This window comes from Mytilus galloprovincialis, chromosome 7, assembly GCF_965363235.1.
Source record: "Mytilus galloprovincialis chromosome 7, xbMytGall1.hap1.1, whole genome shotgun sequence".
Classification (NCBI taxonomy): Eukaryota; Metazoa; Mollusca; class Bivalvia; order Mytilida; family Mytilidae; genus Mytilus; species Mytilus galloprovincialis.
In genome coordinates, this window is record NC_134844.1 from 27,004,946 (window position 1) to 27,149,124 (window position 144,179).

Consider the following 144,179-nt stretch of genomic DNA (forward strand, 5'->3'; position numbering starts at 1 on the left):
CTAATCATGTGTGTGATTAAATAAAAAGGAATTAAAATTTTAATCAGCTTTTTATTCTTTTTACAAGCTAACCGCAAAATTGATTCAATAATATACACTAAATATAAATGAACTATGGTTTATATTATTATGGAAACAAACCAAACCACAAAAAACTAACAATTTTCAAATGGACCATGAGAATAAGGTCACGGTCATTTGAACCCTGCCAAACAGTAATGTTCAACTTACAATCATTCAATACTAACAACATTATGAACACTCATCATTGACCCATGAGCCAAGAAAATGAGGCCAAGGTCGTATGAATCATGTAAGACAGATAAGTTCGCCTCACAATTGTTTCAATACACTAAATATAATTGAACTACTCCGTATAATATATGAGAAATAAACCAAACCACAAAACCGAATTGAAATTACAATCATTCCATACATCCAATATAGTTATGCTATTACGTATTGTATCTGAGATACGGATTTTAACATGTAACTTCAACCTTGATCACTGATCCATGGAATAAGTTCGAGGTCTTATTGAGCATTATAGTCTATAAAACTGGCAATTCATGATATCTGTAGATTAGATCAACTATTGTACTTTGAATAGAGTAAAGATAATGAATTGGTTTTGTACTATTTTCAACTTAACAATAAATGTTTTTGAAAAATAATATCAAACCGTGGCGATGGGTCCATATATTATACAATACTCTAAAAAAATTACAGCAGTTATGATAATGCCCAAGTCAAATTATTTTTTTCTTCAGGCATTTGGAAAGCATTTTATATATTGCTCTAAAGATTGTTTAATAGTTCCTCAAATTTTGAAATTATCAACTAAATTTCGAAGACAAAACCACCTAGCGTTGATTACTGACAAACCCTATCACATACCATTATGTTTTGTTTGTCATGCTTTTTTTTTTAGCAAATTATCTTAGCAAGTCTCATATATAGGTGTTCTAGCAGTATTTTCAATGATGTCACACCTACCATTTTTTTCATTAAATGTCCTCTACCAAGTCAGGAAAATGGCAGTTGTTATCTTATAGTTCGTTTCTGTGCGTGTCGCATTGTCGTTTGGTTTTTGTTGCAGTTTAGTGTTTCTGATGTTTCGTTGTTTTCCTCTTATAGTTGATTTGTTTCCCTCGGTTTTAGTTTGTAACCTAGATTTGTTTCTTCTCAATCGATTTATAACTTTTGAAATAGTGGTATACTTCTGTCACCTTTATTTACAAGTTTACATGAGTAGTTACATAAGTTTTTCATTAACTTGAGAAACAGGAAATGTAAAATTATGATAGTATAGTTTGTGACTTCGTGTTTCCATATGTTATCAAAAACTTTGGCATTATAAGAGAGGTGAAGAATACAAGAGTTCACTATACAAGAAAATTAATACATCAAAAAAGATAAATATACAGAAAAATTCTAAATAGATTCCTACATAAAAGCTGGATCCCTCACTTTTTTTAGAAGGTCTGTCCATCCATATATGGTTTGTTATCACCATTTCTTCAATGCTCTTCAACTTCGTACTTTATTTGGCCTTTTTAACTTTTTTTGGATTCAAGCGTCACTGGTGAGTCTTTTGAAAACGAAACGTGCATCAGGCGTAAATACAAAATTCAATCTTGGTATCTATGATGAGTTTATTCTCTTACAAAATGATTTGTAATTGAGAGATTTTTTACCAATTCTTTAATGTCAATTTTAGATGTAGTGTCTTATGCGGTTTAGCTAGCTATAAAACCAGGTTCAATCCACCATTTTTTACATGAGAAAATGACTGTACCAAGTCAGGAATATGACAGTTGTTATCCATTAGTTTGATGCATTTATCTTTTGATTTTGCTATTTGATTGGGGACTCTCCGTTTTGAATTTTTCTCGAAGTTCAGTAATTTTGTGATTTTACTTTTTGTAAACTTATCTGTCAGACTATCAACAATTTATGATGAACCCTATTGCAGGCTTATAACAATCAAACATTTGACTCAATCTGGTCTAGATTCATTTACCAGTAACATAATATCAATATGTGATATGTGACTATCATACAAACAAAATGTTCAGTCTTAAAACAGACTAGTAATATAAAACTAAAGAGATGTGGTATAATTGCCAATGAGACAACTATCCACCAAAGTTTAAATGATGTAAGCAATAATAGGCAACAGTACCACCTACAACAATAATAATAGATTGCTATCACAGAGATATGTCTCGCTTTTTTGTAATTTCAATAATGCAAATGTTGAAATTAAAATAGCTACACTTTAACATGTTAGTTTTGTAAATATTCAAAGTCAATGAACCATGACTGAAGGTACATGCCTAAACAATCTCCATGGAAATGAGATGTGCCAATGCTAATACAACTGCATAATATACATGAAAATTAAGCACACATTTCAAAGTCAATAGACCATGACTGAGGGAGCGGGGCCAAATAATCTCCATGGAAATGAGATATGCCAATGGTTATACAACTGCATACCAATTACCATTAACTTACTACTAGTGGTTCTCCATAAACTGACCTAATCACAAACTAATACATGAAAACTTAGCAAAAGTTTCAGTCAATAGACAATAACTGAGGGGGAGGGGCCAAATAATCTCCATGGTAATGAGATGTGCCAATATCACTACAACTGCATACAAAATATCACAAAATATCATTGACTTACCACTAGTGGTTCACCATAAAAACTAGACCTATAATCACAAACTAATACATTGTTGACGCCGCAGTCGCCGCCGACACCAGAAACAGTATACCTATGTCTCGCTTTTTGACACCGTCAAGCGAGACAAAAACCCATACCAAAAAGTCGGCAATATAATCTGAACGATTACTTCAGAAAGTTTTTCCCTTCACTAGAAATGCCAAACAAATCAAGAAACTAAACACCTAACTCAAACAAGTAATAATTTTACAGTTACTTCATCATCATATCAGTAACTGTACAATAATTGTTGGCAGATTTTGTTGAAATTCTCTGTTTTTGGATAAATGCACTGAATCAATTGTGAAATAATGTTATTCGAACATCAAAATGTGCAGATTTTCAGCTTGATATAAAACAATTATGTTTTTTTTGTAATGCTTCCTCTCTATCAGAGTGAAACTAAAGTATTAACTGTTATCTGTGTACTTTACATTCTATAATCATGCTACAACTCATTATGATTTTATTTGACATAAAATTATTAGGCTTAAAGCACATCACTGAAGAAAAACTAGAGGCTCTAAAGAGCCTGTGTCGCTCACCTTGGTCTATGTGAATATTAAACAATGGACACAGATGGATTCATGACAAAATTGTGTTTTGGTGATGGTGATGTGTTTGTAGATCTTACTTTACTAAACATTCTTGCTGCTTACAATTATCTCTATCTATAACAGTACTTTCTGTGGAAAATGTTATTGAAAATCTTCAAATTTTAAGAAAATTGTTAAAAATTGACTATGAAGGGCAATAACTCCTTAGGGGTCAATTGACTATTTTGGTCATAGTGACTTATTTTTAGTTCTTACTTTGCTGTACATTATTGCTGTTTACAGTTTATCTCTATCAATAATAATATTCAAGATAACAAAAAAACAGTAAAATTTCATCAAAATTACCAATTCAGGGGCAGCAACCTAACAACCGATTATCCGATTCATCTGAAAATTCCAGGGCAGACAGATCGTGACCTGATCAACAATTTGACTTCCTGTCAGATTTGCTATTATGCTTTGGTTTTTGAGTTATAAGCCAAAAACTGCATTTTACCCCTAGGTTCTATCTTTAGCCATGGCGGCCATCTTGGTTGGTTGACCGGGTCACCGGACACATTTTTTAAAAAGATACACCAATGATGATTATGGCCAAGTTTGATTAAATTTGGCCCAGTAGTTTTAGAGGAGAGGATTTTTCTAAAAGATTACTAAGATTTACGAAAAATGGTTAAAAATTTACTATAAAGGGCAATAACTCCTAAAGTGGTTAACTGACCATTTTGATCATGAAACTTATTTGTAGATCTTACTGTGGTGAACATTATTGCTGTTTACGGTTTATCTCTATCTATAATAATATTCAAGATAATAACCAAAAACAGCAAAATTTCCTGAAAATTACCATTTCAGGGGCAGCAACCCAACAACGGAATGTCTGATTCATCTGAAAATTTCAGGGCAGATAGATCTTGACCTGATGAACAATATTACCCCCATGTCAGATTTGCTCTAAATGCTTTCGTTTTTGAGTTATAAGCCAAAAACTGCATTTTACCCCTATGTTCTATTTTTAGCCATGGCGGCCATCTTGGTTGGTTGGCCGGGTCACCGGACACATTTTTTAAACTAGATACCCCAATGATGATTATGGCAAAGTTTGATTAAATTTGGCTCAGTAGTTTCAGAGGAGAAGATTTTTCTAAAAGATTACTAAGATTTACGAAAAATGGTTAAAAATTGACTATAAAGGGTAATAACTCCTAAAGTGGTCAACTGACCATTTTGATCATGAAACTTATTTGTAGATCTTACTTTGGTGAACATTATTGCTGTTTACGGTTTATCTCTATCTATAATAATATTCAAGATAATAACCAAAAACAGCAAAATTTCCTGAAAATTACCATTTCAGGGGCAGCAACCCAACAACGGAATGTCCGATTCATCTGAAAATTTCAGGGCAGATAGATCTTGACCTGATGAACAATATTACCCCCATGTCAGATTTGCTCTAAATGCTTTCGTTTTTGAGTTATAAGCCAAAAACTGCATTTTACCCCTATGTTCTATTTTTAGCCATGGCGGCCATCTTGGTTGGTTGGCCGGGTCACTGGACACATTTTTTAAACTAGATACCCCAATGATGATTGTGGCCAAGTTTGGTTAAATTTGGCCCAGTAGTTTCAGAGGAGAAGATTTTTGTAAAAGTTAACGCAGGACGACGACGGACGCCGGACGCCAAGTGATGAGAAAAGCTCACTTGGCCTTTCGGCCAGGTGAGCTAAAAAAGGAAATTCAGTTGTGGTATATATGTATGATGGTGCTGTATCACTCTTATTAGTTACCAAACTCTTCATGAAATGTATGTGAAATCTTTAGTTGTTGATAATAAACAGAAAGAAGTACACATAAACAATGTTTCATATTTTATATATAAAAATATTTATCACAGATATGACATCATAATTACATATGCATGATATGTAATACAATATGACAATGAATAACAAAATTGACATAAACATACTATTTTCCTGGTATGGAACATGACTGATTCTTTAAGAAATTTCAGTGAAATTATTTATAGAACAATCATATTTTTGTAAAATAATCATAACTCTAAACAGTTGGCATAAAATTTAAGATAGCACTGTAAAAAATAAGGATTCCATTAAAAGTGTCTCAATACAAAATATGATAAAATTGGCAGGAATTGTACAATGAATTTACTAAATATATAACAAAAACAAAAACATTAACATTCTTATATAAATCTTTGAACAAATATATATTATTGGTCTATATAAAAAGTTCTTTACATTCAAATCAAAATAGTTTATCTTAGAAATAAAAGATTACTTTCTTACAGTTCTTACATTAACAACAATCATATTCCTTTTATTCATAGCTTACAATTCATCAGTTCCCAAAGTTTCTCATAAGTCTGTTTACAGAAATTGGTTTCTATAAGAATATTGTTTTTTTCCTGAAGAAATTCAACAATGTCAGTGCAATTTTCTCCCCTAGAAGAAAACCATCTCAAGGTTTCCATGTGATCACTTTGACAGCAATATTGGCAGCTTTTACCACAGCAGGAATGGAATCTGTCGTTCTGTTTTTTATCTGTAATATAATAATTTTAAAGTTTAGTAAAGTATCCAACTTAAAATTAAGAATTACCTTTTAAGGAGGCTTGAAGGTACAAAAGTTTCATTACAAATATTATCTATTACACTACTAGTTGTTACTTTATTATATGCTACAAAAGTCAACCAAAAAATCAATTCGTTTTGGCCCCAAATGACTTTTAAAATGTTTATAGCATTGAAAAAGCTATAAATTATCTCCCTTTGGTGCAAAAATTCCCTTTTTATGGCACTCATATTGAAAATCTTTTTTAATTCATTGGTGACCTATAATTTTATTAATTTGTTTTCAAATAAGCTGTACTTAACCTAACAATTGTATAATTTAAGCGATTTCTGTAATTTAAAAGTTCTTTTTTTATTTCGATATTACGTCTATTTCTCCAATTTACTATCCAGAAAAAAAGTTCCTAAACAAAAATGCATGCTACATTGGAAGGCAGATTGCGAGCTTAAATGACTGGTGACCCCATTATTTTATTTTTGTTTTCTATCAAGTAAATGATAAAGTTCATTTATAGAAAACTATAGAGAAATCCTATATTTGAAAAAACATAGATTTTTACCCGGGAGCACCATTAACTGATAGATTAGCACTTTGTTTAGAAGTTCATTTAGTCTGTCAAACAGTTGAAATAAAGATATAATTCGAAATTTGAACACTGAAGAAAGAGTAAATAAAGTCTTTAAAGTGAAAGTAATTTAATCATATTTTTTATATTTTAAAAGTGATAAAAAAAAAGAAGGAAAATAGTGTGTGAAAAACTAATGATTGTTGTAAAATTAAAAATTAAAATATAAATACCTTTTCCACATGATCTAATAATACTTTTCTTCCTTCTGGTGCTTCTGATAAACATGTCAAAGCCTAAAAGTAGAAAACAAAAAAGTAAGTTAAAAGTATCCTCAACAAAACCTTTCAATGATAAAATACAATAATCTTGACATTGAATTTATTAGAAACGAGTGCACTCCTCTAGGAAAATAAAACTAACTACATGAAACTAATTGGCCCGCACACATATTGCTTTATCAATCAGATTCTCAGAATATGTTGCAATTTTCATTCCAAAATCACCATAATAAAACATTTCTCAAATTCCAAGAAGTTTTCCAAACTTAATAAACAAAAGAGAAGAAACTTAAATATTCTTGTTTCTTTTGTCTATAGCACAACAATCTCCATTATAATTTATGATCATTGTTGACCTTAATCTATTAAGATTTTTAGAAGAAAAAAAAAGGAACCCATATGCCAAACAATGAATGCATGATTCAGAATATTTTTTTCAAAAGTTGAAATAAAATCCAAATAAATGGGAGATAACTCTACCTTTAATGCATTTAGTCGAACTTCACTTTTCTCATCATCTACCAGATCCACCAATGGTTGAATTGCTTTTCCTTCATTTATTGCTGTGTATTTTCCTTTTGTTGTAATTGTTATCCTGAAAAAAAAAACATGTAATAAAATTGAATCTTCTTTTGAAGATGGTGTATGATAATTAGTAGAGACAAATGTTTAAATAACAGTGTATGATAATTAGTAGAGAAAAATGTTTAAATAACAAAGACTCAAAGTTGGAAGTTGAGGATTTGAAAACAAGATAATGTATCTTACAAAAACCACAAATCTATCATATTTTTCATGTCTGTGAACTATTATACCTGACTAAAATGGTATGAGATTTTCTGATTGTTGAAGGCCTTAATGTGACCAATGACTTTTAACATTAACATCATTTGAACTTGGGTGGACAGTTGTCTCATTGATATCATACCCTGTTTTCATATTTTTATATCCTCTACAGATCTATGAAAAGTTACCATTGTCTAACTTACATCATAAGTGCTCCTGCAGCATTAGCTCTGACATCAGCATCTTTATCCTTGAGAAGTTTGACTAATTCTGGAACTGATTTTACTTCAACTGCCTTATTTTTACCATCTAAAGGCACACTGTAAGCAAATAAATAAATTAGTTAAATAGTCTGTATTACCAGTACAACTGGCCACATATAGCATCACAGGACTAGAATTTACTAAAAAATTTAAAAAAGATTAAAAATTAAATTAAATTAAGGACCTATATATTATATATAGTTAAATTGGTGTATACTGGTAGAAAATGTATTTACACATTAGATTTGTTATTTTAAAGTTATGTTTACCATACCCGTAGCCAGGGGGGGTTCAGGGGGTTCGGACGAACCCCCCTTAAAATCAAATAAGCACTGTTAAAGTCAACGTTTTGTTCAAATTGTGACTGTTAAAGTCGAGTTCATAAGTCCAACGAACCCCCCTTTGGTAATTCCTGGCTACGGGCCTGTTTACTATTCTCAATATTCACTTATAATTGTTACCCTTAATATCAATAACGTATTTCAAGTTATGTCATGTCAGGTTTTTGTTGGCAGATAGGACCAAGGATTATCTTCCCTTCAATATTTTGTAAGATTCTGCCTTTTATCAGATTTTATGATTTTGAACATTTTCTTTGCTTTCAAAAAATAGTTTTACCTCTTTTCCCTGATTTAATACTTTGTATAAGCTCAACAAGGTACATGTATTTACTTCATCAAATAAACTAAATAATAAATGCAACCATGGTGACCTTACCTTAAATTCATGATATCTCTGGAAGCTTTGGCCCTTATTACAGGTGACTTGTGTTCTAAAAGTTTGGTGAACATTTCCATAGCTCCAGCTTTTAATGCTTGTTCTGTGTCAACTGCCATGCAAAAATGTAGGGTATCTAATATTAATATCTGAAAATAAAGATAATTTCTCTGTGAAATGATAGTGATTTTTTAAAAAGAATATTGGTTTTTCAAATACATTGGTAAAATAATCCTTAAAATAAGTTACTCAAAATAAAGTATGCATCATGAACTAAGAGACATAATTCTGTCAATTATGAATTTGTAGAAACAAATATTTGTTATATCTATTGTCATTTTAGCCAGGGTCTACACAGAAATTTATATTTACAGGTATTAATTATTTTGTAATAATGCACTCTTTGATAATTGTCCTTTTGATATTACCCAATAACATAATTAAAATTGGATTTTAAGAACAAGCATACATTTTAATTGTTCTTATTCAACTAAATACACAAACGTTCAAATGTTCAGTATGTTCAGCAGAACATTTAAAGAAACATGAATTCATTATCTGAACATACATGAAATTAACAGATAACAATGTCCAAGTCCCTCAAAGATTAAAGTTATCTAGCCAGAATAAATATTTGAATAAAAGTGTTGGTGTGGTACCGTAAACATATGTACCATTATTTTACTTTTAAAATACTTACTTTTATTTCTTCTGTTTCTAAAGATAACTTTTTAACTAATGTTGGTACTAATTTGGCATTTACTATTCCTTGTGCACCTGAAAGTAAACAAAATATTGTGTTAACCTACAGTATTAAAGATTACAAACAAATTTAACTGTTTCTGAGTTTGTTCATTGTATCAAATTATTTTCAGTGAACTCAAGTTTTGTTTCAACTTGTCAATTTATGCATATTCTTGGAAAATAATTATAGACTTTTGTAAAACAAATGATAGAAGTTAACAACTATGGGTTATTGTGCAGCCTTAATTTTCAGTGTTATTTTCTATTTGTTTAAATTCTTCATTTAGAAGACTAACTGCAAACAAATTAAATCTGCTAATAATTAAACAAACTTTCATTTTGGATTCATATCTATTACTGGGTATATCATGTTTCCTTTTTAAAAAAAAAATCACTATTGATTTCAATTTTAGTGTTATGATGATTTACTTATTGACATAATAAATTCATAAGATAAACTGAAAAATTTAAACTATTTATGTAAAACATAAAAAAAAGGTGCTGGAACCTTTTCATATAAATGTGGAGTGTATTTTTTATTTACCTAAGGGTGTTTCGGAGATCATTTCTATTGCTTGGTGTGCGTTTCTTCTAGCTACATCTTCCTTATCATCAAACAATTTAGATACTGGTTCTACAATTCCTTGTGCTAGAAAGGAGTCTCTTCCAATTGCATGTCCTATAGCAACAAAAAAACAAAATATTAATCTACTGAATTTAGGCATAGCTGTTTATTTCTAAGGCAAATTTCATGTGATAATTAAATGGAGAATGTACTCTTTTGGGACACAGATGATGCCCTAGTCTGCATATAATGTTATAGAGGGGGAAACCTCAAGAACAAAGGGATCCTACCCATATTCAAACTTTGTCTGAGTTGTGTGGTAATAGGCCTTGTGTACAAGTTTCATCATATTTGGTTGAGACTAACTAAAGTTATAAAATGGAAACCAATTTCGTCTGAAAAATCAGTCACAATTAATATAAAAATGGATCTTATCTCTACAAAGTTTTGACATAACTGTAACTTAACATCAATATAATACAATTTAATAAAAGTTTAATAAGATTCCCCTTTTTATCAATTGACTGGGGCATTCCAAAAGTAAAATTTTATGCCTGTATAAATTTAACATTGATGACAACACATGCTTTCCATGATGGATAGATAAAATTAATCAAAGGCTCCTAATATCATGCATATGGTTGTACATGTAACATAAAAATTAAACTATAAGAATTGATTCTTTTTGCACTTTTTAGGCTTGAAAAAATGTTGAACCTGCACACATTTATTGTACATTGAAGGGCTTCTTGTTTTTTGACAGCTTTAAATGTGTAAAACTCATTTAATTTACTTTAGCAAATGAAAATATTGTTGAACAAGAATGTGTCCATCGTACACGAATGCCCTACTCCCACAATTATTTTCTATGTTCAGTGGACCATGAAATTGGGATAAAAACTCTCATTTTGGCATTAAAATTAGAATTATCATATCATAGGGAACATGTGTACTAAGTTTTAAGTTGTTCGGAATTCAACTTCATCAAAACTACATTGACCAAAAACTTTAACCTGAAGTGGGACAGCTAGATGAATGGATGAACAGATGGAAAAACGGACGCACAGACCAGAAAACATAATGCCCCTCTACTATCGTAGGTGGGGCATAATAAAAATACTGTATTGCAAGCTCTCTACTACATGTTGTAATAACAATTTCGCTTTTATATTAATGTCATAACATTTTTTTTCAATGTTTAAGATCATTTTTTATCAATTTATGTATTAGTACTGATGTGCATAAAAAGTCTTCTTTAAATTTTAAGGTACATGTCTCATGTGTTTTTTTTTTTTTTTTTTATGCAAATGTAATATTATTTACTATGACTTCACTAAACACACCTCCAATTACAAACAAACATTCTGTAGCTTTTTGTCGAACTGTAAGATCTGTGTCTGATAACAGTTTCTTCAAACTCTCAGCAGTGCCTGTATAGAGAAAAATCTTCAATTGATCAATCATTATTTAGCAGACAGGCAAGTAAAAATAGCTTTTAAATCAATATCATTTCATCGCAATAAGTGCTGTATTTTTTGGTAAATTAAAAAAAAAGAAACAATTTGCTTCTGGTTTGAAACTTGTTATTCTTATATATATTCTAGGTAGGGCTGAATGAACATTATTGCAGTTTTATAAACATATATTTTACTTGTGTTAAAGGTTATAACTTATAGGTTATATTGGAAATATGTGTTAATGATTTATTAAATACTTTTGACAACCATTTGTAAATCACACAAATTGTGTTTTTTTGTTTTACCACACTGTAAATTAACCTCTTCGGCAAATTATACTTTCATAAGATGCTTTTGGTAACTTTTTTAATTGTGGCATTTAATGTTTATACTTTCTTTCAAAACTTGTTTCCATATAAATACACTTTATCTATGAATTTACAATACAGGTACAATGTACATAATTCTAACATACCGATGGCCAGAGCTTCTGCTATATGTTCAGGGTCATGTAGGTAGTCACATAATGACATAACAGCCCTCTGTCTGACAAGTAATGTGGAATCATTTAATTCTCTGTTCTGAAAGTAAAAAAAATGTCAATATTTTAATATGACAGTACATTTTACAAAATTAATAGCCTGTACCAAATAACGTTCTTCCTGTTTTAAAAATATTTTTTACCATGTTTACTAAAAAAAAGTCACCAAAAGGATTATATGGCAACCATATATGTATATCTTTTTTTTTTAAAATAAAATAAAGATAAAAGATCTAATACTTCTTATATCTATGTTATGGACCAAACCAATGATAAAAAGGAACAGACACAGTCAGAAAGTCTACTCCATAACATAACTACATGTAAGGAGTAGGCTTTAGTAGTGTCTTGGCTTGAATAATTTGTATTAAACATGTTGTACATGTATATCTATTATTTTATCTTGCAGACAGTACATTAAGCCATATCATTATAGACATCCATTGTCATTTAAGCTCACAAGTACAGTTGTTAACAATAGAAATGTACAAGACATGTGTTAATTTCTTTGCCATGGATTATAAATACACCTAATTGCTATTTGGAAATCTCTGCCGGTTGACACAAGTAGATGGACATGAGAATCTGCGCTGCTTGAACTATTGACGTCAAACAACAATTACTTTTCCATTGTCGCATCAGATATTTTGTATTATGATGTCAGAATTTTACGGGAACCTTTGAGATGTTCAGTTATGACGGACAAATAGCAATTAATGTAGAACAGACTTGTTACTGTAATTAGTAAGCAATAGGTCTTTACTCTTCATTGTAGTTATGTACATGATGTATACATTATGTATCTATTTATCAGTTATTGTATATATAGAAAAACAATACATTGTCTTATTTTGTTACATTTGTACAAATTATTTAGGGTAAAAACTATCATTTTTTAAAATTTCCCAAAAACTGCATATTTAATTGCAGTCATATATATAAAACTCTAGGTATCGGGACAGTTCGCCCTAATAACATGTTCGCCCTAGGTCCGTTCGCACTGAGTTCGTTCGCCCAGAGTCCGTTCGCCCTACTATAAAAATATTAATATTCAGGGCATTGAAGTTGAATAAACTTATTCAGATTTTTCTATGGTATATATATATCATGTATATTCTTGAAATTTATAGAAACCTGATTGAAATATTTAAAAGTTTATGGCTTATTTATGATCATTAATAAATGTTCAATTACAAAATAATTCGGATAACTGATTATTGTTAAACTTGTCTTTTGATGGATTAATAATAAAAACAAATTATGAAACGGATTTACAAGTTCATTTATTTATCATGTTTATACTGCATACTTTCGTGATTGACTGATTACAATTATTTTGTTAACAAATATCAGAGACATATAATACTTTGTATTGTATGTCTCTGCAAATATCAATAAAGATAAATACATTGTATTCCAGTATTCTACTCTGCAAATCAAAGGGAAAATGATAAATTGATTGCGGCAATATAAATATTCTGTCAATTTTTTCAACAAACTTTAACATATTTTATTCAAATACTTAAAATAATGTGACTAGACAACAATTAAAAAAAAATAATAATCAGGGCGAATGGACCATGGGCGAACAGGTATCAGGGCGAACAGGTACTAGGGCGAACATGTACATGAATCAGGGCGAACGGACCCGGATTCAAAACTCTACAGAAACGCACTGTCTACCTAATAAACAAGGCGATATATATGGTCAGTGACTGTATATCGCATATGAATATAAGGTCAATGCAATTTGACTGCACAAATAGCACAGTTGCATTATATATTTTCATATACATTATACACATGTACAACTGTACAATGTATATATAATTACATGTCACTGTGCTGATGAGCATTATTATTTAAACAAGTCTAAAGTTAAGTTATTTACCAGTCTGGGAACTGCTCTGTCTCCATAAGCTAATGGTGTTCTTGTTGGGTCAATATGTGGAGGATATTTGGCTGAAATAACTGTGTGTGCCATTTTCAAAGGATGTTTTCATAAAAACAACCAAACTGTTACAAACAAGCTGTTTATATTGACCAACTTCCGCTTGGTCGTAACTATGGTTTGGCGCAGGTCGGCACTTGTTTAGACAAAGCTAGGAAGAATTAATAAATGTTTGATCATGTTTACCTGGTTTAATTAAACTTATTTCGTAACAATGATTAATTACTGGACAATTAATTGATTAAATAAGTAATATAAAAAAAATATGAGTAGTTTCGTACAAGGAAAAACAAAATGGTCAGCAGCAGCGGGAAGATTTAAAAAGTGTTTAAAACCCTTTCTTTATAAGTAATTTGAATGACACAGATTAATTATTTTTATCATTAGAAACAGGCCAACTTTGTCTGTCTAATATATTAGACAAATATTCCTGTATGATTTATTAAGGTTGCTTAAATTTTAATGCAAATGAAAACACATAAGGATGAGAATGGAAACAGGGAATGTGTTACAGAGACACAATAACCAGACAAAAGAGAAAACAAAAGCGCCTATTAGGCCACCTACACAGCGAAGAAATCCCACACACATGGGCAGGCTTCTGTTGGCCCCTAAACAAAAATGTGTACTAGTTCTTATCTCAGGTTCTTATAGACAAAATTGTATGTAATATCATGGAAGTATTATATTGACAGGAACTCCAACAAAAAATTAGCACATTCCCATCCCACTGATTTCTTTAAGAAAATAAAAGGTTCTGACCAAGGGTCCGGAAACGGTCATATATGCCAGTCTTGACCTAAACTGAAAGTATTTTGTCCTAAATGAGTAATTGGGATTTAGGACAAATTTTATTTTTTTACAGAAATAATTTCGGTCATTCAATGTCATTTCGTTGAGATCGAGTTTCTAACATGGTCTAAATCGCCATTTTGAACTTATTTTTTGTTTGTTATCCTTTTCCTGTAATAAAACTGCCACTCAAGTAAAGTGTTTAATAATCCTGAGGGCCCTCCTAATAACTATAGTAATGCCTCTGGGAAATATTGCCTAATGATCGCTAATCTCTTTACCTGTGTTTTTAATTAATTTTTTTATTGATCACGAGCTCAGAACTAATATTTTAAAGAAATTAAAAGTTCATAACAACTGTCTGCATTATTTTATTACTTTTCTCAGCTTAGACAATTGTCAATTCTGATTTAAAATTAAATTAAAATTAAATTAATTTACATAGAACAAAACATTGTTTCACTACAAACACACGTGCTTTGTTTACTAATACGCATGCTTGAAATTCTATTCCGCAAATTAGACACTAAATCGTAAATTAAAAATGATTTCATGCTAAATTAAACAAGTCCAACTATTATAATTAATATTCAAACACTATAAAGGTAAAACAGTTAAAAAGCCGACGATTTCCTGTGAATTTGATAAACAAAACTAATCCCGGAAATGAGTCCGGAATTGGTCGTTTAACTATTGTCGTAAAACATCCGGTTATAATTTTGGCTTCAAAATCGAAAGAAACGTAAGCGAAGTTTGAGAAATTTATCGTTTTGAGTCATTAAAATCATTTTATTTTTAAACTGTTGCCTTCCTTTTATTGCTCAAGATCGATTTTAAGGGAAATGGTAGGGAAATTTCTGAAGTAAATGCGATGCAACAGTTAAAAACAAGTTCGTTAATGCTACGAGTTTGACTGTATGAGCATACACACAATCTAAATTGTTTGAAAAAGGGCACCAACTTTTTTTAGTTATCCCAAAATGACCGAAATTAGGTGAAAAAATTTCCGGATCCTTGGTTCTGACTCAGTTTGTCAAGTACGTGATAACTCCTTTGTGGGGTATCTGTGATGCCGCCTTCGCCTGTTCTTTTAACTGAAGCTGGTCTTCTCACGTGATTTGATATCGATTGTCTTATCTACCTACCAATGTAAATAAACACGGAAACTCCCGTGGTTATTTGTGAATTGCCACATGAAAAACAGCACCTGTTTCCGTTCAATAAATGAAGAACAATGCTGAAAAGATCGAAAAAATCGGTCCATATTTAACAGAATGACATAAGAAAATTAACAACTTTCGGAAAAAGGGCAAGCTTATTTTTAGTTTTGTTGAGTATGTTTTAATCATTGGAACTTGGAAATCGGGAAATATCCGATTATGAAAATTACATGATTCTGAAGTAGAGTGTTAATAGAAAATAATGTGATGCGCTTGTAGTGTGCCAGATAACTCAAATTTTAGTTTAAAGATTGTAAAATTTTATCGAGTGTTACACAAATATTTATGGTTTTCTCTATAGTAAAATGTTATGAACTTATTTATCAAATATGTTTTAAAGACTAAAAGAGGTTAATAATTACACGCATATGTGATGACCTCTACATAGCAATATCAGGTTACGAGACATGCAGATGAATTGTTACACCTTTTATGATAATTCCAAAGTTGTAAACACCTTAAACATTCAACCTAGTCCGAGATTACTCGATCTGACGTCTGACAGATTTATTTTTACGGATGGCTTTTAATATTTCTGGATGCATTTAAAGAACGATCAGGGGTGTGGAAATACTATGCCCGACTCGCCCGACTCGTACATTTGAACAACCGGACAAGTTATTATTTTTGTCTTGGTTGCCCGTGGACAAGTAAAAAAATATACAAGACAAAGTTCAAATTTAACAAAAACATGAAATTCAAAACATATAAAGATGTTTAATTTAGTGTAAACATATTTCATTAATTATATTCAGGTACATACATAGGCATTTACATAATAATACATGTGAAATAATTAATAGGATCCAGAAGCAAGCTCTTAGCTTATATTAATCCGTTTCCTAATAAGAACATTTCATATTGTAATACTCAAGGAGTAAAATGTTATAAACTAACAATGTTACACTAGATGGAAAGAAAAAAAAACATATAATAAGGTTGTGACACACAAGAAAGAAGAAAAAAATATACATCGGAAATTCAATAATAAAGTGTATGTTTCTGAACGGACACAATTATTTAAGATATAAGTATTACTTGTTGAACAAGATGTGTGCTATCATATGACAAATCTTTTACTACTGAGTATAAATGTTTGAACTGCCAAGAATATTTCAATGTTTTGTTAGTAGCTGAAGTCCGTTGAACCGTGTAGCAAGATTTCTTCCGACAAAAAATGTATTATATTGATATTATAAAAATGCTGTTCACGCATAATGTGAAAACGGGGGCAGTGCAACAAGTAGTGCGCTGTCGTTTCTATAGCACCACATAAACAAAGTGGCGAATCCACTATATTTTTAACAAACAGATGATGATTTAGAGAACTGCATTGCATACGAAGTCTTGAGTAATAAATTTGACCCAATCGCTTACCAATGTAAAAATAATTTGGAGGTTTAATCGCCCGAGACTGGACACAATTTCTGAATGCTCCCACCGAAGTACTGGTCTTAGCATTCTCAGGGAGGAGATTCCATGAACGTACAGTTGCCGGTAAAAAATAATTTGAATACAGGGCTGTTCTTGTTCGAACAGGGGGGATTAGGGACGAGTTTCTCGTATTATGACTATGTATGGTTGCATGGGACTCTGGAACTAAGGTTGATAAATATTCCGGAGTAATATTATTTTTCATCTTGTAAAAATAAATTAACCTGTGGGACTCCCTTCGATCTTTAAGCTTTTCCCAACCCGTTTCGAGATATAATCTCTCTAGGGACACCAACCTAGTACCCCCAGTTACGATCCTGGCAGCCTCTGTTTGCACTTTTTCAATCTTATCAATCAAAAGATGTGTGTTGTTGTCCCAGATGACATCAGCATATTCTAATAATGGTCTTATATATGTTAGGTATATTGTCTCGAGTGTCCGTCTGTCAAGGATAAATTTAAATTTTCGTAGAACATTCAGTCGTTTGTATGCCTTTTCGGTTATTACATCAATATGTTTATGCCAAGTGCCATCGTTTGAAATATGTAATCCAAGGTGTTTATGGGTTGATACCTCAGTTACAGTTACGTTGTCCATGTTAAGTTTTGGATGATCAGGTTTGTGAAGTTTCCGTGAAATTGTCATGGTCTTTGTTTTCTGAGGGTTAAAGGTCACTAGCCAATCTGAAGACCATCTATGGATTTTTGCGAGATCACTATTCAAGTTGTTTGCTGATTCTCGGGGGTCATCTACTATCAAATATAAACTTGTATCATCAGCAAACAACTTAATAGTAGACTGTATATCAGATATGATATCGTTGATAAATATCAAAAATAAAAGAGGACCCAGGATCGACCCCTGGGGTACCCCAGCCATTATATTGCCCCACTCGGATGATACACTATTAATTACAACCCTTTGCTTTCTATCAGATAGATAATTTTTTACCCATGCCAAAACAGAACCTTTAATGCCAATAGCTTCTAATTTCCGTAACAACCCCTTATGCCAAACTCTGTCAAATGCCTTACTTATATCACAAAAAATTACTCTAATTTCTTTCCCGTCATCTAATGCCTTCCCAAACTCATTTGTAATATTCAGCAATTGATTAATGGCTGAGTCCCCTAGGGTGAATCCTGATTGGTTGGGTGTGATTATCTGGTTAGCTATTAGATAATTATGAATATGCTTAAAAACACATCTTTCCATGACTTTTCCGATAACGCTTATCAATGATATCGGTCTATAGTTTCTATAGTCACTTGGAGAGTCCTTCTTAAATACAGGGGTAACATTAGCACATTTCCAGTCGGAATGTTTAATTTATGTAAAAGAAACCAATGTTCAGCAAGTAAAAACATCAATGTTCATGACGATAAATATTACATGATACCGGAAATAGATCGATAACCAAAATAAATAAGATTAAGTATGCGAAGAGTCGCGTAACATTGCATTGGCTTTGTCCATTGACCCTGGATCGTCGATTAAGTTTTATCCATCATTTACCGGAAGTGTCATTTCTTTAAATTTTGTATCGAGATTCAGATTGGCAAATACTTAATAAAAAGCTGGGCAAGCAAGACAAAAAGAATCATGAGTCGAGTAGAAAACCTTAAATGCAAACGGAGGACACAGAGTATTTAAAAAGAAAAAAAAAAAAAACGGAAGCGAGAATTTCAGACATCGAGGATATCAGATTGCCCCTGGCTATCTATGGAAATTCGGAAAATAAATTAAGTTTTTGTCTTATTTATAGATGAAAAGTCAACATTATGTGTTGTCAAACTGGTAAATAGAAGGGACGCTTTAAAGCACATCAAGACAATAATAAATAATCAAGAAAAAACAAGTGTGTCTGTTGAGAGAAACACCACAAAATCAATATTTTTTCTATTATTTAGTTTACATTTCTTCAATCACTGTCCTCAAATTTAGTATATTATGTACCTACTGGCTACAATTTTTATTCCAAAACTGCTGCAAAATTGTCCTTTACTATGTCATTTCATTGGTTGGTTTGCTGTTAGGTTTCTGTTCCATTGATGTTAACCCATTTCCTACTGTCCTAATTTTTTACAGATTTAAAACAAATGGATTTCATTTGTTTATTATGCACATTAGTGCTAAGTAAGAATCATGTATTAGCTAACAAGAAATACTTCAATATTTATTGGGATCATCAGGGCAAGTAAATTTTTTTCCGGACAAGTAAAATTTTGAGTTTTACTTGCCCAGGGACAAGTTCTCACAACAAGTATTTCCACACCCCTGACGATCACCATGATGGGCCCTATGCAGTTTAATTTTTTTTTATCATGGAAACCAAATTAGAATTTATTTATGTGTTTAAAAGCTTAACAGTTCTGAACTGTGACATCTTACACCGTATGCTCTAGCAATTTATGTTTCTGTTTCTTGTTTAATTGCATGAAATATTTCCCATTGAACTTTCAGTAAACAATAAATCAAAATATTTGATATTTTTTTCGGATCAAAGCTCTTTAACCCCGTCCCCCCCCCCCCCCCTTGACCAACTTTTGGATTAAAGTTTTGTTGGAAATTCTTTCATTAAACACTTCATTAAAATATTTGTCAAAGTTAGCAGTAAAACGCGATAATAATTACTGATAAAAACTTTTCCGTTTACTTTACATGAGAATTTTATGATTTTCAAGCCTAACATGTATATAACAGTTACGCGTGTTTAGCCAACGGCTCTCTCATGAATAAAAATCTTACTAATTTAAAATTGATTGCAACTTAAACTGAAATGTTTATGGCTTGTGAGTATTTTTACTTTTCAGCTTTTTTTGTTTTTGTTTTTTTATTTGGTGAAAACAGTCGCGGGGATTTCGTTTCTTTTCTTTTTATTTGTTTTTAAACAGCAAAACCCGTAAAAACTGACATATTTGTCATTCACATGGTCGGTAAATGTCATTTCCTTGACAATTAAGTACACATCCGGTTATTTCGGTATGTTCCGTAATTACGATCATTCATGCGGTTCCAAAAATTTGATCGGAACCGATGCATCCATAAGACATGTCGAGTTAATCAACAGATACTTAACGATTTTGCGGCATCGCACTATGAACGTTTGAAGTCTGCTTGTTTGAGTTCCTGTCAATATAATACTTCCATGGTAATATCAAGGATTTGTAATATGGAATTATATATAGATAAATTTATTAAAAGCTTCCCAAACCCATTTCATAGAACTTGTGAGCATTTATATCATTTAGTTAAAAGGTGGCTCATGGGTACAAAAATTTCAGCCAAAAAATGAACCTTTATTTTTTCATTACAAATTTTATTTATTACACTATTAGTTATTACTTTATGATATGGTAAAAAAATCAACCCAAAAAATCGATTCTGTTTGGCCCCAGATGACTTTTAAAATGTTTATATCATTGAAAAAGCTCCAAATTATCTCCCTTTGGTGCAAAAATGCCATTTTTTGGCATTAAATTTGAAATATCTTTTTTAACTCATCGGTGACCTATATTTTTTATTATTGTTTTCACATAAGCTGTACATAAACTAAATAATTGTAAAATTTAAGCGATTTCTGTAATTAGGTTATTTTTTTTATTTCAATATTACCTCTATTTCTCCTATTAGTTCTACAGAAAAAAAGGACATTAACAAAAATGTATGCTTCTTCCGGAGGCTGATTGTGAGCTTAAATGAACGGTGACCCCATTTTTTTATTTCATTTTTCTTTTAAGTAAATGATAAACATTGATAAAGTTCATTTATAAAAAAATATAGCGAAATTCTATATTAGAAAAAAAAATTTGATTTATACCCAGGAGCCCGCTTAAGGACTTTTATCATGTCAGCAATAAATCATTTTATGTGTAAAACATGGCATGCCTGGGATTCAATGTTTTACAATGCAATATTGTTCCATGAAATCCCTTTATATCGATCACGAATTCATTTATATATATTTATATATATATATATATGTAAGACTCAGATCAACATCCGTTTCTCAAATCTACATCCAAATTTGACGTCACAATAAAATATCCTTCCAAATACACCTTATCGCTATTTGTCCGCCATTACTGTATATCACACAGGTTCCCGTAAAATTTTGACGTCATAAAGCAAAATATCTGTCGCCACAATGGAAAAGTGATTGTTGTATGCGTCAAAAGTTCAAGCGGCTGGGTCAGCCGTGATTAGCGATAAGGTATATCGACGGCCAATTTCTGCATATCTAATCGACCTCCATTTTTTTGGCTTCTCTAAGGCCAAATAAAAATATATGTGTGGTTCCATTAACCCGACCGTCCGACCGACCCTAGTTAAAACCCCCTGACCCAAGACCTTTTTTTTTCATTTCTGAAAAATAAATTTTCAAACGATCAAATTTTGAGCATTGTGAATTAAAATAATTAAATTCATAGATTTCTGTCATCTCAATTTCCATCACTAGTATCTGTTATGGCTAAAATGCAACAATTCATAACAGAATGCAACAAAATTATCTAAAAATGTATCATGACTGTTTATTTTACAACCAAACACATGTAAAAATGACGGACTTCCGGTTGGGGCGTGTATAATACCGGAAACAATTTCAGTAAACACACGATTTTGACATTCAAAAAAAAAATTAAAAAAAAAAAAATTGCCGACCTACCGACCCTGTTTTTTTTAAGTATGTAACTGGAACCACACATATATTTTTATTTGGCCTAATCAACATCCAATTTTTAGCTTCTCTAATCAACGTCCGTTTTGGACACAGAATACACAATTGACCAGAACCGACAGCTGCTAAAACCTTTAGACCTTTAAACATATTATGTGTGACAAATAGGTTATATTTTTTTAAAAAAAGAAGTTTTTTTAAAAAGATTTATAACATACTAGACTAAATATGTACACAGGTCGTGATATAATTTTTATTGGAGATTATATAAAAAGATGGAGATGGGCTATGACATAAATAATGTAATCAATTCAATTTATAAAAAAAAAATCCGAATAACAAATATAACCAATGAAAACTACTGCACTGCAGGCCCATAAGGAATATGTTGGGGTTAAACATGTGTGTGAGCACTTAACCTAGAACAGTTGTGTAACAACACAACATAAAACATAATTCCAATTTTCTTACGTATATACCTCGCGCTATACATGCATGAAATATTTACCACTGGATGTTAAGCAACCAACAATCAATCAATCTTGCGTATATGTTTCACTTCAGGTGTAAAACTCAAAAATTTGTTTAAAAATATCTTACAGAGTCCGAATTATCTAACTGAAAAACAATTGGCTGTACTTCTTTATTTTGTCTTTTGTTGAAGATTGAATAATGTCCTCTAGATGTTGTTTGGTTTTCTTTGTTGTTAGGTTTCTTTCTCCTTGACATCCACTTACATGCATGTCATTTATTAACATGAATAGGAATGACTCACTACTATCATGACTATGTAGATCGATTGGATTAACTTTTTATCAAGATAACTTTAATGTACATGATAAAATTGAGAAATGAGACAACAGCCGAAGGCCACCAATGGGTCTGAAATGCAGCAAGAAACTCCCGTACCCAGAGGTGACCCCTGAACAAATATGTATACTAGTTCAGTGATAATGGACGTCATACTAAACTCCAAATTATACACAAGTAACTAAAATTAAAAACCATACAAGACTTACAAATGCCAGAGGCTCCTGACTAAATAATACCCATTCGGGTTGAAAAAAAATCTATATGGAAAGTATGTGTAAATGTTTGAACTCTACTTGTACATGTATGAGTGTAAACAATTTAGTCCAGTAATTTATTATTTATTGATATTGCACATCGATTAAATAAGACTACAATCAATCGGGCGAACTTTTGTCAATACATGCAGATACATCAGATGTCGATTAGAGTTTTAAAATATTGGACGTCCATTTGAAAATGTGACGTCAGATTTGGACGTCGACTTGAGAAACGGCTGTAGATTTGAGGAACTGACGTCGATTAGAGGCCAGACGTCGATCTGAGTCTAACATATATATACATATATCATTTGTTTATTTGAACTATCATTTAAAATCAATACACTTTACCATGTTTACAGTTTTAATGTATAAATTATATGTTTTTGTGTTTAAGAATATGACCTCTAACACAATGTCTAATGGGAAAGAAAAACAGAAAAAGGTATAAAGACCCAATTTTATCTGAAATAGAAGAAAGAGAAAGAATCAAGCAGTCTGTGCTACAAGGTAACTAACTATATCTTCCCAGTATTTCTTTAAAAAACTAAAGTGTCTTCTGTATTTTGTTTTACTGTTAGGTTGCTGTCCTATTGACTAATACCACACATTCCTTTTTATTTATCATGTTTATGTGTGTAAACTCATACACGCACAAACATCTTGCTTTTTTCAAATTTTTCATTCATTTTGTACTTTGAACTGATGCTATATTTTGAATTTGTATTAACAGACATGACAGATTTTACTTTTCGATTTCTTTACCATCAATTTTTTAAAACATATTTGAAATGATCACTGCAGTGCTCGTTATATAAGAATGCGTTCAATTTTGATGGTTTTCTTTTTTTTCCCGAAGTTTTCAGAGCAAGGTATTCAGTACCAAGTAGTAGTGGAGCTATAGTCATTGGAAAGGATCAACCAAGTTGTTTAGACCTTACAAAGAGCAATACAGTTCATGAAGTGGCAGGAGAGAGCTCATCTAGCATGACCGAGTCTGAATCGTCTACTAGTTCTGATAAAAAGACAAACAAAAAAAAACGAAGAAGGAAAAGACAAAAACCACAGAGAAAAGTGAAAAAGGTGAAACCAGAAATTTTGATTAAATCTGTAGGGTTTTTTTTGTCATTGAAGGATTTTCACATTTTCAAAATGCACATTTTATGCATATTTGAACATATTGTTAAAAAAGTACATGAAAGAAAAGAAATCAAATTATTACTAAAAAATGATATTATTCATTATCTTGCATAAAATATATGTTAAACATGCTTTCAATAGAGAGTGTTTTCCTTATTCTCAAGTGTTGAAAACAAAGTGAAACTGCAGAGGGGTTTTATTCGTAAGTTAACCTGCTGAATCTAGCAGTGAAATAAATGTTGAAAACAAATCCAGTTAGACAGCATGAAAAATAATAAATTAAATGCAAAATGTTTTTTCTTTATTTTTCATTTCTGTTCAGGTAGAAACGACAGACAGGCATGATGTTGCAAAGCATCTAAAGATAGCAAATGATGTTAGTCATGTAAGATTTTAGTTAAGTCAATACTTTTGATTCAATTATTGTAGGATTTAATAATGTCCCCAATGAAAAAATGTCGACTGGACACATTTTCATAGTTAAAACTGTCCATGGACAATATTTACATATTTAAATGTGTCCTGGACACAATTTCCTATGAAAATATGTCCTCAAGTATGAAAAAGTGTCCATGAACATGGACATTATCCACTACCATAATATTGTCCAGGGGGACATTTTTTCACAGGACATTGTGTCCACCAGGGCATTTTTTTATATAATTAAATGATATCCATTGCCTTGTTATTACTGGCTGCATTTTTACTTTTAATTGCAAATTTTAATTAATTGTTACATTGACATAGAGTTGTCTCATTGGCACTCATACCACCTTATCTTCATATTTACAAAAATGTATAATTATATACTCAAACTCAAATAGTAACAGATGCCGTACAGTATTATTTTCCTTGAAGGACACAATTTAATGACAAATACTACAAAAATGTTTTCTGTAGATGGACCATATTTCATAACTGTTGCTGTAAAATGCTGTCCACTAATAGGAGACAATATTTCATGGCAATGGACATTATTTATTTTGAATTGCCTTCTTCTTTGACATAATAAATATAGTAAAGTCCTTCAGATTTAATTTTACACTTCCTTCTTATTGTTATTCTTTCATTGTCATTAGCATTTGCTGGAAATTTCTTGGAACTTAAATTTCTCTATATTTACTTCCATTCATTATTTGTTGGTTTACATTTATATATCAATCAATTTCTCATCAATCCATCATATTTTAATTAAAATTCAAGTGTAATAAAACTTTTTAATGACCTTAAGTAGTATTACTTCCCTTGGAGGACACAATTTAATAGCAACTACTATGACAATTTGTCCTGTGGGTGGACACTATTTTATATCTTTTGCAGTAAAATCTGTCCATTTGAGGGACACTATTCCATGGCAATGGACATTTTTAAATACCAAAACTCTATGAAAAACTGTCCTCATGAACACTTTTTCACAGGACACTATTATGTCTTACATATTAACCCAATTGTAAATATAGAAGTTTTTGCAATGTTTTATCATTGTGAAAATTGCCACAGGTTTAATAGGTTTTGCAAAACATTAACTTTCATTTAAAATTATTATAGTATTATAGTTTGTACATGTTGTATGCAGTGTTTCCTGAAATCTGAATAATTAATCAATATGATTTTCCCATTATTCGACAATGATCCAATAATAAATGCCCTCAGACTTTATTTTAATTTACAGTAGTATGTAAAAAATACCAGAAATTTAAAATCAAAAGCAGAGACCTTCATGTTATGTGATTGTATTTAATAGATATTAATATGAGTGTTTTTTATTGAATAAGAAAATGGAGGTATTCATAAATGCTCATTACAAGTGTTTGAAATCTGGTGTATGAAAACTTTATGGACCAGTGTCTGACAATATATCTAAAGGACTCATAACAACGAACGTTTCACACATGGTGTTGATGCTGAATTATCATTGAAGACCATGCATACATTGACTAGTTGTTGTCTTTTGTATTTTTGTTTGTTTTAGTTTGGCATTGACATTGACACCTCATCCATATATAAATGAATAAAAAGGAGGTAATTGTGTACATGGTTTATATGCAAATATGGTAGGGGGCTAAACACTGTTACATTGTAATAAATATTTCCTTTCTTTCAGATATTGAGACCAACTATAGATTCATCTAAAGTTAACAGTATATGTCAAAACAGATTGACCGTACGTGATATCTATTTGAAATATTTTATTTAATTATGCTTACATTTAGAACATGTGTGAATAAGATACAAATACATTTTTGATATACCACATTCTTACTAACTGTTACATGTGATATCAGACAACAATGTCCGAAAAAATCTGACAACAATGTCGTGAAAAAAAGTAAATTTTGACCATTTTTCATCTTTTTTCTTCTTTTACTGTTAAATTTTTAAATAAAAATTATTGGTAAATTGTAATAGTTTGCTGTGCCCTGCATGGACAATGATCTTCACAAGTTGTAAGCATGAAAAGAATAAGTCTTGCATATTAAGAGGCCAATCAATTATAGTTTATGTATTTTAGGCAGGGTTCGACACTAACGCTAGCCCGCTAGCCCGAGACTAGTAACTTTTGTATCGGGCTAGTAAATGTCCGTGGCGCGGTAGCCCGAGGGGCTAGTAAATTTAATTGTCATTGAACATCAATCTGTTGTACTTTAGGCAAAGTACAGTCCTAAATACCGGTCATATCTGAAAACTTCGTCAAATAATGTATACACTGGTTCTGCAATCAGCTTATTTGACACCGGAAGGTAATTTTTTTACCGTAAACCAGTCGCTGTATATAGTCAACTCGACCTTAGATTACTCGGACCGTATTATAAGATTACTCGTCCCATTTAGTAAGAATGCACGAAGTTATCAGAAAACCCGTTTTGAAATAAATATTGATTAGACTGCAATAACAATTATTTTAATTGTTTTTTGTTATCAATCATATAAAGATCATTCCGTAAAGATACTGTGCCAAGCATTAATTAAAAGGACCGAGTTTTCCGCGTGTCGAGTTCGACTGTTGCCCTACAATTCCGAATATATAAATCGGTCTTTTGTGCGCTTTAAAGGATGCAATAATTAAGGTAAGTAGAATGACATTGACAAGGTTAAAATCTATGTCGACAAAAACGTAAACAACATGCACAAATTTCTCGGTCTACCCCCACCATCAAAGAAAGCTAAAACAATTTCAGAATATGAAAGTACAAAAAGAATAAGAGTTTTCCAGCAAAGTTGGTTGGCCAAGTTTCCTTGGTTGAACTATGATAACATTGAAACTAAGATGTATTGCAAGATTTGTATTGAATTTGATGTTCAAAAGAGTGGCCCATTTGTAAAGGGGTGTACAAACTTTCGTTTGGACACCCTTTTGTCTCACGATAAAGCTGATGGACATATTAAAAACCTAGCCAAGCACAAGGCTAGTAGTGGGCCAAAGGAAGAGTCATAAGGTGCTAAAGCAGTTATGCATTTAAATAGGGCAGCAATCTCCAAGTTAAAATTTTTATTCAAAAATGCTCACTATATAGCTAAATCTGGAAGGCCTTATACAGATTATGTTTCCCTCTGTCATTTGGATAAATCCAAAGGTTTGGAGATAGGGGAAACATACCTTAATGACAAATATTGCCAAAAGTTTGTGACAGCAATTGCACAATGTCGAAGGGAGGAGCAGGACAACATGATCAACAGTGCTCCGTACATTTCTATAATTTCTGATGGCTCTACAGATGTATCATCTACAGAAGCTGAAGTGGTTTATTTAAAGACTTCGCACAACTGCCAGGTAAACTTCTAAGTATCTTCAGCATATTTATTTGAAGCATCTGTAGACCCTTACAGTTAGGTGGTTTCTCACGGTTCATAAAAAGAGTGGTGGGCCGTCATGAGACATACTTTTACTCGCTGATGGGGGTGTTTTCTCTTTGACACATTCCCCATTTCCATTCACTCCTATTAAATACTTATACTTTTACAGTGCTCACACTGTCATTATGTATTAGTATCATATGCATATAGTATATATTAACTTATTTTGAACTGCAACACACTTTTTTACTGATTGAGTAATCAAGGTTATACATGTAAAAATATAATGATAGCCTGTTCAACAATTGAAAACAATCCTTGAATTAAATTAAATGAAATGTGCATCACATTTTTTTTTATATTATATTTTTATCACTTTTAAATTTTAATTTTAGGTGAACACATATTTTATTGGTTTAAAAAATGTGCCAAAAGCTGATAGTTTTCACATCAGTCAAGGGATTTCTAGCCTTTTAACTAAAAGATTTGGAGACAGGTGGATGGGAAAAATAGTTGCTATGGGGACTGATGGAGCTGCAGTCATGATTGGGAAATCATCAGGCGTTGTGAGAAAAATAGCAGAGGAGACGCAACGACCTTTTGTGAGAGCAATTCATTGTTCTGCTCATAGGTAAAAAATCTACAAATAAATATGTTGCATATATATAAAGTTTGTAGCCTTTAAAATAACATTAACATGATGATCATAGTCATTTTGAATTATTGGGTGCATTTATTACATGTATCAAAAATGTTTAATATGTCTAAACTCTAAAGATTTGAAAGCAAAATGAAATGAACATGTTTGCATTTAGTAAGGTACATACAAACTAACAATATATATATATATGTAATTGTAGACTGGAGCTTGCAGCAAAAGATGCTGGCAAAGAAGTCAACATGGCCAAAAAGTGTGACCTGTTGATGCTGAACTTGTATTTGTTCTATAGGTATTAAATTTAGTATGAGTTAACTTTAAATTTACATGAAAATAAAAATTCAAAGAAAAAAATTTATCTGATTGCTTTCAAAAATATCAGAAATTGAATTTTAAAAAGATCGACTCATATATGCTTATCAGAACATGCATTACCAAGATATCAAAATTATATACAATTAATACATTATCATTATTTAGATAGTATTTCCCTATAATTGTTTTTAATCTTTTCAGTCACCTTTAGTGTATTTATTGCTTTACATTAGGTATAGTCCATTGAACCGGTCCAACCTTAAGATTGCATTTAGAAGTATGGATCAAAAAATCAAGATACCAACACGTGTTGGTGGCACAAGATGGCTGCCACATACAGAGAAGGCATTAAAAACCCTACTATCCAGCTATGATGCTATAGTATGTCATTTAGAACAGGTACATTATCAATATATTTCTGTTAAGTATATAAATACTAATACTGTGAAAATATGATAACTGAAGTGTTTTAGATGTAACTGTGACGTCTCAGTCCAAAACACTAAAATGGATTCAAGTATACTGTTAACAAATTAATTTTTCAAAATATGAATGCAGATTTCAACTGATACCATATAAGCCTGATACAATGTCATATTTGTTAACAGATGCAAGCCACTCCATCCGACTTTAGAAAAGAGTCGAGTGCCAAGGGGCGTTGGTTCCTGAAACTCTTGAAGAATAAGGGTGTTGTGCAATGGCTTCATTTTTTGATGGATGTTATTAAGTGTTTGAGCAAGGTATCAAAGACTATCCAGACCAGAGAGAGCACTTTAGCTGACATCTTCAATGAACTTGAGTCAGCTAAAGTAATATTGAATAAATATTTGACAAGGTAAGAACTGATATTATGCCTTTTATATTGACACAATTTATCTACGTCTCACTTACTTGTAGTAAATGCACATTTTTCTTGTTGACTGATTACTCACGGAATGCTTACTCACAAATTATGATATATCTATTATTACTAACGGTGGTGGCTAGAACTAGATTACTATAAATAGCTTAGTACTAATATAAAAATGCAGGTGATCATAATCCAAAGTGTATTCAGGAAATTAGGTTAATATGTAGCTCATTCTGAAACTTCAGAGCTTATGAGATGGTTTTGAGAATGTAATTTGTAAAATACATGATACTGTAGATTAAGAGCTGGATCTTTTTTCAATTTGTGGCATAGTGATGGTCCTTTTCTGAGAAAGGTTGCTGATGAGGATGATCCAATAAGCCAAATCCAAAAAACTAAATATCTAGATAAGCTTATTAAGAGCTTATCTGATCGGTTTGAGGGGGACTTGGAACTGTTCCAATCAAGTACAGTGTTGTCCATAAATAAATGGCCTGAAGACTTTAAAAAAGACATAGGTATTATCAAATGTAGATTATCATCCTTGCAAAGTTGGTTAGACAAGTGTAAAAAAATTACCAATCCATGTGTTGGTTTTTTTTAGAATAAAAAGGGCAAAATCAAATTTATGATTATATAATAAAGCTCTAAAGACATTGTCACATTAAAAGGATGATTATCTACTGTTAAAATAAATTGGTTTACTTTTTGCATGTGTTACAAATTTGTCTTGAATTTGTGTTTGTTTAACATGTTTAACAAAACTGTTACACAGTGTTCTCCCTGGTGACAATTACCATCTGAAAATGGAAATTTCAAGAATACAGTCATGTTTAAGCAATTCTGCAACAGTTCAACAAATTATATAAAAAATTAGTTTCTATGTCAGGATAATAAAAAGTCCTTGTGGAGAACATTGTTTTAAATTGTAACTTCATACACATAAAATGCTTACTGCTTATTCTGCTCTTTTAGCTTGGTTTTGTTGCAATTTTTGTTAACTTTGTTTGTAGATGATGGTCAGTTACTACTGCTATAACTTCAAAAAATCTAAGAGCAAAATAGCTTGCTTAAAAAAAATGATAAACCCCAGATTTTGATTCTACTTTATTATTAACAGACTTGAAATTTTGATTTTCCCAGACTTTGGTGATGACAAGATTGAAGATCTTATAAAGATCAGTGCACCAGCCTTGACAGCAAACAAAGATGTTGATATTGATCTGACAGAAATAGAATCTGAATGGATAAGACTGAAGACCATAATCAGTAACAGGTATCTATTTCATTATTAATTTTAAATTTTTCAAACTTTTACTTTAATTTTGCCATTAATAACATTGTAGCTAGCCCATTTTTGTACCATTATAAACATGTTATTGTTAAAGCAGATAGCAGGAAACATTTAATTTGTTTTGGTCTGATGGAAGATTCAAAATTTTAAGACTTAAAATATAGTGCATGCTTTCCACTTGAAATGAACTTTTTTAATCAACTTTCTTATAATATCTCACATTGTAGGAAACAGCCCAAATCAAGCATGACTTGGGAATCTTTGTACCAAACTGATGGGCCAAGCTGTCCAAATCTGTTTTTATTGGTGGACTATATGCTGACTTTGCCTGGGTCATCTGTGGATGCTGAAAGGGGCTTTTCATGGTTTGTAATTTACACCTATTAACTTTTGTATCAGAATTTATTCAGGTTAATAAAAGTGCACTTTAAAGCTATATTAAAGATGAATTTCAAAGATAAAATCTAAAAAAAAATCTGTTTAATTAACCAACTTAACTTTAGACTTTCCAAAAGCATTTTGTATAAAAAAAATATTATGAATTTCAGTATGAAACTGGTAAAGAGTGACTGGCGGTCAAGACTTGGGGAAGACAACTTGTCAGACCTTATGCTCATATCCATGGAGGTAGATCCTATCGCCACCTATAACCCTATGCCAGCTATAGAAAAGTGGTACACTGGTGGTCTGAGAGCAAGAAGACCTTTTTACAAGGATGATTTAGTTGTAGGTTGAAATAACAAAGAACTTTAAACTTATTATCTATTAATTAAGCCTGTTATGTAACTGTTTTAATTGCTTTATTTATTCATTCATTTGATAATCCATAATCATAATGGTTTTTATAATTGTCTTAAGATTGTAGGTTGTTACTGGCAATTCGAAAGCAGAATTAAAAGAGATGTTGAAAATTTCACAGACAAAATCCCCAATCTAAACAAAAACTACACCAAATGCACCATCCAGAAGTAACTTGAATGTCTTTAACTTTAAAATCAGAATTGGCATTTTTGTCATTATAGACTATATATTCATTATTTTGTAGAAAAGTGCTCGAGTACCAGCGGAAACAATTGTCATTGAAGAAGGAGAAGTGATTCAAGTGAATGCTGTTTCAGAAGTTGTAGAGCAACCTGAAGTTGTTATTGAAGATTTTGCCTACAGCTATGATTATGATTCAGACATGTCAGAGGAGGAAGATGAAGAAGATGAACTTTTTTACAAAACCAATGACATGATTACTTTACAGCAAAAATCCTTCAAATTATTGCAAGAAATGTTGTCTTGCTAATAAATGCTTTGAGATCATTTTTAGTTTTTATAAAATGAAATTAACTTGAATATGACTAAAAATGTTAACACAATCTGGTATTATCAATCTTTAGGTTAAAAATGCCAATCATTCAAAACAGTAAAAATGTAGGTTTTGTTAACAAATTCCTGCAATCAGATTTATTTGGTCTTAAATATTTTTTTATAAAGATGAAACAAGTATGAAATACCTTTTTTTCAGACTGAAAACATCTTCTTAAAGGGCCTCAGAATGCAGGATTTTGCATCTAAATTTCAAAATTTTTTGGGGGGGGAATGCCCCCAAACCCCCCTAGCGGGTTCGCGTGCCGTTGGCACGCTCAACCGTGGGCCGTTGGCCCACGATCCGGGCTACTTGACACAGACAAGGGCTAGTTGAATACAATTTTAAGTAGCCCTGTGGGCTACTTCCTTCAAAAGTTAATGTCAATCCCTGTTTTAGGTTTGTAAATATGTTTACCCTTTCAACCATGCAACCATGGCTGATAACAGTAGTATGCATAAGTTTAATGAAGATTTGTACAGATTTTGGAATTTTTGTTTTGTTTGTTCTTTCAGAGGAAAATGGGTCTTTTCAATGCAGGAAAGAAATCTTCAACAATATCCAGAGGTAAATATGAAGAGAATGGCATTGCTAAAGGCTCTGTATATTCAGAAATTTTTCCATGCATTTATCATGGAGATTTTTTAGCAAAGGACACACATTGCTTAATTATTTCAAATTTAGGAATTGCTTCATGTATTCAATTAATGCCATTTTAATATCAACAGGAGTTGTTAATTTTGCAGATCTTTTCTCATCACAATTTAATCATAAAAAATGCTAAGGACCCTTGGTACACCTTGCCCTTTAGATTTTGTCATTTTTGAAATTTTGAATGAACAGGTAGTTTTTCCATTTAAATCTTTTATGAAAGAAGAATGAGCTTATATAACGACAAAACTAATTTGATTATCTCTTTCTGTGGTATGATAACAATCACTGCAACATCACAACATATGTTTTTGTTTCTCCCTAGAAATATATATTCCTGATGCAGTAAAGAAAAAAACACAAGAAGATTTAAAGAAGATCTTAAATCAAAGTGACAAAGAAGATGATAAACAGTCACATGATGATCAAATGAATATTAGTCATAGGTCTGTATATAAAGTAAAATCACAAAAATACTGAACTCTGAGGGAAATTCAAAACAAAAAGTTCCTAATCAAATGGCAAAATCAAAAGCTCAAACACATCAAGCAAATGGATAACAATGGTCATATTCCTCACTTGGTACAGGCATTTTCTAATATAGAAATGGTGGATTGAACCTGGTTTTATAGCTAGCTAAACCTCTCATTTTTATGACAGTCACTCCAATTCCATTATTGACAATGATGTGTGAACAAAATAAAAAGACTAATAGGTAAAAATGTCAGAAATACAGCAGTCAACATTGTGTTATAATCTTAATCACTGAAAAAAACATTCAAATATGTAATGAAGAAGCTCAAAATGGCCAGTGATATTGTTGGCTTTTTTTCAACACTGCCTCCACCCTTTTTTATTGGGAAAATATGTGTCATTTTTATCAAATTGGGAAATTTATAATAAACCATGAATTTGACAGGAACTTCAATTTGCAGACCTCCTTTCAATAGATAAACCTTCATTTGATATAAGACCCCTTATTATCAGTGATGATACATAAATATAGACCATCAAATCTGCACCTATAGTCATTTTAGGCATGAAAATTGTTAAAATGAGTGTTTTTCAGTTTGTTTTCATGCACAATTACTAAGTAAGACTGAACTGTTTGGGAAAAAAGTTGTCAATCTGGGAATAATTTTAAGCCATTTTTTTTCAAATTGGGATTCTTCTCCAGGGGAAAAAGCCTTTATGCTCCGATAATTTAAGGCAAACAATCTCACTGATGGCATATAGACCAATCTCAACTGCAAAATGTTCTGCTTGTGTCAGCTTTCCAGAAAAATTCCAGTATTTTGATTTAATTTGCATAAAAAGTATATAAGACAGTCAATTTTAAATCATTTCATTTTTGTTTTATTTTTGTATACATTCCTTTTAAATAAAAATGTTTTATTGATTGACATTAATAAATGGTTGATTTTTTGTAGTCCTTTGATATTACCCAAACCAAGTTATAGAGCTTTATCTACATCTAACAGTAACAAGAGGTCTGATCTAGGATACAGAAGTGCTGGTAGTAATTCTATCACACCTTCATCACCAAAGATTAGAACCACAGTTGGGTAGGATTGGTTTTAGATAGATATTAATAACAGTGTCAAATAAATTCTTAGTAGATTACATGGCACCATTTTTAAGTAGAATTAAAACAGTAATTTAAGCATGTTTAAATCCAATTAAAAATACAAAAATTAAGTTGAAAAAACAAAACAGTATCGCTTGAATACATAACTGAGCCACATTGAGTTCATAGACAAGGTAAGTTTCTTCAGCTTTTTAAAATTACACTTGTGTTAAAATGACCCATTATGGAATAGGAAATGGGTAAATGTTCAGATCAAGATAACTTTAAGAGAGCCATGAATTCGTGGTTAGGGCATCCGACTTCCTGGTTCGATTCCTGTTCTGGGATGACAATTTCAGGGACTAAATTTTCGGCTCTCCCTTGACACCATTTGGGAGTATGGTCTTGAGGAGGATGATAGTCCGTCGGAAGGGGACGATAAAGTTGAGCCGTGTAACGGTGTTAAGAGAGAGCCATATCTCTTGCACGTTAAAGACACCCTTTTAGATTTCGATTTCGAAAAAGAGCAGGCTAATGCCACTACAAGGCAGCACTCGCATCCGCAAAGTGGAAAGGGATTAGTATAAGTTGCAAAGCTTGTTTCCCAATCTATAAATAAATATGTTTAGACTAAGATAACTTTTGTGGTATATTTGAAGATTTAAGATGGGTCTCTTGTGACAAATGTTTGAGTTGAGGCTTATCTAGTTAATTTCTTGATGGATCAATGAAAAAAGTACTCAAACAGTCTGTTAGACCTATATATTTTCACTTATATTTCAGTAAAATATGTTTTTCTGTGTACCAGACTTCCCTAAAAATATCAATAAACCAGATGCTTTCAGGGTGAAATATTTGGTAACTGCAGTTCAATGGGAAAAATAGATATTGTACCACAGAACAATGTAGAATTTCCCTACACCATCATGACCATCCAATTTTGTATTTCGGTTGACAAAGACCTTTGTAAAATCAAATTCTGGGACCAGATGCATCTTCAAAGTATTGATGTTTGACGTTATAACAAATAACTTTTTCATACTAAATTACATAGTTTGTTGAACACTGCGCTAAATGTTTTTTTGGGATGTTCTTGCTTAATGATTACTTAATGTATACCAAACTTATCTATGAAATTATATATATATATATAAAGATTTTGTCTTTTAGCTCTGCTAGTTGTTTGAGTGCTGCAAGTTCTGAAGATTTGAGAGAAATTTTACCAGAGGTAAAGGTCAAGCTTCTGTTCAAGTATTTAAATTAAGTATCCAATTATAATCTTAGATTATATTTTTTTCAGTGCTAAAAACAGCTGATAGAAATGTAGCAATTTCCTACCACTATGATTGGTGATTACAATCATTGATTACAATCATTGGTTGCTTATTATCCAGTTTCAAATATTTCATGCATGTTCAGGAATATAGGTAATTACATTCATTGATTGGTTGTTGCTTAACGTCCAGTTGCAAATATTTCATGCATGTTCAGGACGATATGTAATTACAGATATATAAGATATAATTAAGTTTGTATCATGCTGCAATATAGCCTATTGGCTTTGAAATGATAGGCCATACTTATCTCTCCATGCAGGAAATAGATAATTGGTCACATCAATAAGAGAATTTGTTTTATTTTAATTCATTATTTTTAATGGGATACTGGTTTTTTAAAAACTATAGTATGAACATAAATTTTCATCAATTTTGGTATAGACAATAAAATTAACAAATACACAGTATATCATATTTAACCTAAAAAATAGTTTCCCCTTATAATATTATAGTATGTTGATTGATATTTCATTTCATTTTATTTTATACATCATTTCAATATGAAAGGGCTATATATATTGCAGGAAGGCACTTACTAATTTTGCTTTATCTTTTTCTTTTTGCCTTGTAGTTGTTTGTTTTTCATATGTTCATGTGTTCTATCATGATTATGTATGATTATAATATTGGATAGGGAAATGGTACCTTACAATACCACATTATGTTCCTGAGTAATGTGAGAATCCACATATAAAACATTTGCTTGTACCTTTTCAAGAATCAGCATGCTATTTTAGAGTCACTTTTACCATTGAAAATTCAACATGTTCATTTTCTTGATACTTCCAAAAATTATAATTCTACATTTTCATGATTGTATTTGTATTATGGTCAATTAACATGATTAAGAGAACATTGTGCTGTGGAGAAGAAACTCTGTTGATTTTTTTTTCTGTTTGTATTTTTATGCATTTTTTGCTGCAAATGTACTTTTCATTTACTGACATACTATTTTTCATAGAATTTGACATTCACTGGAATTGTTAGTATTTTAATTGACAACATATTTATTGAATTTGGAGGTTTGGTTTTCCAACAGACTATTGGAATCCCAATGGGTACCAATTAGGCTTCTCTACTTGCAGATTTGTTTTTGTATTCCTATGAAGCAGAATTTATCCAAGGGCTTGTATAGAAAGGAGAAAAGAAATTAGCCCAGTCTTTTAATTTCACCTTTCGGTATATTGATGATGTACTGTCTCTTAATAATAATTGATTCAGGGATCACTTACATCTAATATATCCAAGTGAACTTGAAATTAAAGATACTACTGACACAGATAAATCTGCTTCATATTTAGACCTTTTTCTCGAAATGACTACTGATGGTAGGTTGACTACCAAAATTTATGACAAAGGCGATGATTTTAATTTTCCAGCATATGGAGTATATGTGTCTCAATTGATACGTTACTCTAGAGCTAGCTCAAAGTCCGTTGATTTTGTTGAACAAGGAATACTGCTTTCTCAAAAGTTGCTAAGACAGGGCTATGAATAAATCAAATTAAGGTCATGACTCGAGAAATTTTACAGTCGCCATTATGACAAAAGTGTGTCAGAAATCATATCTGATATTCTTCCTCAGTCATAATAACCTTCCATCATTACCGAACTAAACAAAGAAATAGCACGACGGGTGCCATATACGGTGCAGGAATGCTTACCCTTCCAGAGCACCTGATTTCACTCCCGGTTTTTAGTGGAGTTCGTGTTGTTTCTTATTTATTATTTATAACTGTTGATGTAAATGTCCTTTGGTTTTTTTTGAGTCTTTGTTTACTCCTTGGTTTTGATTATTATTGTCTTATTACAGGAACCTCCAATGGAAGACATTTCTGAATTACTTATCAAGAATCTAAACTTAAAACAGTTCTTTCCTGGCAGAAGTAAGCAAATAACTTTATATAGATGTTTACTTTAATGTTATCTGTGTATGGCAACAGGTTTCTCTGTCATCGTATTGTTCTGTTCTACAAAATATTACAGTTGTCCAGACTTTTTTATTGGCCTTGTAGATATTTGATTTTTTTTTTTATTAATAGTTATAAATTAATGAGTTTATATTGATTTATTTTGGTGTGGTTGGTTTACATTTGATGTCATCAGAGATATTCCAACTCATAAATTTTAATTAAAAAAATGTACACATCTACACTGTTTTCTTTATGCTTTCAGTTTTTGAATTTTGATAAATTGATGTGTTGTAGTTTATGATAGAATTTTATTTTTCAATCGTGTGGAGTTTTTTTTTGGAACAGAGATACAGTCATTAGACTGAAAAGCTTATAACATGGAAAGTCTAGGCTAGTTTATACAAAAGTTCATAAGCTCTTTTTTGGCTTGTGGTAGCATGATGGTTTTTATGCCCCACCTACCATAGTAGAGGGGCATTATGTTTTCTGGTCTCTGCGTCCTTTTCTTCCGTTTGTCCAGTCATCCCGCCTTAGGTTAAATTTTTTGGTCAAGGTAGTTTTTGATGAAGTTGAAGTCCAATCAACTTGAAACTTGGAACACATATTCCTAATGATATCATCTTTCTAATTTTAATGCTAAATTAGACTTTCGACCCCAATTTCATGGTCCACTGAACATAGAAAATGATAATACGAGTTTCAGGTTAAAGTTTTTGGTCAAGGTAGTTTTTGATGAAGTTGAAGTCCAATCAACTTGAAACTAAGTACACATGTTTCTTATGATATGATCTTTCTAATTCTAATGCCAAATTAGAGTTTTTACCCCAATTTCACTGTCCACTGAACATAGAAAATGATAGTGCGAGTGGGGCATCCCTGTATTGGGGACACATGCTTGTTGATGTCAAGTTTGAGGAACAGACTCCCTTTCAGCTTATTACCATGAGGCATTTATAGTTATTTCTCAAGAATAAAGATGATATATTCTGTATGGATGATCTTTGTACCAGCTGATCCTGGTGGTGTTAAGTTAGAGTGCAGTCTTGTACAAAACAGGATTTATATTGAAATACAGTCTCATATTGAATTTTGTTGAATATTTGACAAATGTACAATAAATATCACACTTTTTAGTATCATAATGTTTCTTCAAATAAGGGAGATAACTTATTTCTGTAGTCTTATGCAAATACATATTAGTGGCAAGAGAATATATATATAGTTTCAATCCTGTTCTTTATTCTATATTTTCTTCCTACCAATTATCACTTTGAAATAGTAAGTAAGTAAGTAAATTGTTTATTATAGCGACATGTGTAAATCAGCATAAATATATAAATTTGTACAAAATATAATTACATATATATATGATATACCTGGCCAAATGGACCAATAAATCACCTTTCAAATATGATGCTTACAATATATATTTGTGGAACATTCATTCAGAAAATATATTTCAAATGTTAAGTGAGAGTTATACTTTGATCTTTTCAAGCTTGTATTATATCTTTATCATTAAAATGACAAATATGAAACGAAAATTGGGAAACATTTGTAAATTGTTGTCAAAAGAAATTACACAAATGCAAAAGTATGATGTCAGGAAATGAGGCATACAAATAATTATATCGAGAAATTTGAATTCAAGATTATATTTTTGTGAACCAATCTTACATTTTGTTCAATTATAAAAGCTTTGCAAAAATATCTAAATTATTAAAGTAATGCAGTTTGTTGTAAATCTTTTTATTTATTCTGTGGTCAGTTTTGTATTTCCTGTATTTATGATTTCAGATTTGTATGAAGAGACTGTAGAAGAACTTAGGAAGATTATGAAACAGAAGTAAGTAATGTCCCTAGATTTGAATACTTGGGCACTGTTTCATAACATGTTTGCTACTCAGTACACCCTTTTGTCATATTATTATGTGTTTGATATTAAACTTGTCAAAGATTATTACGATATTTAAAAAAATCAAAAAAATGGGGCAAACATTTTTCTCCCAAAAACCTTTCACCGAAAAAGAAGTCTAAAAAAGGCTAACTTACATAAGTTTGTCAGAAGAGAATTTTTTTTATGTTTCTTTCATAAGGCTCCTACACTACTTAATAGACTAGAGTAGTACTGATCATGGATAAGAAAACAAGTCCTAACAGCTAAAAATTATGATGAATTATTCACTTTTAAATGGCATATTTATTTTGATCTCTTGCAGTTCTTTTAGTTCCACTCCAATCTCCAAGAAATTACATTCACAGCAAGTAGATTCTGTGAAAAGATCACTTCTAGATGTATATTCTCCAGCAAAGCAACAAGGTAAAACATTAATAATTTATTAAAAAGTAGAGGAAGTGTGATAACTTCTGAAGTGGAGGAATTTTCTTGTTTTATATAAGACTTTTAAACAAATTAAGATGTGAAAATTCTACCATTGCTTTATAGGAGAGATGAAAGATCCAAGAGATATTCCAACTCATAAGTCGAAAAACAAACTGATAATGCCATGGCAAAAAAATAATTTGACGAAAAAACCAACAGTACACAAATCACAAAGCAACACAGAAAACTAAATGACTCAGCATCATGAACCCAACCAGAAAACTTGGTTGATCTCACGTACTTAGCAAGCTTAAGCAGATCCTGCTCCACATGTGCATGTGTAGGTACAAATTCAGTGCAAAATCTAATTCAGTAGGTCACATTCAAGTGTGATACAATAGCTTTGAGAATTAATCCTGATAAAGAATAGTTTTCATGCAGTTTGATAGGATAGGCTTTAGGATTAATTATGATAAAGAATGATTTTATAAATTTCAACAGGTAATGTCAAGGTTCCTTCAAGACCATCAAGTGTCAAAATGACATCATCAACCAATATGTCACAGTCTCCTAAGATGTCAAAGAATCAGCCATGTCCATCAATGCATAAATCAACCAGATCAACCATGAATTGTGATAAATATCTTTTCCCTAAAACAACTGGTGCAACATATGAATCTTCTTCTCAAGAGAAACAATATTTAGATGGAAAAACACTAATTAATAGGTGTAATAATCCACCAATCTACAGCATGGCTAATATAAGTTACAAACATTCATCAACGGTAAATCAATCTCCTCGTAAATACCTCAGAAAAGATTCGGATGCAAAGACGTTGTTGAAGTGCAATGATAAGATGATAGCAGAAGCTTGTCATCAGATGGAGCAGTTAGCTTCCAAACCTCAGCCAATGGAAACAGATGATACAAATACTTCAGACTCAAATGCTTTGAATTTGTTAAAGGTAGTTATAGTAAATTAGATATAAAAAAAAACCATTCATGTGCAAATAATGGACAAATGATTGACTTAATTTTTTCAGATTTTGTATCATTACTTTAAAAAGTGGCTGATATTAAAAATTTATTAAAATTTTTGGTGTATCTTGAGGATTAGGGTATTTTATCATGTTTTATCTTTGTACTTGAATATTTGCATGATGCATATCATGTGAAACGTTACTGTTTTTGAGGTGTAAAACTAATTCAAATGACAGATAGATTAACAGAAGGCTCTCTTAAGTAACGATAGGAGTTTTTGCCAGCATATTGTTATACCATCATTTAAATCAACCAATTAGCTTTTGAACTGGTACCATTCAACTCTCTACTGTTTGAATGATTCTATTCCTCATTTACATAGTGGCAGGGTACATCTGCCTCAGCATAGCAATCTTGTTCATATGAAAAGGATTAGCTTATAGCATTACATAACAGGAAAATTCAGTAACCTTTTTTGTTTGCTTTTAAGTTTTATCTATCTCATTCAGCAAGATGAAGCAAAGAAAATGAGAAGACAGATGAGTTACCATGGTGATACACTTAGAGAAATTCAGAGAGACATTTTAAGCTTATTGCCAGATGACATTGCACAAAACAGCTCCCAATCATCAGGTTACCAAGGCAGCCAGAACAGTAGATATGGACATGAAGAACAGACATCTAGGCTAGCTGATCAGGTGTGTATCGGTAGAATAGATAATTATTCTGTTGTTTTTTATGGTCACTCAGCTGACCCTTTAACAGTCAAATGGTATTTTCAGATAATTTTGTAAATGTTTACATAGATATTTCATATTACCAATGGTTATAACTTGAATTATTTTTATTTTTTTTCACTTCTACTTAGAGTATATTTATTGCTGATATTGATCAATTAAGTATTGAAAATAATTTGCAAATGTCAAAAATTAACTAAAAAAGTGTTCATACATGTAAGTAAGTAAATCAATATCAAATATTGTTGTTTTTGCATGTGGACCCATTTAAGGTGGTACCAAACACCTTGACTAAAATTAATTTGGCTCGTTTAAGGGCATCCAATACAGTTTTTCGATATAATGTCATTTTTATAGTTTTGAAATATGTTTTAGGCCTTGGCGAGTTATAAAATAAAAAACAAAATAAAACATAGGTCACCGTGCTCGTTTTCGTGAAAATTGAGGCTGAAAATTGGGGATTTGTGCAATTTTGTAAAAAAAGGTAGGCAATGTTATAAAATGTTTGGAGCATATATTCTTCGTCATAAATTATTGAGATCGGGTTCAATTTGAAGCTGTGATAAGTGACAATAAGTTAAAAAAATAATCCCTACACGAATGACTATACAATTATTCAAGCCTTGCTTGACCTTGCGGATTCTGTACGGAACAGATGCTCAAAGAGGTATTTTTTTAATCCAAAAAATATGGAAATAAAGTGTTTCTGAAAATGTCATTTTTATCATTTTTCTGCATAAACTGCATTTTGTCATGCTTTCTCCAAATCTCAAATAAAAAATATATGTCACTGTGCTGGATTCTATGATAAATGTGAATTATCCTAAAAATTGCGTCCCCCCCTTTGTAACCTCAATGTTAGCGCTAAAGTGCACGACGTCGCTGGCAGACCTTTTCGACGTTATCGCTGCAAATTACCGGCGACATTTTTCAGATGTATAAATAATGCTTGTAAGTTGTAAAGAGCTACCTATAAATAGGTAATATTGTTTTCGGAAAAAAAATCATGTAAATCATAAATACATCTCTTTGTTTGTGGTCTAAGTGAGGAATATCGCAAGAAAAGTGATTACGGACTGTTGATAATTTTAACGGCTTTTAAAATTAAAGACTCGGCAATTTAGAACTTGACATACAGAAACATGTACTGTACACACTCGTGTATTAACATATGTATTAATTTATACCATATGTTGACCTCTACATGTTTGGGTTTTTTTGTTTCGTTTTGGTGGGCTGCTGTTTCATTACAAAACTCCTTTAAATTCCTCTATTCACGTTTTAATCACTTTTTAGAATTTCACATTAATTCATAAAATTAAACTTTTATTCGGGTCAATGATAACAATTGAATAAAATTGGGAGGCTCCTAAACAGTTTTAAAATTCACAGTTTTTATAGCTGACTATATGCGGTATGGCCTTTTCTCATTGTTGAAGACTGTATGGTGACCTATAGTTGTTAACTTTTGTGTCATGTTTGTCTCTTGTGGAGAGTTACATCTCATTGGCGATTATACCACATCTTCTTTCTTGTCGTTGTCAGAAAACAAAATAAAAACTTATAAAGGAGAATCTTCATATGCTAAAGGATGCTTTTGTCCAGACAGAGAAACTATACCATAATTATTTCAATTTTTGACTTGGCAAAAACGATTGAATTAATAGCGAGAGGACTGGACATATAACCTATGCCAATTTCATTGGAAATTATAACTATATATTTTTTTTCACCACAGCGAGACGCATTGCGGGGTACATAAAATATTGTACATTCTTCCTCTGTCTGTCCTTCCGGTCCTTATGGTTAATTAGATTTTTCAAGTGTATTCTTGTCAAATTTCTATTAAACTGATATCGTATGGACACGTTCGAAAATGAGTGCATATCAACTATCCTTTAAAAGATACAGCGAGAACTGTGAAAAAACACCCCTGGTTTGGTTACTCAAAAAGTTCACCAAAAAGAATAAAGATCGTTTGACCATCATGAAAAAAACAACCATGACATTAGGATAATATGCTGTACCGTGTTTACGAGAGACAGACGGAAGCCTGACATTTGTATACCATAATACTTCCCGTCAAAATTTTTGCATGAAATATTTGCCACTGGACGTTAGCAACCAACAATTAATCAATTTATAGGACATAGTATTGGTATTAAGCTGGCATTTAAGGTAGCGCCTTACTCAGATCAAAAATGATAATTGACATGCATTATATTAGTTACACCAAAAGGGTCAGTCATCTTGAGATTGTAACTATACGATTTTTGTTTAAAATCTCACAGAAACAGTAATGTATTTTATTTCTTATGGTTTTATTAGACTGTTATCCTGTCAGAATCAAATGCACTAATATTAATGGTGTAGAAGTTAGATGCGGGAGAAACAGAAATTGGAGCATCGAAAAATCCACATTACGTTTCTAATTACGGAAAATTACACGCATTACGTCCCGTAAAAAGTGACGTTTTGCGGGAACTTAAACGCTGGACGTCGCACCAAGAGTTAACTCCCTTGAAACTGTATCGGATGCCCTTAATTTTCATAAAATTTGGACAAAATATTTACTTTGACCCTTTGACAAAAATTTCTAAATTTCAAAAACATTGAACCACACACTTACTCAGAAAAATTTCAGTTTGACAAACACTAATTTGATCATTGAGAATTCCTTGACAATAGAACGTGATTAAAACGTTCAGCTGATTTTACAGAGTTATCTCCCTGTAGTGTTAGGTACCACCTAAAGACTTTCAAAAGCAAAAGCAAAGAAATCAAATGTTTAGAAATGCATATCCAATAAATAAATGATTTCTTTCATTATACAGACTACAAGGAATACTACCTATATGCCACAGTTTCATACAAATAACCATGGTGATGGCAATGTTACTGATTACAAAGAAAATGTTTGTGAGGTAAATTTAACTTAAGTCTTTAAAAAAATCCAGATTGATGATGTAAACAACCACTAGGTCACCTAGGCATATTTTAAAACATTTGTGAAGTAAAATCTCTTTTAAAATAAAAGCTTGAGAAATATCCGAAAAATACACTAGTTATAAAGGAAATAAAAAAAAATGTGTTGGGATCCCCATTGAGACAATTATTTATCATAGATCAACAAAAATTTAAAAATAATAGTGTAAGCAACCACAAGTCACCTAGGCATGTGTACAGACAATTGGCCGCTTTTATAACTAATTAATTTATCAATTTATATTTTCTTAAACCTGCATGTGTGATCGTCAGACATGTTTTTATGCCCCACCTACGATAGTAGGGGGCATTATGTTTTCTGGTCTGTGCGTCCGTTTGTCCGTCCGTCCGTCTGTCCGTCCGTCCGTTCGTTCGTCTGTTCGTTCGTCTGTCTGTCCCGCTTCAGGTTAAAGTTTTTGGTCAAGGTAGTTTTTGATGAAGCTGAAGTCCAATCAACTTACAACTTAGTACACATGTTCCTTATGATATGATCTTTCTAATTTTACAACCAAATTAAACTTTTGACTCCAATTTCACGGTCCACTGAACATAGAAAATGATAATACGAGTTTCAGGTTAAAGTTTTTGGTCAAGGTAGTTTTTGATGAAGCTGAAGTCCAATCAACTTGAAACTTAGTACACATGTTCCTTATGATATGATCTTTCTTATTTTACAGCCAAGTTAAATTTTTTACCCCAATTTCACGGTCCACTGAACATAGAAAATTAAAGTGTGAGTTTCAGGTTAAAGTTTTTGGTCAAGGTAGTTTTTGATGAAACTGAAGTCCAATCAACTTGAAACTTAGTACACATGTTCCTTATGATATGATCTTTTTAATTTTACAGCCAAATTAAATTTTTGACCCCAATTTCACGGACCACTGAACATAGAAAATTAAAGTGTGAGTTTCAGGTTAAAGTTTTTGGTCAAGGTAGTTTTTGATGAAGCTGAAGTCCAATCAACTTGAAACTTAGTACACATGTTCCTTATGATATGATCTTTTTAATTTTACAGCCAAATTAAATTTTTGATCCCAATTTCACGGACCACTGAACATAGAAAATTAAAGTGTGAGTTTCAGGTTAAAGTTTTTGGTCAAGGTAGTTTTTGATGAAGTTGTAGTCCAATCAACTTGAAACTTAGTACACATGTTCCCTATGGTGTGATCTTTCTAATTTAATGCCAAATTAGATTTTTTACCCAATTTCACGGTCTATTGAACATGTAAAATAATAGTGCAAGTGGGGCATCCGTGTACTTTGGACACATTCTTGTTTTTTCAAAAACTATCAACATATTATTAAGTAGTAATTGATTTGTCATGCATTATATTATGAGCATTGTATAGGCAATTATTGATGTTTAAAATAGGTCCTCTCAAAAATGTTGATAATAGGCAAATGTAGAAAAGACATTTATGTTTATTCTATGACGAGTATCTGTATCTTTATGTGCAAAGGCATACCTTGCTTTCTAATACAAGTAAATTTTATACATAATTTGCTTTTCACAGAAAATGGACATTTTAGACTATTTGGATGGTCCACCTCAGCCAGAGACAAGAGTGAGAAAGCAGACAAATCCTAGACAGGTGACATCAACAACAGATACTGATGGAATACAAATGTGGGTTCCTCCAAATGTACATGTTGTATTACTGCCAAAGAAACCAACATTTGAATCACCAAGTCCAGAGAAAATGAGACCAAGATTTATGCACTAAATATGATTTTCTGTTTAGAACTTTTCACATTCCTAGATAATGGAAAATATATGTGAATGATATTTAGCAATAATTATATATTTTCTCTTTGTTAACACTTATTTAATGTTATAAAGCCTATGAAATTTGGTAAAAGTTGTTTTATTTGAAACATGCAATAAAAATATTGCATGCATGTTATGATTTAGTTATTTAACTTGGCAATGCATTTTAGAGTAAAAAATGTTTTTTTTTATGTTAGCGAACACATGTTTAGTTAGGTAGGTTTATTTATGAAAGTATATCTTTGTTTTTTATAATGAGATTTTCAAGTGCTATATTTATAATTTTTTATCGTTTAATTTTCAATTGTTATTTTGGTTTTACTTATTTTGAAAGCAATAATTATTTAATTATTTTTTTATTTTAACAGCAGTATAATTAACTAGTGTTTTGTTTTTGTTTTATATTATTTTGTTAAGATTTTGTTGTTTTTATTCAAAACTTTTTATTTTATGATTTACTTTTGTTTCTGTTTTTGAAAATAACTGTTACTTAAGTAATAAAATCTATAACAGCTGTAGTGATTTTTTACTCACAAAACCTGGAAGTTAAAAAAATAGAAATGTCAATATATTTCTCCTCAGAATATGCATGAAATACTTGCAATTGCATTTGATATTACACAAAAAGCAATCAACCATATTATTGATTTGCATATCTAAAGATGTTTCAACTTTTACTTTACTATCCGAAGAAAGGCAATATAATGGTAATTGTATTTTCATTTTTGTCGTAATTGTATTTTCATTTTTGTCTCACCAGCAACAAATATTGCAGAATGCAAGACAAATGATTACCAACTGGAAACAAGATGTGCAATCAATTTGTATAAAGCTAGATTTTCCAGGGGGTAGAAGAGCTGAAAAATCTATCTTTGAATACTAAAGTTTATAATTATGTCAGGCAAATGTCAGTTGTATTTGACCTGTTTTTCATGTTTCATTGAATTCATAAAAGCTGTATAGAAACAGAATACATGTCCATCAGATGGGGTTAACCTGACCTTGACCTAATTTCAATATTTTGTTGATCAGTGCTTGATTTTTTATTGGTTTAGGTTCACTTAAATACTTCAAGTGAAAGGTCTTAGATTTAAGGTATATGCAAATTTCCTATTTGGTGTATAAAATTGGTGTTATGTTTACATTTCTGTCTGACCTAGACCTCATTTTCATAGTTCAGTGATCAACAAAGCCTTTGTAATTAGGTCAGGTTTTCCATCATTATAAGAAGTAGGTCAATTATACTTTTATTGACTCATTGTTAGTTGAACAAGTGTTTCTGATCAGGTTCACAGCTCTGTCTGTATTGATCAACATTTAGTTTATTTGATTCTATAATATATGTATATTTATTGATTGGTTTTATCACCACTCTCAGGACTATTGTGCTATTTCTTAGCGGTCATACTTTATTGGTGGAGGAATCCGAGAGAAACACTGACCTTCAGTAGAAAAATAAACAATCATAATATTGAATTCGAGCCAACCTGCCACATGTGGTTTCAAACTCAGAACCTGTTGACAAGCTAGTGGTACAGTATTATGACTACCAATGCCCCACTATGTGAATAAGTTATGGATCAAATCTGTATATTTCATATAAAACCAATAAAATTAAACTAAGTGCCAATGATATGGTAAAAGTTGCTGAATGGCATAATACACCAACCCACAACAATCATACTTGTAAGCTATAAAACACCAACCCACAACAATCATACTTGTAAGCTATAAAACACCAACCCACAACAATCATACTTGGAAGCTATAATACACCAACCCACAACAATCATACTTGGAAGCTACAAAACAACAACCCACAACAATCATACTTGGAAGCTACAAAACAACAACCCACAACAATCATACTTGGAAGCTATAAAACAACAACCCACAACAATCATACTTGGAAGCTATAAAACAACAACCCACAACAATCATACTTGGAAGCTATAAAACACCAACCCACAACTATCATACTTGTAAGCTATAATACACCAACCCACAACAATCAAACTTGGAAGCTATAAAACACCAACCCGCAACAATCATACTTGTAAGCTATAAAACACCAACCCACAACAATCATACTTGGAAGCTATAAAACACTCCTCTCCTATTGTCTGTAGAACAGTGCTTTAACTGCGGTTCTCACATTTTGTGGTCTTAAACTTATAAGCTGGATCTCAACTCAAATAATGTTCAAAATGGGCCTTGGCATCAAAGTACAATGTACATTAAACGTTCTAGAACATAAGCATCAATATTTCAGTTTTCTATACCAGATCTTTACCAAACTTGGTTCAACAATGCCAGAAAAAAGAGCAAATCAAAGTCAAAGCAGCGACTTATATATTCAAATCATGTCAAAACTTTAGTTCTAGATATTTTGTTTTGTATCATTTGTCTAACATCCACCAATATAAGGTTCAAAATACCCTTGGGAAGAACAAGTTTGGTCAGTAAATCAAAGGTCAAGGTCACTTCATATAGATAGAATGAAATTCTGGACAAAAATGTTTCCTGGACATTTTTTCAGCCTAAACTGACATGGTTCTTATGTGATTGTCATTTATAAACAGAAAGTTTCTAATTAGAAATAGTACTATAAAGTTTTTGCTCTGGTACATTGTGCTTAACTGTATAACTGAAAGTTTACACTTGGTGGAGTTCAATGCAAGTAAGCATTTAACATTGTGTTTAGTGTTCCTGATTCATCGCTTGACCTTCTCACAAAAGTGACACTATTTAAACTTTTTCATGTATGAGCAAAATTCATATAATCCTTCTTGGATCAATAATTGGAAGATGTGGGCCACTGATTATAAGATAAATTGTTTAAAAAATATCCAACAGCAATATACAGCTTGAATGAACATGTATAGACACAAATGTTGACCTCAAGATGATTTTTTGTTATTTGTGTTGTTTGTTTGCTGTTTTATTGGTGTATTTCCCAAATCTTCATTTTTTAGCTCACCTGGCCCAAAGGGCCAAGTGAGCTTTTCTCATCACTTGGCGTCCGTCGTCGTCCTGCGTCTGTCGTCGTTAACTTTTACAAAAATCTTCTCCTCTGAAACTACTGGGCCAAATTTTACCAAACTTAGCCACAATCATCATTGGGGTATCTAGTTTAAAAAATGTGTCCGGTGACCCGGCCAACCAACCAAGATGGACGCCATGGCTAAAAATAGAACATAGGGGTAAAATGCAGTTTTTGGCTTATAACTCAAAAACCAAAGCATTTAAAGTAAATCTGACATGAAGTAAAATTGTTTATCAGGTCAAGATCTATCTGCCCTGAAATTTTCAGATGAATCGGACAACCCGTTGTTGGGTTGCTGCCCCTGAATTGGTAATTTTAAGGAAATTTTGCTGTTTTTGGTTATCTTGAATATTATTATAGATAGAGATAAACTGTAAAAAGCAAACAATGTCTGCAAAGTAAGATCTACAAATAAGTCAACATGACCAAAATGGTCAGTTGACCCCTTTAGGAGTTATTGCCCTTTATAGTCAATTTTTAACCATTTTTCGTAAATCTTAGTTATCTTTTACAAAAATCTTCTCCTCTGAAACTACTGGGCCAAGTTCATTATAGATAGAGATAATTGTAAGCAGCAAGAATGTTCAGTAAAGTAAGATGTACAAACACATCACCATCACCAAAACACAATTTTGTCATGAATCCATCTTCGTCCTTTGTTTAATATTCACATAGACCAAGGTGAGTGACACAGGCTCTTTAGAGCCTCTAGTTTCATACATGCTCATTGTTGAAGGCTGTACAGTGACCTGTAGTTCTTTTTACTTTCTGTGTGGTTTGGTCTTTTGTCTCTTGTCTCATTAGCAATAAAACTACATCTTCAACTTATAAAGAGTTTGTTTTTAAAGGCTACCATGGAGTGTATCTGAATAAATTATAATAAAAAGACATATGGTTTTATTTCATTATTTTTGTTTAACATTTAATCTTTCTGCATCAAGGTTATGGTAAATCTGGTGCTTCTTCATCTGAATCAAATTCTGCATCTTCATCTTTAACCCACTTTCCAAATAAATCTTTCTTCCAACCAGCCCTGTTACAATAAAAACATACTTTAATAATTATGACATGTAAGGAAAAATTCAATGATACCTTTAACATTTTTATGCTGGTAATGGTCATGATGGTAACTAGCATGTCTTGCGTGCTTTTGTGTGAGATGCAGAAACCAAACAAATAATACTGATAAAAACAAAGAAATACATGATGGGTATAAAATGAACTAGATCTCATGGTACAAGAGACATTTACTTATACTAGATCCCTTTACTTTATTAGACTCTAGGTCTATATCATGTCATGAGAGCCACCATGCTCGAGTGGTGATTTTGACCAAGGGCTGATAAGGGGGAAAATTACATTTTATGTTCTTTTTATCATTTACTTCAGCAGAAGACATACATACAAGAACTTCATCAAATTTTTTGTTGTAGCATTTTTTAAATAAAAAATTTCCTGTTCCTAATATTTGTTTTTTTATCCTTCTAAGTTATATTTTCACTTTTAGTTTACCAGTGAGGTGTATTTGTCTGGGACTTGCAGAATGATGTCAAAATGACACAGATAACGTTAAAGAAACGCATAGAAATATTTCAAAAAGCAGTTGATAACGTAAGTCATATCACAGGGCTAAGACAATTCTTCAAATTTAATGAATTAATATATGAACTAATTAGTTTTATCAAGGGATACAATTATACCATTACTTTCTATAAGTATATGATATTATCAGATTATTACTTGGCATTTTTCATATCTCATGTATTATCAGCCCTAGGCTCAATATCAGCCCAAGAGTCGCATGGCTCGAGAGCTGACATTGACTGAGGGCTGATAATACATGCGATATGAAAAATGACATGTTATAATCTTTTTATCATATGCTTCAACAATGGACATGATAGAGAAAAATAACAAATTCATAAATTGATCCTTTTACGTTGTTACAAAATAGAAGTTTTAAGAGTGAAAAGTTCATGGACTTCGAACCCTAAATTTAGGTCATTCGATATGAAATCTTTCTATCATATGCCTCAACACAGAAGAAAAATATTCTAATATGGACAAATCGACAAAAAAAAATAGTTCAACAATATACATAATGAACACTGTTTGGAAAAGTCAACTTTTTTTAAAGTAACTTTCTAAATAATGTTTGAAACTTTTAAAAAAATGAATTTATTTAATAATTTGTTTGGTTTTTTTTTTTTGTGTTTTTTTTTTTTTTTTATTATTGTTTTACACAAGATACTTTCCAATTTATCCAAATAATTGTTTTGTACACTACTTTGTAAATTAATGTTTTTCACTGAAAATGTAGCATTGAGGTGTATTTTCCGGAATTTGACGAGTATCACCGGAATGCCATGCGATAACGTTACAGAAAGGCATGTGATAACAATCGAAGCATGTGATAAACTTTTCATATCAGCCCGCAAAGCACCAATATGGAATTTACGTTAATTTAATGCTATTATCATACAGTAAAAATCAAATGTTATTTAGTCTAAGTATATGATAAACACTAATATTGATCATTGAAAAGCTTAATATTTCCTTAACAATAGAATGTCATAAAAACTTTCAGATGATTTTTACAGAGTTATCTCCCTGTGTAGTATTATATACCACCTTAAAAATTGTCAAGGAGTAAATATCAAGCAACAACTTTTTTTGTCTTTACATTTGACATTATTTAATATTACATTTTTTTTTTTACAAATTACTAGTCTTAAAATGGGATCACAGCATTTTCAGAATGCGACCCTGCACCAATAATTTATTTCACTGGCTAAAAATTAAAATAAAAACCTTACCCTCTTAAATGCAGGTATTTTTCAGCTTTTTCTGTCTGTGCCTGAATTTCACTATTTGATTCTGGAGTATTTTGCGTGACTGTATTTTTAGGATGCTGTTTTTGGTGTTTTTTCTTTGGTTTATCAGATGGATCTTTCATAATAACACTAGGTTTTGCTGACAGCTTGACCTGGCATTCTTTAGTTATAGATGACTTTGTTATTTTAGTTTGTGAGTGAGATGGTTCATCTACTGTAATCCTTTCAAGGAGACTGGAAGAAACAGTATGTCTGGATGACATCTGGTGTTTTAAATGTATATCTCCTTTGGGTTTCACTCGTATCTTTTTGCTTTGATAAGGAGTTATATGTATTGGTTCATTAAAAGGCTGTACAAATAGATTCTTCAGTTGATGTGAATGTAAAATAGGTCCTTCTAATTGTTTTTCCAGTATCATATCAAAAGCTGTGCCAGTCTGTTTTTGTTTAAGTTCATCCTGAGAGCTACCCTGAGATGCATTTAAATCTTTGTTAGCATTTGATGGATCAATATCACTGCAAAGTTTATTTTTGTCAATAGATTCTGTAGTGTCATCAGATTTCTTAGTATAACTGCTGTTTTTATCCTGACTGTTGCTAGGTAAACTATATCTGTTGCCAGGCAACTGATTAATGTTTGTTGTTTCAGGAACTGAAATCTGTCTATTATTCAAGTCTAGTTTGATCTTTGGTTGCTTATTTTTAGTTCTTTGACATCTAGGGTCATATGAAGGTCCTAGACAAAGCTTCTTACTGTTTGAAACCTCTGGCTCTGCTGCCTAGAAAAGACATGAAACTTGTAAATGCATATTACAAAATATTACTACAGGCCTTAAAGAGTCCAAATCACTTGACTAGCCAGAGTTTTTAACTAATGATTTACACATTTAAGATTCCCATCAATTCCAATTATGTAAAAACTGTTTTTTTTTGTGTTAATCAGAGAGTGTCAGAAATTAATCTGTTATAGGATAATTCCTGCCATTCTTTTTTTTATTATTGGTATCATGTATATTAAATTGTTCTTTTTAAGACTATCCTCTTGGTACCAGAGAACCAACATAATTTGAATCTGGCATGGGATATTTATTTTATTGTTTAAGTATGAGTGACAATGAGACAACTCTCCATCCAAGGCTTAAAATAAAACATTGTTTGTTTCCCCAATCCCGACCGACCCTGCAAAGACAGTGCTACTCATAAATTCTATTGTCAAAACTAAGTCGAATATTATTTTATTCATTTCCGATTTTCAGGCTAGCCCGAATGTCTAATTTTGTTCAAGCTTTTTGGAAAAATAAATTTATTTTCCTACCTACCTACCCACACCTTGCTTGGCAGGATCGGGATTGAGGATACAAACAATTTATTAATTCAGGCCCAAGTAACAATTCATAAAAATAAACCATAATAGGTCAAGGTACTCTACAGCCTTCAACACAAAGTCTTGGCTCACACCAAACAGCAACTATAAAAATATATAGACTATGAATTCCCAAGTAATATGGTCAAGTAACAATTATTTTCTTTAAAGAAAAAAACCTTTATAGCCATTGTTTAAACTTCACATTTACAATACCTGTTTAATATGTGTGGTTCCATCCTTCAGGTATTGCTCATGTTTTCTTTTAAGAATCAGCTGCTGAAGCTCTTTTTTCTCCTGTTTCTTATATTCAATACCTGAAATATAGATACATGTACATGTATACTGTTCCATATTTATCAACAGTAAATAAAATACTCTTTAAATATATCTTAATTAAATAATTTGCAAATCTGAATTGATAATGTGCATTTGATACAAAAATATATATGTTTCTAGTTTAAAATAGAAACTTTAAACTGTTTCAAAATATTTTTAAAGCTGCACTGTGTTACAATGAAAATTTCCTTTTAAAAAGGAGGTCTCATTGGGAGGTTCTGATCTTGGATCATGCTTACTGTTTTGTCAGATTCTCGTATCCCGCTAACACTATGTATGTAAGCAATTCTCATTTTTTGTAATTTCCCTTGTCCCCCTAGACTTCATTTCCCTTTTCACGGCACAATAATCTGACTTTCACCTAGCTTACAAAAAAATCAGAAATCCTGAGTCTTGCTTAGACCCCAATGAGACCCACTTATAAGCCACGCTATTTAAAATTTTCAGATTTCAATATGATAATAAGAGATGTCATGAAAACAGCAACCAAACAATATAATCAATCCAGAAAAACAATCAAGAGATCAAAATATGCTTTCAACAATAGATTCAAGTGGGCAAAATGCACTTAATCTGCAAGAGTTCAGTCAGAGTTGCTTCCCTTTGGATCAAACATTTTCTTTAATATATATATTATCAGATTTTCTCTACATCAATCCACACTGGAATGCATCTATTTCTATATACAGAAATGAATTCGATACAGATAACCACAAGTAAATTTTATTTAAAAAACTTGCTTTTAAAGTTAGGAAATGTAGGAAAATATGCATGGCTGTTGGATTTTTTTAAATATTGTTTCACATTTTGTCATTTCATGGTCTTAAATGGCTTTATCAATGGAATATCTTCTGTTCTTTCTAAAGACCATAAAACGGCCTAAATTCACAGCCTTTTGTTAGTTGCTTCATTTGTAATCATACCATATCTCCTTATTGTCAAAATGGTATTTTTTAAATACAAGTAGTCAATAAATACCTGCTAAATGCTTTTTGCCTTGTCTATGAATTAGCAACATTTCCAGCGTATCAAATATTGGTCTGTGATAACATACAGTACAGGACAATCTGCAAAATAAATAGGTCACGATGATTTCAAGCAAAAATAAACTGTAAATTTATTTAAAAAGAATACAAATACAAAATAATAATTTATACATTTGGAGTGCTACTGGTATATTTGTTTTTCTGTACTTAAATGCCACTTTTAAGCACCGCTTTTGGGCTATTTCATTGTAGCCAGTTTTTATTGACATGTGGAGAAAGCAGGATTGCCTGGAGAAAAACACTGACCTTGGATAGGAAAGCTTACAATCCTAGAAAATTATGATTGGAGTGGAGAGGGGTTCGAACTTATAACCATAGTGTTGAATGGGTAGTGATTACAGTAGTAAATACTATTGTTGGAAGCACTCTTCTTGGTTAAATTTCATTATATACTTCAAAACACAGAATTGATGGTAAGAAAACAATGTTTGATGCTAAATTATGGGTGCATAACACATTTCTATGTCTGTAATATCATTTATCAGGTACATTCAGGACCTAAAGGCAAATAATTAAAAATACATCAATCCAGAAACAAAGGGGAAACTAGTTCAATAGACAATACCATATTTAGTTAACTTTGCATAAGGGAGGCAGCCTTTGCTTTTGTATAAGTATTTCATTTGATAACTGATAATTTGAAGATGAAAGTGACATCATGAAACATGAATTATAATACGCTGGTACAAAAATGAAGGTCTAATTAAAAAAATAATGTCATAAAGACAGAAAGTAGTTTGAAACTTGCCTGCCATTGCTGGTTAACAATGCTTCATCTTCAGGAATATTAACAGCTAACAAGTCTTTAATTCTTCTTTGCTATTAATAAACAAATAAAAGTTATGTAGACATTATGTCATTACCATGGAGCAATCATTAGGTTTTTGTACAAGAAATTAATTTAGACAGTCTGATAGCTTTAGTAAAGAAGAAATTATCTTGAAATGAATAGAGACAATCAGCATGCCCCTTACTACACATCTTCGCTAGCCAAGGGTTACGATCCACTCCCGCTCTCTTCACCCTTGGCAGATTGAGCTAACATTTGTGATATCAATGTTGCGCCATCTATCGGAAAATAAAAGTCACGCCCATTCCTAATACACTATTCTTGCCCAATGGTAGCACTTGAACTCTTCAATTCGGAGGTAAAAACATGGTAGCGTCTAGATTCTACACACTTGGTAAAGCCGGAAACGAAAATATGCGTCAACATTCATGCATTTGTGCATGAAACATACACAGGGACTTCTATTAGTTGATTAAAAACATTCAAGATATCACTGAATATAGACGTATGTTTAGTGATGTAAAGATTTGTTGCACAATAAACACGTGGCAATTGTTTACAAACACTTTCTTCATCTACACGTGATTATGGTATAGGCGCTTTTTGATTGGATGCAGCGAGTTTCTACTGCAACCAATAAAAATCCTTACCTTGTGTCTCCGAAATTTTATCTCAATCCGCCAAGGGTGAAGAGAGCGGGAGTGGATCGTAACCCTTGGCTAGCGAAGATGCTTACTACAGAGCAATATAGAAATGTGGTAACAAATTCATCTTGATTTGCATTTTGTTAGAATGATAAATTTGTTCTGTATGATTGAATGAATTTTCTCTGTTCTGCTTTTAGTCTGGCTTTCCATTGTACAACGGTATTTTGTTTTCTGAAATTTGAATGTCTACTAGTATTTGATATAAACAGAGACAGATGCTAGTTTAGCACTGCACAACTTAATATGTTGAACTTTTCCTTTACCAAAAAGACTGTCATATCATAGAAATATAAACCTGTACAGGTAGATCTCTGGCAAAAACAAGTCTTGATGAGTACCTGTACCAAGTCAGGAATATGATTCTTGTTGTCAATTAGTTTGATGTGTTTTATCATTTGATTTTGCCATTTGATTAGGGACTTTGCGTTTTGAATTTTCCTCAGATTCGGTATTTTTGTGATTTTACTTTTTATTTTTTTCCCATGGAACTGAGCTATAGATCTAAAAGTAAGGATCTTATATGGCAAATTTCCTTGGCAACTAAGTTTTATATCTTTAATAAGTGGTTATACATCATTATACATGGTTGCAAAGAAAGTTAATCTTCATAGTTTTCTCCAGTGGACAAACTGAAGGATATAATAATGAAAGGTTCAAATTTAACTAAAATGCATGGACTTTTTATATTTGAACATGGGTCTAATTGATGTTAGCCACTTCTGAAAACTTATCAACTTGAAGAAGTCAATATTCAAAACAAATCAAATATAAAATTGAGAAGATACATGTGGAATGTGTCAAAAAGGCCAACCCAACTAATAAGCAGAAAACAGCCAATATAAATACATGATGTATATGCTTATTGATTTTGTGATTCAATCTGAAGCTTGATAAATCAAAGTTTTTTAAGTTTACCCGTAATATTCCAAGCAAGCTTTTATCATCACCTTCTCTTTTGAATGACATCTCAAAACAATACTTTCAGCAGCCCTGAAAAATGAAAAATAAATATTCTTAATGTAATCCTTGAAATCAGCTATTTTGAAGATACTGATATAAATACAATCAATCATCAATCAGAAAACTACTTTAATAATTAATAATATCTGTGTTTCTGCTAACATACTGAAAAAATTTGGAAGCAAAAAATGTCATCTTTTAAAAAGTTTCTGACTGGTATTAACCATGTTAACAGAGAAAACAGATCACATATATTTATATATATATATATATATATATATAGTAGTATACAACTCAACAATGTTAGATCTGTAAATTTGCGAATTTCGCAAATTTATGTTCTTCAAGTTGTATATACATTATGTACACAGCCATGTATCACCATCATTGATGGCGATCCGATGGATAAATCTGTTGTAGAGTTGTCACCGACTCAGACATACTTCTATATAGTAGTATATACAATCATGACTATATGACTTAAATGGTGCTTGTTCAAAAATTACAAAAAAAATCGTCACATTAATGACCAATTCAGTGTATTTGACAATAAACCTGAATTTCTTTTAAAAGCATGACTAGTTTAAAGGGACATGCTCAAATGCGGGCACGATTCCTTATATATTTTAAAAAGAATGAACTTGAGCAAAGACATACAGTTTCTGAGCAAACCCCTTGAACATATTGAAATGATGTGGAGTAAACTATTTTAACACAATAACAAACAACTTCATTTTCTGTAATTATAAAGATTGGTGAAAAGGTAGAAAAAAGGCTAGGACACAATTTATATATATTGTTTAAAGTACAAGAATAGAAGGTGACTGAAGGTCACAGAAAAAGGTCATGACAGTTGTGGAGCCAAATTAATAAATCATTAAGATTTGCATCATGATCATGACATCAGCAGTTTGAAACAAGTTAAATGCATAAAAAAGATAAAATTCCTCCTATAAATGAAACAGTTGCATAATATGACAGTTATCCTGATTTTCAGGGGATTTTCCCCATGAGAGGTATTGACCTGTATTTTGAAATTCTTTAAACTGAACACCTCAAAATATTCATAAGAATGAGTTAAAAGGGTATTTAAAAAGTAAAATCACAAAATTGACGGTCTCCACTGGGACTCAAACCTGAGACCTGTGTGTTACAAGGCAGCACATTAACGTGGGTCTCATTGGGGTCTAAGCGTGATGCGGGATTGCCGATTTTTTGTAAGCGTGACACGTGAAAGTCAAATTATTGTGTCGTGAAAACGGGATATGAGGTCTTTCGGGACCCGGGAAATGACAAAAAAATGAGCTTTCCTACCATCATATATATCGCACTCCTTAGCCAGCCAACTTACATGGCCCAGACCAACTTGTCAAACTTGTTTGAAACAACAGCTGAAAGGAATCTATGATGACCCCATGTGAAAGGTGATGAACTGCCCAAACCATGACAGGGTTGTTGTAAAGTATTCTGGTTTGGGCAGTTCGTCGCCTTTCACAGATATAAAAACTGCCTCATAATGACATATGAAATAAAAAGTATATCCTTTTTCACATTATAATTTAATAATTCATTTATTGTGGTGTTCCTAAATTCAAGGAGGATTTCATGACACAAGAGCATGCCACATATAATACTAGTAAAGTAAAGCACATGCCAAATCACAGGCACTTGTTTCGATCCATTGGAAGACCCATAATCAACGTATATTTCTCGTAAATATACGTAGATAGTGGGTCTTCCAATGGATAGAAACAAGTGCCTGTGTGCCAAATCTAATGACTGTAAGATATAGAACGTCCTTTTCCACATAATTAACATACTTTTCTTAGGGGAAATACTTGGTTTATTTACGAATTGTGATTGTTTTGACTCTCAGCCTCATGTCAATATTTGTGTCGTTATTTCAGAAGCCAAACGTTATCGTAACGTGGAATTATTTTTGGTGAACGAGAGTTGAGCGATACATCCGGGTAATCTTACTGCGTTAAATTAATGCGCAAGAGTGATATTACTGTCATCAGTAATTTTTGAAGGGGAAATTTGTAAGAAATAGACGAAAGTAGAACCATTTATACACTTAAAATTCGGGTTTTATGAATGATTAATGACATAATAACACATTTAAAAACAAACAAACGTCGTATTACCTACAGTTGAGAGTGACGAGTTGAATATTCTTGAAACGCCCGTCCAAAGTCGGTAGTTCGACCAGATTTAGAAATTGCCATCGATTTGACATCCCCTGTATTCTGAAACTCTTGTTTCCATTTATCCAAATAAGAGAAGTTAGAATTATTTTATTTTGATTTTAAAGAATGTAGACTGTAATTAAGTAGTTATTTGTGATAAATGGATACAGTCTGTTGGCATCCTGTATACTGGATATTTGCCAAGTAAATGTTGACAGTTGGTGATACATATTTGCATTCAGCTTATACATTTATATCAATAATGTGGTGCCGACCTTATACAAGATAAACATTTGCCTATGATAATAAAACTAGCTGAACAATAAGCATTTTTCTAGATTCATCTTACACTTAATGTTAACTTACACATGCATACAGTATGTTTGAAACTGTTTTAGGGTTTGTCTGACTATATATAAAAAGATAGATGATATTTGTACTATATTCAATTTAAAAATCTACAAATTTCTCCGACTTGACTGAATGATTTTTTGTCAGAGATTTTGATGGTCTGACAGTTTGGGATACGCTGGGCCACATTTAAAAGAATGTCTGTTTCCCCTCCCCAGGTCTACCCTTTGTAAACAGACCAGGAAGGTAGGTTCTTTTTTTTTTTTTTTAACTGGATGTGATTGTCATAGCATGGTCACATGAATGGTTTGACTTGTCCAGTCCAGGCCACTTATCAGTTGTTTGTGCTCAATTTGAGTGTATTTAGTTAGATTATCAATCCTTCTGCTTTCAAGCACTTTCCAAAAATGGAAACAAATTATTTTCAGGAAAAAAATAATTTCGATTTTTTTGTGGAAAATAATTTTTTGACCCGGGGGCTTATTATTGACCCGGGTGGGGGGAGGGGAAACAAACATATTTTTAATTTTGGCCCTGTGAACAAGATAAATGTATAAACCATGTACACCTTTATGCAAATACACCTTATCGCTATTTGTCTGCCATTGCTGGATATCACACAGGTTCCCGTAAAATGTTGACGTCATAAAACAAAATACCTGACGCCAAAATGGAAAAGTGATTGTTGTTGACGTCAAAAGTTCAAGCGTCTGGGTCAGCCGGGATTAATGATAAGGTGTATTTGTCCTCCACAACGATATCAAAGGTCCTTGTACCATTTTGATGTAGCAAAAGAAAATGTTGTTGGGTCACAATTGAAAAGAGATGAATGTATGTCATCAATAGGTCAAGTGTCACCAATTTTTCTAGTTTTGATAATTCCATTGTTTGTAGTCAATGCTTACATCTCTTTTCTAATTCTAAAAAAATTAATTGTTAATGTCGTCGAATTCTTAACTTATAAATGAAAAGTTGTTGTAATGCTGTAACATTGACATACTAAGTCGAGTGCTAGAATGGAAATGCAACTTCTTCGTCCTTTATGATGACCCTTATACATGTACATTTAATATAGATGACTTGTATCTGTACTACAGTCAGTTCGGTTACCGGTGTAATTTGCAGGCAGTTGATACATATTTCTGCATTAACAGAACTTTACAATTTTTAATGCAAAATTCTTGTAGTATCAGGAATTAGACTACTTATAACTTCTTTAACATTTATAACATACATTGTAACATGAAGAAAGTGAAAATTTGACAGAGATGACAGAAACACTTTGGAAAATAACATTAATGAGAAGTGACAATTACAGCTGAAATATGTTCCTTTAAAGTTTTAAATATACAACCATGAGACATATTAAGATAAAAACTGATAACATAACATATTGAAACTGTCATTTTAACCAGCAGGATAAGAAATTAATGCTTATTTTTGTCTCTTTAGAATTTTTGTCTGAGCATAAAGAGATAATATGGCTGGAGAAGAACAAGTAGAGGTAAGATTGAATATCATAAATTTATACTGTTAAGCTCCTGACATTCTTTTATACATTGAATACAAACAAAATAATGATTTTAAAATGAATTTTGCTGCATAATAATTAATATCTCTAAGGTTAAAAACAACTTTTACTACATCTTCCCCTTTGATCTTGTAATCATCTTGTAAATGATTAAGCTTGGAGGTAAAATGGTGTAATCACTACAGACTTCATAAGTATGATTAACTTGTGTCTAATCCATTTTGCTTTAATTCAGCAACTAAAATATATATATATGCTTAAACTTAAAACACTACAGAGATACTGGTTCTAAGGTATCTCTAGATGTAAATTAATGTCGAAATCTCTGCTGGCATATTATGTAATGCGTTCAAAAGTTTAATCTGGACTAGTTTTTCACTTCTATAAGGTATATGTTGTAATATTTATTTAGATATCTATCCTGAAAGACCACACAAGAAAATGTTATCATTTTACCTAAAAAATGTCATTTAAAAAAAACAAACGTAAGGGTACATGTAACCACTGATTTTCTGTTAAAAATAATCCCTCATTGAGATGTCTTTACTTGTGTCAAAATTGAAATGCTAGATATATATGTTGGTTATGTGGATTCATTATTTAACAAGGGCTACCAATGTTCATGGTTTTCATTGGTTTAGATTAACAACAAAATAGAATGTTCTAAAAGTACACATTTTCTACAGGCTTGTATGCAACATTTTCTATATCCCCTAAAGATGGTAACCACAAAAAATAAATGAATCTACAGCTTATCATGCTTATGAATTGGGCATAAATCATATGAAAATGTATTATTTATATTTCATTGCTGTTATATGTGCATCAGAAAAACTCAAGAAATGATTGAATTACTGAATTATGTCATCATGTTCATCATATGAAAATTATCTAATAATGATATGTATAATTTCAGTGTCCGTTGTGTATGGAACCATTAGAAATAGATGATGTCAACTTTTTCCCATGCACCTGTGGATACCAGGTATAATATTCTTCACTTTATTTTTATGATTAGTTGAATAGATAATTCATATTCATGGTAGAATGCAGATGAAATTATTTATTTAATAGTGATAACTTCTTAGTCAACTTAGATTTATCTTTAGACAGACAGAAGTGATATTAGTTAACACGTTGATTTGAACTTGCTGACATCAATTTAAATCATGTTTCATATCAAACATTCTTTTCTGTTTTAGTGTTTTATGTACTTGTTTATATATTGTATCTCTTTTTTTGCAACTTTTTAAAAGTGAAATATTCAAGCCAACCCAGTCACCTTCACACATGTATTTACCAAGAAATAAATAAAATGAGAAACCTCATTTAATGTTTAATAGCTATGCCAAACACAAATTTTCACTGACAACTTTTTACTGACTAAGAATATTAAGCATGAGTATTTCAAATACTTTTAAAGATATCAACATTTAATATTCTCTTGTTACTAGGCTTTTTTGAAAGATTTTATTTAATTTCCAAACATGCCAAATGAAATTCACATTGAATTTTGAATTTTTCTTCCATTCATACATGTATATTTAATATCATCAATTTTACAGATTTGTAGATTTTGTTGGCACAGAATTAGAACAGATGAAAATGGTCTTTGTCCAGCTTGCAGAAAGGTAAAGTTAAAGTAGTAAACATGTCTTAACTAATCAAGAACATTTAAAACTGAATCTATATGAACTAAAATGTTGTCCCTAAATTGACTTATTTCTGGGATGGATTTGATATCTGACATCACATGTTGATTGATTCTGTTCTTCCTAGAATGTAAAAAAACAAAATTGAAGAAAATAGTAAAAGACTGTTCATAGCTACTGTCAGAGTCGTAAAGTATAGTAAAAATGATAGTAATTTTGAAGGGCTATGTACAGATAACAGACTTTTACAGACATATGTCAGATGAACTTTAATTACATATGACCAGACTCAGCTTGATAGTTACTGGATTTTTACTATAAAATAATATGGGCGTTCTGACCCTATAATGTTGAGGAAAAATAACCTGAAACACATATTAATTTTTGGGAATATTGCTTAAAGTCTAAAATTGCATAGTTTATTCATAAACACAGACCCCATCCATAGTAATAGCACTGTCTGACTGATTATCTACTTTTGTATTAACTTGTTTCAGAATTATCCAGAAGATCCAGCAGAGTTCAAGCCCTTGACAGAGGATGAGTAAGTATTATGCTACATAAGTCTATATTTCTGTAGAATATATGTCTTAATACAGGTCTGTTAAACTTGATTCTGTAGTATACTTGTTTCTCAAATGAATTTAGGTTTGGTGCAGTTTTCACTTAATATATATCAACCTCTGTGGTTTCATTGAAGAGTATTCTATGCCTAGAGTTGTGGAGGTCATTATCAAATCAAAATCATAAGTATTTGTATTTGCTGTTTCTCTACTAACCACACAGCATTTAGCATGTTAAGGAGTAAGTGCAAACAGGTTGGCTTAGATTTAGACTAATTCACTAATAATATGACGACCATGAAACAGAAAAATAAACATAAAATTGTAAGTATCTATGTGTAATTAAAAACAGTTAAAACAAGCCAATATGTAAAATTATAACTGCAGACTCTCAAGAATCAAGAAAGAAAGAAAACAAAAAGATCTTCAGAGAAAACAGAAAGCTGCAGAAAATAGGAAACATTTAGCTAATGTCAGGTAAAATCTATGTTCTAATTATCTTTTACAGTCGAATTAAGACACATAGATAAAGACTTGGGTCAAAATTAGAAAAATACTCAAGAAAATGAACTGCATAGAGAACTTTTAATAACAGAGAAATTGATTTTAATTTTAAAGCCCCTGCAGAAGCAGTTGGGGCATTAAGTTTAACCCTTGTACGTCCGTTGTCTTAAAGTGATACATGTTAAAAAAAGGAATGTTTCTGTTCTCTTACTTTTGTTTAGCTCAACCAAATGTTATAAAATTTATACACAATGCTTATTACCACTAAAAACCAGATCAAGTTTGAATTTTGGTGGCATCACTTTTACATTGCTAGAGTTATGTCCCTTTACTAATAAAAAAATTGCGGAATTGCATTTGGTAATATTTATTTCCATATAAAAGTAAAGGTTATTGACAAAGTTACAACCAAATAAATGATCAGAATTTTATGTTCATGACTGAAGGACTTATTCTTTGATTTCAGAGTTGTACAGAAGAATTTAGTGTTTGTTGTTGGCTTGTCTAAAAAGTTAGCAGAGACAGAAACATTAAAGAAACAGGAGTATTTTGGAAAGTTTGGAAAGATTCATAAAGTTGTGATAAACCAAAGCACATCGTATGCTGGAGCACAGGTAACAACTACACTCCCTTATAAATAGGACACATTATAGCTCTTGATTAAATAGAATCTTCATACTGCACTTGACACACTGAATACTGTAGATAAAAGATAAAAAAAATCAAAGGTCCGTACAATGTAAGACATCCTTTTACTGAAATTAGTAAAAAGAATTATCTTCAATAAAATAAATATCGCTATTTTGTGCATTTTTCATTTGATCTTTTTTGTGATAATTTTTCATATCATGCTACTCGCTTGAGATGGATAATTATCGCTAGAAACTAAAGAGGCATGTGGGGTTGCTAATGAAATTGACAACTTCGTCATAGGTAAAATAGCGATAAAAAGATTATCATTGGTTATCTCAATTTGATTGCCTTTCTCGCTTTCGCCGTACCTGCTGAAGCGAGAAAATCAATCTCGTTGAGTTGAACAACGGTAATCTATAAGTCCTACAAACTTTGAATACCTAAAGATCTTACACCAACAGGTGATCTCTTCATTTAAGACATTTCCTTTATAACCATGTCAAAAGATCTACTGACCATTTGGACTTAACTTTCTGATGAAAACCAATTCATTACCATAGTCTTTATTGGTGGCAGTGTTCTCCCCAGTGCCTTTTAACATCATGGTAATGTGATGCTATCTGAAGTGGTTTTCTTATAGATTATGTTATGGATGTGATGCTATGATTTTTAGAAAACAAGATGGTATTTCAATTTTCCCTATTTACCAGGATGCTTAATGAAATATTTGGGGAGAACACTGAGTGGTAATCATGTATTTTCCACATTTAGATTTAAACTTTATTACTAAGGTGGTAAGTTAAATTGGCTAATTTTATCCTTTTATTTTTACAGGGTCCTAGTGCTAGTGCTTATGTTACATACAACAAAGCTGAGGATGCTTTAAAGGCTATACTGGCTGTTAATAACGTACATATTGATGGACGGACATTAAAGGCTTCATTGGGGACTACAAAATATTGTAGTCATTTTCTTAAAGGTTCCCAATGTCAAAAACAAGTAAGTTTGTGTTACATGTTATTATCTTCCAGATGCACTAAAACAGTGTGAAACTTGAAAAGGAAATTCAATATTTTAAGGAGGTGAAATATTTTATCCAACTTACATAAATGTGAGGATTAGATCATCCTTCAGCTATTTAAAGGTAGATTTTGATACCACAGTACATTGATAAATTGTGAATGCAATTTATTGCATGGGTACTTTAATCGAATAATATGTATAATGACATATGTTATGGCAAACCTTGACTTCTTTCTACAAAAGCTAATTTAGCTTGATATAATGAAATAGGAAATGTTAAATAGTGGCAATTTCAAAGTTACAAAGCAATATATATTATTTATCTGATTATAAACCTTCAATTTACAACATACTAAACATGGTCTCACTTATGTGTACATTTCCTGCTGGTGAGATTTTCTATTTCAAATATCCAGACAGAAGCTTTGACATTTTAAGTTCAGAATATTTTCTAATTGTCTGTTGTAATTTTATTATTGACATTATGTATGCATTGTAGTAGATTTCAACAATATTCAAGTAATATATATTATTTGGTCATATTGATATATTGTTTTAACAATCAGTAATACATTGTTCTTATAGGATTGTATGTACTTACATGATTTTGGTGAAGAAGCCGCCAGTTTTACAAAAGAGGAAATGCAGTTAGGGTAAGTTACCTAAGCTTTTACAGAAAAAGTAGAGAAAATTCATTCTATAGAATTAAAGAAAAATACTTATAGATATATATCTTCTTCTAATCCATCCCCTGGTCACTCCTCTGGAGATAATGACCCTATCCTTCTATTAGACTTCTGTTGCAGTTATAGTGAAAATTTAAATGGCTCATCTCTCAAATTATATAGATAAATAAAGTAGTGTAAGAGTGGAAAACCAAGTCAACCATGCGATATTCTCTATCAATCATATTTGTTAAGCAATTATATAGATTTGTGATATTTTTTTTGGAAGGAGAAAATGAGAATGTGATGTCATTCAATAAATGATTTTCTCCTTGTGTTCATCACCAATGGGACCATGATTTAACAATGATTCTTACTATACTTCATCTGTATCTTTGGATTGTGCCATATGTAGTATCTAGCAAGGCAATACATTTGTGTAAGATGCTTTTTATGTGTATAACTTTGTAAATTTGCCTATCATTTCAGAAAACACCAAGAATATGAACAAAAGTTACTAGAGAATTATATGAACATGCAGAATTCTGCCAATAACCATGTGATAACTACTGGCAGTAAACCCATTCCTACTAGGTATATACATTTTAAAGACCTCATATTACCTTTGATGATCAAATAGGAATTATCTAGATTAAGATTAAAAACAAATGCATGATGCTTTAATAATCTATAAAGATGCACTCTAAATAAAAATAGTTTTCAGATATCTTGCAGGAAATGTTTTGAATGTATTTAATTACTTATTTCTATACTTTTCACTTTGCAGAAAGAAAGAGACTTCTCCGTTAACAGTGACAACATCCTCTTCTCCTGAATCACAGGGAACTCCTCCCTCAATTATGTCTAATCACAGTCCAAACTCGCCCTCCAGTAATAAAGATGCATGGCCATCGTTACAACCGGGGTCTAAACCAAATAACAAACCAACACGTACAGATCAACATAATAAGTTGAACAATAAAATTAGAACAAAATCAGAAGAGGACACAGATCACAGGTATACATATAATAAAAAATATTTTATTTTATAATGACAAGTGGACCAAAGCAGTGGAATATTAAAAACAAAAAAAATGAATTAATGTAAATTCAGAAATTATTGCATGCATCTATTGCAATTTTGCCATTTTAGAATGAAATGCAACTTATTTTTTGAAAAATTGAGAAAAATCCTATTTCATTCATAAAAAAAAAATCAAAATGCATGTTTGATTTATTGCGAGTATAACACTGTTATATTTTTCACAATAATTAAAACATTGCAATAATTTCTGAATTTACAGTATGTAAAAAAGTGAATAAGATCAAGCATACAGCATCATTTAAAACAAAAGTGAATAAGATCAAGTATACAGCATCATTTAAAACAAAAGTGAATAAGATCAAGTATACAGCATCATTTAAAACAAAAGTGAATAAGATCAAGCATACAGCATCATTTAAAACAAAAGTGAATAAGATCAAGCATTTAAAACAAAAGTGAATAAGATCAAGTATACAGCATCATTTAAAACAAAAGTGAATAAGATCAAGCATACAGCATCATTTAAAACAAAAGTGAATAAGATCAAGTATACAGCATCATTTAAAACAAAAGTGAATAAGATCAAGCATACAGCATCATTTAAAACAAAAGTGAATAAGATCAAGCATACAGCATCATTTAAAACAAAAGTGAATAAGATCAAGCATACAGCATCATTTAAAACAAAAGTGAATAAGATCAAGCATACAGCATCATTTAAAACAAAAGTGAATAAGATCAAGCATACAGCATCATTTAAAACAAAAGTGAATAAGATCAAGTATACAGCATCATTTAAAACAAAAGTGAATAAGATCAAGTATACAGCATCATTTAAAACAAAAGTGAATAAGATCAAGTATACAGCATCATTTAAAACAATCTAAATGTTTTACTACACCAGGAACTCTTACAGACAAAATTATGAAAATCTAAAGAACAGCCAAATATGTCAGAAGTTGCAACCTGACTTTTTCTTAAAATTTTAAAAATAATATATATAATGTTTTTGATGAAGTAATCAAATGTTCAGCCCAGCATTTTTCTTTTGTACTTATCTTTTATATTACTGTTTACCTGTAAGATGTAGCACTGTATATCTTAAATTGAAAACAAAGATTTGAATAATCTCTGATTTGAATAGTTCATCAGTAGAATAACTTTACAGTTCTTATACATATTTATACCCCCGCTTTGAAAAAAAGGGGGGTATACTGTTTTACCTCTGTCTGTCCTTCCGTCAGTCCGTCCGTCCCATGAATATTTTTCGTCACATTTTTCTCAGGAACTACACTACCAGGATTTCTGAAATTTGGTTTCAGGCTTGATATAAGTCAGCTATACCGTGTGATGCGTTTTCAGATTCATCACTCGACAACTTCCTGTTTACCGAACACTTGTATTATTTTACACATGATAACCAAGTTGAAAATTTTTGTCACATTTTTCTCAGGAATTACTATACAAGGATTTCTGAAATATGGTTTCAGGATTTATACAAGTCAGCTATACCGTGTAATGCGTTTTCAGATTCATCACTCAACAACTTCCTGTTTACCGAACACTTGCATATTTTTACACTATTAAAATTATCCACTTGCGGCGGGGGTATCATCAGTGAGCAGTAGCTCGCAGTTTCACTTGTTTATATTATAAAACAAAAATGTACATGTTTCTATGATTTCAGTTCGCAAATAACAGACAGATTTAATGGTACTAGTAACACAATAAACAGAACTACAGATCCTCAACAGAGTAACACAACACACAGAACTACAGACCCTCAACATATATCTCCGCCACAACAGACAAAACCTCCTTCAAGTCAACCAAGAATTGTCAATTCAGGGGTACCAGGAGTCAAAACTGTCGTGTTTGATAACCCAGCCCAAAGTCTTTCATTATTTAGTGGAAATGTATTTTATGGCAACAGAAATCAGAAAATACCAGTACCTACACAAACAGGTTAGATTTATGTATAAAACTTGATCATTGATAGGGAAAACCTGAACAAACAATGAGAATACAGATGAAGAAGAAATATCATCAATACTAACATGACTAATCAAATGGAAAGTAATTCAGCCTTTTTCTTTGTTTGAAAACATAGATGCCAACCATTACGATTTTTCCGATTTTGCGATCAAAACTACGCTATTACGGTCCAAGTTGAAAAGTTACGGATTCCCTTTCATTGCTGTTCAATTTTGTAAAACACAGATTTTTTTATCATTGCTTTTCCGGCCTGGTCCAGTATTTAGAAAACGCCAATGTAATTAATGCTTTCGTTTTTTTTAGGAGTTATCGACCTATCTCTTGGTAACTGACTGACTTCCGAAGAGGCAAACTTGCATTTTATGAAGTAGCTTTCCCCCCTTTCTGGAATACATACTTCAGATAACATGTTTAACGAAACATGTTATTGCACATCACTTTGCAACCATTCGTCAGTATTTTTTTGGTAAATTCACGTTTTTGAATGATTAGTGAAAAGTTTTCAAAATTACTGAAAATTTGATAGATTGTTACTGAATATGTCAAAAGGGGGTTGGCATCTATGTGAAAAGAAAATATAACTCAGTTATTTAAAAAAATGTAAAAATAGCTAATAGTTCAAAGTTAAGATTAACAAAGGTAAAAAAATAATATCAGCAACAACTATTATCTGTTATCTTTATTCTTGATTCATTTTCATGAAAAAATATGATGTATTCAATACTGTGAGGTTACATGAATTTCCTCTGTTAGGCCATTCCAGTTCTGAACAACTGAAGATAGAAAATTCAACAGAAGTATATGGTGATAAAACTTACAAGGTGAAAACGAACGTATTATCTAAAACTTAAAAAACTGGTGCCAAATATTAGTTGCTACATATTTTCAGAATTTTTTCAATAGAATATCACATTTTCAAAATAATTTCAGAAGTACCAGACATACCAACAACAGAGATTTCAGAATCAATACAGGTGTCAAGTTGTACAGATTGGCAAGCAGCATTTGGTTTTACATCAAAATCTAGAGAGTCACAGGATGATGACTTAGGTATGTTATATCACATTCAATTTAATAATCTTTGTTTCTGAATGTGAAAAGGTTAAGTCCAAAAAGTTGAAATGCTGGTTCAAAACTTCATCATAAAAATCTTGTAAGTGATTTGCATTACTATAAAATTATACTTAACTTAGTATTCAAAATATTGTTCAGTGGAGAGTATTCTTTAATATTAGATTGGATGAAAACCTTCAAAAGGTAAGGCATTGTTGGACAAGTGTGTTCTTCTATCTTGACTTTATAATATAAAATTGAGAATTGAAATGGTGAATGTGTCATAGAGACAACAACCCAACCAAAGAGCAGACAACACTTCATTTAAAAGGTTGAAATCATATAATAAATGATACTTTGATAATTACCTTTCCTTCATTTTTCTGTAGGTTTTGATCCATGGGATGAATCATCAAAAGGTTTAGCAGATCTGCTGGAAAAAGAAAATGTAACTACAAATAGCCATCAGCAAAACAATACTCACAATCAGAAATATGACCAGAGGCCATCACAGAATCTTCCCCCAGGTATGTGTGGGAGGGGACACACTATGTTTGCACAATATTTGTTGTTTATGTTGAAGTGTTTGGCAGACAATAAATCAATTAAAAGTTGAAAGTCTGTTTTTAATATTCATTTTTTTTGTCACTAAAATAATAAATTTTATTTTGACAAACTTCTCAGATTGTTCTGCCAAACAATTTCTACCTCATGTAAAGTAAACCTATACCTCTCATGATTTTAACTTACATGTATGTGTGGTCACACTGTAGGTGACAATTTTGGAACATTTGACATCCGCTGAAGAATAATCACAAAAAATTGTCATGTGCTTTTAGAATTTTAGTTCTCAGTATAGTATTAAACCATTTTAAAGCAAATGTCATTTTCAAGTATTTTGTGAAGAAAAGGCATTAGCTATAAGAAACAATAACATTTACATGATAATTATTTTTGTATTGTTTGGTTAGTGAAATTTTGTCAGTATTATGGATGCATTATGTGTTAGAAACAGTAATCACACAGCACAAGACCTAATTTTCAGTGGCATTTCTTCAGTGATCAATGCAATGCGATTGCTGGGATATATATTCATTTTGTTTTTGTTTTATTAAGAGAATTGTGAAAGTTGAACTAGTTCTACATACAGAGTAGAATTTGTGCCAAATTAAAAGAATCCATTTTGGGGCCCATTTCAGGTTTTACACTAAGTCACATACAGAATCAACAGAGACCTGTCCAGCACCCAGCATTCCTACAGAATGGTACGATACTTTATATTGTCGCTAAGATCAAGATACTTCTCAATAAATGAGGAATTGTTTCATGTGATGGTTATTTCTCAAACTTCTCTATAAATCTAGTAGTGTGGTAAAAAAACAGGAACATAACATGATAATTTGGGGTGTTACTTTAAGTGTGAATTGTCATGGTATCTATTGGATAGAGTAGGGAAATTGCATAAATGTTAGTCTTATTTGTACTATCCAGATAATAATCTCGCCTGAATTGACCACATAATTGCATTTTTCCTCTGAAAATAAGAAATTCCTTTATGCATGAACATTTACCGTTTCTTTCTAATGTTTTCAAATTTTGATACATATTATACCAATTTTCTTAATAAACAAACATCAAATCAATGGTGTCAACCCAATATATGCTCTGTTTAAGTGTTTAGTTATCTCAGAATGGTCAGAAATAAACAGTTTATTTCGTTTTAAAACTTGTAACATTTTGATATTCACGTTAATATAGTTCACTTTTATTGAAATGCTTGAAAAATTATAAACTGCTTTCTTTAATTTAAAAAAAAAAAAAAAATTTAGACACACTTTTGATTTTTAGTTGAATTTCTACATGTTCTATGTTTTGCCTCTTTTAATAAACGAATGAGAAACAATAAACTGTTTATTTAAAGAATATATTGTAAATATAATGGATAGATATGTTCTATTTTCAGAACTAGTCGGAAGTAGAATGATGGGTTTTTTACAACAAAATCCATCTATGATGTCAAACAGACGAGAACAGACAAATCTTCAGGTATAGTTATGAATATTTAAAGGGTTGCATTACCCAACAATAGAAAAACTGAATTCACAGTATAGTTTTCAGTCTGTGCTAAACTGTCTAAGGGATTGTCTGGGCAAAGGGAAATTTGAACTTTTCTACTATATATTCAACCAAATAATCTTAAAGTTCTGTTTGACCGAATGATTTTTTGTCTGACATTTTGTGGCTCAGAGAGAGTTTGGAATACACTGAGTCCTTGATATCATTTTCACATTTATTCAAAGTGCAACTTAACTGATAGAGATTATGTCATAGGATATGTTTAAAAATAATAAAGAATTTTTGGTATGTCAGAAAATTTCCAATTCAACTGAGATTAATTCCTGAATTCAGTAGTGTCCAGATTGTGCTTTAGATCTGTTTTTCATTGTTAGATAAGGGTTAACTTTGGTTATATCTTATAAACATATTTATAAATTTTCAGCATCCAGAGTCATACAATAAAGATTGGCAAGATGGACTACGGGCATTATTACCAAATATTAATATTAGTTTTGGTGCACCACCTCCAGGAAGTGCTAACTCACAAAAGTCATCACAAAACAGTAAGTCTTTGCATGATCAGAAGATGTCTATGTATTTGTGTGTTTTTCTGGAGTAATATACTGCTCTGAGCTGTGTAACACAATTTTTTATTAGGCAGTTAAGCTGCCTTATGCGAGCACCCTGGATTTGGGTTCCCCTCTGGGAATTTTTGAAAAAGTGTCATTGCTCTGATCTGGCAGGTCTGGTAGATTCCTTATAACTTATTAGACATTTTTTTCACACTTTTTGTTATAAAAAACAATAAATATAAGGAAGATTACCTTAAATGATCGTCGATTTTCCCAAAACAATTGATGTTCCCCATTTGAAAAAGTGCGAACTAAAAAGTTAAGCATAGCTTTTTATCGTCTGTGCTTTTGATGAAGATGTAAGTGAACTATTGTAAGAATAATTTCATCGCCGAAAATGTTTGTAATGAAGGCATTATAATTTGATAAATGGCATGAATGGCGCATGGATATTATTTTGCGGCTATTACGCCGTTGAATTTGGTGGATTCCATCCTACTAAAGGTAAATATTTAAAAGCATTGTCTAACTTCCTCTCTGTATAAGTCTTGAATTTGTAAGAATACTTGATTATTTTATTTCTACATTGTATGAAGATATGTATTTTATTTAATTATTTAATGCAAGCTGATGTTATTATTTGTCATCGTGTCTCCGTACTTGCTATGTATCGTATAAACCCTCAAATATACTCGATCAGGGCCATTGCAATGTCAATCGGGACCTCATTTGAATACGTATTTATAGATTTTGTCGATGTCAATTAAGGTCATTTCAAGATGGTTTCCTTTATCGTGTTTTAGTTAAAAGTAAAATCACAAAAATACTGAACTTAGACGAAAATCTAAAGTTGACATGGATAATTAATTGCTTTACACACAAACCTATAAACTCATTCATGTAAGACGATACACCTGTACAATGTGACCTTTCACCTGGAAATATAGTTTCGTATACAAAATTCCACTTCTTTCAGGTTTACACTTTCAGTATTAATGGTTACAATAAACAATTAAAAAATTTTAGGTCTTGATTTATTTAAGTCGATAAGTAAGAGTTAAACACAAAAAGTCGGAATACGAAAATTTTGATACTTTAATCACACATATTCAAAATGGCGCATCGTGGTTTACTTGTACTGTACACACGTGAATAACATTAAACGAAATCGATCTTGGGAAGATTTCACTAGGTTTTATCTTGACTATAATGGTTTTACCATTGAAGGGTTCATCTTTTATTGATATTCAGCATTCATGTACACTGTTAAGATGCAATGACACAAATTTTACCAAATCCGAAACAAAGCGGACATTCGATCAAAGGCTGATTTTTATGCAAATTACTAAGTCAACACTGTTAGATGAGGGTGTAAAGGGTTATTTTCGTGCAACGTGATCGCCGTTTTTTATTTCACGTTCAACATGTTTTTCCTTTTTTATTTCACGTTCAGTCGTGCAAGACAGATGCCTCGTTCAACGTGTTTTGCTTATAATTTAATTTTACGTGCATCGTGATTTTCAAATGCTTATTTTCCGTGCTCGGTATTTTTCAAATAAAATTCAAACACTTGGCAGGAATCGTCAAGAAATACCTTTTTAAAAGCTGTAAACCATTTATATCATAAATGTGTAAACTAAATCGGAAATATCAAGTAAAACAGAGTTTATAATTACAAGAAGACAGTGACTCAGTCACAAAAGGTTCACATCAAAGTCTTTATTTTTCGTGCAACGTTCATGACAGAAATTATTTCATGTTCAACGTGAAATTATGTCTTATTTCACGTTTTTTTCGTGCAAGCACACCCCTTTTACCACCCTCTTAGATTGTTTATTTTATTTAAAAATAATAACAAAGAGTAGTCAAGAATACTTTTATTTCTAAATAATACAAAGAGTTGTCAAGAATACATTATAACATTGACAACACATGATGTTTCTGTTTACTTGGCCAAACCTCGTTCAACATCGTATCCCAACTCTGGGAAAAAAATTTCATGAAATCCTATAGTACTGCATAGTCCGCACCTAGTCCTATAACATATGACCTCGGGGGTTTTATTCACTATTTCCATTTGCTGTTCTGATAAAAAAAAATTACTATCAATGTGCCACCCGAGACACTAAATAAAAAATGAAAATATCAGCATGAAAACGTTAAATAGTGAATATATAATGCGAAGGCATATATTATATGACTAAGTCCGCACCCCTTCCATCAATTTCATTCCCGGGTATAAAAAAAAACGCGGACTATACACCCCTTTCAACTGTATGTAACACATAAACAAACGACAGCTACTGAATTACAGGCTCCTGACTTGGGACAGGAACATACATAAATAATGTAGGTATATCTCATTACCAGAATATTTAGCCCACCCCCTTTGTCATGGTCTATTGACTAACATGTATTAGTTTTTGATTAGGTCAGTTATTGAGGAACCACTAGTGAATGGTCAATGATATTTGGTGTGCAGTTGGATAAACTTTGTCACTTTTAATTTCTTGGCTCACACCGAACAACAAGCTATAAAGGGCCCAGAAATTACTAGTGTAAAACTATTCAAACTAGAAAACCAAAGGTTTGTTAAAAAAGGACAACTTATGAAAAGTCAATGGTATTTGGTAAGCAGTTGTATATTCCTCCATGCAGCTTGTAACTATTAGCAAAACCTACATGTATACTGCATAGTAAGCTTTAAAAGACCAGGAATTACAAACGTAAAACAATAAAAACTAATAAAAATGTTAAAATAAATAATTGGACATAACTTTTGAAAGTGGCGGGATTGGATAGTGAAAATTTTAGGGTACAAACATTAGTCAATACTTGAGAAATAGCTGAGATAATATTTTCACCAATTTTTCAACAATATTCGTCTTAACTTCTGCCAAGTTTGCCTCTGCTTTTTTTACTTAACTGCCTACAGCGCCTTTGGTGCTTTGATTTGATTTAGGTTAAATCTTATGAAGATTAAATAACAAAATAGGTGTTTGATTGATATTGTTATGGCCTATTTATGGCTAACATGTTTTCTGGTCTGTGTGTCCGTTCGTTTGCCTGTTCATCCGTCTCGTTTCAGATTAAAGTTTTTGGTCAAGGTAGTTTTTGATGAAGTTGAAGTCCAATCAACTTGAAACTTATTACGCATGTTCCTTATGATATGAACTTTCTAATTATAATGCCAAATTAGAGATTTTCCCTCATTTTCACGGTTCTTTGAACATAGAAAATGATAGTGTGGATGGGGCATCCGTGTACTAGGGACACATTCTTGTTTTCTTATCTTTTAGATCTGCTATAGCATTGCACAGTTGAATTGTACATTATGTCTAACAAGGGACAGAAAGTTACATAAAAATTATATTTCACTATAAATAGCATTGTAATAAACATAGGATTTATAATTCAGGTGGATACAGATTTCAATATAGCTTAAACAAACAGACTTTAATTTCACATTGCGATAAGACGTGTAACGGTACTTGTCTATCCCAAATTCATGTATTTGGTTTTGATGTTATATTTGTTATTCTCGTGGGATTTTGTCTGATGCTTGGTCCGTTTCTGTGTGTGTTACATTTTAGTGTTGTGTCGTTGTTCTATTATATTTGGTGCGTTTCCCTCGGTTTTAGTTTGTTGCCCTGATTTTGTTTTTTGTCCATGGATTTATGAGTTTTGAACAGCGGTATACTACTGTTGCCTTATTTGTAGTTCAATAAGTGAAGTTACTTCCCTTTGATTCTAAAGTGTTCAAAGTTTTGAAATAAGAAGAGGTTTATGTTGTTACTTTGGTCAAATTTAATTAAAGATGGCAAGATAATAATAATGAATGTTTGCTCTAAATACACAGCATTCTTTCACGGTGAAATAGGGAAACGAAAATTGACATATTAATAATGGAAACGTGACCGCTAAAACAAGGATTATCTATAGATAAAGTTGAATTTTAAATTTCATGTAAATGTATCGTGATATTCTTGTGTCACTTTTTTTATGAATAACAAAAATGAAGATTATGATAATGTTTAATAACTAAAAGTCAGATTGATAATTTGCCTCTTGATTTTTGCTTTATTTATTTACTTTTTGAAATTCCATTTTATAAACAGCTTTAACTTCAGAATTAACCAATTGCAGCCTTTCTTTTGTCCCCATTCTTTCAAATTAACAAAGAACTGTTGTCACATTAAAAAGCATGTTAGGAGTCAAAACAAACATAACATCCAAAGAAAATCATCAAATTTCAATATTGTACCACTGCCAAAGGTGATTTTTTTCCACCTGCATAGATTTCTCTAGTTTTTGCTAATGGCTATGGAAGATTGTGTGTTCCTTTTACTACATTATGAATGTTGTGTGAACATATTTATAATTAATATATTTGTGAGTGAATTTTATGTTGCAGTCAGCTCCAAAGCTTTTGCTACTGTGTAGATTATATTTATTAAATGCAACCAGAAAAGCATGATTTACCTTTTAAGTCCCTGTGGTGTGGAAAATATTAATCAGTTTTTGCACAAATACATAATCATGTATATTTTCATTTATAGTGTTTATAAAGTATAACTTGTAACTTTAATTTATTGCAAAATATAACAAGTTGAAAAGGATTTAACAGTAATGTTTCACATATGATAAAGTAATGATTTTTAAGGTTAAATTTTGTGGAGTTGACTGTTCATAAATTTTGCAGACCACAAATCAAGGCGATGTTTGTCAAAGAATTCGTACTTTGATGGGCCAAGGACAATATTTGATCCAGCCATTTTATCTTCAGGAAAATACTCAGACGGTTGGTATTTTATGGGTATAGTTTACATGTTGATATCTTTATACGGATGTTTATGGGACGTATTATGATATACCATTGTCTGTCTGTCCGTCATCTATATGACAGCCATAGATGACGGACATTAACTCAAAAACAGTTTTCCAAAGTTGCATTTAACTTTGGCGAATTGTATATAAGTATTGACATGAGCTCCCTTTCGTTTTTCACAAATTTTAGATTTTACATTTCCCAGAATGAGGTTTCTCTTTAAAAAAAAGGTTTTTTTTCTAGTTTTCAGACAATAACTCCAAAATGCTTTCTCCAATTTGAAAGAAAGTTTTTAGTATAATTTTTATACATTTTCAAGTTATTAGGTTTTCTTCATTAAAAAAAAAAGGAGATTTACCAGTTTTCGAATTAAAACTAAAAAAAGCTTTCAGCAGTTCTCATGAAACTTTGGTAAATTGTAAATATCTATTGATTTAAGCTCCCTTTTGATTTTTAGAATTTTTAGATTTTATATTTCTGAGTTATGGGGTTTAATTTATTGATAAACAGGGAATTTTTGAGTTTTAAGAAATTACTTTTTTAAAGTGCTTTGAGCAGTTTTCATAAAACTTCAGTGCCTAGATTGTATCTTTTAAGATAACCTCCCTTTATTTTTTCAATAATTTCTGATATATATGACATTGAGAAGTTATGTAACTTTATTCTTAGAAAACATGATTGGCGTATCATGCGCTCATGGCATAGCTGTTTATTTTACTTCATCATCACTGTTGTAGATACTTTTGATTTTTATGCCCCATTTATTTGCATTATGTTTTCTGGTCGGTGCGTCTGTTTGTTCGTCCGTTAGATCTTCATCTGACCCGTTTCAGGTGAAAGTTTTTGGTCGAGGTAGTTTTTGATGAAGTTAAAGTCCAATCAACTTACAACTTAGTGCACATGTTCACTATGAAATGATCTTTTTAATTTTAATGCCAAATTTTTTTTTACCCCATTTTTATGGTCCATTGAACATAGAAAATCATAGTGCGAATGGGTCATCCGGGAACTAGGGACACATTCTTGTTCTTATCTGCAAATAACTTTGCACATAGTGAGACTGTTGTTACTTTGCCTGAAGTTATGTTGGTATTGTCACTGACCCTTTATTATATTTAATTCCTGCTTTCTGATAGATATATTTCAGAATAACTATCTGTGATAGAGTAAGACTGTTGAAAGATTTACTTTTTCATAAACATCCATAAACACCCTCTGTACGTATGTCTCAAAGTTGGTTTCCTTCCATTCATCAAGTTTGCCTTAACTAAATGTTATGAAACTGATGCACAATGCTTATTACTGCATAACACAGATCAAGTTTGAATTTTGGTGGCGTCACTTTAACAGTTCTAGAGTTATTCCCTTTTATAAGTAGAAAAATTGCTGAATTTTTAGTTTCCTTTCTCTACCAAATGTTATGAAACTTAAAGACAATGCTTATTACCACAAAACACAGATCAAGTAGGAATTTTATAAATGGAAAAATTCATAACATTCACAATTTCACCTATTTCTCCCCTTTTTCACACATAGGTGAGTTTTTAATTGAAACTATAAACAAGGTATATAGGCACCTGTGTGTGAGGCATTAGACTTATGAAACACCCGGAAATAACATATAAAAACATTACTTCTATTGCTTTTGTTCATGTGGACAGTTGTTGGTCTCTTATTTTGCCTAAAGCAGTGCTCTTTAATTAGTTACAAAGACATTTCTTAGGTCTTTCAGATTTTTAATTTGTATTTTATATTTGCTGATTGAAATTTCCCCAACAGGTCTAGAATAAGTCATCTAATAGGTATTTGCTTTCACGTTAGGCTCTTAAAACTGCAGGGTCTTTCAAAATACTCACTTTTGATTTAATTGAAAGCATTTCTGTGTTCATAGTTTGTGAAGTAAACATTATAGATTTTTCTCTTTTTGAAAAACACACTATGATTTCTTTATCATTGCATTATTTTTTGAAACATTGTCATATTGTTTTCATGCAAATAGAGAATGTATAGAAATTGCTATTTATAGGCATAAGACCAATTTATTTTGACTTGACCTTTTTTTATCAGGAATTTAAAAAAAAAAAAACACATTCATTTCAATGTTCCAGTGGCATTTTAACAAGCTCTTTATGCTTCATCTTAAATAAATAGGAAGAAGAATGAGGGGTAATAAACATAAAATGACAATTGATTTTGCAGATACAATGTTAAGTTACTAAATACAAATTGACTTAATCCTCAGACTGTTTTCTCTGTAAATATGTTATTCTGTTGAATTACGTATACTGTTATCCACTTCAATAGAAATCAACATCACTTTATATCTCATGAAAATGGTACAGTTGTGTATATTGTTAATCAAAACTCTAATACTTTATTAAAGTTTATTGATTAAACATTTAATTCTACAAAACAGAGACAATTTGAAATACATTTGATATTTGGCATTTGTACTTCTCCTTTACATTTCTACCACTGATTTGATACATGTTCATCACCTTTTTCTAGAAATGACTATTTTGTTGATCATGTTGATTGTGTTTTTACAGGTTCTATGACAGATTGTCCTCCACATTGGTTAAAGTCAATTACACAATTAACAGAATTAGAAGGACAGAGCCAAAACCACAGATTGCCATTTGTACAACAGTTTCCAATCAGAAGTATGTTTGAAATAAAACAGTTTTTTAGAACTTGTTAATAGTATCACGCATATCATTACAGTGATATAGTAGTTAAAAAAGAATTTTTGTAGTTATGCTTTTGAAAGTGCGGATGTCATAAACTATCACTCGGCAGACATGTGGGTCTGCTTTCATTTTATATTGCAGATCTAACTTTGAAGAGGTACTAAACATTATAAGTCAGTAGGAATAATGTCAACATTTATCAATATTCACAGGACATCTGTCCAGACTAGTTATTGTAAATCAACAAGTAGGGAATTGATTTGCCATTGTATAAATTTGTTTTTAATTGCAATTTTACTGTTGGTATTTGATTTACCAATTATCTTTTGATTTTTGGGTAAAGACTGCATTCATACAATCAAAACCCTGGTTGGACTGGGACTGACTTGATAGCTATAAGTTTTACAGACTTCATCACTGCATTTGAACTTGTGCTGATTCTGCAATATAAATGTCATGATAGACTAACATGTTGGTGTTTTATATGGCAACATTATGAACCTTTATCATTTTCATTTGTTATAGATTCTGGATGGCCCACACAAACACAGAATCCTCCCCCAGGATTCCAAACTAGACCCCCCACACAACATTCAGAACCACACAAAATTTCAGAAGGTAAGAAAAGTGATAATCAATAATAATTCTTACACATTTACATCTAGTATCATTTATCAAAATAAAAATGAAAAATGAAAATTTTTGAGCCTTCAACTTTAGTTGAAAAAGCGAGACATAGTGATCCTACATTCCATCGGTGTCGACGGCAGCATCCATAAATATTCACTCTGTGGTTTGAAATTTTAATAACTTTCTTGAACTATCCTGGATTTCTACCAAACTTGGACAGAAGCTTGTTTATGTTCATAAGGTAGTATCCAGGAGTAAATTTTGTAAAAATAAAATTCTATTTTTTCCATATTTTACTTATAAATGGACATAGTTTTTCTGCCAGGAAACATTACATTCACTTTGTGGTTAAAGTTTTTAAGATTTTGATAACTCTCTTAAACTATCCTGGATTTGTACCAAACTTGGACAGAAGCATGTTTCTAATCAAAAGATAGTATCCAGAAATATTTTGTAAAAAAAAAAATCAATTTTTTCCTTATTTTACTTATAAATGGACTTAGTTTTTCTTCCAGTTAACATAACATACAGTCTGCAATTAAAGTTTTTAAAACATTTTTAAGATTCTTAAATTAGCCTGGATTTTTACCAAACTTTGACAGAAGCTTCTGACAATCAAAAGATAGTATCGAGAGGAACATTTTTATTGATTTTTTTCATCATTTTTGTTGAGTGTGTGATTAACAGCAAAAGTTGGTGAGACACTGGGTTCTTTGGAACCCTTACAATTTTTTTTTACTGATGGTATCTAGGGCTAAACAACAGCAAGGTGTGGATTTAAGACTCAACACTAGATAATACAAGAACCCACAATATATAAAAGTTTCATTAATATATCGTAATTAATAGTTAGTCAAATGACTATTGATGAGGCCTGTATTTTGAGGTATCACAGTGGCACGATGATACCAAGAATATTAGTCGAAGATCAATGGTCACAAATTTAAGCATCAATAATACCTTCTTACAATTAAAGTTCACGAAAACTAAGGGAACAGTCATGAGGTCACAGTATTGTACCAATGAAATTAGATATGTTTTGAATTCATCTTCTCATAATAAACATAATGGAGAACAATCTTTAAGTTTTACATTAAATATACACTTGACACTATAAAACTATTGTTTTTTGAGGTTTTCTTTTAACATTTGTTGAAATATTTGTAGGCACAAATCAAAAAGTGAGTTTTATTTGTATATTTATTTTGCAGGATTACAGTAAAAACAATGTTATTAAGACGAAGACATTAAACCAGGATCGTTCTCCTACAGCCAGCCATCATCATTGGAACCAGTGTTATTTATAAACATTTTGTCATAGAAATACTTAAATATGTATTTGACTAGCATTTAAATATTCTTTGCTAAATCCATTTTCAGTTGAATTATAGAAAGATGTATAACATTTGAATACAAAAGGAGGTTTAGTGAAAAATCATTTTCATCAGGGTAAAATTGAATCATTTCTATTGCATATTACACATTTCTGACAGTTTCCCCATGAAAAGATCAATTTATTAAAAATGTTTAAGTCAGTTTGGGTTATTCCATTAAACTGAATATGGGAGGGTACTAATGGAAGTTTTATTTTTGTAATGGGTCGTCCATTTGATGTCTGCAAATTGATTTAAGGAAAATATTTAGGTTGTTGGGAGATTTAAGTAATACGTTTCTACTCTCTCATATTCATAATGGAATAGCCCTATGAATTTAAGATATTTTTGCTAAATGAAATGCACATTTCTTTTAAAATTAAAAATTCTTAATCCATAATGACAGGTGAACTGCTGCATTATTCTCTTTCAGTTGATTTTTCAATCTACGCAAGAATAATTGCTCCTTGTAATAATTAAAGGAAACTCTTACCAAGCTTTGTTAGTCTTTAGTTATTCAAATCTTTCATTTTCTGTGAGCATTTGTCTATGTATGCATTCTACCAAAAAAGTTTTTTGTTGCAAAGTACAAACTTTTATTTTATATAAGTTGGTACAAAAGTGACGTTATTGTTAGATATGATTAGTGATGTAACATTTTACATTTTATTGAATGAAAATGAACAAAATGCTTTATGAAAGTCCCAAGATTTATAGAGAAATGATAAGATTGTAAGATTTTTACAAGTGTATGAAATGTTATAATATCCCAAAATTTGCACATAATAATGAATAATTTAATTTGGGATGTAACGTGTCTTCTGATTGGCTGACGTTATTTTGTTATGAGCCCATAGACATAATTGAGTCATGTGACCTTGACGTCATCAACGTTTTTTCATGGTTTTCTACGGTTTAAAATGGAATTTAGAATTAGATTATAAGAAATGACTGTAATATTTTTTCTGTCTATTCGAAATAACATAAAAAATGTGGTGCACACTGTTGAATAACCCGCTACGCACGTTATTCAGTGTGCACCAAATTTTTTATGTTATTTCTTCATAGACAGAAAAAATATTACAGTCATTCCTTAAGTAGCAGATACTTTGAAAGAAATTAAGAGTATAGAACATCAATTGCCCCAAAAGTTTCATTTTCCAGAATGCTTTGGTAGATTAAAACATTTCATTTGCTTCACCTGCTCACAAGTCTTCCATTTGCCTTCCCTTGAAAATTCAGTATTCATTTATGCTTTTAAATGTTATTTACTCTTCATGTTAGTATCACTAAGAATTAAGGGAATATGGTTTTGGTAAATTTTAATTTTGATTTTTGCAGCCACTTTGTTAGTAAATTATTTCTAAAGACATGAATTAATAATCAAACACTTTCACTTATTTTTTTAATAAGATTCAAAGTTAAGGAGGCTGATGTTTTGCATATATTTCTTGATCTGTTACTTAAGTATTTTAAACTATTGTATTATTGTGACTTGCGTATCTTTGATACAGAGAAGTTTCCTCAGAAAATGGTTCTGATTAAGTTTGTCATACACTTTTCTTCTTTTTACTACATTTGCTTTAAGCTTTTAACAAACAATGTCATTGCAAAAAGAAATATCAATAAAAAAGGTTGGGTTGTCCAGATAATAACAGGTTATTTCAGAAGAGTTTAGATCTGTATTCTGGTTTGTCTCCTCAGTTATGTGAAAAAGGTCTTGATTTTATTTTATAGATATTATTTGAATGATTAAATGAAGTAATTTTCAAACTGATGAATTATACTAACTGATGCTATTTCGGTTGAGGGGAATAGCAGACTGCTAAACATGACAAAAATGTATTAAAGTGCTGGTAGTTGTAATTTTAAAATGAATTTTAATATTGATGGGTTAACCATATATCTGTTGTGTATTGATTCCAAATAGAGAGCTGTTATCAACAGCAACAAGGTGATAAATAAAAAATAAACAGATGGATTTATCTTACCTCTTGTTTGTTATTTTTGTTTTTTGCCCCACCATAGCAGAGGGAAGCATCAAGTTTTACCCTTGTCTGTCTGTAGGTCTGTACATCTCTAGCTTTAGTTTGCCCCAACCAAACCAACACAGATCAAGTTTAAAATTTTGTTGGGTCACGTTTATTATTCTAGAGTTATGTCTCTTTATAATGTATGCAAACCAGGGCATCATCTGTGTCCCATGGACCAAGGATCCGGAAATTTTTTCACCTAATTTCGGTCATTTTGGGATAACTTAAAAGTTGGTGCCCTTTTTCAAACAAAGATTGTGTGTATGCTCCTCGTATGCTCATACAGTCATACTCGTAGCATTAACGAACTTGTTTTTAACTGTTGCATCGCATTTACTTCAGAAATTTCCCTACCATTTCCCTTAAAATCGATCTTGAGCAATAAAAGGAAGGCAACAGTTTAAAAATAAAATGATTTTAATGACTCAAAACGATAAATTTCTCAAACTTCGCTTACGTTTCTTTCGATTTTGTAGCCAAAATTATAACCGGATGTTTTACGACAATAGTAAAACGACCAATTCCGAACTCATTTTCGGGATTAGTTTTGTTTATCAAATTCACAGGAAATCGTCGGCTTTTTAACTGTTTTACCTTTAATAGTGTTTGAATATTAATTATATTAGTTGGACTTGTTTTATTTAGCATGAAATCATTTTTAATTTACGATTTAGTGTCTAATTTGCGGAATAGAATTTCAAGCATGCGTATTAGTAAACAAAGCACATGTGTTTGTAGTGAAACAATATTTTGTTCTACGTAAATTAATTTAATTTTAATTTAATTTTAAATCAGAATTGACAATTGTCTAAGCTGAGAAAAGTAATAAAATAATGCAGACAGTTGTTATGAACTTTTAATTTCTTTAAAATATTAGTTCTGAGCTCGTGATCAATAAAAAAAATTAATTAAAAACACAGGTAAAGAGATTAGCGATCATTAGCCAATATTTCCCAGAGGCATTACTATAGTTATTAGGAGGGCCCTCAGGATAACACTTTACTTGAGTGGCAGTTGTATTACAGGAAAAGGATAACAAACAAAAAATAAGTTCAAAATGGCGATTTAGACCATGTTAGAAACTCGATCTCAACGAAATGACATTGAATGACCGAAATTATTTCTGTAAAAAAATAAAATTTGTCCTAAATCCCAATTACTCATTTAGGACAAAATACTTTCAGTTTAGGTCAAGACTGGCATATATGACCGTTTCCGGACCCTTGCCATGGACACATTTCCCCTTTATTTATCAATTTTGTTGAGCATGTTATCTGTATTTGATTGAATATGATTAAAATACAGATCCTGTGTCCACTGTTTGCTTATAAGGATCTAACTGTCAACACTGTTTTACTTTCTGTTTTGGTAATCCTTCTATCAGCCAATGAAATATCTGCCTCCAAACTTAAAGGTGTGTACCGGTATCATTATGACAGAACAAGATCGAATTGAAAGGTATTAAATGCAGAAACTATAACCAAATGTTGTTTGATCCTTGTGAGCCTAGTTTTTTGGGATACGATTGCTTTCAAGCAATCTGTAGACTTATATCATTGACTCAGGGCCATTCCTTCGCGTCAACCGTTTTATTCTAAACATTAAGGAACATCTCAGATTCTTAAGATTGTCTTGTTTTAAAAGGTAAAAAATAACAAAAAGATTGAATTTAAACACTGTCCTATAATGTTCTCATAATCTTCATGTATCAGGGGTATCAGATTGAATGGTTGCTCTGGATTCTCCACTCCATTGATTAACTTGAAACTCCTTTCTATGCCTGTCTGCTATTGAGGGTTATTGTTGTTGCATAATTTTAAATCGTATGCATCATAATTAAAATAAATGTTGTCCACATCGTAAAGGTGTAACTACAACAGCCCTTCAGCCGAAATGGATTCTTCCATACTATCGTTTCGAGTTGTCTCCCTTCTGTAAGTAACCTCCGTCAATTCTGAATCAAAATACGATACGACACGAGTTTGCTTTAAACGCAAGACTTTCAATACTTGTCAGAAAATGTCTAGGATAATACAATTTTTCACCACTGCCTGTATCAACCTGTCTCCATATTGATAATTCATAATCCTTATCAATTGAGTAATGACAATATTTTCTTGTTAATTGGAAAATATTTTATTTGTTATTTCTGTAGTCTTAGTAAGTTGATGTGAATGGAAGGTGACATGTAGGTTGTATCAGTGAGATATAAAGAACCAAGAAACAAAATGGAAATGGTAGATTTTACCGAGTACAAGAATTAATTGCAGTTTGAAAATAAGAAATATGATTTCCTGAATTATTTTGTAAAATGTCTCATAAACATTAAGTTCATTTGTCTGTGAAGATCTTATCTGCATAGTAAAGTCAAGGATAGTAGCATTAAGATATATTCAGCAATTTATTTGATTTAATGTAATTTCAGAGAAAAGTAGACATAAATCAGGCTATTAGTTTTATTATTTGAATTGTTTTACATTTGTGATTGTGATGCCTTTTATAGTTGACTATAAGGTATGAGTTTTACTCATTCTTGAAGCCAGTAGGTTGACAGTTGTTAACTTCTGTGTCACTTGGTCTCTTGTAGAGCTTTCTTATTGGCAATCATACCACATCTTATTTTTACATATAACAGCAGAATATAAATTGCAATCTTTTTGTGTCTCGGTCAACAGAAAATAGGCGACTTCCTTTCTTTTGATTGTTTTTGCCAACACCATTATACTCTTCAATGTGTTGTGAATGCTAATGTAAAGTTTGAAGTGTTGACACCCTTTTGCAAACACAATAAAATAGAGAATGGAAATGGGGAAGTGTCAAAGAGACAACAACCCAACCAAAGAGCAGAAACAGCCTGCTATTGGATAGTAAAATGGACCACACAACAGTTGAAAAATATATTTAAACCGATGAGCCAATTTTTTTTAGCTCACAAAATTTAATTTATATGTGCTATTAGACATACCTATTATAGGTCGCTGGAAAACCAGATCATTTCTTGAGAATTTGAATATATAGACAGAAAGATGTGGAAATTTCAGTTCATAAAGTGTTCATATGAAGTTAATTTTAAGGTAAAAAAAAAATAAGATAGTCAAAATTTAAAATGCTTATGCCATATTTTATCATAATTAAGTTGAAGTATTTTGGAATTAATGCATTAAACTCAGATTTATTACCAGTTAGTACATCATTAAGTTGTCTAGTATTGTTTCTACAGAATACTGTACTTAAAGTGCTTTGCAATTCTATGAGGCAGATTGCAAGCAGTTCAGCCTGAAACTGCATCCATATTCTAAAGAACTATTTTTGAGATTGTTCGTCAAAATGTTAACTGAAACTAGAATATTATGATGAAATGTGTGACTTCATTTGAATAAAGAGAAAATAACACACATGACTGGATAAAATGGACTCTGTTTATTGTCCCTTTTTAAACTCACACATATTGTTTTATTATACTTCATGTCAAAATGCCAGATTTTGATTGGCTAATACGAGGGTGTCAATTTACTCTATTACCCTTCATGGAGACGCTTGATCAAGTGTGGGCTTTATTAAATACGACTCTCTCCTATGACAAATACTCTATCACCCTTCACAGAGACGCTTATCAAGTGTGCGCTTTATTTAAGACGACTATGTCCTATGGCAAATACTCTATTACCCTTCACGGAGACGTTTGATCAAGTGTGCGCTTTATTAAATACGGATGGTTATGTACAAGATCTCATAGTTTATTACTTTGAATTTTAAATTTAATCGACAGTAATAACAGAACATTCAGTATAATAAATTAAATAACACATAGCTGAGAGGGTGATAGAGCAGATTGTTACCCCTCGAAAAGACATCGTCAACCTTGGCTTCGCCTCAGTTGACAATGTTTTCTCGGGGTAACAATCTGCTCTATCACCCTCTCAGCTATGTGTTATTTATATAATGTACCATGACAGCAACCAAAGTATACACTAAAGTCGACCGTAAACTATCGTTTGTAAATTTTAATTATAAAAAATTAAAAACTACTAGTACTTGATGAATGAATATATTATTGTCGAGCCTGCAACTTTTGTTGCAGAAAGCTCGACATAGGGATAGTGATCCGGCGGCGGCGGCGGCGGCTACGGCGGCGGCTACGGCGGCGGCGTTAGCTAACTTCTTAAAAGGTTTATATTTTAGAAGGTGAAAGACCTGGATGCTTCATACTTTGTATATAGATGCCTCATGTTACGAAGTTTCCGTCAGTCACATGTCCAATGTCCTTGACCTCATTTTCATGGTTCAGTGACCACTTGAAAAAAAAGTTCAGAATTTTTGTAATGTTGAATTCTCTCTTATTATAAGTAATAGGATAACTATATTTGGTATGTGCGTACCTTGCAAGGTCCTCATGCCCGTCAGACAGTTTTCACTTGACCTCGACCTCATTTCATGGATCAGTGAACAAGGTTAAGTTTTGGTGGTCAAGTCCATATCTCAGATACTATAAGCAATAGGGCTAGTATATTTGGTGTATGGAAGGACTGGAAGGTGTACATGTCCAACTGGCAGGTGTCATCTGACCTTGACCTCATTTTCATGGTTCAGTGGTTATAGTTAAGTTTTTGTGTTTTGGTCTGTTTTTCTCATACTTTATGCAATAGGTCTACTATATTTGTTGTATGGAATGATTGTAAGGTGTACATGTCTAGCGGGCAGATGTCATCTGACCTTGACCTCATTTTCATGGTTCAGTGGTCAAAGTTAAGTTTTTAAGTTTTGGTCTTTTTATCTAATTTTATATGCCAAACCAAAGGTCAGCTATATTTGGTGTATGGAAATATATTATGATCTATATGTCAGTCCCGCAGGTTTATTTGACCATGACCTCAATTGCACGGTTCATTGCACAGTGTTAAGTTTTTGTGTTTTGGTCTGTTTTTCTTAAACTATAAGTAATAGGTCAACTATATTTGTTGTATGGAACTTTTGTTAGCTGTACATGTCTGCCTGGCATGGTTCATCTGACCTTGACCTCATTTTCATGGTTCATTGGTCTTTGTTTAGCTATCTTGGTTAATGTTAAGTTTATGTGACAGTTGTAATAAAGCTTTATACTTAGGACTATCAACATAATATCAATGATTAGTAAAGAAGGCGAGACATTTCAGTGTGTGCACTCTTGTTGATATATATTCAAATGTTAACATGTTGGGCAATACTTGTTAGTGTTACGGGCAATACTTGCTAGTGTTATGGGTAATACTTGCTGGTGTTGTTGGCAATACTTGATAGTGTTATGGGCAATACATACTAGTGTAATGAGTAATACTTACTAGTATTATGAGAATACTTGCTAGTGTAATGAGAATACTTGCTAGTGTTATGAGAATACCTGTTAGTGTTATGGGCAAAACTTGCTCTGCTCGTGTTATGTCAATCTTCGATATAACCCAAAGGCATGATACAGTTAAAAAAAGATAACTGGAACCGTAAAAGATGCACTTTAAAAGCAACTTTTAATTTCAGTGTAAATTTACGATTTGAACAACCGATAATAGTCTAGCTACATTAATCACAGTAAAAGAAGACGAAAGGCCTCAAACACGAATACAAGAACTTAAGGGAATAAAACCATGGTTTGTTTGTCGAAAAAAAGATTAAGACCTACCTATCGTAACCTTTTTTGCAGCATTGAAATTCTTAAGTTAGTTCATACACGTGAAGTATGGTGGAAAACCACTATAAAAACATTTGTGCGCCTTGTTCAATCTGATAATTCAAAACTGTTATATACCTGTTGATTGGAAATCAAGTGTTATAATTCCACTGTTCAAGAGTGGGAATAAAGACAAAACGGACCCAAATTCATTCCGAGGTATATCGCTAACAAGCTGCATATCGAAGATTTTCAAGAAAATACTCGTACCTCATTTAGACCCTTTTCAACAAAACTTTCCGAATCCGACACAAATGGCTTATCAGTAATTTTTATGCAGTACACATGCATCTTTTACTATGCAGGAGGTAATTAGACACTATACCGAACGCAACAGTAAAGTCATCGTTGTTCTGATGGACAGTATGAAGGCATTTGATTCATTGTGGCATGACGCTCTCCTACTGAAATTAAAAGAATATGGTGTTTGTGGAAAATTTTGGCTTCTGATTGATGAAATGTATCGTGGCATGAATAGCTCAATCTTATTCAATAATAAACTATCGAGATGGTTTCAACTACAACGAGGAGTGCGTCAAGGAGGTGTGTTATCAGCCGTTCTTTACTTAGCTTTTATCAACGACTTACTTATTGAATTGAACTAAACGAGATACGGTACAATTCTCTATGACGTAAGAGTCGCATGTTCTGTACAAGCGGATGATATAGCTCTGATGTCTCCTACAACCCAAGGAATGCAAACCCTAATAAAAAATTGCCAGTTGTTTAGTGAGCGGTGGGCCTTCAAGTTTTCACCCAGTATGAGTCATGTATTACTATATGGAAAGTGACGAAGCAACGCTATTGACAGATTCTACCTATATGGTTCAGAAATACCAATCGTCAAATCAACTAAACATGTCGGTATTCTCTTAGATAGTAGCTTTAATTATATGGAACAAACCATGAATGCGTGTCATAAGTTACGTGCAACTACTATTTCCATTGTGAACTCTGGAGTTCATCCGGCCATTTTGAATACATCTACATGTTTGAAAATTGTAAACCAATTAGCTTATACGAGGGCATTATATGGTTGCGAACTGTGGAACAATCTTACCAAATCTGAATTACTATTGGTCGAACGAGCTCACAGATTCGTATGTAAAGCAGTACAAGATCTACTTAAAAGGTCTAGATCAGACAAGTGTACCAGCCTTCTTGGGTGGCTCTGCATTAAGTGTTATATTGACAAATGCAAACTTTTATTTTTCGGCAGATTATGTAAACTGAACTTAGCTCACCTACCAAAGCAGATAATGATGGCCAGACTGCTAGAGTTTAAATACACGTGTGGAAAATCAGCCTGATTTTATTCCTGATATGTATAGACTATTTATTTAGTACAATCTCTTACAGTATATTGTGAATCTTATTGAACTTGGAACTTTTCCTTCAAAAATTGTCTGGAACAATGTAGTGTCGCAAAATATTCACAAGACTGAACAATTGAATTGGCTAGAAAGGATTTCAAACGACAGCGACTTTAACTTTTTCAAACTTATCCATCCAGTCATTAAGTTACATAAATCATGGATAATTGCGAAAAGATATCCAGATATAAGAGTAGCTTCAAAGTACATTATCGACTTGTGCACTATTGTTCGTATTGAAGCTGAACAACTCCTATGTGAAAAATGCGGGAAACTGTTTTCAAACGTTTTAGAACATATACTATGCTCATGTGATTTTGTTCTTGGTTACAGAAATGAAATGTGGAGAGATATTATAAACATGAACTCAATCCAGTTTAGTGTCTATATGGACAGCCTATCGTCTCTAGAATTCAAAGCCACTCTTCTATCCTGTGACACTAAATACGAACTAGATGACGACGAGAGTATGGTATTCTCAAAATTTTGTGTTCAGCATGTCTACAGAACATTTAAACTCTTTTATGATCATTAACGACAATGACGATTGATTAATTTGATGTTCCTTTGACATTTTGAACTGTCTAAATATGTGTTTTTATGTGTCTTGTTCTAAGGTATATATGGTATGACATAATCTCTGTATAAGAGGAAATAAAGTCAATAATAATAATAGTGACCTTTTTTGCAGGATTGAAATTCTTAAGCATAATAATCTTAAGTTAGTCATTATAACAAAATAACAATTCTGATTGCAGTTTGTTAACGAGAACCAAATATATTCCGCTTAAGTTAACACAGACGCGTTTCAAATAAGTGTTTCAGAGATTTAATATTTCAATACATACCTTATCAGAAAACATCTTTGTTCTCAATAGCTTTTTATGATCCAAACTGCTAACTTTACTTTACACAAAACATCCAGTTATATATCTGAAGGTACTAAGACGGTAGGCACTTAAAGTTAACCATCGAGAGACGTTAACCACCGAGAGTCGGTTTTTAGACCCGCCCAGTGCACCTAAGCACGCCTACTTTTGAAGCTCTTTAGTATGAAGATAAGAAAAATATACGAAATTACGGAACTGTGTACCCTGTATTATCCTTGTTATTGGTGTTTCTTGCGCATGCGCACAAAGCACGGTGATAGTTACGGTTACTGACTCAGGAAACTTGTATATTATATACCTCGGTTTACAGACGTTTAATATACTGGTTCCCTGTTGTGTTCACTTATCGATACACTACGATGGAATTACGGACCAGTTTAACATAAACATGGTAAATAGATAGACAGTGATAATCATAATTGATTAAGAAATAACCTGGAAGAAGAAATGAGTTAACTATTGATTATAACAGAGACGAGAATGCCATCGTGTTGGTTCTGCTAAAAAAAGCAGGAACATTGGAGTTTATGGTTAGCTGGTTAGATTTTAAATATTTATTGTCTCCAAACTGGGTAAATTTGATATAGTAACAACCCCCCCCCTTTTTTTAAAGTAACTCGAGAACCACACATCGCGCTCGCTTAACAAAGTAACAATAAGAAATAATTATTGTTAGTTTCAAGAATAATTAATCGTCAAAACTTATCCCCTCCCCGACATCAAAGGAAGTTAAATGTATTATCCCAAAATTAGACCAAATTATTATGATATAAGGACGTCTTGACAGGCTATTATTTTATTTTGTTTTGTTGGTGTTTTTTTTTGCTTTGACGTCTTCCTCCTGTATGAAAAAAACATAATAGACCCCCCCCCCCTTTTCCCCCATAATATAGCTTTTTAAGAAGTCATAATTATTTGGACTACCCCTGAATATATTTCAGACAGACTCTTCTCTTAAAAAATGTAAACATGATTTGAGAGAAATCTTTGGAATAGTTTTTTGAATGATTTAATTATTATATGTCATGTATATAATTAACATAGTTATAAACTGAGACTACTAGTATAACACATAGTGTTATAGTACTAGTCTCAGCTATAAACTTTCCATTGTATTGACCAATATGACTAACTAATATGCTCTTTCCCATAAATGTCACAATATCAATATATTACAGTAAAACTGATAGTTTGATGACATTGTTTAAGACTATTGACCTCAGGTCAGCCTAAACTGAGTTTAAAATTGTAATTTATTCATTAAAACAGTTCAAGACATGTACCTTCTGAAATGTGATTGCATCAAAATTAAACCTCAAGCATAACATACTTAGTGTGCAGGAAGTGCCACCAAATAAATACTGATTTGTAAAATTAGATGATGATATTTGTGAAGTCAAAGATATTATAGCTAGTTATAACTGGTTTTAGATATAAATCTGAGTAAACGGTTGATTTATATGTGCTCTTTCATGTTTAGATTATAATTTAAATTTAATCTTTTGAAGTTTTTTTTATAATATTAAGACATTAAAATCACAATTATTTATTTATACACAAAAAAATAATTTTTGTCCTTTTTTAGTTGAATGACTGTACACAAACATTATACACACATAATTTTGATAATTCTGTAATGTTTTTTTTCTATAGCCCCAGAATGTGACAAAAGACTTATTAATCCAGATTTACAAAAAATAGAAATAGTTCAGCTACCATAAGACTGCTATGACAAAAATTGTGCAGTTTCCAGAATTTGAGGTAGAGTATAGTTAGGAATAGTTTGATTATGCAGATGCTTAGTTTGCCATAAACAACTATGCCCTTGATACAAAAGCAGAGGAAACAAAAAAGTATGAAAATAGTTGAAAAAAGAAATCATTATTAAGTCATATACTGTAAATAGAAAAAGAGAAAGGCACTGGTTATGATTTGGTATTTTTAATAGCATTATCATTTGTCCATAACTTGGAATATATACTGGATTGAGCTTGACATTTATTTAATATCATTGACACATGGTTGCAAGAAATGAAAGATGGTAATTTAAACTCTGCAATTTTATTAAGATTTAAAAAAAAGCTTTTGATTTGGTAGAATATGACTTTCTTTGTTTAAAGCTCGACATTTATGGATTTAGTGAGACTACTGTTAGTTTTTGTAAGTCGTACCTGAATAACAAAAGGTATACATTTGTAATGTTGACTCTGAACAACAACATGTAAAATTTGGTGTTCCCCAATGTTCTATACCTTGTCCTCTATTGTTTGTGCTATTTATAAATGACCTTCCCTTATGCATTAAAAATTGTGAAACAGACCTATTTCGTTGTATATGCTGATGACACCACTATTCATAAATAAGGGGGAAACATCTAGAAAATATAAATGATGATGTTCAAGAAGATTTACACAGGGTTGAAGAGTAAAATGAATAACATGTTCATAGATGCAAATGAAACAAAATGTTTGATTACTGGAACAAAGCAGAAACTATTCAGACTTTTCAACCAAACTTGATAATAAATTAATGTATTACAAAATTCTTCATGTGAAAAAATATTAGTTTCAAAATTGACAGCCCACTAAGTAACTGGAGAAATAAAATTGACCAAGGTTGTGCTAATATATCATCCAGAATATACCATCTTTCTTAAATACATTTTTTTTATATCACTGCAAGAAAACATAATACAATGGGTGTTCTGCCCCTAATTGACTACTGTTGTATTATTTGGGATGAATGTAAAAATTGAGGGATAACAAGAATTTTAAAAATCCAAAAAAAGGGCAGCATGATAAATTCTAGATGCAGATCCGTTATCCCTTTTGGTATATAGGAGCACTATATTCTATGTTAACCTCCGACAGTAGGTATAAACAAATACTGTTGATAGACGGTATATAGGAGCACTATATTCCATGTTAACCACTGACGGTAGGTATAGCCAAATACTGTTGATAGACGGTATATAGGAGCACTATATCTTATGTTAACCACCGACGGTAGGTATAGACAAATACTGGTGATAGACGGTATATAGGAGCACTATATTGTATGTTAACCACCGACGGTAGGTATAGACAAATACTGTTGATAGATGGTATATAGGAGCACTATATTGTATGTTAACTACCGACGGTAGGTATAGACAAATACTGTTGATAGACGGTATATAGGAGCACTATATTGTATGTTAACCACCGACGGTAGGTATAGACAAATACTGTTGATAGATGGTATATAGGAGCACTATATTTTATGTTAACTACCGACGGTAGGTATAGACAAATACTGTTGATAGACGGTATATAGGAGCACTATATTGTATGTTAACTACCGACAGTAGGTATAGACAAATACTGTTGATAGACGGTATATAGGAGCACTATATTGTATGTTAACCACCGACGGTAGGTATAGACAAATACTGTTGATAGACAGTATATGGGAGCACTATATTGTATGTTAACCACCGACGGTAGGTATAGACATATACTGTTGATAGATGGTATAAAGGAGCACTATATTGTATGTTAACTACCGACAGTAGGTATAGACAAATACTATTGATAGACTGTATATGGGAGCACTATATTGTATGTTAACCACCGACGGTAGGTATAGACAAATACTGTTGATAGACGGTATATATACATTGTAGGAGCACTATATTGTATGTTAACCACCGACGGTAGGTATAGACAAATACTGTTGATAGACGGTATATAGAAGCACTATATTTTATGTTAACTACCGACAGTAGGTATAGACAAATACTGTTGATAGATGGTATATAGGAGCACTTTATTGTATGTTAACTACCGACAGTAGGTATAGACAAATACTGTTGATAGACGGTATATGGGAGCACTATATTGTATGTTAACCACCGACGGTAGGTATAGACAAATACTGTTGATAGACGGTATATACATTGTAGGAGCACTATATTGTATGTTAACCACCGACGGTAGGTATAGACAAATACTGTTGATAGACGGTATATACATTGTAGGAGCACTATATTGTATGTTAACCACCGACGGTAGGTATAGACAAATACTGTTGATAGACGGTATATAGGAGCACTATATTGTATGTTGACTACCGACAGTAGGTATAGACAAATACTGTTGATAGACGGTATATGGGAGCACTATATTGTATGTTAACCACTGACGGTAGGTATAGCCAAATACTGTTGATAGACGGTTTATAGGAGCACTTTATCTTATGTTAACCACCGACGGTAGGTATAGACAAATACTGGTGATAGACGGTATATAGGAGCAACTACCGACATTAGGTATAGACAGATACTGTTGATAGACGGTATAAAAGAGCACTATATTGTATGTTAACCAGCGACGGTAGGTATAGACAAATACTGTTGATAAACGGTATATAGGAGCACTATATTGTATGTTAACTACCGACAGTAGGTATAGACAAATACTGTTGATAGACGGTATATAGGAGCACTATATTGTATGTTAACCACCGACGGTAGGTATAGACAAATACTGTTGATAGATGGTATATAGGAGCACTATATTGTATGTTAACTACCGACGGTAGGTATAGACAAATACTGTTGATAGATGGTATATAGGAGCACTGTATTGTATGTTAACTACCGACAGTAGGTATAGACACATACTGTTGATACACGGTATATGGGAGCACTATATTGTATGTTAACCAGCGACGGTAAGTATAGACATATACTGTTGATAGATGGAATATAGGAGCACTATATTGTATGTTAACTACCGACAGTAGGTATAGACAAATACTGTTGATAGACGGGTTTATGGGAGCACTATATTGTATGTTAACCACCGACGGTAGGTATAGACAAATACTGTTAATAGACGGTATATAGGAGCACTATATTGTATGTTAACCACCGACGGTAGGTATAGACAAATACTGTTGATAGACGGTATATAGGAGCACTATAGTGTATGTTAACTACCGACGGTAGGTATAGACAAGTACTGTTGATAGACGGTATATAGGAGCACTATATTGTATGTTAACTACCGACAGTAGGTATAGACAAATACTGTTGATAGACGGTACATGGGAGCACTATATTGTATGTTAACCACCGACGGTAGGTATAGACAAATACTGTTGATAGACGGTATATAGGAGCACTATATTGTATGTTAACCAGCGATGGTAGGTATAGACAAATACTGTCGATAGACGGTATATAGAAGCACTATATTGTATGTTAACTACCTACAGTAGGTATAGACAAATACTGTTGATAGACGGTATTTGGGAGCACTATATTGTTTGAAAACCACCGACGGTAGGTATAGACAAATACTGTTGATAGACGGTATATACATTGTAGGAGCACTATATTGTATGTTAACCACCGACGGTAGGTATAGACAAATACTGTTGATAGACGGTATATACATGTAGGAGCACTATATTGTATGTTGACTACCGACAGTAGGTATAGACAAATACTGTTGATAGACGGTATATGGGAGCACTATATTGTATGTTAACCACTGACGGTATGTATAGCCAAATACTGTTGATAGACGGTATATAGGAGCACTATATTGTATGTTAACTACCGACAGTAGGTATAGACAAATACTGTTGATAGACGGTATATAGGAGCACTATATTGTATGTTAACTACCGACGGTAGGTATAGACAAGTACTGTTGATAGACGGTATATAGGAGCACTATATTGTATGTTAACTACCGACAGTAGGTATAGACAAATACTGTTGATAGACGGTATATAGGAGCACTATATTGTATGTTAACCAGCGATGGTAGGTATAGACAAATACTGTCGATAGACGGTATATAGAAGCACTATATTGTATGTTAACCAGCGACGGTAGGTATAGACAAATACTGTTGATAAACGGTATATAGGAGCACTATATTGTATGTTAACTACCGACGGTAGGTATAGACAAATACTGTTGATAGATGGTATATACATTGTAGGAGCACTATATTGTATGTTAACCACCGACGGTAGGTTTAGACAAATACTGTTGATAGACGGTATATAGGAGCACTATATTGTATGTTAACCACTGACGGTATGTATAGCCAAATACTGTTGATAGACGGTATATAGGAGCACTATATTGTATGTTAACTACCGACAGTAGGTATAGACAAATACTGTTGATAGACGGTATATAGGAGCACTATATTGTATGTTAACCACCGACGGTAGGTATAGACAAATACTGTTGATAGACGGTATATAGGAGCACTATATTGTATGTTAACTACCGACGGTAGGTATAGACAAGTACTGTTGATAGACGGTATATAGGAGCACTATATTGTATGTTAACTACCGACAGTAGGTATAGACAAATACTGTTGATAGACGGTACATGGGAGCACTATATTGTATGTTAACCAGCGATGGTAGGTATAGACAAATACTGTTGATAGACGGTATATAGGAGCACTATATTGTATGTTAACCAGCGATGGTAGGTATAGACAAATACTGTCGATAGACTGTATATAGAAGCACTATATTGTATGTTAACCACCGACGGTAGGTATAGACAAATACTGTTGATAGACGGTATATAGGAGCACTATATTGTATGTTAACTACCGACGGTAGGTATAGACAAGTACTGTTGATAGACGGTATATAGGAGCACTATATTGTATGTTAACTACCGACAGTAGGTATAGACAAATACTGTTGATAGACGGGTTTATGGGAGCACTATATTGTATGTTAACCACCGACGGTAGGTATAGACAAATACTGTTGATAGACGGTATATAGGAGCACTATATTGTATGTTAACTACCGACGGTAGGTATAGACAAATACTGTTGATAGATGGTATATACATTGTAGGAGCACTATATTGTATGTTAACCACTTACGGTAGGTTTAGACAAATACTGTTGATAGACGGTATATAGGAGCACTATATTGTATGTTAACCACCGACGGTAGGTATAGACAAATACTGTTGATAGACGGTATATAGGAGCACTATATTGTATGTTAACTACCATATTGTATGTTAATCACCGACGGTAGGTATAGACAAATACTGTTGATAGACGGTATATAGTTGCACTATATTGTATGTTAACCAGCGATGGTAGGTATAGCCAAATACTGTCGATAGACGGTATATAGAAGCACTATATTGTATGTTAACTACCGACAGTAGGTATAGACAAATACTGTTGATAGACGGTTTACGGGAGCACTATATTGTATGTTAACCACCGACGGTAGGTATAGACAAATACTGTTGATAGACGGTATATAGGAGCACTATATTGTATGTTAACCACCGACGGTAGGTATAGACAAATACTGTTGATAGACGGTATATAGGAGCACTTTATTGCATGTTAACCACCGACGGTAGGTATAGACAAATACTGTTGATGGACGGTGCAAAGGAGTACTATATCGTATGTTAACCACTGACGGTAGGTATAGACAAATACTGTTGATAGACGGTATATAGGAGCACTTTATTGCATGTTAACCACCGACGGTAGGTATAGACAAATACTGTTGATAGACGGTATATAGGAGCACTATATTGTATGTTTACCACCGACGGTAGGTATAGACAAATACTGTTGATAGACGGTATATAGGAGCACTTTATTGCATGTTAACCACCGACGGTAGGTATAGACAAATACTGTTGATGGACGGTGCAAAGGAGTACTATATCGTATGTTAACCACTGACGGTAGGTATAGACAAATACTGTTGATAGACGGTATATAGGAGCACTTTATTGCATGTTAACCACCGACGGTAGGTATAGACAAATACTGTTGATGGACAGTGCAAAGGAGTACTATATCGTATGTTAACCACTGACGGTAGGTATAGACAAATACTGTTGATAGACGGTATATAGGAGCACTTTATTGCATGTTAACCACCGACGGTAGGTATAGACAAATACTGTTGATGGACGGTGCAAAGGAGTACTACATGTATATCGTATGTTAACCACTGACGGTAGGTATAGACAAATACTGTTGATAGACGGTATATAGGAGGACTGTATTGTATGTTAACCACCGACGGTAGGTATAGACAAATACTGTTGATATACGGTATATAGGAGTATTGTATTTTATGTCAAACATCGACGATAGGTATGGACAAAATCCGACAAATACTGTATACAGACAGTGTATAGAAGTACTGTATTGTATGGTAAACACTGACGGTTGGTATGGACAATTTCTGTATCATGCATCAATTGTAAATAAAAGTATCATGTGAGTGACACAGGCTCATTGAAGCCTCTAGTTTTGATATTATTAATGTGGAGATCTGGTCTAATTTATCATTTTCTCTATTACATGCATGATAACTGCAACCATTGAATTGAAATAAAAGTGATAATATTTCTGTTGTAGGTTATCAAGATTTGGTGTTTCCATACAAGTGACAAAGATTGAACAACAAAAACATCTCAAACTTTACAGGACAGAGTAGACTTTTTTCACTGTGCTTAGTTTTGTCTTTATGTCTAAATTATGATACCTTTAAAAAAACCAATAAAATATGGAATAACATTTATTTCTATCTTATAAAGTGGAGTGAAGAAATAAGGGGTCATTGAAAACATAAGAATATATTGCTATCATATATGCAGATCAGCAGCCCATACATTTGCTATAGCACATAAATATGGGACCAATAATTTCAAGTTGCCTTTTAAAAAAGACCTTATTAATGTTATGCGAGATACCACCAAAGACCACTAGGTGTTGATCAAATGATATTGTAAATAAGAGGGTTGTCCAAAATATTTCCAACAGCTGTTTGATATACACTACCTTAATCAAACCACAATGGTAAAAAAACAGTTTTAGTTAGCCTTAAAAGAAGCAAATATAATTTAGAAAAAGTGCAAGCTGTTGATAAAAACTACAAATAACTGCCAGTCCTAAATGTGGGTGGAGATTACCATTTAGCACAAATGAGTTTCTGGACTAAAGAAAGTAATTTCGGCACAAACCGATTATACCCTTTCAAAAACTATGTGTAGTCCCTTTTATAAAAGTGGCAGATTATCTTTCTATCTAGAGTATCTATGACAACTAACTGCTGCTCCTAGTGACGTTAGTCTTTGGTTTTTGAAAAGATTGGATATATTGTCACAATTCTTTTCTAAGGTACCGGTCTGATAAACAGGAAGTAGCCAGATTAGCTACTAAATATATGCACACTGAAATATAGTCCCTTAAAATTCCCTGGCTGTGTACATGTTCAGATACGAACTATGAAAATTTTGTTTATATCTTTAGAGAAGTAAAATCAAGTATGTTTGTCTTTAGTTTTTGTCGAGCCTGCAACTTTTGTTGCAGAAAGCTCGACATAGGGATAGTGATCCGGCGGCGGCGGCGGCGGCTACGGCGGCTACGGCGGCGGTGTTAGCTAACTTCTTAAAAGCTTTATATTTTAGAAGGTGGAAGACCTGGATGCTTCATACTTTGTATATAGATGCCTCATGTTACGAAGTTTCCGCCAGTCACATGTCCAATGTCTTTGACCTCATTTTCATGGTTCAGTGACCACTTGAAAAAAAAGTTCAGATTTTTTGTAATGTTGAATTCTCTTTTATTATAAGTAATAGGATAACTATATTTGATATGTGCGTACCTTGAAAGGTCCTCATGTCTGTCAGGCAGTTTTCACTTGACCTCGACCTCATTTCATGGATCAGTGAACAAGGTTAAGTTTTGGTGGTCAAGTCCATATCTCAGATACTACAAGCAATAGGGCTAGTATATTCGGTGTATGGAAGGACTGTAAGGTGTACATGTCCAACTGGCAGGTGTCATCTGACCTTGACCTCATTTTCATGGTTCAGTGGTTATAGTTGAATTTTTGTGTTTTGGTCTGTTTTTCTCATACTATATGCAATAGGTCTACTAAATTTGTTGTATGGAATGATTGTAAGGTGTACCTATCTAGCGGGCAGATGTCATGTGACCTTGACCTCATTTTCATGGTTCAGTGGTCAAAGTTAAGTTTTTGAGTTTTGGTCTTTTTTATCTAATACTATATGCCATAGGTCATCTATATTTGGTGTATGGAAATATTTTATGATCTTAATGTCAGTCGCGCAGGTTTTATTTGACCGTGACCTCATTTTCACGGTTCATTGCACAGTGTTAAGTTTTTGTGTTTTGGTCTATTTTTCTTAAACTATAAGTAATAGGTCAACTATATATGTTGTATAGAAGCATTGTTAGCTGTACATGTCTGCCTGGCATGGTTCATCTGACCTTGACCTCATTTTCAAGGTTCATTGGTCTTTGTTTAGTTATCTTGGACTTGGTTAATGTTAAGTTTATGTGACAGTTGTATTAAAGCTTAGCTTTATACTTAGGACTATCAACATAATATCAATGATTAATATAGAAGGCGAGACATTTCAGTGTGTGCACTCTTTGTCAAATTGCTGTCTTGTTTTGTCCTGTTATTAGGTAACAGTACTGATACAATACTGTAAAAATACGGAGATGTGGTATGATTGCCAATGAGACACCTACATGTATCCACTCAAGTTCAAATAAAGTGGATGTAAGCAGTTATATGCAACCATACAGCCTTCAACAATGAGAAAAATCATATCAAATAGACCCTTGTAAATATGTGTTGATCAAATGATATTGTAAATAAGAGGGTTGTATATTTCATGACGGTATAATACTAAACCCCTAACAGGAGGGATTTTGTCTGATATTCATATGATGAAGACATAATCTTTCAATCAGTTTAATTGAGGTCTGGTTCTGGCATGTCAATAACTGCTAGTAGTCTGTTGTTATTTATGTATTATTGTCATTTTGTTTATTTTCTTTTGTTTCATATTCTGACATCGGACTCGGACTTCTCTTAAACTGAGTTTTACTGTGCGTATTGTTTCGCGTTTGTTTTTTTCTACATTGGCTACAGGTATAGGGGAGGGTTGAGATCTCAAAAAACATGTTTAATCCCGCCGCAATTTTGCGCCTGTCCCAAGTTAGTAGCCTCTGACCTTTGTTAGTCTTGTATGATTTATAATTTAGTTTCTTGTGTATAATTCGGAGCTTAGTATGACGTCCATTATCACTGAACTAGTATACATATTTGTTTAGGGGCCAGCTGACGGACACCTCCGTGTGCGGGAGTTTCTCGCTACATTGAAGATCTATCGGTGGCCTTCGGCTGTTGTCTGCTCTATGGTCGGGTTGTTGTCTCCTTGACACATTCCCCATTTCCATACTCAATTTTATAGTATGATTTACATCTGCAATAATCACGAAACAATCAGAGACAAGTTTGGGTCTAAATCTGTATGTCCCACATAATCAAATTGACCGAAGAGAGAGGCGAAAGATACTAAAGGCTTTTTCAAACACATAAGTCAATAATAAACTGACAAAACCACGGCAAAAAAAGAGAGAAAGATTAAAAAACAAACAACAGAATGCAAAACACAACAAAGAACATCTCAGACTGAACAAAACGAACCTCGCCAAAAAACTGGTGTGACCAAATGACTAATTTATCTCAGCCTTACATTATTTAGCAGACCCTTTATTATACCAAACCAAACAAAGTTCTTTATGGTACAATGTTTTTGATCCATCGGTCTGTCAGTCCTGTTCTCTTTATTGCAACTCCTCTGAAACCACATAACAGAGTTTTATAAATCTTTGTAGATAATGAGGAAATTATGAAATTATCAATTCATTGATTTTCTATATACTCCTACAACAGTTTGTCATAAAATCTGTCTAAAGACCACAACAGAGTTTCATGAATTTTTTAGATAGTTAGGACATGCTATGTAAATGTGCATATTGGCAGAAAATCATGATTAATTTTTTTATGCCCCACCTACGATAGTAAATGGGCATTAGTTTTCCGGTCTATGCGTCTGCTTCTTCGTCCGTTTTCTCGCTTCAGGTTAAATGTTTTGGTTAAGGTAGTTTTTGTTGAAGGTCAGGTCCAATAAACTTGAAACTTAGTACATATGTTTCCAATAGTATGTTTTTTTCTAAGCTTAATGCCAAAGAAGGTTTTTTTCCCCTATTTCACGGTCCACTGAACAAAGAAAATGATAGGGCAAGTGGGGAACGGTGTACGATGGACACATTCTTGTTTTTGTCGAGCCTGCGACTTTTGTCGCAGGAAGCTCGACATAGGAATTGTGATCCGGCGGCGGCGGCGACAGCGTTAGTTCACTTCTTAAAAGCTGTATATTTTAGACGGCGAACGACATGGATGCTTCATACTTTAAATACAGATGCCTTAAGTTTGGAAGTTTCCGTCTGTCACATGTCCATTGTCCTTGAACTCATTTTCATGGTTCAGTGACTACTTGAAAAATAGTTTTTGTAATTTCTCTCATATTATGGGTAACTATGTTTAGTATTTGCGTACCTTGGTCAGCATGCCCATCAGACAGTTTTCACTTGACCTCGCCATCATTTCATGGATCAGTGAAAAGGGTTAAGTTTTTGGTGGTCAAGTCTATATCTCAGATACTATATGAAATATGTGTTGTATATTTGGTGTATGGAAGGATTGTAAGGTGTACATGTCCAACTGGCAGGTGTCATCTGATCTTGACCTTATTTCCTTGGTTCAATGGTCAAAGTTAAGCTTTTGAGTTTTGTTCGTTTTTTCTAATACTATATGCAATAGGTCAACTATATTTGGTGTCTGGAAATATCTTATGATGTCAGCCTCGCAAGTCTCATTTGACCTTGACCTCATTTTCGAGGTTCATTGTTCAGTGTTTAGTTTTTGTGCCAAGTGTCATCTGACCTTGACTTGATTTGTATTGAATTATTATAAGGTGTAAATGTATTCCTCATTTTGGTCATATGACCTAGATCTCATTTTCTTTGGTCATGTTATTAATAAGTTTATGTGATAATTGTAGTAAAACTTTATATTTAGGTCTATGAACATTAAATAAGGCGAGAAATTTCAACGTGTGTACTCTTGTTAGGAATTAGGAACTATGCCTTCTGAACTTAGAATTTCGGCCTAAATATACTTCTGCATATCTTCTGAAATTACACAACAGAATTTTATGCGTGTTTGAACTAAATAATTTGTTGAAATTTTGTTTGCTTAGTGACAATGTCGGGCTGTGAAGTATGTGAGCGTGCTCACAAAGGTTCTTTGATTACACACAGTTAATGCATTGTCTGTGCTTCCCAGATACAGTCTGTATGCATTGTCTTTGTTGTAAATTAAATTAAGTTTATGTATTGTACGTCGTTCTTAGTCTTTATACATTGTTTATATGCTTTGAATATGAGTCTAAGATACTTCTATTGTCGGTATATCTTAGAATTAGTCGGTTAACACTGTCTATGGATCAGAGACACAGTATGTATGCATTGTAAGTTGTTCCAAGTTGAAATAAAAGTCTGTATGTTTTGCCTGTTACTGCAAGATAAAGTGTGTGCACTGCCTGTGGCTCTTATATACAGTCTGTATGCATTTTCTGTATGCTTTATCTATGGGTCTAATTTTTAGATACAGTCTGTATACAAACTGTATCTCTGACCCATATACAGTGTCCAAAAAAACTCTGTTTTAAGATCTTTAACCCATATACAGTGTGAAAATGATCTTTGGTTCTAAGATGCATTTTGTTTGATTTGCTGAATGCTTAGTATATATTGGTTTCGATATATGGTCTGTATGTATTGTATGGATCTTATATATTTGTATTTTTTCCCATCTGATGAGTAAGCCTTTTTCAACTGATTTTTATAGTTCGTTCTTATGTTGTACTGTTACACCAAAGTCCCAGGTTATTGGAGGTTTGGGATCCCGCTAACATGTTTAACCCCGCCACATTCTCTATGTATGTGCCTGTCCCAAGTTAGGAGACTGTAATTCAGTGGTTGTCGTTTGTTTATATGTTACATATTTGTTTTTCGTTCATTTTTTGTATATAAATTAGGTCGTTAGTTTTTCGTTTAAATTGCTTCACATTGTCATTTCGGGACTTGTTATAGGTGACTCTGCGGTATGGGCTGTGCTCATTGTTGAAGGCCGTACGGTGACCTATAGTTGTTAATTTCTGTGCCATTTTGGTCTCTGGTGGAGAGTTGTCAGTAGTGTTTGTGGGACAGAATGAACCCATAAAGGTGGACGTCGGACGCTGACGCTATATTTGGACCTGGGTGTGAACGCCGACGCCATATTTGGGCCTTAACGCGGACGCCATGGTCGACCATGAAATCGGGACGCGAATTTGGGGTTGGACCGTATGATTCGGACATCGAAAAACCGACGCCATATTTGGGCTTTAAACTTGGACGCTATACCTTAATGTTGCATCAGACTACCCTTTAAAGTGGACGGTATATTCTCGAAAACGGACGAGAATTTGTCTTTGATAAACGCTTACCCAACCCCTAGGTAACAAGTCTGTGATAATTCTGAAAAGAATCTTCTACCTCTTAAATAATTAACTGCTTATACATGTTTATAACAACTGTAAGAATTCTTCAAGATATACTATTTATATTAATCAGAAAAACTGTCACTCAATGCAGTAGGCGGAACTATTCCCGTGTAAAGAGAATTGGATTAAAATGTTTGATATCAATACATAAAATATTTGTCTTTATCTTTTTAATTTTTGGATTTCTTATCTTATTAACATGACAATCGTGAAACATTCAGTAGTATTGCTTTCTACGGAAGCCCATTTAGGACCTCCAAAAGGTATAAAATTATTTGAATTCGAAATCACGAATTTAAATTGTTATCTCGAATTTTATAATTCGTTTTAACAGATTAAATTTGTGATAATGAATTGGTGAAAATCGTTAAAACAGATCTTGTAATTCGTTATTAAGAATTAAATTCCTTATCACAATTTTTTGTAATTTGTGATTTTATCGTTATAACGAATTGTAGAATTTGTTTAAACTGATTAAATTTGTGATAACGAATTTGTGGAATTCGTTATCACAGTTTTTATTGTAATTGGTAATTTCAGATTAAAATTCATTATCACAGATTTTTAGCTCACATGGCACACAGAATTAAGAGAGCTTTCTTCCTCACTCTGCACCCATCGCTGTTTATTACTTTTACAAAAATCTTCTTCATTAAAACCTTTTTGACAAAGTGAAACAAACTTGACCGCAATCAATTTAGTTTTAACGTATTTTACACTATACCCAGAAATTTTTGTCGTGTAAACGGGTGGGTTTATTAGCCAGCGACAAAGTTTACACACCGAAACTCTCCGGGGGAAAATATGTCTACTTCTCATATTTCTTGACCGAAATATTTTTATTTTTTATTTTCTACCAAAGTTTTTTTAAGCGGTGAATATCATTACTGTGTGTACCTGGATACATTTTACACAGATACAACGGAAATAGTTTCGCCAACATGGTTTATCGAAATGTAAACCTAGGGATGAAAATCTTAGGTTTTACACTTCGATTAACCATGTTGCCGAAACTAATTCTTTTGCTTCTGTGTAAAATATATTAATTGGCGATACACACGAAGGAAATCGCGTGTCTAAGAAGACTTTAAATTAAGAAAAAAGGAATACAAATGTTACTGTCACGAATTATGGGTATCAAACACATTTGTTATGCCCCCGACGCTAGGCGTGGGAGAAGTTTAGTCTAGCCCTTGTCCGTCAGTCCAGTCCGTTTGTCGGGTACGTTCCCAGAAATGGTTTCCGTTTGCCTCAACCAAATGTTATAAATTCAACTTATACACTATGCCAATTACTAAAACACACAAATAAAATTTGAAATTGAAGGGCGTCTCTTTTATAGTTCGTGAGTTATGCCCCTTTACAAATGGTCAAAGACGTAGTGCTTATTCTGTAATTTCCGCTCTTTACATTTAGTTTGCCTCAACCAAATGTTATTGAATTAATACACAATGTTTATTAAGGTTTATGTACCCTTCTGTAGCCATTTTTGTACGAACTTTTCAAACTGCAATTGTATCAAAACTACAGATATAATGAATAATAGAGATAGGCCATTTTGTACATATTCCAAGGGGAAACTTGATGCAAAGCATTATTTTTACTGTTCCATTGCATTTAATAGAAAAAGAGGACTTTGTGGCAAATAAATCAAGATTTTTATAGAAAATCCACAGCCTTTATCCTTGTACTCTCATATTTGGCAATTTGATGACTGATAGATATAGGATTATTGCATGCAGTGCTAGCATTGATTTCCTTAAAACAAGTTTATAAATGTAGTTATTGGTTAAGACAAGTATAAATATGGCAAAAATCAAGTACACCTTTTAGGGTGCGCTCGACTTAAGTGACTCAGCACGAGGTGTTTTGGAATTTACAGGTTACTTAGAACTTTTTGTAAAAAATAAACACTAGCACATCATAGAAAATCAAGTGAGTAATTTATGTTTCAAATTTTATAACAAAAATCTCTGTATTAAAGGCTGTGGATTTTCTATAAAAAATCTTGATTTATTTGCCACAAAGTCCTCTTTTTCTATTAAATGCAATGGAACAGTAAAAATAATGCTTTGCATCAAGTTTCCCCTTGGAACATGTACTAAATGGCCTATCTCTATTATTTATTATAACTTTAGCTTTGATACAATTGAGGTTTGAAAAATTCGTACAAAAATGGCTACAGAAGGGTACATAAACCTTAACACAAAACACTGAGTCTGATGATCAAGTTTAAAATTGGGTGACGTCACTTTTACGCCCATTCAGCGCTAATTTACAAAAACAAAACAAAACCAACAAACAACCAAATTAAGTGTCCAATCAATTTTGCTAATTTTTAAAATAGAAATCGTTAAAACTAAATTGCGCGTGGTCAAGTTTGTTTAACTTTGACCAAAAGGTTTCAGTAAAGAGAAAAAAGCTCACTTAACCCTGTGTGCCAGGTGAGGTAGTTCAAATTTAGGTGAAAATGTTTTTAATCTGGAATCACAAATTACATTAAAAAAAAATGTGATAACAAATTCCACAATTTCGTTATCACGAATTTAATCCGTAATAACCATTTATACAATTCGTTATAACGATTTTAATTCGGTATCACATATTACAAAAAATTGTGATAACGAATTTAATTCGTAATAATTCGTAACGAATTACAAAATCTGATATAACGATTTCCAACAATTCGTTCTCACAAATTTAAGCTGTTATAACGAATTATAAAATTCGTAATAACGATTTAAATCCGTGATTTCGAATTCAAATTATATTTGTGGGACGTCCTATGGGCGTCCGTAGCTTTCCGACTTATTTGAACCACTTAATTAATATCATATGGTCCTGTTTAACATGACATGTCAAATAATTAGATTAAGAGATAAAGCACATCTGGTGATTAAAAATAAGTATCTTTATACACTTTCTTTCAATAACATGTTTACAGGTGTACACTTTTTTATTTGGTTCTAATTAACGGACACCAATTATAAAAATATAGTCTGTGACATTAAATAATTATCTTTATCTTTTAGATAAGCATGACAACCGTAAGCATTGAGTAGTATTGCATTCCAACTCATTTCAACCACATATAATTACTATCATATGATTAGGATTTCAACCCAAATGATTAACTGAAACCACGTCTGGTCATTTAAATTTGTTTCTCATTTAACATAATCTTAACTATATATTTGAAAATTCCACGGTCGTAGTTGGTTTTTATCTTCAAAAATACACGGATAATATATTTAATCAATCAATATTTATATACAAGGAGTTTGGATTGGGTTTACAGAATAGAGAATAATGGACGAAAAAATAAATAAAGAATGATATGGGCGAGAAAAATAAAGAATAAAGAAATATGACCAAAATAAATATAAAGAATAGTGAAATAGGGACTGGTAAAATATATCGAATAGAGAAATATACGGCTGCTTAAATATAAGGAATTAAGAATTATGGGATGTTAAACTATAAAAAAAATTATAAAGGAATACAAACAAATACGACTGTTACAGTATATAATTGCAGTAGCATTTTTTGTTTGTTTGTGCACGTGCAAGAATTATGTCCGTGCAGAGAAACAAGAACCGGTTTGAACCGGTATAAGAAGATGATTCTGGCTCTATAGGTGGCCGGCTCTTAGCATACGGTCCAATCAAACAAGTTTTATGTCTATATAGTCCTTAACATAAAATTATGATGAAGATTACTAAATGCTTAAGGAAGAAAGATGATCAGGAGGATTCATTAATTATACAGAAACACAAAAAATTGTATTGACTATAATAATTATTTCAACCGTATAGAAGATAAATTAGTCTACTGCACTTATATAGTTATACACAACACATTTTAGCCTATTGCAAGGCAAAATTTATGTTCCTATCCAATATACCCTTTATCCCGCGGGGTGGCCTCTTTTACAAGACCTATACCTATTGTATTTATGGTTAACGTGTTCTAAACATTCATGAACTATTTGCCACTGGACGTTAAGCAATCAATTACTATTTCCGTTTATTTCCTTAAATACGGCTTTGAGTATAACAAAGCTGTAAGAGAGATACTAAAGGTTTCACTGGAATTAACACTATGGACGAGTTTTGTTTATTTATTAATAGCGAAAACTCGCTTTCATCCATCGTTTGAAAATAACGTACGTGGCAATTTCAAAGTGCGCCTTCCAAAACGCTATACGTTGGATGGATCGTGGGAATGTGCATTGAAGGTGTCGTTCATACCGGAATTAGAAGCCTAAACGAGACGTATGTACTTCTGTTCCGATTTCGTGCACCAGTCGTACGTTAGGGAAAATCTCTCCATATTCTCCAGTCGATACGATTAAATGAAGATATCACGGACGTGACTTTTGGGAAACCAGTCTATTTCACGGTAACCAGGAATGAATTGTATCACATCAAATTTGTTTTGAGATACAATCATCTTCAAATATGTCGTCTAAAAGATGACCATGTATTTCTCTTGCTATATTTTCGAAGGAAGTGAAGTAAATCTATAAGAGGAAACTACTCACTGTCATTTAGGAAATTACGAGTATGTTTAATTGCAATATTTGCCGTAAAGTGTATGTGTGGCCGCACGATCTTCAAAGACATATAAGAAGTAAGCATTCTTCCGATGAGCCACTATACCACCCAGGTGTTACCCAGCAGCAGCAAAAGCAGCAACAGCAGCAGCAGAAAAAGAAGCAGCAGCAGCAAAAGCAGCAGCAGAAGGCTTTCGTGTTTAGACACCCTTTCACCATGATTGTGTCCGGTCCAACCTCCTGCGGAAAAACTTATTTTATTTTATTTGTTTCAACACATAAAAAAACTGTGAAGTCCTAGTCCAGACAGGATCGTTTGGTTGTATAAAAGGTGGCAACCTCTTTACGATGAAATACAACGAACAGTGCTTCCACGCGTTGAACTCATTCGTGGAATTCCTTTTGATCTCGAAAGGGACGATTTTTTCGATCCCAACATTCGAAACATGATACTATTAGATGACCTCATGTCGACATCAGACAAAGACTCCAGAATAAATGATTTGTTTACGGAAGGGTGTCACCATAGGAATTTATCGGTCGTCGTTTTTAATCAGAATTTATACTTTGGCAAAGACCCCACCCAGAGACGAAACTGTCATTATCTCATTCTCTTTAATAACCCCATTGATCGACAGCCCATCGTGACTCTTGGCCGACAGATGTATCCTTCTCGAGGGGACTTCTTTCTCCGGAAATTTGAAGAGGCAAAGAGGACACCTTTCGGGTACTTTTTTGTTGACCTAAAAGCTAGAACCCCAGAAGCCTCCAGATTGCACACAGAGGTCTTGCAGGTCGGTCAAGGAGAGACACCAGATGGACAGAGGTATGACGACCGTCTCTCGAATACTTTTGAAGACGATAGTTCGGTCTCATCAGACGAAGATATTGCCGACGAGACAACACATAGTTCGTCAGAGGATGCTGAAACACGGAAAGATCTCATCGCCTGTCATGATTGCGGAGTACTTAGTGTTTGCTCACCTACGTGGATTAGAAGCCCAACGTCAGCAATGTTGTGGGAATAAAAACGGCATTGCTCTCCCGATGACCGGGAAAGATGTAGAGGATGCTTTGAGTGGATTGCCCGTGACCGTTTGCTGTGCAGAAGACTTGCCTAGATATGTGAGCGACAGGCGTAGAAGGTTTGTGGTCAATACGGACAACTGTGATTAAAAGGGGAGTCATTGGGTTGCATTTCATTTCCCGCATCGGGTCCATCAGAATTTTTCGACTCCTTAGGACCATTACCGGAAAAGTACCAACGCTATTTCAGAAATGTACTCATCGTCAATGGACCGAAATACTGTGTGGTTTGTAATCAAATCCAACCCGATGATTCAGATACATGTGGCCTGTATTGCATTTTTTACGTCAAATTGAGATGTCGGGACTCGAGATGAAGGACATTATCAACAACTTTTCATCCACTGACACGATTCAGAATGACAGTAAACTCGTAGCTCTATTTGGTTAAATGAAAAATAATGATACAAAAAAAAATAATGAAAAAAGAAAGAAAAAAAAACAGAAGAAAAGAAAAAAAATCTTAAAACACCTACATGGATGTATAGCAGGTCTCAAGTCTTGAAAAACTCTTTCTAGGGTCACTAAAAGTATCCACCCTGGAGGGTAGCCTGTTCAAACATTAAGATATAGCGTCCAGGATTTAAGCCCAAATATGGCGTCGGCGTCTCGATGTCCGAGTAACATGGTCCAACCCGAAGTTTGCGTCTTGATTTCAGGGTCGACTATGGCGTCCGCTTTATAGCCCAAATATGGCGTCGGCGTCTGCGCCAAGTTTCGAATATGACGACAGCGTCCGACGACCACCTTAATGGGGGTCATTCTGTCCCACAAACACTACTGTTGTCTCATTGGCAATCATACAACATCTACTTTTTTATATTATATATATATATATTATCTATACGTATATATATTTTCTATATACGAATTTTACATGTTTAGATGATGCAATGAAAATTCAGAAGATATGTGGTAATATTGCCAATGAGAAACTTATCCACCAAAGACAAACGAATGTGAATCAGCCATGAGTTACACATATGTATTCATGTAAAATGCTATTAAAACCCATTCCTGACTAGATGTGACGAAAAACGAAAACTAACAGCCCGATTAATGCTGAAACGATAAACGTAAAATCAATATCAAAGACAGCAACCAATAACAATACAGTGCTCCTATATATCGTCTACCAACAGTATGTGTCTATACCTACCGTTGGTAGTTAACATACAATATAGAGCTCCTATACACCGTATATCAACAGTATTTGTCTGTACCTACCGTCGGTGGTTGACATACAATACAGTGCTCCATTACACAGTCTATTGACAGTTGTCTATACCTACCGTCGGTGATTAACATGCAATATAGTGCTCCTATATACCGTCTATCAACAGAATTTATCTATACCTACCGTCGGTGATTAACATGCAATAAAATGCCCCTATATACCGTCTATTTATATTTTTTTTTCTAAACCTACCGTCGGTAGTTAACATGCGATATAGTGCTCCTATATACCGTCTACCAACAGTATTTATCTATACCTACCGTCGGTAGATAACATACAATATAGTGCTCCTATATACAGTCTATTAACAGTATTTGTCTATACCTACTGTCGGTAGTTAACATACAATATAGTGCTCCTATATACCGTCTATCACCAGTATTTGTCTATACCTACTGTCGGTAGTTAACATACAATATAGTGCTCCTATATACCGTCTATCAACAGTATTTGTCTAATACCTACTGTCGGTAGTAAACATACAATATAGTGCTCCTATATACCGTCTATCAACAGTATGTGTCTATACCTACCGTTGGTAGTTAACATACAATATAGAGCTCCTATATACCGTATATCAACAGTATTTGTCTGTACCTACCGTCGGTGGTTAACATACAATACAGTGCTCCATTACACAGTCTATTGACAGTTGTCTATACCTACCGTTGGTAGTTAACATACAATATAGTGCTCCTATATACCGTCTATCAACAGAATTTATCTATACCTACCGTCGGTGATTAACATGCAATGAAATGCTCCTATATACCGTCTATTATTATTTTTTTTTCTAAACCTGCCGTCGGTAGTTAACATGCGATATAGTGCTCCTATATACCATCTACCAACAGTATTTATCTATACCTACCGTCGGTGGTTAACATGCAATACAGTACTCCTATTCACCGTATATCAACAGTATTTGTCTATACCTACCGTCGGTGGTTAACATACAATATAGTGCTCCTATATAACGTCTATCAACAGTATGTGTCTATACCTACTGTCGGTAGTTAACATACAATATAGTGCTCCTATATACCGTCTATCAACAGTATTTGTCTATACCTACTGTAGGTAGTTAACATACAATATAGTGCTCCTATATACCGTCTATCAATAGTATTTGTCTATACCTACTGTCGGTAGTTAACATACAATATAGTGCTCCTATATACCGTCTATCACCAGTATTTGTCTATACCTACCGTCGGTAGTTAGCATACAATATAGTGCTCCTATATACAGTCTATCAACAGAATTTGTCTATATCTACCGTCGGTGGTTAACATACAATATAGTGCTCCTATATACCGTCTATCAACAGTATTTGTCTATACCTACTGTCAGTAGTTAACATACAATATAGTGCTCCTATATCCCGCTATCAACAGTATTTGTCTAATACCTACTGTCGGTAGTTAACATACAATATAGTGCTTCTATATACCGTCTATCAACAGTATGTGTCTATACCTGCCGTTGGTAGTTAACATACAATATAGAGCTCCTATATACCGTCTATCAACAGTATTTGTGTATACCTACTGTCGGTAGTTAACATACAGTATAGTGCTCCTATACACCGTATATCAACAGTATTTGTCTGTACCTACCGTCGGTGGTTAACATACAATACAGTGCTCCATTACACAGTCTATTGACAGTTGTCTACACCTACCGTCGGTGATTAACATGCAATATAGTGCTCCTATATACCGTCTATCAACAGAATTTATCTATACCTACCTTTGGTGATTAACATGCAATAAAATGCTCCTATATACCGTCTATTTATATTTTTTTTTCTAAACCTACCGTCGGTAGTTAACATGCGATATAGTGCTCCTATATACCGTCTACCAACAGTATTTATCTATACCTACCGTCGGTAGTTAACATACAATATAGTGCTCCTATATACAGTCTATTAACAGTATTTGTCTATACCTACTGTCGGTAGTTAACATACAATATAGTGCTCCTATATACCGTCTATCACCAGTATTTGTCTATACCTACTGTCGGTAGTTAACATACAATATAGTGCTCCTATATATACCGTCTATCAACAGTATTTGTCAATACCTACCGTCGATGATTAACATACGATATAGTGCTATTATATATACCGTCTATCAAGAGTTTTAGTCTATACCTACTGTTGGTAGTTAACATACAATATAGTGCTCCTAAAAACCGTCTATCAACAGTATTTGTATATGCCTACCGTCGGTGGTTAACATACAATATAGTGTTCCTATATACCGTCTATCAACAGTATTTGTCTATACCTACTGTCGGAAGGTAACATACAATATAGTGCACCTAAATACGGTCTATCAACAGTATTTGTCTATACCTACCGTCGGTGGTTAACATACAATATAGTGCTCCTATATACCGTCTATCAACAGTAGTTGTCTATACCTACCGTCGGTGGTTAACATACAATATAGTGCTCCTATATACCGTCTATCACCAGTATTTGTCTATACCTACTATCGGTAGTTAACATACAATATAGTGCTCCTATATACCGTCTATCACCAGTATTTGTCTATACCTACCGTCGGTGATTAACATACGATATAGTGCTATTACATATACCGTCTATCAAGAGTTTTAGTCTTTACCTACTGTTGGTAGTTAACATACAATATAGTGCTCCTATATACCGTCTATCAACAGTATTTGTCTATACCTACTGTCGGTAGTTAACATACAATATAGTGCTCCTACATGTGTATATACCGTCTATCAAAAGTATTTGTCTATACCTACCGTCGGTGGTTAACATACAATATAGTGCTACTATATACCGTATATCAAGAGTTTTAGTCTATACCTACTGTTGGTAGTTAACATACAATATAGTGCTCCTATATACCGTCTATCAACAGTATTTGTCTTTACCTACCGTCGGTGGTTAACATGCAATATAGTCTTCCTATATACTGTCTATCAACAGTATTTGTCTATACCTACCGTTGGTGGTTAACATGCCATACAGTACTCCTATATATCGTCTATCAACAGTATTTGTCTGTACCTACCGTCGGTGGTTAACATACCATACAGTACTCCTATATACCGTATATCAACAGTACCTGTCTATACCTACCATCGGTGGTTAACAAGCATTACAGTACTCCTATATACCGTCTATCAATACTATTTTTCTCTACCTACCGTCGGTGGTTAATATATAATACAGTGCACCTATATACCGTCTATTATCAGTATTTTTCTAAACCTACCATCGGTGGTTAACATGCAATATAGTGCTCCTATATACCGTCTATCAACACTATGTTTCTTACCTGTTTCTATACCCACCGTCGGTGGTTAACATGCAATACAGTGCACCTATATACCGTATATCAACAGTATGTGTCTATACCTATCGTCGGCGGTTAACATGCAATATATTCCTCCTATATACTGTCTATCAACAGTATTTAGTCTATACCTACCGTCGGTGGTTAACATGACATATAGTACTCCTATATACCGTATATCAACAGTACCTGTTTATACCTACCATCGGTGGTTAACAAGCAATACAGTACTCCTATATACCGTATATCGAAAGTATTTGTCTATACCTACCGTCGGTGGTTAACGTACAATATAGTGCTGTCTATTAAAATTATGTGTCTATACATACTGTCGGTGGTTAACATACAATAAAGTGCTCCTCTATCAACAGTTTTCATTTATACCTACCGTCGATGGTCAATATAACGTATTATATGGTCCGTATTATATAGTGCTCATATATACCGTCTGTCAAAAGTATCTGAATTTACCTACCGTCGGTGGTTAACATACAATATATAGTGCTCCTATATACCGTCTGTTAACAGTATTTCTTTATACCTACCGTTGGTGGTTAACGTAAACTATAGTGCTCCTTTATATACCGTCTTTCAATAGTATTTCCTTATACCTACTGTCGGTGGTGAACATAGAATTTAGTGCTCCTATATACCGTCTATCAACCGTATTTGTCTATACCTACCGGCGGTTGTTATCAAAACAAACTATTTTCAATCGACATGTAGTCCAAAGTTTCGTATCTATACTTCACTCTGAATGACCGATGGCATTTATTTGACCAGTAACATTCCCTATTGTATTCATAATTTAGTTTTCTCCCTGAACTTGTCTGAAATATTTGCGGCTGTACTGATGGCAAACAACAATCAATCAATTTCTTAAAGTACTTCTCAATCTAAATAATATATTATTTTTTAATCTAACCAGTAATATGTGATCGGTGAATGTACGTATGACAATTACGCCAATTTTGAAAAAGCATATTTTTTTTTCATTTGCGCACATTGACATTTTTTAATTTGCGCCAAATTGATTCGAAAGGTTAGGTCTGATAAATTTAGATGATAAAATTAAACTTGTTTAACCAAACGCAGCAATTCAATGAACACAAGCTACAATATAGATAAATGTGTATATAGACACATGTTGAGCTCATGGGTATCATCATTTAATCACACTTCTGGTACCCGAACATTTACTTTCATATATGGAACCGATGCCATAAAGAAAAAAACAGGCTTTAACTTATAAAAATTTTAATAAAAAAGGGGATGCTTTATTGTAGGGAAGAAATCACAAGGTTGCAGTTCAACAGAAGTGTTGCATGACAATACTCAGTTAAAAATGATTTGTGCATATGCAAATGTGCTTTTTATGTCAAACTGTTACAATCTTATTTTATAAAGTGCTACTTCAAGTGTGATGTACACTTGCAATAAACTTATCCTGCTTTCAATCCCCCTCCTCCTCCCCGTCACGTGTGAGCAAGTGGCAGGTGGCAAAAGGCCAGAAGGAATATTTTTGTTATTATATAAATAAATTCTATACATCTTATATGCCTCATGACTAGTGTTTACCTGTTAATTTGTGCAAATGAAGAAAATAAATTTGGCGCAAAGAAATAAAAAAAAAAAAAAATAGGCGCCAATTAAGTGCAGATTGGCGCAAATGGAAAAAGCCGAAGCAAATATAATCTTTTCTCGTATCAAGATTTCAAGATGTTATTCATAACCTCAGACACATACTTGTGTACAAGAGGACAATAATATATACAACCATATTAAGATAATACATAGCGAGACAGGACAAACGAAACACAAATACATAGTATATTTTAAAAGACAATTGGTATAATTAGATTAAGTATTTTATGATCTTCTTCACGAACATTGATAATTTCCTTTGAACTTGTACTTTACATATAGACAACAAGCCAGTGAATTTCTTCTTGCTTGGATTCATTACATAGTAATTTGGTACAAACTTTGATCTAAGAGCAGAAACATCAGCATTTTTACAGGTAAACAATATATGAAACTCATCCCCTATTCCCTCATTACATAATGTACATATTCTACTTTCCCTCGCGATCCCCGCCCATCTACCCGTCTCAATAGGTAACTTCAAATTCGAGCATCGAAGTTTAGATATGTAATATCTGTCCTTGGGTAATAATCGCAATAGATACGGTTCCAAACCAAACTCGAGTTTGAATAAAGAATAGAATTCACCCCTATCAGATCAAATTGGTGTTTTCTTTCTTTTTTTCGTTCAGTTTCATCTAGTCCATTTGTTCATTTGACTCTGTCTCCATCACGACTAGGATGCATTTTAATTTATAATGTAAAGTCGTTCAGATTTTTGTTTTATTATATAAAAAAAGAAGACATGGCATGATTGCCAATGAGACAACTCTCTAAAAGAGACAAAGTGACACCGGAATTAACTATAAAAAAAACCTTTAACAGATCACGATGTCTGTAAATTCAGAAATTAATGCGAGGTTTTTAGTATTGCGACAATAATTAAGACTCGCATTTTGAAGTATTGCGTTTGAATTAATCGGGATTTTTTCTTAATCGTTGTAATCAAATTCTCATTTCAGGCTATAATGACACTTATCGCATTTAATATCTAATAATTGCACGCAACAAATTTACATTCAAAGACTATGAATTTGATGCATATTTGACAATATCAGTTAGTTTACGTTGCTAAAAGTTCTATAATTAGTGTACTATTATTCCCCCAAGTTTATTTGAAAAGGTATAATTCCTCTATACAAATGGCAAAATCTTTCATAAAATATCCAGTAAGTTGGATAAACGTTTACCAAATCATCCCAATACAGTTTGATTTATATATTCACTTTGCTATTCCGTTCTTGCACAGTGATATAGTTCATTTTGCGTCATCCCATATTCTAGCAAAGGGAGATTATCTCAGCATCACCGTTACATTAGTAATAGCTCTCGTACATAAAATAGTTAGCTCGAACTGTATGAGCCTGTGTGAATCTGATCTTTATATTAAAAGTGCATAAATGGTTCACATATAGGTCTTATTTAAACATTAAACAGTATCAAAACAATTAGTGCATTATAATATAACCAAATAGGCATGCAAAAAAGAATCAATAGGCAAAATATGCTTGTCTTAAACCGTCTAATTCTAATTGCTAATATTTTCTGTATTGTACATAGCTCAATTCCATTCCATTCCATTCAATTTTATTTATTTTTTAATTTTCAGCAGAAAACAGTATTTCTAACAATTAAATTGAATTAATTTGATATGACGTTGACACACGGTAATCACTCTCATGTTTTTATTTACATCGCTGTCAATCATCCGGTAAAGATGAATATTCATTACTACCCTCGGTAGTTAACGTCCCTCGATGGTTAACTTTAAGTGCCTACCGATGAATAATGCCAGATGTTTGATTAAGTATGTATTCTGTTTTTAGTTACAAATGAATGTTCGTTATAAAAATAATCTTTTAACAAAAAGATATTTATTTCCCCACGATTCGTTGAAGTCACTGAGACCTAGGAAGAAGACTGAAAATGATGAGTTTTAAGTTAAAAACTTCTTGAAATCATAATTTCTTGTACGACTCTTAAGTCAATCATTATGTCTTTTTTATATATAAATATTGCTGTTTCAGCCTCCCGCGTTCAGTCGTTATATTAAAAACTTCATTAGTTCTGTTATTGGGTTGGCATCATATATATATAAAATTGAGAATGGAAATGGGGAATGTGTCAAAGAGACAACAACCCGACCAAATAAAAAACAACAGCAGAGGGTCACCAACAGGTCTTCAATGTAGCGAGAAATTCCCGCACCCGGAGGCGTCCTTCAGCTGGCCCCTAAACAAATGTATACTAGTCCAGTGATAATGAACACCATACTAATTTCCAAATTGTACACAAGAAACTAAAATTAAAATAATACAAGACTAACAAAGGCCAGAGGCTCCTGACTTGGGACAGGCGCAAAAATGCGGCGGGGTTAAACATGTTTGTGAGATCTCAACCCTCCCCCTATACCTCTAACCAATGTAGAAAAGTAAACGCATAACAATACGCACATTAAAATTCAGTTCAAGAGAAGTCCGAGTCTGATGTCAGAAGATGTAACCAAAGAAAATAAACAAAATGACAATAATACATAAATAACAACAGACTACTAGCAGTTAACTGACATGCCAGCTCCAGACTTCAATTAAACTGACTGAAAGATTATGATTTCATCATATGAACATCAGGCACAATCCCTCCCGTTAGGGGTTTAGTATCATACCATCATAACATATATGAGAAGAACATAACCCGTGTCATGCCATAAAAAGAAACCTCTTGAAACACTGTCATTTAAGTGGTATCAAAAGCAACACCTTTAAACTTCTAACATCACTAAAAGTTTGATGTTTCTGAACGCAAACGGACACATTGTCATTTTCAAAGAACGCTCTATATATTACTTTTTTTTTCTCTTTCATTGTAGCGTGAAGTAATAAGTATCCAAGTCGGACAAGCCGGATGTCAGATTGGCAATGCTGCATGGGAACTATTTTGTTTGGAACATGGCATACACCCAGACGGACTAATGCCGTCAGATAAGACCGTTGGTTCAGAAGACGATTCCCATAATACATTCTTTGGTAAACTGGAAGTGGGAAACCCAAGAGTACTTTTTGTAGACCTAGAGCCGAGCGTCATTGGTAAGTCTTTCTAAGACTATATTTGTTTTTAAATTCATAATTACTCTTAATATCAGCAAAATAATGTCAGAGAAATCTGCTAATTTGCGGAGGCAAATGTTTGATCTTCCCTCTCCTGGATTCCAACTCATTCTATTGGGATATCGAGACAACACCACCGGTACTGTGTCCATTGCTCTAGACCACTCGTCCACCTAAACTAAACTGAGTACTTTTTAAAACTCTATATACAGTGTATAGATATACTGATTCGTCTAAATGCAATTGTTTGATTTGTTTTTTTAAACAAAACCTCGTTTAAGAAAATATTGTTCGGGTCATTTTTTGTGAGGTTTTCATAAATTTGATACCCACTAGAAAGATCGAACATTGTCACCTATCTTTTTTTAAATGTTTTAAGGTTTTTTGTATGAAACGCTTTTCTTTTCTGATGATTAAAAGAAAGATTTATATGTTGTCAGGAAATTTGCCATATATATTTCAACCACATGAACCGTAAACTATAGAAGTGTGTCTGCAACTAGTTGTTTTTTTTTTTATAAGGATAAAAATGGTAGCAATGTAATTTTAATAATGCCGGCATGATATGGGTCATTTTCAAAAAATGTGGATATTTCAGTTGTGAAATAACACTACAAAAAAATATTAAATTTTCGACTTTAATATATGAAATTGAATAGTTTAACAACAATACAGCCTGAAATAAAAGTATGCAATCTTAAATGATACTACAAAAATATTTTAAAAAATAACATAGAAACAAGTATGGGACATATGTCAACTACATAACGGATTTTGTTTCGGTCCCTAATTTTTTTTTAATAATATTTACATTTTGCTTGATATATATTTCCATAAAAATCATCACACTTTTTTCAAAACAGTTAACATGGTTAAAATAACACTTTTTAGAAACATCTTTTAAAGTGAATTTAATTCAGCATTGTCAACTACATAACGCTTTTTGTCAACTACATAACGATTCACTGCGTTATGTAGTTGACTGTTATGTAGTTGACCTATTTGTGGTTTTTGGATGTTTTTCTTGACCCTAATACTACCAGATAAATGGTTTTTATTGAATTAGAGTCAGTATTATAGACTTTGAATGATTTATATAAAAAAAAAATATTTATGCCAAAATTTATCAATGTTTTTGCCGTTACAAAGTTGACATAGAATAAAATTACGGAGTAATTTGTACTCACCAAAACTAATCTATAAGGAAATGAATCAATGATGTCATCCTGTAACTTTAAGCACGTCATCAGAGGATGAAGAGTAAGTAGATAGCACTTCCTTAGTTACAAGGGATATAATCAGTTGTTTATTGGCAACATTATTTCATTTGTGTTATGTAGTTGACATTTTTTTAAGTACGAAATGAAAAGTAAAATAAAATGCTAATAAAATCTAATAATTCCCTGTATTTGTGTATACATACCTGCAGTGATACCTATATATTTATAATAACAAAAGAAAAATAATAATTTCCGCTGGGTATTAAAACCAGCACTTAAAAAAGACTAGTTTTTCAATTTCGTACAAGCAATTTGGGGGTTTTTGGACCCTTTGAAACCCGCTGGAAGCAATTTCTGTAGCTAAATTTCATATTGAATTTGCTGGAACTTGTTACACACACCAGAAACTAAATGGTGTATCTAAAAATTGGATAAAAATATTTACACTTTTTTAGAAATATTGATTGTACAAGAAAATCCACATTTTTTGAAAAAGGCCCATATAGAGGATCTTACACGTACTGGCCGATTGATTGATTATTAGTTCTGAGTCTTGTGAATACTATATCAGGCATTTTAATATCTTTTTGGATACAGTTTTTGTCCCTATTTGATTTGATGAAAACTACTTGTAAATTTGCCATTTTTTGTTATATATGCAGATTTTCACATTGATACCGATGTCACAGCAACACCACAAATGGCATTTAACCCATTATTCTACCGGACTACTTTATCATATGGATAACGTAGAACTAAAAATGATCAATTCCACGTTTTAAATAATAGTTGTTATCATTTCTCTTATAATAAGTTACCTTCACCCCCTCAGATATTTGCTAAGTCCGTTTTTAACTTTCTCAAAAAGGCCCATCGAACCTTCCCATGCATTTTGACGATAACTAGATTATTAACAAACAGAAGTACCTATTATAATAATCGTCTTTGCTGTTTTAAAATCAAAATATGTTTTATAGATTTATATCTTGTAGATGAGATTCGAACTGGCACGTATCGTCAACTGTTTCACCCAGAACAGCTAATATCTGGCAGAGAAGATGCAGCCAATAACTACGCTAGAGGGCACTATTTCATTGGAAAAGAAATGATCGACATAGTAATGGACAGAATCAGGAAACTGACTGACGCCTGTACCGGGCTTCAAGGTTTCATGATTTATCATAGTATCGGAGGAGGGACTGGTTCTGGGTTTGGATCTTTGTTGTTAGAAATGCTTACTTCGGACTATGGGAAAAAGACAAAGCTGGAATGCAACATATATCCGGCGCCTAGAGTTTCAACGGCAATTGTGGAACCATACAACTCCATTCTTACCACGCATTGTTCATTGGAGCACAGTGATGTGGCATTTCTATTGGACAATGAAGCAATCTTCGATCTGTATACCAAGAAACTGGATATTCAGAGGCCTTCGTATACCAATATAAATCGACTGGTCGCTCAGATAATAAGTTCTATTACGGCATCACTTCGGTTTGACGGAGCCCTAAATGTTGACCTTACAGAATTCCAGACCAATATGGTACCTTACCCTAGAATTCATTTTCCACTTAGAAACTTTGCACCGGTGATATCAGCAGAAAAAGCATACCACGAAAGTCTGAATGTTGCTGAACTTACAGATGCGTGTTTTAACCCCGCTAATCAAATGGTGAAATGTGATCCCTCACATGGAAAATATATGTCATGTTGTATGATGTACCGAGGTGACGTGGTTCCAAAAGACGTAAACAGTGCGATTGCAACTATTAAAGCAAGGAGAAGCATCCAGTTTGTTGATTGTTGTTCAACAGGTTTTAAGGTTGGCATCAACCATCAACCACAACAGGGGGTTCCGGGAGGAGATCTAGCTAAAGTTCAAAGAGCGCTATGTATGATAAGTAACACGACGCTATAGGAGAAACATGGACACGTCTTGATCATAAGTTTGATCTTATGTATTCTAAGCATGCGTTTGTACACTGGTATTTCGGGGAGGGAATGGAAGAGGGTGAGTTTTCTGAGGCTCGCGAAGATCTTGCAGCACTTGAGAAAGATTACCAAGAAGTTGGAACGGATACTCTCATGGTCCTCAATGCTCTTCAACTTCGTACTTTATTTGGCCTTTTTAACTTTTTAGAATTCGAGCGTCACTGATGAGTCTTTTGTAGAGGAAACGCGCGTCTGGCGTATATACAAAATTTAGTCCTGGTATCTATGATGAGTTTATTTACAACCACTGGGTCGATGCCACTGCTAGTGGAGATTTATTTCCCCGAGGGTATCACCAGCCCAGTAGTCAGCACTTTTTGTGCGGACATGAATTATCATTGATATGGCTATATTCATAAATTAACTGTTAACAAAATTTAGAATTTTTGAAATACGAAGGCTTTTCTACCTCAGGGATAGAATACCTTAGCTGAATTTGGCAAAACTTTAAGGAATTTTGGTCCTCAATGCTCTTCAACTTCGTACTTTATTTGGCCTTTTTAACTTTTTTGGATTCGAGCGTCACTAATGAGTCTTTTGTAGAGGAAACGCGCGTCTGGCGTATATACAAAATTTAGTCCTGGTATCTATGACGAGTTTATTTATGTTGTAAACAAAACTCTTTATTTTAATTCTAACCAAACTTAAAAGAAATAATGTATGAAACCCAAACAATGTATGAAACCCAAACAATAGTAATTATATATAGTTACTATCGGATGGCCACAAGAAACAATTGATTAATTCTGATTGACCATTTTCTTTTTTTTCTCTGATTTTAAGTTTTAATTTGAGGTTCCAAAATTTGTATTTCCATTCTGGACTCAATTGTTTTTTCACCATTTTTTACGACAAATACCCACACGATGAACCAAGTTAGACTTAATGTGGGAAACCATTATCAAACCTTTTACATATATATAAAGTTTTCTGCATTGTTAAGCACTACCAGCTGTACCATGCTCTTTCTAACAGCTTACTGGAACTAACAGGTGCCGTATTTCAGTGTTTGTTGATGGTTCCTGTCTGTCATATTCGTTTTTCTTTTTCTTGCAATTATTGTTGGGTGTTTTTTTTTTTTTTTTTTGTTTGGATTGTTCATGATAATGTGTCATGCCGAGGCCTTTTATAACCTACTTAAATGTACATGGAACAGGTTTTGCTCAAATTGTGGATCGTACGGCAAACTGAATTTGACTTTCACGTCAATGTGTCTCTTGGAGAGAGTTGTCTCATTGACTATATTAATCATATCACAGCTCTTTTTGTATGTATTAACAACGGCACACACAACATTAACAACCTTTCTATATTAATAAAAACGCGTGACAATACAAGATTCGCTAAATAATGACTTAGTGCATGATTTATTTATTGAATGCATCATGTTGTCTAAAAATCTACCTATGATTCGAACATTTCAGTTTGTTTCATTTGTTGCTTGATTAAAACATTAAAACCTATAACAAAAATAATCGCTATCAAAATGATTGTTTTAAACAACATAAATAGTAATTTTACAATAAGATAACATGTGTCGTAAATAAGTCGCGAGCATTTGAAACATCTGTTAAAGAATTAACATAAACCTGTGTTAAACGTATATAGTTGATTTCTGCTTTAATAATGATAAAAACAAGGATTAAGTTTGGAAGAACTATTTGCGTAATCAACATTTTTATGTGTTTTATGTACATGTTATTGACAGCGTATTACATATTATCAATGACCACAATTTCTGCAAACGTGAATACAGAAAGCAGAAAACTGCCAGAAAAAACGCAGCATAAAAATTATACAAAAAATTATGTCGAAAGAAATGATTTCATCAGGTCGAGGAAAGGTGAAAAGGCTAATTACTTTGGACCAGGTAGGCGATAGCTCAACATTAACTTAGGTGTTTATAAAAAAACTTCTAGAATTTTTAAACTATAATGCTCTCCAACTTCGAACTTATTTGGTCTTTTTAACATTTTTGATTCGACCGTCATTGAAACATTTTTGATTCGAGCGTCACTGACGAAGCTTTTGTAGACAAAATGTGCGTCTAGCATACAAAATTTAATCCTGGTATCAATGGCGAGTTTAATTAGACAGTGCTGCGATTCAGTACTTGCAATCAAAATTCCACAAGGACTATTTTAAAAGGCATGCAACATCCCTAATTTAGAAAAAATAAACATGATATTTTATCATTTTTATCTTACAATTTGCAACTTTGAACCCCTGCTCGGATCCCAGAATAATATTTAAGTTAGACATCCCCTTTCAGTTGAAAATAGAGATACAGTTATCATATCTTCTTCAAGTCTTAACCTAGGGTAGTACAAATATCATTTTGAAAGATATCTATAATATGTAATGTGAGGGTTACTACACCATCCTTTTTGACATTTTTTTTCACCTACGTTTATTTATGATCCAATCAAATGCTTTAATGTGTTAATTTTGAATATTTCTCCTTATTTACTACATATAGTTAAACCAATTTAATCTTGAATTTATATTTAATCATAGAAAAAACGGGTTTGAACCGACCTCGAAACGATCGATGATGGCTGTAATGATGAGTTAAGCCTTTTTCAACTGATTTTTATAGTTCGTTCTTATGTCCCAGGTTAGATGAGGGTTTGGGATCCCGCTTAAATGTTTAGCCCCTCTATATTTTGTATGTATGTGCCTGTCCCAAGTCAGAAGGCTGTCATTCAGTGGTTGTCATTTGTTGTTGTGTTACATATTTGTTTTTTTTCTTCATTTTTTTAACATCAATTAGGCCGTTAGTTTTATCGTTTGAATTGTATAACACTTGTGATTTCGGGACTTTTATAGCTTACTATTAGGTATGGGCTTTGAACTTATGGTGACCTATAACTGTTTATTTCTGTGACACTTGGTCTCTTGCGGAGAGTTGTATTATTGACAATCATACCACATCTTCTTTTTTATACCCAAATTGAATCCATGCCTACATTTGCATCCGTAAAAATCGAACAACTGATGGATTGTTTTATTTCTTGAAATATTATAAACAATTTGACAATACTAAGTACATAGTCAACGCTTACTATTCATTTTAAAAGAAACGGCTGCCTGCAACATATTTTATATTGCTCATTTTTTAAAGTTGACATTTTGTTGACATTACCGTATATTTTACTTTGTCTGATGAATACTTCATTTGTTGATATATACTGTGAAAGTTTGGATATATTCAGATATATTAAGCTATGATGAAAGATATGCATAATGTCAAATCACGAATTTTAAAATACAAATTGGTTAGTGTATAAGAAATTAAGATTTCTAGCTGCTGCTATGTTTGCTATATGGGTGCAGTTTAGGTATACTCGGTGCAATATGGATACTAATATCTAAATTATAAAAAGGTTATCAATTCGGTGGCATTGTTTCTCCTCATGTGTTGCATTTTTAAAACATTTTACAAATTAATTGAAAAAAAACGAGAAATTTGTTTAAAACATAAAAGGATATTGATTTTAAAAACGAAGAAAATGTTTAAAATAAATCGTTTTCCCACCCATTTAACAACATTAACGTTCTAACTTCACTGCAACCAGATGTTTCTTTTCTTAAATCATTTGTATTCACAGCATAACACATGAATTTGATTGGGGGTAAATTCAGTAAATGGGAAATTCCTAAAGCACCGTCATTTATTTCTTGTTTTGTGTTTGTTTGTTGTAAACTTAATTTCTTCTAAAACGTTTATGAAACAATCAAGTGTCAATACATATGTAAATCTAACCCCGACATGTTTAGGATAAATGTATCAACAATATCGATTGATATACTGGAAACATCAGCAATATCGATAGATATACCGGCTAGATCAGTAATATCAATGTATATACTGGATACATCAGCAATATTGATAGATATACCGGCTAGATCAGAAATATCAATGTATATACCGGTTACATCAGCAATATCGATGTATACACTGGATACATCAGCAATATCTATAGATATACAGACTAGATCAGCAATATCGATGTATATACTGGATACATCAGCAGGAGCGGTAGATATACCGGATAGATCAGCAGTATCGATTGTATATGCCAGATAGAACAGTAATATCGGTAGATATACCGACTAGATCAGCAATATCGATGTATATACTGGATACATCGGCAATATCGGTAGATATGCCCTTAAGATCAGCAATATCAATCGATATACATGATACATAAGCAATATCGATATAATATCGGCAGATATACCGTATAGATCAGCAATATCAATCGATATACATGATACATAAGCAATATCGATAGATATACCGGTTAGGTCACCAATATCGATGTATATACCAGATACATCATCAATATCGATAGATATACCGACTAGATCAGCAATACCGATGTATATACCGGAAACATCAGCAATATCAATAGATATACCGGCTAGATCAGCAATATCAATCGATATACCTGATACATAAGCAATATCGATAGATATACCAGTTAGATCAGCAATATCGATGTATTTACCGGACACATCAACAATATCGGATAGATCAGCAGTATCGATTGATATACCGGATAGATCAGCTGTTACTTGTAAAATTCAAAAGGACCTCACTCCTATATAAATATTTTAACAGAAAATACTTTGTTTTATGAATGTTTTCCTTTAGACTTGAACAAACATAAATTTACATACTTTAGATGTATGTCATCAAATTGTACTGGGTCCCCTGCCTTTTCTTCAGCTTTAAAATTCGTTTTTAATTTATCAAAAGGACCATCAGTGCCATTTATAAGGAGGAATTATTTATCTTTTCAGGTGAATTAGGTCAACCAGTAAAACTTGAAAAAGTTGATTTGGGTCCTTCCGACCTTAAACGATTGAAAGAAGGATTCGAAAAGCATGGATTTAACGAGTTTGCCTCGGATCTTATATCCTCCCACCGCAGAATTGGTACCATTAATGTTGATCCTGGGTGAGATTTTGGCTCATCTTAAGAGTAACAATGAGTCAATATAAAACATTTGAGTAGATATGTAGATAGATATAACGTTAACATGCACTACGGTGCTCGGTTGTATACGTATGAAAGAAGAAGGCTAATTATAACCAATATACATTACAAAGATTAATCCAAAACTATTTCCCTATAAAAAAAAAATCATAAAAACACACAAAACAAAGAAAAACAAGAATTAAAGCACAAAAGAACAACAAAAAGAAAAGAAATAAAAAAAAAAACGGTAAAAAAAGAAAAAAAGTACAAATTCATAAGGAGTTGAAAGAAATTTAAATCTATAACCTGTTATCTGTTATATGTAAGTTTATTACAAATAGGTCAACAGCCAATTCAATATGCGAAAACACATTCCAAATAACAGTTCACATCTACTAAACTTTATATAAAAAAAGTAGAATTATTCCATTGTTGTCCTGCGTTGTTTTCTCTCTCGCCAAGATGAGTTCTATAGTGCTTTTTTTAATGCTATTAGAATATAATTAACACATAATTACAATTTAAGGGATGCCTACATTAAAGTTTCAATAATCAGATAGTCTAATTATTCAATTATTGCCTTTAAACATCCATTATATAGTCACAATTAAAAAAAAAAACTTTTTAAATATATTCAAATATGTTTTTCTTTCTTTCTTACAACAAAATCAGATGTGCCAATAACATCTACGACAACCTGTCACCAGCCAGTATAGTAATTCCAGTCAGGGATGAGTCTTGGTCAATTCTATTGAGAACACTTCATAGTATTCTGTCCCGAACACCCTTAAATCTGTTACAAGAAATTTTACTTGTGGACGACAATTCCAAAATGGGTAAGTTAACTTGTGAACCCTTTTTTATATTTAGTCGGCATCATGCCAAACATGATTTGAAAGAGGAAACAAAGATTTTTTTTTCTGGTAATAGTTTATTACTTGGCACTATATAAAATGCTAAAAGTTTATTTATCTAAGTATTTGTTTGTTTTTTAAAGTTGGAACTGCATTGCATGATGGACATATTTGCTTTTCTGAACACATGGAAATGTTATAAATTTTGTTCGTTCGAAGCACGTTTCTGGATTTTCGATATCAGTATCGCCCAAGATTTACAAGAAATTGATACAGAGCACATCCACACATTAAATATTCCTGTATAACGATTTTCATAAAGCGATTGACAAATGAATGTTTACCAAAGAAAACTTGAAATAAATAACACTCATAATTTGCGATTTAAGATACTGTAGATGATTTTATTTGTGTTGATTAATCCAATTCTTAAATTCTATTGTAAGATTCTATCAAAGGCAGACTAGACTGGTATATTTCCCATCTACAAAAAGTGAAAATACTGCGACTTGATGAAAAGAGAGGAAGAAGTCTCATGGTGGCACGACAAGAAGGGATAAATAAAGCGGTATCAGATATTGTCATAGTCATAGACTCGCATACAGAAGTTACTGAAGGTTAGAATTATAAATTGTTGTAATGGTAACACAATGTATGTAAAATAAGCTTTTACAATTAGGTGACTGTCATACAAATATAGCCAAGTGAAAAGGTACATATTTAATATATAGTATAGTAGCCATAATACGGGTAGACCAGATAGACACACATCAAGATGATCAATTTTGGAACATTAGTTTTTTGTCTATTTCGTAGTTCATCAACATGTTATTTCAGAGAAAAAAAACATGTTGTAAATGTTATTGCTGATGCCTTATGCATTCAAGAGCATGAAGATGATTAGGTAAGAGTAAGTAAATCACGGCAGTACAGAAACACTGACGCCTAGTTTGTACTTTTCTCATATTTCTTGACGGTACTTGGTTATAATAAATACTAAAAGATTTATTTAGATACTAAAACAACAATACTTTTGAATATGCGCGCAAAAGGTGCGTATACTGAACTTTTAAATTCATGCAAGATCTTTTTTTTTTCAAAAATAAAAAATCTCTATTTCTAGATATCTTAAGATAGCCATACTTTGATATATCATCTCCAAGCCTCTGTCAAGGATTGTCACTTTTTCTTTTCCCCTTTGGTTCCTTGACCCAAAAGACATGCATTAAGAATCACAAACAATAGACATCTGTCGTCTGTTCGTTCTGTGTCACTTTTAATTGAGTGGTATCAAATGCACATGAAAATTCCAACCAGAGTTAAAAGACTAAGGACTGGAAGTTTCTGTTAAATATTTCATTTCGTGTGGTGAGACAAAAACGTTTGAACTTAGTCGTAGAAAAATGTTAATTCGACTAATTGGATTTCAGGTCTCTTCTCTGAAGCTAAAAAGTAAATATCTAAAAACAATCAACAAAACAAAACAATATAAAGAGGTTATATGGTCGCTACATCAAATAAGCTTACTATATTGTAAATGATAGAGATGACTATAATTAAATAATGCAGTTTACCAAAACGATATCTATTTTTATTTGCTAAAGGATGGATTGAACCATTAATTCAAAGAATCAGAGAAAAACCTAATTTTCTAGTTGCTCCCATTGTGGATCAGATATTTCCCGAAACATTAGAGTATGACTACAAGAAACCCAAACCAAGAGCTATGTCATTTGATTTTCATTTGGAACAGGACTGGATATCATACAAACAGGAATACCTTGATTCCATATCATGGTCCAAACCTTATAGGTGAGTCATGGTTCATTTTTTAGTTACGTACCAAATAGAAATTTTACAGAACTTTGGCTATTTGCTTTATCATATTATATAAAATTCATATTGATATTAAATTTCAAAACGAATTAAAAGATGCAGACATCTAATTCTTGCATTTTTCACATAGTAATATGCGTTGCATCCGCAAAACGATGGCTCTCAAATGTGATATTCTAGTAGATTTGTTGGCATAGGTAAACTAAACAGTCATACATTTTATTTGCCTTTTCATCACACATTACTAATATATCGTACCCATGCATATTTGTATATTTTTAGAACAACAGGAATCCAAGGCAATGCATTAGTATTCAACAAGACGTTTTTCAATAAACTTGGTGGACTGGACACCGGAATGAAGGTCTGGGGAGGAGAACAACAGGAACTCATGTTTAAGGTCTGTTCTACTATTTAGATGAAATAGAAATAGCCAATCTCTGATGACTTTATATAACACCAAATTTCAAGTTCAAGAGTTCGTTGCCTTTTAGGTTGGTCCCCTCCGTAAAACATTCAGTATGCCTTCGGAATAAACAAATAGGTATTGTCAGGAATGTTAATAACGGCCGGGAAATAGACTAGTTGCCTTTTCGACCAAATTAATTTTGGCATCGATTTGTTCCCTTTTTTACTTTACACGGTAGTGTTTCTTACATTTTTTCTTTGTGTTCACTTAATATTATTATTATAAAAAAAAATTAAAAAGAGTCAACGTTAAGGATGTATGTGAAGTTAGCAGCCGGTTCGTTATTCGTTATTCGATATTCAATATCCAACCGGCTGCAAGCAGACGGTTGCATATTCAAAATTTTGTTGAAAATCATAAAAAAAAGAAATACTTGATAACATCATAGATGTAATACGAGGGTGTACCTAAAACTGCTTTCTAGCAAGGTTTTGCTTTTTACTTATGAAAAGCCAAAGTATTTCTCGGATCACAAATAAGCAAATTACATGAATTAATGACTACATAAAAGATACGTATAATTCGACAATGAATAAATAATATTCATAAAAAAGTAGTACATAAAAAGTTCACGAGAAAAAACTTTCAAAAATTGATTGATTAGTGACACATTTTAAAACTTGTTTTTACTTTCTGATATCCTAGAAGGATGTTTTGGGTACACCCTTTTATTACATCTATGATGTTATCAAGTATTTCTTTTTTTATGATTTTCAACAAAATTTTGAATACCCAACCGTTTGCTAGCAGCCGGTTGGATATTGAATATCGAATAACGAATAACAAACCGGCTGCTAACTTCACATACATACGTTAAGGATATTAGAAAGTAAAAAAAAAGTTTTAAAGCGTGTAACTAATTAATCAATTTTTGTAAGTTTTTTTTCGTGAACTTTTTATGTACTACTTTTTTATGAATATTATTTATTCATTGTCGAATTATACGTATCTTTTATGTAGTCATTAATTCATGTAATTTGCTTATTTGCGATCCGATAAATATTTTGGCTTTTCATAAGTACAAATCAAAACCTTGCTAGAAGGATGTTTTGGGTACACCCTCGTGAAATTTGTTGTATAGATTGTTTTTTTTTTATTATTAAGGTTATCCTATATTTTTAGTATGTTATGTGGGGTGGTGATATATAGATTGTATCATGCCCTATATTTTCAGTATGTTATGTGTGGTGGTGATGTAGAAATTAATCCATGTTCTATATTTTCAGTATGTTATGTGTGGTGGTGATAAAGAAATTGTACCATGTTCTTCATTTTCAGTTTGTTATGTGTTGTGGTGATGTAGAAATTGTACCATGTTCTATATTTGCAGTATGTTATGTGTGGCGGAGACATAGAAATTGTACCATGTTCTATATTTTCAGTGTGTTATGTGTGGCAGTGATATAGAAATTGTACCATGTTCTATATTTTCAGTAGGTTATGTGTGGCGGAGATAGAAATTGTACCATGTTCTATATTTTCAGTGTGTTATGTGTGGCGGTGATATGGAAATTATACCATGTTCGATATTTTCAGTATGTCATGTGTGGCGGTGATATAGAAATTGTACCTTGTTCTCACATCGGTCATGTGTACAGACAAAAACTAATATGGTCTTATGAACTGCATAATAAGACTATAATGAATGAAATGTGTAACCAGTACCGAGTAGCAGAGGTATGGATGGATGAATATAAACATCTGGTCTTCAACAGACTTGGTAACTACACAGCAAGTATTTACATTTACATCTGACTTCTACAGAAAATATTTTGGAATGTCAAATACTAGAAAATAAGACAGAAATGGGAAAAATGGATCCCTTCTTTTTTTTTTATCATAGTTGTAATAGAATAAGTATAGCAGGTTTAAGTGTTGACATATTGTTTATACAAACCTGTGGTAAAAATAGCGCGTATTGCGTTATCATTAATTTTCATCGATCTTTCTACAGATGTTTCATTAAATTGGTCTTTTTTTGCATAGTCCTCAGGCGGAAACCCAGTTAAAATAGAACAAAAGAATCGAAGCTCTTTGTTAGAGAAGGCGATAAATGCTTACTGTAATGTTTACTATAGTAACGAAAATTTTAAAAGTTAATAGAAACAAATAAATCGAGAATGTTCTTCTCAATTACGAAGTGTTTTATTTTAATAACACCATTTGCATAAGTTTTCAATTTATCTATTACATAGTAATGCGGAACAATTAGATATCAAGTCGACGACATGGGTATCTATCAAGTTGGATGTAGAAAATGCATAACCTCCGATTTAAAAAAAAAATTACCACGGACGGAGAACATATCAATCTATTAGTTCAGTAATTTTCGTGTCTGCCCTTCAATTATGTGACTCAAGAAAATATTCCAAAAATTGGTAACAATTGTATCGAAAGGAGAAAATCGATCGCACCTTTTTATGTTATGGTGTGTTCGAGGTGTATATTTTGTCCTTAAAACGTATAAAGAAAGAGTATTTGATATATCATCTCGCTTCAGATTCTATCATTTTTATATATCAAAACTACAGGTTGACTTTTAAACATAAAAAAATCACAGTACGAAAAGAGGGACAGTCAAACTCATATATAAAAAATAAACTGACAATGCCAAGGCTAAAAATAAAAAGGACAAACAGACAAACAATAGTACACATGACACAACATAGAAAACTAAAGAATAAACAACACGAACCCCACCAAAAATTAGGGGTGATCTCAGGTGATCAAAAGATGAAATATATGGGTCAAGTGAAACCAGACACAAGTTGGTTCCTTTTTCCTTTTTCCTTTTTCGATATTCAAATTTTGAAAAATATTACAAGTCCAAACTGAATTTTTTTTTCCTTCAAAATTTTTTTTCCTTCAAATTTTTTTTTCCTAAAAAATGTTTTTTTCCCTCAAAATTTTTTTTCCTCAAATTTTTTTTTTCCTCAAAATTTTTTTTTACCTCAAAATTTTGTTTCCTCAAATTTTTTTTCCTCAATTTTTTTTTCTCAAATTTTTTTTTTTCCTCAAAATGTTTTTCCTCAAAAAGTTTTTCTTCAAATTTTTTTTTCGTTTCCTTATTCGTTTTTTTTTACCTTTTTCGATTATCATCCTTATTCGATTTCCATTTCCTTATTCGATTTTCATTTCCTTATTCGGTTTCTTTTTCCTTATTCAATATTCATTTCCTTATTCGGTTTCTATTTCCTTATTCAGTTTCTATTTCCTTATTGGATTTTCATTTCCTTATTGGATTTCCATTTCCTTATTCTATTTTCATTTCCTTATTCGGTTTCTTTTTCCTTTTTCAATATTCATTTCCTTTTTCGGTTTCTATTTCCTTATTCGGTTTCTATTTCCTAATTGGATTTTCGTTTCCTTATTCGATTTCCATTTCCTTATTCGATTTTCATTTCCTAATTCGGTTTCTTTTTCCTTTTTCAATATTCATTTCCTTTTTCGGTTTCTAGTGCCTTATTCGGTTTCTATTTTCTTATTGGATTTTCATTTCCTTATTCAATTTCCATTTCCTTATTCGGTTTCTTTTTCCTTATTCGGTTTCTTTTTCCTTTTTCAATATTCATTTCCTTTTTCGGTTTCTATTTCCTTATTCGGTTTCTATTTCCTTTTCCGATTTTCATTTCCTTATTCGGTTTCCATTTCCTTTTTCGATATTCAAATTTTGAAAAATATTATAAGTCCAAACTGAATTTTTTTTTTGCTTCAAATTTTTTTTTCCCCAAAATTTTTTTTTCCTCAAAATTTTTTTTCCTCAAATTTTTTTTTTTCCTCAAATTTTTTTTTTCCTCAAAATTTGTTTTCCTCAAATTTTTTTTTTCCTCAATTTTTTTTTCCTCAAAATTTTTTTTCCTCAAATTTTTTTTTTCCTCAAAATATTTTTCCTCAAAAAGTTTTTCTTCTAATTTTTTTTTCATTTCCTTATTCATTTTCTTTTTCCTTTTTCGATTATCATCCTTATTCGATTTCCTTTTCCTTATTCGATTTTCATTTCCTTATTCGATTTTCTTTTCCTTATTCGGTTTCTTCTTCCTTTTTCAATATTCATTTCCTTTTTCGGTTTCTATTTCCTTATTCGGTTTCTATTTCCTTATTGGATTTTCATTTCCTTATTCGATTTTCATTTCCTTATTCAATTTTCATTTCCTTATTCGGTTTCTTTTTCCTTTTTCAATATTCATTTCCATATTCGGTTTCTATTTCCTTATTCAGTTTCTATTTCCTTATTGGATTTTCATTTCCTTATTCGATTTCCATTTCCTTATTCGATTTTCATTTCCTTATTCGGTTTCTTTTTCCTTTTTCAATATTCATTTCCTTTTTCGGTTTCTATTTCCTTATTCAGTTTCTATTTCCTAATTGGATTTTCGTTTCCTTATTCGATTTCCATTTCCTTATTCGATTTTCATTTCCTAATTCGGTTTCTTTTTCCTTTTTCAATATTCATTTCCTTTTTCGGTTTCTAGTTCCTTATTCAGTTTCTATTTCCTTATTGGATTTTCATTTCCTTATTCAATTTCCATTTCCTTATTCGGTTTCTTTTTCCTTATTCGGTTCCTTTTTCCTTATTCGGTTTCTTTTTCCTTTTTCAATATTCATTACCTTTTTCGGTTTCTATTTCCTTATTCGGTTTCTATTTCCTTTTTCGATTTTCATTTCCTTATTCGGTTTCCATTTCCTTTTTCGATATTCAAATTTTGAAAAATATTACAAGTCCAAACTGAATTTTTTTTTTCCTTCAAAATTTTTTTTCCTCAAATTTTTTTTTACTCCAAATTTTTTTTTCCTCAAAATTTTTTTCCTCAAAATTTTTTTTTCCTCAAATTTTTTTTTCCCTCAAAATATTTTTCCTCGAAAAGTTTTTCTTCAAAATTTTTTTTTCGTTTCCTTATTCGTTTTCTTTTTCCATTTTCGATTATCATTCCTTATTCGGTTTCTTTTTCCTTATTCGATTTTCATTTCCTTATTCGGTTTCTATTTCCTTATTCAGTTTCCATTTCCTTTTTCGATATTCAAATTTTAAAAAAATATTACAATTCCAAACTGAATATTTTTTTCTTTCAAAATTTTTTTTTTCTCAAAATTTTATTCAGAAGACTTTTTTTCGTTTCTTTATTCGTTTTCTTTTTCCTTTTTCGATTTTCATTTCCTTATTCGGTTTCGATTTCCTTTTTCGATATTCAAATTTTGAAAAACTGAAGTGGCTGCTATTTTGATCGGCTGCTAATAGGCTTTAATTTGGTGTATAATATGAGCAGATGGGTTAAGGCAGTCCGTTCAATTATTCAAAATAAGCCATTTCTCAAAGTTCATGCGTATTTTGATATTTAAGTCCGTCGGTACTCTTCTACTAGAGGTTTCCCGATTTGCTACGTATCTGGTACGGTTGGTACGTAACTCAACGGTTGGTGCTGTTTTGGAGAAATCATTTAATGAATGAGGTCATTTCATTCATCACGATAACATCAAAAGAATTGAAATGCATATCAGCAAAAAAACTAGCTTCACGTTTTATTTGAACGAGAACACTTTGTTTATGATTCCCTATGAAATTATTTAGTGGTACATAAGAGAATGAATCAAACAGACCTTAAACGAACTGAGTTGACATGACTTTAATATTCTAAATATAGATTTGCGTTTGTGATTGGTATTGGTATTATTCTTTTGTTTCTTATCTATATTCGTTAACGTGTCAAATTTGTGTTAATTTCATTGTATAATTATTTCTTGCATGATTTTGAAATTAGACATTAAATATTAAACAATAAATTTCAGTCGTTTCATCAAAAGATTTTGTTTTGATGATTGGAAACCTGAGATTTTGCATTGACTCAGTGAGAAAAGGACACTCTTCTCATGTTTTTATTTTATCAACAACTTGAGACTTTTTTCTTGAAATGCATTCCAAATAAAAGTATCTGACAATTTATTGATAAATAAGACATATTTGCCTATTCTGTCGTCGATGAAAAACACCAATATAAAAAGGAAGATATGACATAATTGCCAATGAGACAACTCTCCACCACAGGCACTTGTCTGAGGCAAGTGCATGTGTTCTCAACATGAGACCAAATGACACAGAAATAAACAACTATAATAGACCACCGTACGGCCTTCAACATTGAACAAAGCCCATCCCGCATAGTCCGCTTTAAAAGTCTCCGAAATGTCAAGTGCTAACAAATTTCAAACAAGAAAACTGACGGCCTAATTTATGTACAAAATATGAACGAAAAACAAATATGTAACACAGCAACAAACGAGAACCACTGAATTAATTTACAGTTTCCTGACTTGGGATAGGCACATATACATACATAATGTGGCGGCGTTAAACATGTAACTTTGACAGTGGTGTAACAGTACAACATAAGAGCGAACTATAAAAATCAGTTGAAAAAGACTTAAGCCTGACTTAACTCAGATCATGAGATACAAATAGAAATACACCTTGCTAAAACACAGAGTGTACGTGGCCTGGTACATATCTGAGAGTTTTTCCAGTTATTAACAGCTAGTTCAAAGCCAAAAACAAATAATAAACGAAATCATGCATCCTAGACTAAATAATTAATCATCATAGAATTAAAAAGACTAGAATAATTATTAATTAAATTGTACTGACATTGTATTCTTTAAATATCTTATAAACGATCTTTTAATTGAAGCCTCCCTTCCACCTTTATTGGTTAAATATCGCATACGTGTGTATTACGATTTATTTTGAAAATGCTGAAAATATATTGATTGATTGATTGTTGGTTTCTCAACGTTCAGTGGCAAATATTTCATGAATATTCAGGACGAGAACAATTTAACAATAAATACAATAGGTAGGTCTCGTAATAATTGAGGGCATCCGGGATGATGATCAGGGAAATTTTGACTGCCACAGGAAGATGAGGGTATATTGGATAGGGACATGAATTTTGCCTTGCATCAGGTAACCTACGAACCCATCAAAGAGTTGTTGTAAGGGTTCTTAACGTACAAAGAGCATGACTTTCTCTTAACACGAGGCATCGGACTTAATCTATCTTAAATATGTATTTGTTTCTAATAAAATGCATAGTTTCAGCTTTCGCGTATGCAGTACGCATATGTTGTACTATGTTTAAGTGGAAACTCACAATTGGTTAATTTAATAGACCTTCACAGTCCTTGTTTTACAGTTGTAATACAACAACTAGAAGTTTTTAACGACCTTGACTGGCTATTAAAACATCCAATTGAATTAGAATTGTGAATTTAAAAGACCACAGTCCTTGTTACACATTTGTATTAAAAAAGGTTTTGTATTTATGTTTATCATAATATACATTTTCAATAAGGCCGATTTTATATGTTAAAATAGCTCTTATTCTATCATGGTTTTGAAAGCCTACTTCAAAAAATTGCCAACTTATTCAATTTAAACTGTTGTATCTGTATAACAGGCGATTATTTGAAAAAAATATGAAAATATTTTATTTTTAGCTTGTTTATGTCTGTGCAATTTCAAGGGAAATAAATCTTAATCACAAACCGTTCGTTGCAACGGTTACTACTTGCAACGGTTGTTTGAAAGCATAATCGAGTACACACAATGTCGTTTGTTATGAACGTTGCGAAATATATTGATTGTATACCTTTTGTTCCTCTCTTAATACGCTTTCGAATGAGGTATAAAGTTTATCTGTAAATACGGGCTGAAGTGTCACAGCAGTCCATTCAATTATTCAAAATATCCATTTCATTATTCAAAATTGGCTATTTCCTAATTTTCACGCGTGTTTTGGCATTTAGGTCCTCCGTAACCCCTCTAATGGTCATTGCCGCACATATTGTTTATTATCAGTGTATTTCTCTATCAATAAGCTTTTTATTGGTGTATAATTTTTATCGTAATTAGGAGCTGACGGGTTGCAGCAGTCCGTTCCATTATACAAAATAAGCTATTTCTCAATGTTCACGCGTATTTCGATATTAAGTCCGTCGGTACTCCTCTTATATGCGTTGCGGAACATATTGACTATATACCTTTTGCTCCTCTCTTAATAAGCTTACGAATGAGTTATAAGGTTTATCTATTATTCGGGGCTGAAGGGTAACAGCAGTCCATTCAATTATTCAAAATATCCATTTCATTATTCAAAATTGGCTATTCCTTAATTTTCACGCGTGTTTTGTCATTTAGGTCCTCCGTGACCCCTCTAATGGTCATTGCTGCACAATCAACTTGTTATATCTTTAATCAGAGGATGAAGAATAGCAAAGGTCCAGAGAAAATAAAAACAACGTAGAGTATTTTAATTTTGATATATATATATATGTTTTGGTATTCAGGTTGTTCATACATGGAATTTCTTTTAAAAATAGTTAAGAAAAAGCCATAAGTTTATATCCTCCGAAACTAAATAAATAAATGAAATTAAAGATTTACAGAGTGGTTTTTTATAATAATTTGAATGATCGTTTGATAACACTAAAATGACGAATTTAAAAATACGGAATTTAGCTACAGTGTCAGTTATTTTTATTTCACTATTTACCGCTCCAACTTGAATAATGAAACCTAAACTATTTCATCATTCATTACTTAACATTGAATAGTGAATAGTGAACTAGTTCATTATTCATTATTGAATTTTGAATAATGAATAATGAATAATGGACGTACTTCAGCGCGGTAAAAATGACAAGTATGATGGATTTTTTTCTGTGCCCGGTAAAAAGACCACCTACATAATGTAGTGTTCTAGTACTTCCCAGATCTATGGACAAACCGACAGGCAGGACGGAACACTCTTAGTTAATCATATGTACATACCACCTAAAACTTCATTTTTGAGGGATTATATATATACATACAACCTCTAGTAACTTACCCTGTATTTCACTTTAAATGTGTCTCGTTTTATACTAATGTATAATTGAAATAGTCGGGCAATCCATGACAGATTTTGCCAAGTAGCCTTTGCCAGCTGTTCATATTAAATTGTTCATATTGCCTCGCATATGTGTGTCTTCTATGCCACATACAACTGTGACGATATTGACTTTAGCAAACAATTCTGCTCAAACCGGTGCTAGGGACTGTCTTTCAACTTTCATTGAAACGAGCATGATTTCTCTGTGTAAAAGATCTCAATGTATTTGTCAAGAGAACAGCAATAAAGACGCTGTTTCTTAACTGCAAATGTATTGTGTATATGTCTTGATTTTGATGTCGGGCAAACTTATGAAAGAAAACGGAAACACAAAAATCAGTATTTTTTTTTTAATTTGTTAAGGCGCATAACCCTAGAATGGTATAAATGACGCCACCAAAATTCAAATGTGATCTGTATCAGTTTGTTGTAATACGGATTGTGTATAAGTTTCTTAACATTTTGTTGAGGCAAACTCAAGATAAAAGAACAAAAACTAATTTCTTGACGTACGTACATACACACAGACAAAGCTGGAAAAACTTAATGCCCCCTCCACTATAAGTCATATTTCATTGAATAACCCGATGTTTTCATCACTTAGTCACGATAATTGCTATCTATATCCTATTCTTTTTTTATTTATATAAAGTTCCGGAAAAAATTTCCCTAACCGATATTAATCAGAGTCTTTTAAAAACCTAGAAGGAATTCCGATCTATGTATAGAAAATTATTGACCTGGCTACTGAGGTTGTCATTTGTCGCTTCTGTAAAAGGAGTAAAAAACGGGGCATGTAATATCAAAATCGGGAATACGCTGGCATTTCATAATCTATCATGTATTGTTACGTAGGGACATTTGTTCTTACGAAACAGCTTATAAATGCACATCTTATACAGGGGCAGATCCAGCCATTTTAAAAAGGGAGCGGGTTCCAACTATATGTCCCTATTCAAATGCATTGATCGGCCGAAAAAGGGAGGTTCCAGCCCCCGAAACCCCCTTCTGGATCCGCCTCTGTTACAACATTTTGATGTCTCATATAGCATGTATAGACTTTCCAGTTCGTTTTTCATTGTATACTAGAAAGATCTCATTTTTGTCTGAATTGGTGAACCCTTTTTTAACGATAAAGAGTAATAAGGAAATGCGGAAAATTGAATAAGGAAATAGAAACTGAATAAAGAAATAGAAACCCAATAAGGAAATGGAAATCTAATATTATAACAATGGAATAAAAACCCAATAAGGAAATAGAAACCGAACAAGGAATGAAAATCGAATAAGGAAAAAGTTACCGAATAAGAAAATGAAAATTGAATTAGGAAATAGAAACCGAATAAGGAAATGAAAATT

General features: G+C 32.3%; 8 protein-coding genes and 1 long non-coding RNA gene across 18 annotated transcripts in view; 7 read left to right on the forward strand and 2 right to left on the reverse strand.

Annotated features, from left to right (window-relative positions):
- The window catches only part of LOC143082656 (glutamate receptor ionotropic, kainate 2-like), a 20,607-nt gene extending 20,499 nt beyond the window's left edge, over nucleotides 1-108 (forward strand). For both annotated transcript variants that reach the window (XM_076258455.1, XM_076258457.1), the window contains exon 11: nucleotides 1-108. This exon is cut by the window's left edge and continues 1,809 nt beyond it. The gene's annotated coding sequence lies outside the window, so the exon portion shown is untranslated.
- A 5,337-nt stretch (nucleotides 109-5,445) lies between these two features.
- On the reverse strand, nucleotides 5,446-13,879 carry LOC143082657 (radial spoke head 14 homolog). Its single transcript, XM_076258458.1, has 10 exons — nucleotides 13,697-13,879; nucleotides 11,740-11,845; nucleotides 11,151-11,237; nucleotides 9,787-9,921; nucleotides 9,199-9,275; nucleotides 8,499-8,647; nucleotides 7,722-7,838; nucleotides 7,213-7,327; nucleotides 6,685-6,747; nucleotides 5,446-5,856 (listed from the first exon to the last, which is right to left on the reverse strand). The coding sequence occupies exons 1-10, from the start codon at nucleotides 13,787-13,789 to the stop codon at nucleotides 5,773-5,775; spliced, it is 1,026 nt and encodes a 341-aa protein (XP_076114573.1). The 5' UTR covers nucleotides 13,790-13,879; the 3' UTR covers nucleotides 5,446-5,772.
- A 154-nt stretch (nucleotides 13,880-14,033) lies between these two features.
- On the forward strand, nucleotides 14,034-46,893 carry LOC143082658 (uncharacterized). Of its 3 annotated transcripts, none has more exons than XM_076258459.1 (16): nucleotides 14,034-14,104; nucleotides 23,349-23,461; nucleotides 23,811-24,034; nucleotides 24,414-24,476; nucleotides 26,196-26,255; nucleotides 32,873-32,924; nucleotides 33,334-33,454; nucleotides 34,439-34,573; nucleotides 35,746-35,803; nucleotides 37,726-37,798; nucleotides 39,623-39,671; nucleotides 40,045-40,145; nucleotides 40,650-41,113; nucleotides 41,639-41,827; nucleotides 44,701-44,790; nucleotides 46,366-46,893. In XM_076258459.1, the coding sequence occupies exons 2-16, from the start codon at nucleotides 23,374-23,376 to the stop codon at nucleotides 46,573-46,575; spliced, it is 1,977 nt and encodes a 658-aa protein (XP_076114574.1). In that variant the 5' UTR covers nucleotides 14,034-14,104; nucleotides 23,349-23,373; the 3' UTR covers nucleotides 46,576-46,893. The 3 variants fall into 3 exon arrangements, with proteins under 3 accessions (XP_076114574.1, XP_076114576.1, XP_076114575.1); XM_076258461.1 differs by having other exon boundaries at nucleotides 24,414-24,467; XM_076258460.1 differs by having other exon boundaries at nucleotides 14,062-14,080.
- Nucleotides 28,405-32,744, forward strand: LOC143084067 (uncharacterized). Its single transcript, XM_076260484.1, has 5 exons — nucleotides 28,405-28,517; nucleotides 30,830-30,985; nucleotides 31,231-31,368; nucleotides 31,552-31,729; nucleotides 32,049-32,744. The coding sequence occupies exons 1-5, from the start codon at nucleotides 28,405-28,407 to the stop codon at nucleotides 32,292-32,294; spliced, it is 831 nt and encodes a 276-aa protein (XP_076116599.1). The 3' UTR covers nucleotides 32,295-32,744.
- A 3,652-nt stretch (nucleotides 46,894-50,545) lies between the features above and the next one.
- On the reverse strand, nucleotides 50,546-59,648 carry LOC143082660 (uncharacterized). Of its 2 annotated transcripts, none has more exons than XM_076258469.1 (7): nucleotides 59,525-59,648; nucleotides 57,660-57,734; nucleotides 55,996-56,066; nucleotides 55,180-55,268; nucleotides 54,079-54,179; nucleotides 52,482-53,278; nucleotides 50,546-50,698 (listed from the first exon to the last, which is right to left on the reverse strand). In XM_076258469.1, exons 2-7 carry the CDS (start codon nucleotides 57,708-57,710, stop codon nucleotides 50,608-50,610), a joined length of 1,200 nt encoding a protein of 399 aa, XP_076114584.1. In that variant the 5' UTR covers nucleotides 57,711-57,734; nucleotides 59,525-59,648; the 3' UTR covers nucleotides 50,546-50,607. The 2 variants fall into 2 exon arrangements, with proteins under 2 accessions (XP_076114584.1, XP_076114585.1); XM_076258470.1 differs by lacking the exon at nucleotides 59,525-59,648 and adding an exon at nucleotides 59,019-59,121.
- A 13-nt stretch (nucleotides 59,649-59,661) lies between these two features.
- LOC143082659 (CCR4-NOT transcription complex subunit 4-like) lies at nucleotides 59,662-83,082 on the forward strand. 6 transcript variants are annotated; one of them, XM_076258462.1, is made up of 21 exons: nucleotides 59,662-59,746; nucleotides 61,697-61,748; nucleotides 62,692-62,760; nucleotides 63,341-63,406; nucleotides 63,925-63,971; nucleotides 64,378-64,467; nucleotides 64,961-65,108; nucleotides 65,962-66,126; nucleotides 66,736-66,803; nucleotides 67,305-67,409; nucleotides 67,603-67,833; nucleotides 69,548-69,825; nucleotides 70,786-70,905; nucleotides 71,298-71,435; nucleotides 72,108-72,173; nucleotides 72,872-72,954; nucleotides 73,409-73,529; nucleotides 78,241-78,339; nucleotides 80,916-81,029; nucleotides 81,582-81,674; nucleotides 82,898-83,082. In XM_076258462.1, the coding sequence occupies exons 2-21, from the start codon at nucleotides 61,725-61,727 to the stop codon at nucleotides 82,906-82,908; spliced, it is 2,136 nt and encodes a 711-aa protein (XP_076114577.1). In that variant the 5' UTR covers nucleotides 59,662-59,746; nucleotides 61,697-61,724; the 3' UTR covers nucleotides 82,909-83,082. The 6 variants fall into 6 exon arrangements, with proteins under 6 accessions (XP_076114577.1, XP_076114582.1, XP_076114580.1 ...); XM_076258463.1 differs by having other exon boundaries at nucleotides 59,725-59,763; XM_076258464.1 differs by lacking the exon at nucleotides 59,662-59,746 and adding an exon at nucleotides 59,972-59,989.
- Nucleotides 83,083-93,463: 10,381 nt separating this feature from the next.
- Nucleotides 93,464-101,653, forward strand: LOC143081606 (uncharacterized). The gene is made up of 3 exons (XR_012979987.1): nucleotides 93,464-93,586; nucleotides 94,710-94,817; nucleotides 101,495-101,653. It is a non-coding gene; the product is annotated as an uncharacterized LOC143081606 (long non-coding RNA).
- A 20,726-nt stretch (nucleotides 101,654-122,379) lies between these two features.
- LOC143081607 (tubulin alpha-1B chain-like) lies at nucleotides 122,380-125,679 on the forward strand. Its single transcript, XM_076257389.1, has 2 exons — nucleotides 122,380-122,520; nucleotides 124,754-125,679. The coding sequence occupies exons 1-2, from the start codon at nucleotides 122,406-122,408 to the stop codon at nucleotides 125,677-125,679; spliced, it is 1,041 nt and encodes a 346-aa protein (XP_076113504.1). The 5' UTR covers nucleotides 122,380-122,405.
- A 4,777-nt stretch (nucleotides 125,680-130,456) lies between these two features.
- On the forward strand, nucleotides 130,457-135,654 carry LOC143084169 (putative polypeptide N-acetylgalactosaminyltransferase 9). Its single transcript, XM_076260578.1, has 6 exons — nucleotides 130,457-130,719; nucleotides 131,413-131,576; nucleotides 132,041-132,211; nucleotides 133,199-133,406; nucleotides 133,713-133,830; nucleotides 135,436-135,654. The coding sequence occupies exons 2-6, from the start codon at nucleotides 131,573-131,575 to the stop codon at nucleotides 135,652-135,654; spliced, it is 720 nt and encodes a 239-aa protein (XP_076116693.1). The 5' UTR covers nucleotides 130,457-130,719; nucleotides 131,413-131,572.
- Nucleotides 135,655-144,179: the final 8,525 nt, after the last annotated feature.

What these genes read in the sequence shown, in the direction of transcription:
- LOC143082658 (XM_076258459.1), top strand. Translation starts at nt 23,374, where the DNA reads ATGGGAAAGAAAAACAGAAAAAGGTATAAAGACCCAATTTTATCTGAA. An exon ending in TAGCAAATGATGTTAGTCAT is followed by an intron (nt 24,477 to 26,195) that starts GTAAGATTTTAG and finishes CCTTTCTTTCAG; the next exon opens with ATATTGAGACCAACTATAGA. An exon ending in ATGCTTTGAATTTGTTAAAG is followed by an intron (nt 41,114 to 41,638) that starts GTAGTTATAGTA and finishes TATCTCATTCAG; the next exon opens with CAAGATGAAGCAAAGAAAAT.
- LOC143084169 (XM_076260578.1), top strand. An exon ending in TCATGGTCCAAACCTTATAG is followed by an intron (nt 133,407 to 133,712) that starts GTGAGTCATGGT and finishes GTATATTTTTAG; the next exon opens with AACAACAGGAATCCAAGGCA. An exon ending in AACAGGAACTCATGTTTAAG is followed by an intron (nt 133,831 to 135,435) that starts GTCTGTTCTACT and finishes CGATATTTTCAG; the next exon opens with TATGTCATGTGTGGCGGTGA.
- LOC143082659 (XM_076258462.1), top strand. Translation starts at nt 61,725, where the DNA reads ATGGCTGGAGAAGAACAAGTAGAG. An exon ending in GTTCCCAATGTCAAAAACAA is followed by an intron (nt 66,127 to 66,735) that starts GTAAGTTTGTGT and finishes TTGTTCTTATAG; the next exon opens with GATTGTATGTACTTACATGA. An exon ending in ACCAGTACCTACACAAACAG is followed by an intron (nt 69,826 to 70,785) that starts GTTAGATTTATG and finishes AAATAATTTCAG; the next exon opens with AAGTACCAGACATACCAACA.
- LOC143082660 (XM_076258469.1), bottom strand. Translation starts at nt 57,710, where the DNA reads ATGTCATTCAAAAGAGAAGGTGATGATAAAAGCTTGCTTGGAATATTA. An exon ending in TTGTTAACCAGCAATGGCAG is followed by an intron (nt 55,269 to 55,995) that starts GCAAGTTTCAAA and finishes TTTATTTTGCAG; the next exon opens with ATTGTCCTGTACTGTATGTT. An exon ending in AGGCAAAAAGCATTTAGCAG is followed by an intron (nt 54,180 to 55,179) that starts GTATTTATTGAC and finishes TCTATATTTCAG; the next exon opens with GTATTGAATATAAGAAACAG.
- LOC143082657 (XM_076258458.1), bottom strand. Translation starts at nt 13,789, where the DNA reads ATGGCACACACAGTTATTTCAGCCAAATATCCTCCACATATTGACCCA. An exon ending in GATCTCCGAAACACCCTTAG is followed by an intron (nt 9,276 to 9,786) that starts GTAAATAAAAAA and finishes GTTTACTTTCAG; the next exon opens with GTGCACAAGGAATAGTAAAT. An exon ending in TTCGACTAAATGCATTAAAG is followed by an intron (nt 6,748 to 7,212) that starts GTAGAGTTATCT and finishes TTCTACTTTTAG; the next exon opens with GCTTTGACATGTTTATCAGA.
- LOC143081607 (XM_076257389.1), top strand. Translation starts at nt 122,406, where the DNA reads ATGCCGTCAGATAAGACCGTTGGTTCAGAAGACGATTCCCATAATACA. An exon ending in CCTAGAGCCGAGCGTCATTG is followed by an intron (nt 122,521 to 124,753) that starts GTAAGTCTTTCT and finishes TATATCTTGTAG; the next exon opens with ATGAGATTCGAACTGGCACG.
- LOC143084067 (XM_076260484.1), top strand. Translation starts at nt 28,405, where the DNA reads ATGGGGACTGATGGAGCTGCAGTCATGATTGGGAAATCATCAGGCGTT. An exon ending in AAGACCATAATCAGTAACAG is followed by an intron (nt 30,986 to 31,230) that starts GTATCTATTTCA and finishes CTCACATTGTAG; the next exon opens with GAAACAGCCCAAATCAAGCA. An exon ending in TTTACAAGGATGATTTAGTT is followed by an intron (nt 31,730 to 32,048) that starts GTAGGTTGAAAT and finishes ATTATTTTGTAG; the next exon opens with AAAAGTGCTCGAGTACCAGC.